The sequence below is a fragment of the Cyprinus carpio genome, chromosome B23 (genome assembly GCF_018340385.1).
Source record: "Cyprinus carpio isolate SPL01 chromosome B23, ASM1834038v1, whole genome shotgun sequence".
Taxonomy (NCBI): Eukaryota; Metazoa; Chordata; class Actinopteri; order Cypriniformes; family Cyprinidae; genus Cyprinus; species Cyprinus carpio.
In genome coordinates this window covers 17,971-162,149 of record NC_056619.1, presented here as the reverse complement: position 1 = coordinate 162,149, position 144,179 = coordinate 17,971, and the positions used below count along the sequence as shown (strand labels likewise).

Below are 144,179 nucleotides of genomic sequence, written 5' to 3'. Positions count from 1 at the left end.
AGGCTGCTCTCTTTAGGGTGCGAGTGTGCTCATTATACCACGATGTCAGACTGTTTTCCTTAATCTTCCTTAAGTGTAAAGGAGCAACTGTGTTTAAAATGCTAGAAAAGAGAGAGTCCATAGTTTCTGTTACATCATCAAGTTGTTCTGAGGTTTTGGATATGCTGAGGAATTGAGATAAATCAGGAAGATTACTTACAAAGCAGTCTTTTGTGGTAGAAGTGATGTTTCTACCATACTTGTAACAAGAAGTAGAATATACAGTTTTAGCTATATGAAGAAATATCATCGCTTGGCTGCATAATTTCAACACCATCAACATCAATGTGACAGTATTTAATATAGAGTATGATTTCGAAAATGAGTAGGTCCTGAGACATGTTGTCTAACCCCAATAGAGTTCAGAATGTCTGTGAATGCTGATCCCAATGCATCTTTTTCATTATTAACATGGATATAAAATCAGCACATTCTTTAATAAAGTCTGTATGGTGCCCTGGTGGCACCATCAGAGGGGATTTATCATTAACACTTGTTTCTCTGAATAATGATATATGAAGCACCATTACTTCAAACGAGTTATACCTGAAGCCTGCCCTCTGAGAAATACTGAAAACATTGTTATAAATTGAAGCAACACCTCCCCCTTTACCTTTTGTACGCGGCTCATGTTTATAACAGTAATCTTGGGGGGTAGAATCATTTAAAATAATGTAATCATCAGGTTTTAGCCAGGTTTCTGTCAAACAGAGCACATCTAGGTTATGATCAGTGATCATATCATTTACAAAAAGTGCTTTCGTAGAAAGGGATCTGATATTCAATAAACCAAGCTTTATCATTTGTTTATCCGTATTGCATCTGTTTTTTTATTTGTTGAACATCAATTAAATTGTTACTCTTATAACGTTTGGATGTTTTTTGTATTTTCTAGGTCGGGGAACAGACACAGTCTCTATAGTGTGATATCTAGGTGAAACAGTCTCTATGTGCTGAGAATTAACTGATTTCTGTGACATGAAGTGGCTAGCAGATGGTCGGTTTAGCCAGTCTGTCTGCTTCCTGACCTGGGCCCCATTTAGTCAAATACAAACTCTAAAGCCCCTTTCACACTGCATGTCGGACCCGGCAATTTGCCGGAACATTGCCGGGTCGACTTCTGTGTAAAAGCAAACACGTCCCGGGATTGATTCCGGGATTGAACTCGGGTCGGCGACCTAGTAACATTGCCGGGTTCAGTCCCGGAACGAGCGCTGTGTGAACAAAAGCCAGAACTAAAGCCGCGTCGTAATGATGACATGCGTTATCGCTCGACTCTTTTACCGGGTGTTTTGAAGGCAGATCAACGTTCGCAACGAAAAAATATGTGCAAACTGTAATGAAGCAGAGATCAGTTAGTTCTTTATTTTCCGCGCTGAAGCTGAGATCGTTCACCAGCTTAAGTGAAAGTCAACGTGCCTAGCATTTTCAACTCGTACATTACACGTCACACCCTGATATCACATGTCTTCATGGGACCTTTACGGGTTGTGTGTGAACGCACGCACATATTCCGGGTAATTACTGGCAGTGTGAAAGTGCAAAATCTAGCGACCCGGGTACAAATGCCGGGACACATTACCCGTGTATTTGCCGGAATCGCAGTGTGAAAGGGGCTTAAGACTATGTGCCATACTTCTAGACCGAAGAGTGGCACCACCCCAGGAGGGATGAAGACCATCTCTTTTCAACAGGTCAGGTCTGCCCCAAAAATTCGTCCAATTGTCTATGAAACCTATGTTATTCTGCGGGCACCACTTTGACATCCAGCCATTGAGTGATGACAGTCAGCTATGTATCTCATCACCACGGTAAGCAGGGAAGGGACCAAAGCAAATTACAGTGCCTGACATTGTGCTTGTCAGTTCAAACACCTCTTTAATGTTACTTTTAGTGATCTCCGACTGGCGAAGTCGAACATAATTAGCGCCAGTGTGAATAACAATCTTACTGTATTTACATTTAGCATTAGCCAGCACTTTTAACTTTGCCAAGATGTCAGGCGCTCTGGCTCCCGGTAAACATTGGACTATGGTGGCTGGTGTCTCTGTTTTCACGTTCCGTACAATAGAATCACCAATAACTAGTGACAAAAAAAGTGAAGTGACATGACATACAGCCAAGTATGGTGACCCATACTCAGAATTCGTGCTCTGCATTTAACCCATCCAAAGTTCATACACACACACACACACACAGCAGTGGGCAAGCCATTTATGCTGCGGCGCCCGGGGAGCAGTTGGGGTTCGGTGCCTTGCTCAAGGGCACCTCAGTCATGGAATAGCAGGCCCAAGACTCAAACCCACAACCTTAAGGTTAGGAGTCAAACTCCTACGATTTCCCCAAAGTGAAAACTCATTACCATGAGTGGGGTTCGAACCCACGCAGACATATGTCCATTAAGATCTTAAGTCCAACACCTTAACCATTCGGACATCCTGGTAAACTAGCACACTTTGATCAGGTTTTTCAGTGGGTGCGTCACTGAGTGGGGAGAACCTGTTTAATGTTTTGATCGGAATGGAAGAGCGGTGTTTTGACTAGTGTTGCTTTCAACGAAAGTCAACAAAAATTATGACTAAATATCATTGTCAACGAACCTTTATCATGTGACGAAAATGAGACGAGACGCAACGTAAATGCTTGTCATGTGATGATGACTATAATTAAATGTATAATGCAATATCGTTGACGAATAAAAACGAGACTAAATGTGGTTTACAAAATAAGAACTATGCTAAAATGTCTCTTCATTTTTGTTGACCAAAACAAGATGAAACTAAATGTTTTAATGTTATTTTGTCTCATTTAGTCATTATTATTATTATTTTGCAGTATTTCTGTTTCCTGTGTCTCACTGCACAGACATGACCGACGTAATTTCCTCAAGTCCCACTCGCGGCATTAAGCAGGATTTATACTTTCGCCTGGCTCCGCTGACTGTGAGTGCACCTTCCCAAACGTACGAGGCTTTTATACTTGTCGCATTCGCCGTTGTAATATTCTTTGAAACGACAGTAACGAGGAGTAATTGTCCTCTAAAACCGTCGTGAATCACCGGTGAGAAGTCATTTGCCAGTACAAGACGTTGTCATGAATAAGTTGATGAATTAATAATTTCTTTATGTACAAACTTAAAACAGTCTTAAAACTATTGGCTGTATTACGCATCAAACACAAGACAACTTTAAGCAAATAGTGTATAATTAATATCTAAATGAATTCTAATTCTATTTTATACAAATAAAAATAAAATGTACTTCAAATAAGAAGCCTTGGACACACTATGCAAACATTTTTTCCAAAAAAAAGCATTTCCATCATAAAAAACCCGATGGAGTTTGTACTTCCCATTAAAAACCTGCTTCTGTTTCACACAAACACCGACACAGACGTGCATGTTTCAGCTAGAATTGCCCTGAACTCGTGCATGTTCGGATGCAGAGCTATGAGGAAAGTTAAAAAAAATGGCATGCACTCCGCCAACGCAAAATAGTTCACGCGCACTCAAAGCGAACTTCCAGCAACACCGCGATGACATCATATTTTCCGCGCTCCCCCAAGCGAAATTGCGGACCGCGTTAAGTATAAATCAGCATTGACACAGAGAAAGGGACCGATGGCCGGCCAGCCAGGGTTCATCTTTGGGAGAAAAATTAGCAGATTATTATTATTATTATTATTATTATCATTTTTATTGTTTTTATTTATTTTCTTTAAATTTATGTGTGTGTACTTCTAACATGTTTAGTTGGTAAAATAAATGTACATTCAAATCAGAGAGTCTGGGGTGTCTGGAATGGATGTATTCCTGAGTCTATAAGGTAAGAATAATATAATAAGATAACCTTGTTTGAAATGGGTTTGGCTAAAAGAAAATTTTGGTTTCGTCTATATTTCTAGGTACTTGTACTATATTGACTGGGTTAAATAGAATTGCATTACTAAAAAGAGATTTAAATACCATTTTCATTGACTAAAAAACTAGACTAAATGTCATCAGTTTTCGTCGACTAAAAACTAGACTAAAATGTCATCAGTTTTCGTCTACTAAGACTAGACTTCACTAAAAAGAGTATGAACGTGACTAAAACTAATAAAAACTAAAATGACAGCTTCACACAAAGACTAGACTAAGACTAAAATTAAAACAGGCCACCAAAAACAACACTAGTTTTGACCCACGACTATGCCGCCACACAGTAACCCAGTTGCCCTGCTGTAAAGGTGCTGTTACTGGAACCAAACAATTTACAGGATTCCCTGAGCTAGTCACATCCAAAGCCGTATCTAGAGCCATCACATTCTTACTGTTTGGATTAAACTCAATTAAAGTTTGGATGCGTGTCTCTAATTCTGAAATCTTCTCTGTCAGTCTAACTATTTCCCTGCATTTATCACATGTGAATCCCTTGTCACCGACAGAGAGAGATAAACTATACATGTGGCAAGCAGTGCAAAGAACAATAGGAGGAGAAGCCATTACTCACCGTAATTGATGAATGATTGTTACCACAGTTGTTTTATGAATTTGTGAAAAACGGAGCAAGAGAGAAAAGAAACGGAGTGGTGATCAGAAAAGAAAAAAAAAAAGAAAAAAAAAAAAAACTAAACACAAACAACAATCAAAATCTAAAACGATAACGAAAACAAACATGCCGCAGGTGCGCTGCACTCACGGATTTAGAATAAAAGTGAAGAATCAAATTAATCAGATTAGACTGATAGATAATATCAGAAATATGGTGGGAATTAAGTTACATTTTATCACTTTAAAATAAACAGCGAGTGATAGTAAGATTCTACAGAAAAACAAAGCTACACACAGAGATACAATCACAAACCAGCAGCATGGCAAACAGGAAACAGGAATGACACTGTCCAACACTGTCCCACAGCGACACCCGCAGGACCTCCACCCAAGACAATAAAGTAGCCTACAATGGGTCTGTGATCAAAGGCTGTTCTATAAAGTTAGGGAGTTCCAAATTTGCAAGGTCAGTCTGGCGCTTCTGACTCACAGCCTGTAAGTACATGTATTATATTTAAAGAATTCTCCACTGATAATATAAACGCGGGTTTTGTCTGGTCGTGCAGGGAGACAGCATCACAGTATGTTTAGGGACGTAACATTTCCGTAACACACTTGAGGTATTCAGCCAATCACAACACACTGGATCACTGGCCAATCAGAGCACACCTTGCTTTTCAGAAATGATGAGCTTTGTAAAAATCGACACATTTCAGAAGAACTGGCCATAGAGGAGCAACAATAATGTACATTATATAGAAAATAATGTGTTTTTTGAACCTTAAACTGCATGAACACGTTTCATTACTACAAATACACAACATAATGTTCTTTTTAGCAACGTCATATGACCACTTTAAGTTGTGTGCTTCTGTCAGATGAGTCTGATGATTTGAAAGAACCACTGACAGTAAGAAGAACATTCAACAAAGTGTATATCATGAAAAGCGTCATGAGCAAGTAAGCCTATGGTTTTAATTCCACAGTTTCTTTTGACAAAGAGTGATTCTCCAGAGTCAATGAGGGATATCGTTTAGAACATTATGGGCAACAAAGATTCTTTACTGGCATCGATGATTCCATCAAGAACCTTTAACATCTATGCAACCTTTCCATCCCATAAAATGTCCTTCACACTTAGAAAAAATGGGTTATTTTAAGAAATGTTTACTGAAAGGTTCTTTGGGGAACCAAAAATGCTTCTTCTATGCCATCACTGCCAAAAACTCCTTTTAAAACCCTAATCTGTAAGTGTTGTTAAAAAAATGGAAGATCTATGGAAGATTTTTTATCTTTGAAAATGTCCCTGAATGGAGGTTTTGTCAGATCTAACTAACTTAAATATATCCCCACAGTATAGCTACGCAAATTCTCTCTCACACACGCAAACTATGAAATTTCTGTCTCTGGTTTGTCCAGTGCTGCTCTCGGACTGTGTAATTCTGACCCTTTATAATCTAATTTAATCTCACATTAGAGAGATGGACGGACATGAAGCCCCTGCAGGCGAGCCAGCGGCTAACTAATGCCTCACATTACACACACTCATTCAGCCTTCACACACACTGCCACTGCTTTCTGGAGAACTTTGAAAATGTTATTTCCAGCCCTGCTGCATTATGAAATTATACTGTTTGAGAGGATGGATGTTTTATTATTATTTTATTTGTTTGTTTGTTTTTGTGTGTTTTTATGCATTCTAATATTTGGCAGTATTGTACTGGGGGGTCGAATCAATAGCAAACAGGCATGGCACGGGGCAAAACGCAAGAATAGTCCTTGGGTGAGCGCGGGTCGACGATCGGCAAACAGTATCCGGAGGGCAAGACAAAAAGCTAAATCCAAAGTACACGAGCAAGAATCAAACACACGGAAAGACAGGCAAGGCTAGGAACACTGACAAAGGCTAGTAGAATAGCAACACCAAAAGTGTGATACACGCTATACAATACTTGGCCCTGAGTGGGTGAAAGTCCAAGGCTTAAGTAGGCTGAGTTGATTGGCTGCAGCTCTGTTATCAGGTGAGAGTGTGATTAGGAAAGTGGCTGATGGGAAATGTAGTTTGGGGTGAGGTGTAATAGTCTGTGTGTTGTGAGAGTTCGTAGTGGTGTAGTGTGAGAGTGTCCATGTGGTGGCTACATACATAATTTGAAACCTTAAAAAAACTAAATTCAATATATTACTAACAACTGTCATGCCAACAATGCCATTTTGAATTTGAAATTTTAAAAAATCTAATTTTTATATTGTAGTTGCTTGAAAAAAAAAAAAAAAAAAACAACACACACATTGAGTATGCATGAGTCTTTTAGAAAGCATGAGTGTGCTCTTAAAAAGTGCACTTATAAAGTCATATTGAACATTTCACTTTAAAGCACATTTAAATAATTGTTTTAATAAGATTTTGCTTTTTATGCTTATAAGAAGTTCATTTATTTTAATGTGTTGACTAAAATACTAAAGCACGTGTAAAGTATTTGATTATAATCTTAGCTGTTCTGTGTTATTTGATATTACATTTAAATGAATATATTTTAATTGTGTAAAGTTGCAACTTCATCATTACTAATGTATAATTACAAATATATTTAAATTAGTGCTGTCAAACGATTAATCACTATTAGTCCCATTCAAAATAAAGGTTTTTATTTAAGTAATATTTCTGTGTGTACTGTGCATATTTATGTATATATAAATACACACACATACAGTATATATTTTGAAAATATGTATTTACATGTATATATTTATATTCATATAATTTATATTATATATAAATATATTCATTATATAAAAGTAACATATTTTTCTTAAATATATAAATGCATGGGTGTGTATTTATATATACATAATAAATATACACAGTACAAACACATATACTGTGTAAACAAAAACTTATTTTGGATGCGATTAATCGCGATTAATCATTTCAAAACACTAATTTAAATACACAACATTCAAGTTTTTATAGAAATTACATTATATTTTAGTTTACAGTAAATGTTTGTCAGTACATTCACCAGTACCCTTTATATTTCAAAGACAATATATTTTAATTATGAGCAATGTATGAGTATACATGATTACATATAAACATGTAATTCCTAATTGAGTAGGTCAGAAACGTAGTAAGTTCAACAATGTATATGCATTAAATATAAATTAAATTTTCATTTAATTGTAAATGCCCGCAGTTAAATGTCCAAAAACATTCAGTCTGCACATAAGTATATTATTTTTGTGATAATAGTTTTTTTTTTATAGAGGATGATGATACTATAGTGGAATATATGTTCATATCAACATGAATACTCTGGAAAAACATATTTTTCTGCAAACATGCTCTATTCTAATCTCACTCGCACAAAAGACAAATTCTGCATTGTTCAAAAAGCATCAAACTCCATGGGAACTGACAACACAGAAATGCAAATCTGCAATAATTCAATAATGAAGCAAGGTACGTGAAGAGGGAGTCTCTGATGATTCACACTCCTCACTCATTCCCATGAGCCCCCTCTCTCTCTAGACAGAAGAAATGGTAGTGTTTGGGAGGGACTTTCACATACAGCTGCATACATTGAGCATCAGGGGGTCTCGTGTGTGTGTGTGTGTTTATTGACCCTCTGTCTCCCCCCTGCTGTTTGGCCCGGCCTGCAGCGCTAATTGAATTCACGGAGAACAAGTGCCCATTAATGAAGCTGATAACGATGTACACAGCGAGAGCATACACCAAAGAGCCTGACGGAGAGACTCCAGCAGCGGACAGCAAGAGAAAACACACGGTCCTGAGGAACCACAGAGGAGCTCTACAGAGATGCACTATTGTGCTGTCTGTCTGTGAAGGGAAGCAATAAAGCAATAAACAGTCTGGGTATGTCAAGCCTCATGGAGACAGCAGAAGCATCAAACAAAAAAATAGGAGCTTGTGTTATGTAGTTTTATCTTTTTTGATATTTTGGGCTATTTTGCTTCCATCACATGTATTCTTTCAGGCTAATGGAAAGAAAACATACACAAAGCACATTTAAGTGTTTATTAAATTTCATGTACATATGTAGATTCCAATTAAAATACATCTCTTTAAATCCTGAGTTCCCCCCTCATTCTCATACAGTTGTATCTATATTCAGTTTTTTTACAGAAGGGTTTGCTCGTATAACATTTGTCTAATTTTTCCCAAACAATGTTTGGTTATTTGTTTGTTTGTTTTTTGTCTCCGTCAAGGATTGTCAAGCTGGACGAAAAAAAAAAAAGAAAACAAAAGTAAAAGTTTCATTAAAGTCCATATTATATAGACACAAAAGTTTTCCCATTTATCTATAGCTGTCACTCCACTTTGTCAATAAAACAGCAAAAAAAAAAAAAATATGATTACAAACAGCACTTAGAATTGTTTTTATAAATTATACAAGTTTGTATAAAAATATTCTTACATTTTATGAAAATCATATGTAAATTTGTTTTTGTATATGATTACAAACAACATTCTGTGGTGGTGAGACCACACACACACACACACACACACACACACAAACACTCAGGCTCATCGTTTATATTTGTAGCCCAAAGTGTGTGAGAAATTTTGACCTCTGCCCATGGAGGTTTTAATATCTGTCTGATCCCTCTCAATGATGCAATATCTATGCCATGCATATTTTAAGACTTCATAAAAGTGCTTTTGTATTTATGTAGGCAGTTTACCGCAGTCAGACTATTCATGCGCAGCCTTATTAAAACAATAAACGTATGAGGACTGAGAGAGCAGATAGATGACTAAAGCATTCACATCTGTTTATTTATAGTGGACATTATGTTTCATGGACACATAAAAAGGGTAATTAATGCACAAATGAATGTTTTTTTAAGCTTAGGAGAGTTGAGATTAACAGGTGTGGAGTGTGATCAACTGTCAGCTGGTTTTGATGTTTTAAGGACTGTTTACAGTAAGAAGTCACACCAAATTCACATCAGAGCTATTTACTGTACATTTAGCACAACACTTTTGTTGTCAGGCTCTGAGAAAGATTCACATTGTGAGATTAACGTGAAAAGTTCCAGTCATATTTTCGAATTAAAATTGACCCTACCATCCGAATTTTGCAACAGAAATTGAGAATCAGACCTGGCAACCTTTTTCCAATCTTCTCTTGTCCAATTTTGGTGAGTCGTGTGAATTGTACACTCAGTGTCCTGTTCTCAGCTGATGGTGTGTCTTCTGCTGCTGTAGCTCATCTGCTTCAAGTTTCGAAGTGTTGTGCGTTCAGAGATGCTCTTCTGCAAACTTTGGTTGTGTTATTATCAGCTGAACAAGTTGTTACCTCTGAATCTCTGTAAACTCCAGAGATGGTTGAGTGTGCTTAAGTATTAAGTACATTACGTACTTAAGTACATCGTAGACCCATTGAAACCAATGGAGCTATGATCAGTAAGCTTTTCTTATGTTTTTAAAATAAGTCTCAGCAGGGCTGTATATATTTGATAAAAATATGGTACAAACAGGAATAGTATTTTGAAATGTTCACGCAATGTAAAATAAATTGTTTCTTTGTTAATATATTTTAAAATGTAATTTAAATATTTTTTAATTTTAAATTAAAAGCTACATTTTCAGCATCATTGCTCCAGTCTTCAGTGTCACATGATCCTCCAGAAATCATTTTAATATGCTGATTTGCTGCTCAATTATTAAAATAAAATAAAATAAAATAAAATCTGAATATTACCAATTTTGTGCTGCTTCATATTTTTGCAGAATCTGTGATGCCTTTTTTTTCTTTTTTTTTTCACTGTCATTTTACTGTCACCTTTTCAATTTCCTTGCTGCACAACAGTAAATAATTTCTTTCTTTTCAAAATTTGTATTGACCCCACACTTCTGAACGGTTGTGTATATAAATAGTACAATCTAAAAGAGTACAAATCTATATAGAGAAAAATACAGATTACAGACAGACAGCGACACAGCAGACGTATTTACGGCATCCTCATCCGTTCTCACAGTCTCAACGTATCTCTCTTCCTGTCATTACATGGTTTGACCTCTGACCTTAAAATCTATCTGGGAGTGGGAATGAACAATGCACAGATTGATAACAGGAAATACATGTATCCTAGTGTCCTCATCTATAAATGTCATTCATTTAGACGGCGTGTCTGAATATTTTAAAGACCCCATTAATTCAAAATATTTCTGTGACTCCTATTCTATCCTCATCTAATCAAAATTCAACAATATTCCAAAAAATTTCAAATTTAACTTCTTACATTTTTAAATTCAAAACTGGAATTTAGTTTTTACTTAATAGAAAAATCAACCAAAAAAAAAAGGAGTGTATGTTTTTTTTGTTCAATTGAATGCTTTCTAGAATAAGAACATCATGAAAGATCTTTTACTTCCCAAAGGTCTTTGCACACCAAAGTTTTCCAATCATGATGGAGAGAATAAATCTTGCTCTTTCAGATCCTGAACATTAGTTGAGGTGGTTCAAAGGAAGATGGATTTTGAAACCTATGTGTGAAGGGTCAGGTAAAGGTCTGTCCTTCATAGTTTGAAGTCTCTGCCAAGCACAGCTCCATCACCTCTCCCTGTGCCAGGCATTCATTCTGTTAGGAGAAGTCTGCGTTCTTCTGCTCGCTGTGTGACCCTGTGACCGCAGCGCGCTCACACGAACACTAAAAGCTGTCGGCATTGTACTGTCCTCTGCATCTGTCTTGTGTCTGTAACTCTGAGGTGAGTTTTAAAGGGGTTTTGGCTGCAGGGGGCCCTGTGCATCTATTTCCACCATTAAACTGGATTCAGGTGCTGCTTTGTTGTCTGTCAGAGCCAGCAAGAGTAATGAAGCCTTTCTGTATGTGTGTCTTTCCTTCTAATCAGGGGTCTGGAGAAACTCACACTCTACATGCGTTCACTGCCCACTATAATAACTAATAACAGTCACGTCCCTTCATACAGTGATTTACATCATGAGTAGGGCTCATTTTCAGGAAACGCTTCCCTTTGAGTTCCAATAACTTATTACTCATTTAATCAACAAAAACCACTCACCAATGCCAAACTTAAATCACTTTATTTGACAGATGTGTCCCCCTTAATACCAAAGAAATGTTTTAATACATTATTTTCATAAGTAATTTTTAAGTTTGTTTTTTTATTTATTTATTAGAATGTCAACTAATTACCATATCTCCATTTAGTTTGTTTTACAAGAAAACTATTATACATATATATATATAATATATATATATATATATATATATATATATATTTTTTTTTATATATATATATATATATATAATAGTTTAATTTACAAGCATTTTTGAGTTAAAATTGTATCTATACCAATTTTCAGTGAACATTTTACTAAAATTTAAATCTAACTAAAAGTTTTTTTTTTAGAAAAACAAAAGAGATGTTTTCATCTCTGATATGTTCTGGCATTTGCCTCTTTACAAAAACAACAATAAAAACAACAACAACAACAGTTTGATAAATAAAATAAATTCTTTGTACAAACATATTGACTAATGTGGTGTGGTGCCATAGATCTTTTTATTATAAAATCTGTTTTATTAAATTCAGAACTACTAAATTAAATGTAAAAGTAAAAATATATTAGTTTAGATTAAAAAAAAAAAAAAAAAAAAAGTTTCAGGTAGAAATGGCTCTGATACCTGAAATGAGCACTCTGTTCTTGTAACAAATCTTAAACCCTGAAAAGCATTATTTCATTGACATCCAAAAAAGCAAATAACTTTTCACTCATGGAAAATCTTTTAAAGTGTCCTTTCACGCCTATGGCAAAGAAGCAAATTTGTCACAGGTTTTTCAATAAAACTTTCATCGCTAAATATTAATCATATGTCGTCATTCCAGATTCTGGGAAAGGTCAAATTGTCAGCTTATTGCAGGGGTGAAATTATCCTTAAAATCAAAACCCGCTGGTTTGGTCAGAGATATCTTGGCTGGTGTGAGATGATATGTGTAACGTCTGGTCCGGTCTGTAGTCAGATGATTGCAGATCGTTCAGTGCAGCTGTAGTTGCTGGCTAACATTGACAGAGTAATTGACATTGAATGTTATGTCTCTGGGATATGAGATCTCTGACTCAGTAAGGACAGTTATGACTCTAATTAATGGTGACTTGAGAGAAGACACAGATGTCATATCTCATATTTCTACCATAACATTGGTTCTTAAAATTTGGCGAGACATGATGCAATAGCCAAATCATCATGTGTTGGCAAATCAACAATTAAAAAATAGTGACCGAATGCAAAAATGCATCCCGTATTAATGGCCACAAGTCTACCTCAGACTGATCTGATTGAACTTATTTGTTATTATATATATTATATATATATATATATATATATATATATATATATATATATATATATATATATATATATATATATATATATATATATATATGTGTGCTCAAAAAAAAATAAAGGAACAATTGAAAACACATCAGATCTCAATGGGGAAAAATATCATGCAGGATTTCTATACTGATATGGACTGGGTAATTTGTTAGGAATGAAAAGATGTCACATTGTTTAATGAAAATGAAAATGATCAACCTACAGAGGGCTGAATTCAAAGACACTCAAAATTAAAGTGAAAAAAAGGATGCAGCAGGCTAGTCCATTAAGCTGAAATTTCATTGCAGCAACTCAAAATGGTACTCAGTAGTTTGTATGGCCCCCACCTGCTTGTATGCATGCCTGACAACGTCAGGGCACACTCCTAATGAGACAAAGGATGGTGTCCTGGGGTATTCCCTCCAGATCTGGACCAGGGCATCACTGAGCTCCTGGACAGTCTGAGGTGCAACCTGGAGACGTCAGATGGACTGAAACATAATGTCCCAAAGGTTTTCTATTGGATTTAGGTCAGGTAAGCGTGGGGGACATTCAATGGTATCAATTCCTTAATCCTCCTGGAACTGACTGCATACTCGCGCCACATGAGGCCGGGCCATTGTCGTGCACCAGGAGGAACAAGGACCCAATGCACCAGAGTAGGGTCTGACAACGGGTCCAAGGATTCCATCCCGATACCCAATGGCAGTAAGTGTGGCATTGTCTAGTCTGTAGAGGTCTCTGTTTTCCTCCATGTATATGCCTTCCGAAACCGTCACTGACCCACCTCCAAACCGGTCATGCTGAACAATGTTACAGGCAGCATAACATTCTCCACCGCTTTTCCAGACCCTTTTACATCTGTCACACGTGCTCAGGGTGAACCTGCTCTCATCTGTGAAAAGCACAGTGCGTCAGAGGTGGACCTGTCAATTCTGGTTTTCAATGGCAAATGCCAATCAAGCTACACGGTGCCAGGCAGTGAGCACAGAGCACTAGAGGACGTCAGGCCATCAGGTCACCCTCATGAAGTCTGTTTCTGATTGTTTTCTCAGAGGCATTCACACCAGTGGCCTGCTGGAGGTCTTTTTGTAGGGCTCTGGCAGTGCTCGTCATGTTCCTCCTTGCACACAAAGAAAGCAGATACAGGTCCTGCTGATGGGTTAAGGACCTTCTACTGCCTTGTCCAGCTCTCCTAGAGTAACTGCCTGTCTCCTGGAATCTCCTACATGCTCTTGAGACTGTGCTGGGAGACACAGCTAACCTTCTGGCAATGGCACATATTGATGAGTTGGACTGCCTGTGCAACCTTTGTAGGGTCCAGGTATTGCCTCATGCTACCAGTAGTGACACTGACTCTAGCCAAATGCAAAAACTAGTGAAAAACAATCAGAAAAGATTAGTAGGGAAAAAAAATGTCAGTGGCCTCCACCTGTAAAACCATTCCTGTTTTGGGGTTTTTCTAATGGTTGCCCATCTAGTGCCCCTGTTGTTAATTTTATTAACACCAAAGCAGCTGAAATGAATTAACAACCCCCTCTGCTACGTAACTGACCAGATCAGTATCCCAGAAGTTTAATTTACTTGATGCTATACTCTGATTAAAAAATGTTCCTTTAATTTTTTTGAGCAGTATATATATATATATATATATATATCTATATATATATATATATATATATATATATATATATCTCGTTATTATCATTTAGTAAATTCCATGAAATAATATCTTAATTTGGGGCTTTTCCCAGCAAATATTCATCTATGCAATTAATTGCAATTAAAAGTGATAATAACATGGGAGAATGAACAGTGCTCTAAAGAAAAATGGATACAGTGCCGAATCAATGGAACCATAAAGAGTAAACCAGTAGGTAAAAGTGGTTTCTGTGCTTCGCTGTGAGAACTGAGATGGGTTTCACACATGCCAGGGTTGACAAAGGGCTGAGAGGAGGATTTACAGTCTAATAAACCAGCGACTTACCACTGCCCTCAACTAATGGATGACCCTGAGGAAAAAGAGTGAGAAGGTGATGCTGCTTTCACACTAGTGGTTTTGGGACAGAACCAGCTTCAATTGACCATGAAGGCTGGTTTGTTTTAATAGAGTGAAAGCCATCATCTGAAGTTGGGTGCAACTCAGGGTTAGGTTTTTGTGAACCATAGTACTGTTCATTATGAAGATAAATTCAATCTGGACATAAATTCAGTCTGCTACAGATACTTCAGCAATATTAGAAAAACAAAACAAAACAAAATACCCGTTAAAACAGACACCACTTATCAGTCTAGTTCAATTTTGTGCATTGCTCAACAAGAAATTAAAGCTTCAAGGACCAGTGATAGGACCCCCACACCCACTATAGGGGTCAAAATAGAAATATAAAAGTAAATAAATAAATACATTGTAATTAAATTGTATTATTTATAAATTACAATTGTAGCTCTAGACAGCTACCTATGGTTATGATTTTATTAATACAGTTGTCTGATAGATTTTATAGTCTCAAGCATTCAGAAATCATACAAAAGACAATTAAGCAGTTTTACTATGATATTTGTAAGGGTTGTGATGTCTAGCACATGTCTTGTTAGAATAGCATTTCTATCGCAAAAGGTGGCCAAAAAAATAAAGATTAAGTGGAAATTTGAATTAAATGTTTGGTCAATATTAAACAAGGATTTGATTGTCCTTTGTAATAATATGTAATGTACATAAATTGTTTATTTTGCATTATATTATGTATTTTAAAAGTGTTATTCAATAAAACCATATGATTATTATTAATTAACCAGTCATTATTGCCTCATTGTTTTTATATAATGCATTTCAAGTCATGGAAACTAGAATATTAAGGCAGATGTGTTGTTGGTGGTGAAATTTTTACTGACATTAAAACAAGTTATTAATGTAAAAAGCCAAAAAAAAAAAAAAAAAAGTTACACAGGATTATTAACGCAAGTTACCTTAAAGTTTTATTTTTTTCTCTGCGCCAGACTTCCAATGGTCAGCTGTCCATTAATTATGATCATTTGCATTCAACCGCAAGCATGTGGGGCAGCGCGGTTGTGGGTGTAGATGTGGGAATGGCACGTCATGTGAGCTTAGCCTACTAGGAGTAAACTGCCTACTCTGTGTATAAAGAGTGCCGGAACTGTTTCAGTTACAACAACTTCCTGTTTCATGGTGGTAATAGCATGCTTTAGCACTTGAGTGTTGCTTACATGTTTCTAGCATGTTTAGTACTTGCTGGCATATTTTAGCACATTGCTAGAAGTGCATCTCAGTGTAAAATATGTCTATTTCTGTTGCCAGAAGGTGATGCTATGACCTAGGCGCGAATTTAGATATGCATTGATAAGCTAATTATCATTCATTCCGTTGGCATGGCTGGTGTACCGGAACCCCAACACGCTGCTAAAAAGCAAAAACGCCTCTGGCTTGATGAAGAGAGCGCAAGTTGCTGCAGCCGTGAGGAGGACAGTGATGCACGCGTGGGAGTGATTGATTGTTCGCGGCACTGTGTACAAAAAAATACTTCACTACACAATTATTTCGTTATTTTCGTTTAAGCTTATTAGTGTTAGGCTATACAGAAAGGTCTGATTTACGCACTGTTACTTACAACAGTCATTGTTTTTTTTGGTTTTTTTGTTTTCACAATGATATTTGAGTTCATGATTTTAATGTTGTTGTTTTTTTGTGGCAGACTAAAGACTAATGACAGACTGTTAATCTTTGAATAAAAATATGTTTGGTTCAGGTTTGAAATCAATTATTATATGTTAAAGAGTACAAAATAAAACAAAAAACAAACCCCCCAACCCAATACCACAATGAACATTGTTCAGGACAGGACTCTTACCAAACATGTGAAGTTTTCAGCAGATTGGACATTGTATGCCTGAGTTACAATAACTTCATCTTTCATGGCAAAACATCGAAATTTGTCAGGCCGCCACAGACACACCCTCAAATGAAAACTCTAGATCTTCACAATTGTTCTAGGAGGGTTGGCAACATTGTACCAACCAAATATGATGTTTATCGGATTAAAATTCTAGGAGGGTTGGCATCGATAGCCTTGTAGGCAGTGTGTTGACATACAGTGCTATTGTACTATGGGTGTTCTGAGTTTGAATCCTGTCTCGAGGACCTTTCCCAATCTCTCTCCCCATTTGTTTCCTATCAGCTGTGATCTATCTTATAATAATAAAGGCAAAAAATCCAAAAATAAATCGTTAAAGGGGTGGTTGATTGCGATTTCACTTTTTTTAACGTTAGTTAGTGTGTAATGTTGCTGTTTCAGCATAAACCACGGGAACAGGCAACGGAGGGGGTGGGGCCATGTTGTGCTGCTTTAGAGAAGAGGAAGTGTTATTGCCATGAAAAAATCTATTCATATATGAATCGCGATTCTGTCTTTAAATGATTCTAAAGGATTAACAAGTTTCAAAATCAATGTTAGAAGCGGTTCTTATTCCTGTTCCTCGTGTCCCCTGCTCTGCACACACTCTGCTCTACATCGATCTCTCTCTCTCTCATTCAGATCATCAGCTCATCAGCTCAGCTCCAACAATGAACTGCATTTCAATTATACACTTTATGTGTATAGACAGATATTTTTCACATAGCTATGAGAAGCATTAAACATGGCCGCGCATGCGGGTGCGGTACTATATTAAAGCTTTAATCAGGATAAATCTGTATATTAAAAGCTAACATAAGCAGTAGCAATTACAAAAAGCAGCGTATATAAAAGTATGAGACAACGACAAAGAAAAATTAAGAGCTGTGTGCTTGCACAGATTCACTAATATGCGTCTCAACTGGGCTCAAATTGATAAGCAATATTGACGACGCCATTGTTTACAATACAATCGGAGCGTATGCTGCTGAGGTGAGGGGCGGGACGTTTAGACATGCACTAGAGGCTGTTTAGCCAAATCACAAAACAACCACCCCTTTAAAATGCTAGGAGGAATTTGTTAGTGCAACTACCAAAAACTGCAGGGAAACTTAAAAATGGCTGACTTCCTGTTGGGTTCAAGGCTTTTCTCCAGGATAACTTTTTGTAGGTATTTGGCACGATATGTGTATACCAAATTGTGTACAGTACATGCACATGAAATGTACCAAGTGGGGCGCTTTGTTGAACTTTTGTAGGTGCCGCTATCAAACCATTTTGCCACAGTAAATTCTGAAAATGTCAACTCAGATGTAAATTTTCACCACTTCTGACACATGCAAATTTTCATGAGTTTTCCAGCATGTTTAGGCTCTGAAAAATGTGATTAATTTCAGAGTTGATGAGGGTCCTCGCACCGTCGGTACTCAGGCCCTAAGTACATTAATGCTCAAATCTTTCTATACCTGATGGAAAGTGGGTATTAAATTGAATGGAGAGACAGAAAGAGCAACTTCGTCAGACATGATAACATATAACTATGACATTAAAACCCAGTTTCATCTGCGAAAACTTCACTACACATGATCACAAATCCAAAACATTTATACAGTTGATTAAAGCATCGAATCTATTTCTCTTTCAGTGTGTGTATGTGTGTTTGTGAAGTTAATTATCCCCTTGTGATTGCCTTTGGGAGAAGTTTAGCCTTTAATTACACTCATCAAATTATAATCCTGTCTCTGTGAGTATGTGTGTCCCTTAATCTATGAATAATCCTCTGAACCTCTCAACATGGTCCATAAGTACATGAGTACATTGAGTTTTACCATAAGCCCAGCTCTATCTCTCTCTGTCAAGTCTGTTGAGTTGTGTGATGTCTTATGCTTCTGATGTTTCAGAGATTCTTCACATAGTTCATGTAAAACCAAACCATGCTAAACCTTTAGGAAATGAAGAAGCAATTAAAAAATTTCTTCTGTAATGGGCAAATCACACTAAATAAAGGATCTCTTGCATGTGAGAGACAGTTGTAGTTGTTTGTTTGATTCCCAATCATTGTAGCACTATTTTTAATCAATATTGAACACTTTGTTACTGTTTTCTGGCATTAAGCAGCTGTGCAGCATTGTGTTTTTAACTGGATTCATAAAATGCCTTTGACTTCGAAGGCGAGAGATGTTGTCCAAGTTCCTTAGCTGTGTTTTGTTGCTAATGTACAGTCACGTCTGGTTTTGATTAAAACCAGCAGAATTTTACTTTGTTCACAGCCCAAAACTGTTTGAGGCTAAGGATGAGAATCGCCTTTGATTCAGCCGTAAAATGGGTTGATTACTGCCCTGGTTGGGTGGTGATATGAGAGCAGATAGCAGGGAGGGCCAAGGCTCATTCACTCCATTTATGATACAGATTGCAAAAATAACATTCTTCCAGCGCTCAGCCACTACATGGGCCATAAGTCATGGAGGAAACATGGATCTCAGGGCTCTTGATACGTGGTCAACTGATCAGCACAAATACAAAAATGGCAGTGTCTTAATATCCATTTTCTAAACTGTCATATGAAAGGTCACAGGGATGCTGAAGCCGATCCTAGCATCTCGAGCCATAGGCAGAAAAAAACACCCTGTGAACATCCAGTTTACTAATCCTATCTTCTGTTTTTCAAAAACACCAAGAGGGAAACACCAACACTGATCATAGGCCTTACTGATCTGAGCTCAGTTTCTAAATGTGAATTAAGCATTATTTGTGGAAATTTTGGCAATATTCACTCAAAAAAGAATATCATAAAATCAAATAAACCAAGCTTATGATCAATCATTTGCAAAAAGAAAAACAAAACAACTCAAACAAAAAAAAAATAAAAAAACAAAAAAAAAAAAAAAAAAAAAAAACTAAATCCAAGATTTGGTGATAAAATGGCATAATGGAGATTTTTTTTTTTTTTTTTCTTTTTTTTTCCCAATTCAATTTGTATAACTTAAGTTTATTTGGAGAGACCGAGACAGTAGGACTGGACTGTGAAAGAGGATCTTGAGCCACATCTAATGGTAATTCTGTCAGAGAGACCCATATGGCAGAAATTTACAGATGAAATAATCAAATAGACGATGAAACACTATTAACAGGAATGATTATTATGGCAAAATTCGTAGTAGTTCTGTGTGTTGTTTCAGGGTTGGCATCCTCAAAGGGCTTCTATGGGGTTGGCATCATCTCTTCTAGGGGTTCTGGATCCAGACTGAAGCTTGTGTAATTCCTAGTTGCCATGGGATGTCAATCCCATGGCAAAAAAAACAGAGAAACAAATAGAGACATACTGTAATTAGCATAGCTGCTGTTCCAACCAAAAAAAAACATTTTTGTTCAACCCATGCTAAAGAATAGTAATGTGCATTTGATCCAGATATAACTGCAGTACAAGATTATCACATTACATCTATGTGAATTTTCTTGGCAAAAAAGAGATATGTCTTTATTCTAGATTTAAACAGAAAGAATGTGTGTGAACCCCGAACATTATCAGGAAGACTATTCCAGAGTTTGGGGGCTAAATGAGAAAAAGCTTTTAATTTCCTTTAGTGGACTTTGGTATCCTAGGTACTATCAAAAGTCCAGCGTTTAGTGACCTTAGGGAGCGTGATGGGTTGTAGCGTGGTAGAAGACTAGTTACAGTAGGTACGCAGGAACTAAACCATTAAGGGCCTTATAAGTAAGTAATAATATTTTGTAACTGATACGGAAATTAAATAGGGTAGCCAGTGCAGAGACTGTAAAATTGGGGGGTAATATGATCATATTTTCTTGACCTGGTAAAGGACTCTAGCCCACTGCATTTTGGACAACCTGTAGCTTGTTTATTGAGGATGCAGGACAAACCACCTAGAAGTGCATTACAATAGTCCAGTCTAGAGGTCATGAATGAACTAGCTTTTCTGCATCAGAAAAAAGGTAACATGTTTCGTAGCTTGGCAAAAAAGACAAGTTGCTGTCTAATATAGCACCCCGATTTTTGACTGTAGAGGAAATAACAGAACATCCGTCTAGTTGCAAATTATAATCCAAGATATTCTGTGTACTGTTTTTTTGGTCCAATAAGTAATATCTCTGTCTTATCCAAATGTAATATTATTATATTAAAATAATATTATAAAATTATTGGTCATCCAATCTTTTACATTTTTAACACACTCTGTTTAGTTTGATAATTTAGAGGTTTCATCTGGTCTGTGTTGATATATAGTGGAGTATCATCAGCATAACAATGGAACCTAATCCCGTATTTTCTAATAATATTACCAAGGGGGACCAACATGTATATTGAAAATAGCAGAAGATCTAGTACAGATCCTTGTGGCACACCTTTCTTTACTGGTGATCACTGAGATGACTCCCCATTAAATAAACAAAGTGGTAGCGATCATACTGGTAGGATCTAAACCATCTTAAAAGCCTTCCCTTGAATACCCGCATATTTTTGAAATCCATCTATGAGTATGTCATGATCAATAGTGTCAAACGCAGCACTAAGATCAAGTAAAACTAGCAATGAGATGCAGCCTTGGTCTGATGCAAGAAGCAACTCATGTGTAATTTTAACTAGTGCAGTTTCTGTGCTATACAAGGACCACAAAACACCAAACAAAACTCTTTTTTTTTTTTTTGCAACAAGGAGCACAACTGAGCAGACACAACTTTTTTAAAATTTAGACATACTATAAACGAAAGATTTGAAATGGGTCTGTAATTTGCGACTTCACTAGTATCTAGTTGTGGTTTCTTAATAAGAGGCTTAAAAACTGCCAGCTTAAAGGGTTTTAGGATGTGACCTAAAGATAACAACAAGTTAATAATATTGAGAAGTGGTTCTTCTGCTACAGGAAACAATGCTTTCACTAATTTAGTGGGTACAGGATCTCCCTGAACCTTCTGATTTTCCACTGGTTATGTAAATGAAGCTTATGATTGAAAATCAGCTAGTACGCTGGTCTAAAACATGTCCCTGGAACAACATTTTCTGTTGGTCATGAAACAAAAACATTTGTTTTCAAGCAAATTCAGTACCTACAGTAGGCTACCATACATCAAACCAAACCATTAACAACCCATAAAAAAAGAAAGAAACCATAACAACAAAAAAAAATTCTTCAAGCGCCTAATCCTAGTTCTAAATTTAAAACCTAATAGGGATGTTGTTCCAGGACAAAAAAGGAACATGATCCAGGAACATGTCCAAATTGTCAAATCACAGTCACTGGACAACCACGTCGTGAACCCTGCTACTACACTACGAACGTTCCTCTTGAAGGCAAAAGAAGGATCAGTGGAGAACAGAGCATACAGAACAGAGTGTGTTTCTAATATATGGAGAGGCAGGCAGAAATGTGTGTGTGTGTGTGTGTGAGGGGGGGTCATTTCCTCTAATACAGAAGCTGTACAACATTTCATCATGGTTGAGATGGTCAGACTCATGGGAGTTTTTCTGGTTATCGCATCATCAGCACCTGCGGCACAGTGCTGAACATACAGAATTAACCAGGGTGAGATTGGAGAGAGATTCACAAGCAGACAGTTAAAGCTGTTCTAAGCATTTTTTTGGAATACCATACATAAAATGTTCCCACTGCCTGACATATATCACTAAAATAGGTGTCCTGAGAAATCACACCTGGTTCTGTGACAGCACCATGCTATGTAAACAGATAAAAAATAGAATCTGAGCACATCTCCCACAAGTTACTGCAGTGACTGCCACTTATCTTGCAGATTCAAGTTTGCATACATTGGATTTTCTCGAATAACTTTGGAGGGTTTTTGGGAGAAGACGTGTGGAGGGTGGTCTAGATCAGTGGCTACAGTAAGTCTGGTGGAAGTTAGCTAGATGGCTAACATTTCATACAGTAGCTTTGAAGGAATTACATGGAATTTTTATATATGTATGGCTTGTTCATACTTTGATTGTCGTTTCTCTTTTAACTACTGGTTAACAAGCTACCAAAGAGTAAAAAACAGGCCTTGAATTAAACAGATACTGAATTCCAGGAATCACTGAAATATTAAGCTGGATTCAGCCAAGTCACAGCTATGTTTTAAGAGTTGTGTAAGACAGTGTCTCAAATGGAAAAACAGACAGGAAAAAAGTGCACCAGGAAAACACACACCAGAAAACACAACATATTTTGTCACATGGACCGTGAAATAAAAACCTTTTCTCTCTAAGGACTCCCACTTTGGGCCATGTGTTGGACGTGAAACATTCCAGAAGCGTTAAATGATTCCTGAAGGAAATCCTATCCCCATGCTTCTAGCAGACCTGCAGTGTCTAGGCTAGTCATCCATTCACTGGTTTTCTATGGTTCAAAGGTGTTTACCATGAAAACCTCCTGTGCCTTTTCCCACATCCCTTCCTACGTTACAGGTAAATGTCCATAATCGTTTGCGTCTCGGCGTGTGGCAGCAGAAAATCTTTGATGAATGAAGAAACCCCCTGTGAAGGGGACCAGGAAGACTTTCTGAGGGGCCTTGATAATTCATCAAAGACACATCGATAGACCCTTCAATTTTTCACAGAAGGTCTCACACCTTAACACACACTGAGAGGTCTGAACTTTCGCCACACTCTTAGAGCAAAGGATGCTGGGACAGCCTCTATGGCAGTTTGATGTGGCTGTTTCCTGAGCCGCAGGCCATAAGGAGATTTGATTCAGACCATGAACATTTCAAAATTGTCTTGTGACACAGACTCTGAGTATTCTCTGAAGGTTTCTCGATTAAGTTCCATCTGTTAGTAGATGACAGTGACTAAACAGATGTGTATGTGCACCAAGAGTGAGTATAAAAGGTTATGTCGTCAGATTCTTGTTAGTAGTTTTAGACCGGAGGCCTTTTGAGATGACATGAACATGACTGGCAGATGCCTCCTGAAGGGACACTCTTCAACACACACTAATGTCAATCAACACACTTTATTAACTTATCCTTTCAGCCATAGTTTGTGTTCCAAACCTTATGTCCCTTTGAAGATGATCAAATTTATCTAGTGAATACATTTGATCTTGATGGGTGCTTCCGGTGATCCCTGTCCCAAACATCTACCAGTTACAGAAAGTACACATTATTCTAGCTGCTAGAGTGTGTCATACAACAAAATATTGTTGCAAACCAGTTCTCTTGTAAAGCATAATATGGCCATGATTCAAAAAAAAAAAAAAAAAAAAAACAGGCACAAGTATGCCATTTGCCAAATTAAAAGCACAACACAACAGAAACTAGCTGCAACACAATGGACACAAGACACAGCACAAAAAAAAAAAAAAGAAACAAAGCAAAAAAAAAAAAAAAAAAAAAAAAAAAAAAACCTGGACATAGTATGCTATGACACAACAAAATTAGCACAACACAAACCGAAAACATGCTGAAAAACCACAATGGAAACAAGTTGACAAACAAAATGGAAACAATTCGTGACAAAACAAAATAAGCACAACACAAATAAATGAGTCCTATGTGTTGTGGTGATTTCGTTGTGTTGTGCACTGCTTGGTCATCATACATATACAGTAGGTGCCTTTGACATAACACAGGACGTATGCATAGCGGAATTAGTGACAAACAAGGAAGTGTGGAGAGTAGAGAGAAGAGAGAGACCGAGAGTCGGTCACGAACTAGAAGTACAAAATGAGGATTTGTAAAGAAAAATGTTGGAGGATTTTGATATAAGCCAAGAGGAGACTGACTTTCCTTTGCTATACTATGGATACTTTGCTCCTGTAAACAAACTCGCGAGACTAGCATATCTCACTGGAGCTTACACTACGCTGATGTCCTACGTCATCCGACTGGAATGGCTTGCACATAGGACAGTCAGCAGAATTGAGAGAAAAGTGTTCATAACTTTTAAGATATGGATATTTTCCTTACAAAAACGCATGAATTCGCTACAGGAGGCCTTTATTCACCCCCTGGAACAATGTGAGGTATGTTTTCCTTTAGATGGATGCACTTTATTTGACTTCTTTTGACTGTCAACACCACACAAAAAATAAAACCAAAACATTACAAAAATATACTAATAATAATCAGATGATTAGTAGTTTGCAAAGTTACTTGCAGGTCAAAATAATGTCTAAAGTGGACCAGCAAAATTAAGTGTAACCAACAGCTTTACACTAAAACTAAAGCCACTTTTCCACCGGCAGGCCGAATGGTTTTAAGAATGGTAAGGAACGGTTCCAGTTATGTTTCCATTTGAGCTCGGTTCAGCACAGCATGGATAGGAACCGTTCTCAGCCTGGAAATCTCAGCACGGTTGGAAAAGCAACTTAAATGTCTGATTCATCCTTGAAAAAGTATATTACGTGTTCTAATTTACCTCGATGCATTCTAAAAACTGATGTCAAAAGATTGAAATACTTTCAAATATATTTTAACTTCAGGTGCTCTCCAGATTTGTTGGTCTTGTTCTGATTTGGTTGGAAAAGGTGTCAGGATTGAGTGTTTCTTTTACAAAATGTGTAGAGGGAGGTTTTACAGAGCTTGTCTGGCACCCTCTGGCCTTCTCTCCAGAGCCCCACACATCGCTAACACACACACACACACATACACCACTCACTAACATGCTCATAAGTGCAGGTGTTTGTTTTTAATTGGCTAGTTAGCTGAGAGACATGTCTTACCTGACTGCTTCCTGCTGGTGCGTATCTCATTGCGATGAAGAGCCGGTGGAGCCTGTCAGGACTCAGGGCCCGACACATGCAATTTGAAGTGGCACTTTGTCAGCAATTAGCCTAGATTTAATATCCTCATGTTGGTGCCCTGACGGGATTGTTAGGAAATGTCACTGACCTCTATTTTTTTTGGAGCAAGTCACTGGTTTTCATGGGGTTTTCAGTGGGTGGGGTTTACAAATCAGTTGACAATCCAAATACATTCCTTTCCTATTATGGAAAGATAAGAAGGTAAAATGACATCACTGGAACATGTCAACATGAGAGAGATCTCTGTTCTTCTTAAATAGATTGTGAATTGATGTTTACCTAACCACCAGGCTAACTTCATTGTGAGGTATATCCGTTATGCTAAAGCTGTATGATATTTAAGCTTATCTAATGCTTGTGGATATGGTGGTTAATGTTTGTGTCATGGTTTGTACAGCTGCTGTTTGATGTTTCTTTATGGCACATTCAATATTGTGTGAGATGTATAGTTGTTAGCGCATGAGGCAGAATCCAGTGTCTAGTATGGCAGTTTGACACTTTGGCCTGGCGCTACCATGACACATCATTTGCACAAAGAAGGACAGTGTGTTTTCCATGTTTATTTTTCCTCTGATATGAATCAGGTGACGTTTCAAAGCCATATTGCTTTCATCAGCTCCTGAAAACCTTCCGTGTCTAAATAGTGAATTCATAGCTACAGGATGTTTGTCTATTTTATTTTTATAGATGCTGTGTTGGTGTAACTGAGCTTTCTTGCCATCCACCAAATAGGAAACATTAGCCTTTATAAAGCACATATTCTGCATTACCATATTGAGGCAAAAGTCGTATAATGGTTTATTTATAGCAAAAATTGGACCTTTTACATTGGTCACACAGCAATTTATAATGAATAAACGTTCTCACGTTCAGCTCAAACCTATGAGTGATTGCGTCCTTCTCCTTTTATAGACAGGTTTGTTATATTTTACAGACCACTCAAATGCTCGAGCTAAGAAACCTTCAGCTGTTCCCTGTGAGTTTCTGCCATTCATAAAAAGACATGAAATCACCCATTTTATACATTTATTGACAGCACAAGCTCTTTTCCACAGTCCAGTGACACTCATAAACACAGACTGTCCCTCACTACACTTTTACAATGCAACCCAATCACTCGCACCAGGATGCCAAGAACCACCTCACTCATGTCCCAAAGACTCTGACAAACGGATGACATTTATGGATTGAGTCTGGATCCTGCCCTTTGGGTAATTTATAGAACTATATATGTTATTGTAAAATGGATAGCTTTGACCGTGAATTCTGATTGGATGAGTATGTTGCAAATTGCAGATAAATGCACACCTGTGAGCACATTCTGCATTAATTTGCCAAGTTAAGCATGTTGGCAACCATAAACAGCCTTCAGTTTGGCTAGCAAATTGTATTACTTGGCAAATTTTGGCCGAACTCCATTTGTTGGATTACTTTACAGAGCATTACATCAACCCGTTGCCTAAAAATTAAACTGTATTACAATTTAGTTAATGTTTTATGTTAAAAAACCACTTCTAGCTATGTTACAGAAGGTTGCTTTGTAAAAACCACCTTAACCAAGTTCAGTTAAGCATGCGTGCCAGTCTCAATTTCACTGCACCTTACATGAAAAAACCCTCTTTCTGTCTAAATCCATCAAACCTTACACTGCCCTTTTATTTTGCATGTTAAACATTACGCTTGGCTGCATTCCTGAAAAGAATGAGAATTATGACAGGTTCACACAACGGTCTACAGCTTTTGAAAGAAACGTGTGAATCATAAGAATCTGACAGGCTCCACATTATAGCCTCAAAACCATAGATCCACAAAACTTCACATTTTGCATGATATTTTATTTTATTTATTTATTTTTCAGGACTTGGCATTGAAAAGTTCACTTAGCATTCCTATTTTTCAGGACAGTTACTATTGCTATAGCATTGCAGCTCAGGATCTGGAACAATGAACATGAGCTAGGCACTATTTTCTTAGTTCTGGTCTGTATACGACTCACGTTAATTATGTTCATGTGCCATGCATTGAGCATTTAAGGAATAGTTCAGCAAAAAGTGTTGTCAATTTTTTAACTCTCATGTCATTTCAAACACATATGACTATATGATCACTGTATGCTTACATTGTATGGTAGTCTATGCTGCTAAATATTTCGCCTTGTCTAAAGAACAACACATGAAATATATGTGCTTTCTCTTTAATTTATTTATCAGTATAGTACAAAATGCGTTGGGTCAACTTCATCATAGGCCATCAAAAAGTAGTCTGATTGCATTACCTAAAATGTTTTATGTTATGAATTATGTTACTAACTACAATTTTTATCATGTACTTTGGAATCAGTTAAGGACAACAATTTGAAAGTAATCTACCCAGCATTGTGTATGGATATATTAACCTCAATTCTCTTCAGATTATCTTTTAAATGTATTTATTTAGCTAGCAATTTTTGTATTTAGCTAGCTATTTATTTAGCCATTTTACAAGTTGACCGGGATTAGTGAGAAGTAGATGATCACAAAAAGCTAATTTAAACTTCTTTCTCCTCCATATAAGTACAACATAGATGTTATATGTTTTGTAATTTTGAGTTAAGATGACATATGCAGCACATCACCACAGCAACATTACCATATTCCAGATCTGTAAATGTGTTTAATCTTCTTGGTTCATACATCTGATATGGAAGAAATTATTCACCCTGAACACTGATGACAGTAAGAAGACAAGAATATGAGGTTCAGTAGGGGTGCATGGCACGATGCTCATGTTTCTGTGGGTGGGAATCCCCTCATCTCAAATCAAGCTGAATTTGCTGATGGTGGACTTGATCAAAACAGTCTTTAACAAAGGACTACTGTTATCTCACTGCTTAAAATGACAGTCTGCACTCACCAAGATGCATTCAGAGTAAACTTCTATGATATATACCGAATTGTGATGTTTTACACAAAAGTAGTCTTTTTGTTTTTCTCTCTTTCTTGTTTTTTTTTTTTTTTTTTGTTAATTGGGTTACACTTAGCCACAATGCATGTTTGTAGTTGCATGCATGCAACTAGAAGATTTTATTAAATACAAGGTGTTTTTCTTTTTATTTATTTTTTTTATTTTTTTTTTGGTCTTTGTATTATTTAATTGTACCTGTTATCATCACATTCAGCTCATATGTCAGAAATTTACAGTATATTCCTGGCAACTATATATATATACAGTATATATATATATATACTGTATATACTGTATAAACTCAGTGCTAATGTACAGTATCTATTACAAAATAAATTCAGTGAATTCAAACTAAGTAAGGTGTATTTAAATATATTTATAAATTATGAATAAGTAAAAGAACAGTTTCTCTGAAGTTCTTGCAGATGCAATCAGTGCTTAAATATATATATAGACAACTTATATATATATATATATATATATATATATATATATATATATATATATATATATATATATATATATATATATATAATTCAAGTTCTAATGTGGTTCACTGCAAAACACTCAGCAAGAAAAAGTTCAGTAGTCCAGGTCACCTTAATACCTAACCATCATGACACACACTATTCACACTCGCACTCAAAGATTTCACAGGAAAACATCTGGAGAAATGCCTCTCGCACAGATTTCTGTTCGATTACTGTTTTTTGCACATCAAACAGCACACAAGAAAGAAAAGAAAGAAACAGACTTCTCCACATTCCGGCAGCGTGCCTCACTCCGAACAAACTTCACACACCTTCCTTTCTCTGTTTCCAACCTGTTCTCTCTTTCCACGGCCAGCGCTCAGGGAGTCGCACATGAAAGAGCCGCCTATAAAAGAGAGCTAATCTCCCGGTTCTTAAAACACGCTGCGTTTATTTTTACAATCTGCAGCTGCACCTCCCCAGCGCTGCCAGTTACGTGTGCTTGCATGCATGTGTGTGTGGAAAGTTTTCTGGAGTTGAAATTGAGTAGAAATGTAAGAACATATGATGGAGAAAAGAGAAAGAGACCTTTATTGTTCTCCTGAGAGGAATTATATTTTCACATTTACTCAGGCCTTCACAAAATCTGCAGTTTTGATGCTAAAAAGGACAACTCAACACACTAAGCAGCATTTGCAGTGCTAATATTTAAATAGAATTTTGTTTTAACACTAAACCCTGCTGGGGTGGGTTGGGGTTACAGCTTAATCCAGTCTTTGTTGGTCTTAATTTGTTTAAGATGGTTTCTTACCATGGCATTAAAATACAAAAAGAAATTGCTTAACTACTTTTTAAATGCAATGGCTAACGGGCAAATATGACATATTTCCCTCTTTTGAGCTACTATAAATATATAGTTTTCCATTTCCATAATTTACCCAACTATGAAAGCTTCTGAGAACCCCAGAAAAGTGGAAATGGTCCAGTGCTTAAATTCCCTCTAAAACTAGCTAAACAGACCAACTAACCAACTTTGGCCCAGCTGGGAGACCAACTAACCTTTTTCAGTAACAGGAAGTCACTGAGGAAAAGTGTTTTCTCGTGCGCTGGGATTGTGAATCAGGCTGATTGTTCTCCAAAGGTCAGGAATCTTGGACTCATATGAGAAGTGAGAGTCAGGGTTGAGCTCTATGGCCCATATTATGAGGCCCCACCCTGAAATGCGGCCTGACCTTTGAACTCCTCTGGGTTGACACCTGCTCAGCCGTCTACTTAACCCTCTGTGAGTTCAACAGGGTTTTCCTGGCCAGCGTTCAGGGACTCTAGAATAAGTCGGGCTCCTTGTAGAACATCTGCAAGAAGATTAAAGTTCATTAGTTCATTAGATTAAAGATCAATTGCTCTTGGTCTACCTCTTCTCCCAAAACGTCTCCAGTACAATGTACAAGTGAAAATAATTAACAAAAAAAATTTAATGTCAAAACACAAAAAAAACGTACATGAACACATAAGTCGCTGCAGTTTCCAGTTGAAATGATCACTAGAGACGGTAAATGTCAGACAACTTTTATTCCTTTTCACACAAAATATGGCTGTATCTGAAATCGCCCCCTTTACCCTCATTCACTATTCCCTACTAATAGAGTTCACTTGAAGGAGTGAATGAAACGAGTGAGTGAATTCGGACACTGAGTGCACCGGACGGACTGCCGCTTTTGCATAGTTTGTGCTTGTTGTTTCATAATCATTTGAAACCGGCAAACTGGCAGCTTCAGTAGAAGGATTAAAAGGATTTATCTGGAACTCTGTAATGGAAATTATGAATAGACTCTGGTTAAACAATTTAAATAATCAATTTACAGTGAATTTGTACCTGTATTGTATTACGTTATACTATGCTGTGGATGAGCGCTTTGTAACATGAATGAATGGATGATTCAGTGGGCACCATCTTCTGTCGAGATGCGGAAATTCATTAGGCGTGCGACTCCCACATTGCATTGTGGGAATTCTCTCTAGCTGTTGCTGTGGTTGTACACTCATTTATGTTGGTTGCATTGTGGGATTGAATGTGTGCACTTGAGAACGTCCACTATGGTTTGGACACCACTAAAAATGGCTGTCCCCCAGTGCTTAATTTGAGCCGGTTTCTTCGTTGTTTCTTCTTGCTTCTTATTTTGTGAGCAGCAGAACATTTGGATGAGAGTGTACTAATACCAGAAATACCATAAATAATACCAAATAACGTGAAATATTATAAACAGTATAAACATTATAAACACTATAAACATAGCTATACGTTAGTATACCTCACTCCAAAACAAATCATATAAAGGTATTCAGAAATAAAAATATATAAACCGTAAGAAACCAAAACAAACCAAAACTAAAATACTAGGCATTAATTGGACTCATGTACCTCTCATTCGGCACAAACACTAATGTTTCCATATTTGCAATGTATGAAGCTATTATTTATAATGTAGATGTTTTGTACTTCATGAGCATTTGTATATCAACAAAAATATCCTCTTCACATGAGCAAAAATGTGCTTGGCATACAATGTGGACCAGTTATAGCAAGGACTATTTAAATGTACCATTGTAACTTTTTATATTTTGGGTTGACTTTTTTTTTATTTTGATGATGAACAGACTGCGATGTCAAGTTTGAGTTGCGAATATGTGGTGTGTGTGTGTTTGTGTGTGTACAGGTTTTTCTGCACTGGTGGGGACTAAAAACTATGAAACTATTTAGAACACAACAACATGAAATCAAACTCTTATTGTTAGAAGCATTTGTGCTCACATACTTGAGTGTGTTTTAGGTCTTATCATCCAGAAGACAAGGGGCACATCTCCTTTTATATGTCCTGGATTTGTTCTCCTGTAATATTATCTCAATTTTTTTGCACCCACCATTTCCATATTCTTTCATTCTAGTCCTGTTCTTTATTGCTCTGGGTAATGACAGATGTAGTCTAATTATCTGTGCATTTGCATGTGTACTGCACTGAACTTCCAAGATTTCGTTTGTGAGAGATTGCAATATATCTGTGTGTACGTGTGAAGGAAAAGCATTACTTGAGTTGAGGATACGTGCACGTGCACGTACTATATGCTGGAATTGATGTGTGTGTGTGTGTTTGTGTGTGTGTGTGATTAATGTGTGTGTGTGTGTGTGTGTGTGTGTGTGTGTGATTAATGTGTGTTGTCCAGTATGAAGTGTCCGGATTCCTTTCATCAGGAGTTCACTGGGGCAGGTCGAGTCTCCAGCACATGTCTATGGTTCACCAGAACAGATAACACAACCATCACACTGTTGTCACGGTCACAGATAAAACACAAACACTCACACCTCATACATCACCATTATCCACCATGCCCTGGAATGGAAAGCGTATGATTATTAGAGTCACCTGTGTATTGCACAGTTTGATATGTTTGTAGCTTTGTGGTTGCCTCATTTGTGTTTACATTCTTGTCAAACCTAGCTGTACTCTGCAGACAAATAAGCTGAAAATTGTCATCAGGAAATGTCTACATACCAATGCTACAAATTGCAAAATTTTCTCATAGTTTTTAGGGTTTGGGGTAAGGGTTTACAGGTGGCAATACTTTAAAAAGCAAAGCATGTCGTAGATGATACTATCTGCCAAAACCAGCAATAATCTTTAATTAAATTTAATCAAACTAAAAATAATCTCTTTCTTCTTTCAGTCAGCTCACCTCTTCACTTTTTTGTTCAATGTACCGTGTTGGGTAAATCGTCCACTGAGAGATTCTGAGATTACCAGTAGGACCACACACACATGCACACATGCAGTTTAAATTAGGCTAATTAGAAGCTAAAAGCTACAGGTCTTCATTGGTCACCAAAAAGTATACTTCAAGTTCATTTTAGTAGGAAAAAAAAGCTGTATAATGTCCAAGTATACTTTATGTACAGTATTAAGTAATTAAATAAATATACTAGTAGACTTAAGTACTGTTTACTAATTTAGAACTTCTTGGGATTAATATGGCCAACTTTTAGTTCACAAAAGTGTTCTTTTAAGTATACTTTAAGAATAATCGCAAACAACTATGAGTACAAAACTAGTTTTTCTTTTCAACAGCAACTATACTATGAGTGATATTAGAGATATACTGGTAGTTTACTACCCACGTACCTCTAGCTCACTTTTTAGTTTATGAAAGAACACTTTGTAGTGTAATAAGAGTTAACTACTATTTTAATAGCTTTTAAACTGCATGTGTACTCATAAGTTTGTAGTATATCTTCATTAAAAGTTTAGGCCCATAAATATACTTTTCTGTATACTTGTAAATGTAAGCCAAGTATATTTAAGTATATATTTGTTTACTACATCTCTGATAACTAGGTACAAGTATATGAGGGACTGGGGGTATACTGTATTATCTTTAGTCTAAACTAAATATATTAAAAAGCATAGCTGAATAAACTTTTTTTGTAAGGGTTAGCACTCTTCATCAGAATACCACATTGGTTGGCCAGGTGTTTTTTTTTTTTTTTTTTTTTTTTTTTGTAAACAGCATGGCTATGCTAGTCTATGCTGCTTTTTCAACAGTGCACACACAGGACCACATGTTGGCAAGTGTTTTCAAAGAATTTTTTAAAGACTCTCATTGGACAAAGTCTCCAGTTCTCCCTACTTTTCAAACACAATTAAGCCTGATCCATATAAACACACCACACGGATGGCCCAATCCATCCCAAGCACATGGTCCAATGTGCTTCTCATCTAGAACAAGCATGGATCTCATTTCTATCCTTAAGACCAACCACCCCACCGGTTTTGCACATACATATTATGGACCATAAACTGCAGTAGATGTCCATGGGTGTTTGTTTTGCAGAGTTTGGTGTCCATTCATAATGCACACAAGGTGTTTGGTTTAATAGTTGCATTTGGAAATGAGCCACCATTAAATCCAATGACGACCATTTAAGCAGTGTTTGCTAATTAGCATGTGTGTACAGTGAGTGGTAGCACTTGTCCACACAAACAAGTGCTTGAACAAACAGCTTGTCAGGTTTTCTCGTTCCCTGTATTCTCCACTTCATTGCTTCTTGAACACCTTTGAGACATTGGCAGAGATTGCAACAACCTGTTCTTTTGGCCCTTATAACCTCCCTACCCTTGATTCCCTGCATCTCCCCATGCCACACTTTTTGTAATTTTGGACTAAATTCATTTATATGTTGCAATAATTGTCCCTAATTGTTTCTTTGAAGAGACCAAGGCGTTTCAGGACATCTGGCCGCCACAATGTCCTGCGTCCGTGAGGCGAGCCGTGCTTCCAAATGCTTATGAGAGGGAAACTTTGTACCCCAGCGGGAAATTTGTTCTCCCCCCCGGCCTTTAGGGCAAATCAACAGCGAGCACGGTTCGATCTCTTTCAGTTGGGATGGTGACACTTTGAACCTGTTTAGATGATAAACATTGCATGAAACCATGCCACCCCCCCCAGGTCTAAACGAATGCTGCCGTTTCAGGAATGAGGGTTGTGGGATAAAGCTCAACCTGCTGACCCTGATAGTGAAAGTAAGGCGCTAATACCCTCATTGGGAATCGTTAGAGTTTCTCCACAGGGGAATAGGTTCGTCCTCGCAGTCCATTCTTTTGGAACTCAGTTAGGCCTCATCCATCTGTCCCAATCCATTCTGTCCACATAGTCCAGGTCTGTAGTTCTGGGAAAACTCAACCTGTTGACCCATGATGGAGAAAATAAGGAACTAATGTTGAAGTCTCACTGCATGGAATGGATGTCTGGACCTGCAGAGCAACCTTCAGGAATGTACGGAAGATCTCTGGACTTTCCCCTGTGATTATACATTCATTTTAAGAACTAACACTGACACTGAAACAAGCATTTTATAAGATCTGGCTCAGGCATACACCAATAAATAGTGAGAATTGCATCGCAATAAAGCAGAACAAGTATGGACATGCAAACCATTGTCAAGGTGAGTCAGGATTTTTCTGTTAACGTATAATTATGTGTGTACACCACAAACCCACCTACACGCACATTTACGACACACACATGATCCGGGGGGGCGCTGCACAATCATTCACTGAGTCTGAATGCAAAGAAAATAAATATGTGGAGCTAAAAAAAACACCATGCACACTGCGCCTCCTTTTCTGCTCTCTGACACAACTCACATGCTAATAAACACTCACAGGTTTGTTTTCTCTGCTGCTGTGTGTAAGTGATGTCTTACTCCTCTCTGAGTGGCTGTCAGTCACTGGGTTATTTATCCTTCACTGATTCCCGCTCACCATCTGGGAATTCCGCTCTTATTATTATTTTTTTTTCCTGCAACACCTGCAGAGTTTTATCCTCTCCACTTATCTCTTCCTCACACTCTTTTTCTAGTTTCTCCCTTTCAATGATTTCAGACCTCAGTAATTGATGGAAATTATGAATGAATAGGTTGATGGATGGATGGATGGATGGATGGATGGATAGATGGATGAATAGATCTTTAGATGGATGGGTAGATGGGTGGATCTTTAATTAGATGGATGGACAGACGGATGGTTGGTGAATAGAAGGGAAGGATGGATGGATTGATCTTTGATTAGATGGACAGACAGATGGATGGGTCGATAGATCTCTTTGGGTTGATGAATGAATTAAGGGATGAATGGATGGATAGATGCATGTTGGATGGAATAATGGACACTGGATGGATGCATGGAAGGAAGGAAGGAAGAATGAATGCTGTTTGAATGGATGTTGGATGGGTGGATTAATGGATAGATGGAAGAATGTATGGATGAATGAATGTTGGATTAATGGATGGATGAATGAATGAAATGAATGAATGAATTGAGGGACGGATGGATGGATCTTGGATGGATGGTTTGATTGATTGATTGATTGAATGATCGATTGATTAATGGACAGAGATGGATAGATTAATGCACAATCAAATAGATGGATGGATGGATGGATGGATGGTGTGATGATGAATCATGAAAAGATGGATCTTTTGATGCAAGGATGGAAGGATCTGCATATGTATGGATGGGTGGATAAGATCTAAGGATGATTAAAAACCTGGATGGAGATGTCTATGGTAAATGAATGATGATTGATAATGAATTATTGATGAATCTTTGGATAAATGGGTGAATAGACCTACAGATGGATGATGATGGTGTGAAATATATAGATCATTAGATCCGCTGAGTCTCTCTGATTTGCAAATGTGGCCCATTTGAGGTCACAAACCAGGATCAAAGTCATGATGTAGAGCACAATCACACACACATCTCTCCTCTAATGCTCAGATCAGTTCATGAAGTCAGGTCCCTCTCACTCCTCAACCTGTTTCTAATGAAACACAATCCACCACACTAAAGAGAATTAAGATTACGCCTCAAACCGAACAGCATATGTGTGTGTGTGTGTGTGTGTGTGTGTGTGTGTGTGTGTGTGTGTGTGTGTGTGTGTGTGTGTGTGTGTGCGTGTGATCTCATGTAAGTAAAAACACTTTTTATCTAAAGTACAACCCCAAACAACCCTGGTCTCTGTACATCTCTGACTCCAAAAAGGTGGGTGAATGAAAGCCAAGGGCTTTCCACAAGAACTCTCAAGTTACCAATTGTTTTTTAAAAATGCCATGACATCAACATAAATTACAGTTAGCGAGACACAGGCCTCCCCGGGTGAGGCATCATGGGTACATGGGGCTACCGAAGCAATGGGCGGCCCTTTGAAGATGAGAAAGTATTTAAAAAAATCTGTTTAAACGAACACTAATCCTGAACAAATGTTCTCCCCAGTGCCTCAGCGATGATGACTTACTGAGGTCTCGGTTGCACATTAAAAAGAAGTAAAAGAAAAAAAGCGTGAAGCAATACATTCATTGTCTGCATATAAGTTATGACTTTTCAGCAGGACTGGAGAGGAAGCCTTATACCTTCATTTGAAACATGCTTTTGTTACTGTTGAAAATAAACATTTGCAGTGAGAATGAAAATAAGGGTTTCTTGGAAATTTAAACATCTTCTCTCACTATTATAAATCACAGAAATGCTTTCCTACTTCCTCGAGAACGGAAATGTATGGTACCACTCCTGCCCATGCCAACGCAAATATAATGTAAATGTAACATTAACACAAAGCAAAACCTACATGATGACTGTAGCATTACCCAGATCACTGAGGCAAAACTGCAACTGAAGCATGTCAGATTCTGCTTCCTGTGGTTCTACATTTGAATAACTTACATTTTGATTGATATTGATATTAAAATCACCCTTCTGTGATGGACAGTCATAGGAAACAAAACTCACAAATGACATCACTTCAGTATCTCACTTGTTACAGCAACGAGGAAAGAGTATGAGCATGGAATGAAAAGTAAAGAATGGAAATGCAGGCAGAAAAAGATAAAAGTGACAGAAAACGAGAATTTAAAAGGACCCAGGAGTGAACTCTGATGAACATCTCGCCTCAAACACAAAAAATTGAGTTAATATTACCTCTTTAGATTTTATAATATATGTTTGTGCAAATGTGTCTCAATTTTCTGAGATAAGTCAATTCAACTGAAAAAAATAGACAATTTAGACAAACATTTGCTTTAGATTTTTCTCCTGAAAAAAAAAAAATTAATCATATACAGTATGAGTTCCAGAGAGACCTCAACAATATCTTAAATTTTGAGATACCAAAGTCTATATTAAACATTGTAAACAAAGTTGCAGTACAGTATATGTCAATTTTTATAGCAATTTATAACAATTGATGAATTCATGACTTTTTTAATCTTTTCTAATGGATTTTAGAGGAAACATCTGAGACAATGTTAATACATAAAAGAAACATAAGTGAGATTTCAATGAAGTCCCCTGAGCTAAGAAAGAGCAATTCTGAGCACTAATATTTCCTTTGGGTAAATGAGAAAACAGTTTCATTGTGTGTGTGTGTGTGTGTGTGTGTGTGTGTGTGTGTGTGTGTGTTGTGTGTGTGTGTGTGTGAGTAAGTCAATGTTTGTGTAAGTGTGTAGTGAGATCCTATCACACTAAACGGCTGCATGGCTCAGTGGATCCGTTCAGAGAGCAGATCAGCGGGTGATGAAGGAAAGTTTGAAAGAAGTTCCTGTGTTTGAAAAAGAGATATATACAGGTGACCCGCATACATATACATCACTCAGATGTTGCACACAAGTCATTATCTCTCTCTTGTTTGGAATGGAATGCTATGTCATACTATTTTTAAAAGCATGTATGTAGTATGTAGTAAAATACAGTGGACAATATGCATTTTTTTTGTATGCAGTTCCCTAAATGTATGCTGAAACACACAGTATTCAACAGGGAACAATGTATGAGATACTGTATCCCACAATGAAATGTGCTGACTTGAACTTTAATTTGCAATATGATAGTGCCTTTATTATTTATATACTATTATTGTATTTATTAAGATTTTGAACTAGCCTTTTTGTTTTTTAGTTTAAATTAATTTAATTTAAAAGGCGCAGAACAATATATGCTTTTGTCATCTGTTTAAAATCTTTTTCCATTTAGCAGTATTTCAGATGTAATGGTTTTAGTACTTTAACACTTCATACATGTTTTTTTTCTTTTTGGTTCTTTTTTAAGTTTTTTTTTTTTTAAAGTAACAACACTGGTGACCAATGAACTATTATGAAATATATATTATTTGATTATACCGTACTCTGCTGTATGCAAGCAGCATTTAGTTCCTGACAAAGCCTCTGTTCTCCATATGGATGCAGACTTATGTCAGGTTCCAATCTGAGCAGTGACTATGCAAAAGAGTGATAAAACGGAAGATAAAAAAAAGAGAGGATGAAAGTGAACAATAAAATGTTCTAAGCGTCTCTATACAGAAACAAAGATTTTCATTCAGTCTTAGTGATTCACATGATGGTCCATCCTGTGATTTCCCAGCATTCACAGCAGTTACAAACCACAGAATGAACCTGAGATTTACACATTGTCATGTCTGTCCCAGTGGACACGATCTCTTTCAGCCCGACGTCCTGATGCAGCCCAGATCCAGCCTGGATTCACACTGATGTGGTCGCGTCAGATGGTGAAAGGGGTTTTTTATCAGGTTGGGCTGTAATTGTGTGAGATATGTGCTCTTCTCTGAGTCATGCTGGAGGCACTATAATCAGTTAAACTAACCAGGGCTGGTATGGGATGAAGTGTTTCTGATTGCATACTACATACTGGAAACATTAAGTATACAAAGCTTCAGAAGCCCAAACATTTACACTGTGGATTATAGTATATACACTCTTAAAAATAAGAGTTAAAGATGCCATTTTGAACAGTTCTTCAAAGAACTTTTTTTTTTCTTAGAGAAAAGAAGAATTTAATTAAGAACCTTTTCCCTCTATAAAGAACCTTTTGTTACATGTATACCATTCAAAAGTCTGAAGATTTTTTTCAATGTTTATTTTTTTTTTTTTCTCAGATAAGTCTTTTATGATCAAAAAGTATTTATTCAATCAAAATAGAGTAAAATCAGTACTGTTTGAGAAATATTATTACAATTTAAAATAGCTATTTTCTGTGGAAGCCTGTTTCTGCCACTGAAGAAAAAAAGAAAAAGAAAAAAGAAAGAAAGAAAAGAAAGAAAGAAAGAAAGAAAGAAAGAAAGAAGGTTATTGCAACTTTTTATCTCACAATTCTGACTGTTTCTACAGTTGACAACTTTTTCAGAATTATGAGAATATAAACTTGCAATTGCGAGTTATGGTCAGAATGGTGAGATATAAAACTCAAACTGTAAAGAAAATCGTATTTTTTTCCCCTCAGAATTGGGACTTTATAAACCACAACTGCAGTTTATATCTAAAAATGTTGAGAAAAGAAGGAAGTCACAATTGCGAGAATAGTAAGAATACAAAATAACAAAAATAAACAGTCTCTTTATTATTGTTATTATTCAGCGGCAGAAAAAAAACAGGCTTCCATAATTTTTCTATTGTAAATACATTTTATAGTGTAATTTATTCCTGTGATTGCAACTGAATTTTCAGCAACACAAATCATTAGTGTCACACAATCCTTCAGAAATCATTTTAATATGCTGATTTGCTGTTCAAGAAACATTTCTTTTAATCAATTTAATGCGTCTTTGATTAATAAAAGTATATATAATATAATATGTACATATAACATTGTTTTTCCATATCCTAACAACTTGGAACCTGAAATATTTTGTCATCACATGATCAACAGGAGAAAGAGAAGCATTGAGAGATGTTTCCGCTGGTTCCATAATCACATGTCCTTCCATGGTGTTTGAGGGCAGATGCAGGTTATAAAGCAAGCTGTTTACCACGGGTAAAGAGAGAGCATCCTTGTGTGCATTTGTCTGAGTGTGTTTTGGCTCAGTTTGAGAGGTGTAGCCTTGAGACAGACACAGAGCTCTAGCCACACACCAGAGAAAATGAGAAATGTGTGTATGTTTGTGTGTGCGCGCACACAAACTCTGATGGCCGCATATGAGTTGTGGTTTCCTGTCTGACAGATATGTGTTGTGGTATATTAGTGCAGCACCAAGTATGCATGACACCAGGCCATAGATTATGTTGAATGTGTATGTGTGTGTCCACATGCATGTGTGTGGTCCAGCAGGTTCAGTGTGACTAATGGAGGGGGTCTCGGGACAAGTACTCTGTTTCCCCCTTTCAGAAACACACATGTACACATACACTAAGAGGGTATTATCTTGAATCCATCCGTCAAGGGGAAAGATGGTTACACAGAGTTATAGCAACAAGGACTGACACAAAAGTGGCTGTCTGTGCGAGAAAGAGAAAAAAAGTTAAATAAATGGGAAAAAAAAAAAAAGTGACAGAGAAAAGGGAAGAGGACCCAGGAGTGAACCCTGTTGAACATCTTACCTCAAACCAAAACAAATTAAATGAGAATTATCAACATCTCTTCAGATTCTGTATGGTTTGTACAAATGTCTGTTTTATGAGCTAAGTTAATTCAATTTATTAAATATAATGATTACTTAAATGTATTTGTAATGAAAATTTTTTGGTTGTACTTTATTTTCTAGTGTCCTTTATCTATCTTTGGTTATGTAATTTTTTTTCTCCAGAACCAAGGGAGCTATGACTTTGAGAAAAAAAGACTATGTTTGTACTCCATCTGCTTCATTTACTCACTATGATGTATGGTGGCCAGACATGACTCCTTTCAGGGTGACATCCCCCTTTATTCAGTTCTCACACAATAAACCCTTTTGTTTTTGACAAAACATTCGCTGTTTAATGCTCTAAATGGCTTTAATTAGACAAATCCATTTAGTTTTTTTTTTTTTTTTAAGTTGGACATTGCCTCTTGAAAGGTTTTATTCTTTGTTTGTTTATAAGTCTGGGGAATAAGATGATGCCACTAAGACATCATTCTGTATTAGAGAATGTCACAAGGGCCTTCTTTCTGTTGCCCTTTTTCCATACATGATGGATTCTTCAATTAGGGAATGTTTCTGTAACATATTTTTTTATGAATGTTATTAAAAAAGAACAACAATCATTTAAGCTTTAAAATATAGCTTTCTGTATTAGTTTTAAAACTTTTTGCTGCTCCAGGCATTTAAGCAATTTTTACACCTCAAAATACACATTAAAATACACTTATAATAATACCAATTTATAATAATACACTTGTCCCCAATTCTGCTGTAATGACTGTTGCACTACAGCGAATAATAACCGTTTACAAACCAAGAGTTTACACAAGGAAATGAAGGAAATAAAAAAATATATTATGTAAGTTTTGTAGTAAGTCCATTTTTCACAAAATAAATAAATAAATAATAATAATAAAAATCAATCAATCTTTCTGAGTAACTTTATTGTCTGTTCTGTTAGAATATAATATCATGTATATTTTTTAACCCTACTTAAAGACATGCCTTCCAGTCCTTCTCCAATCGGAGAAATGGGATTTAGCTTTCTCCTGTTTATACCCACGGCTCCTTTTCTTTCAGTGAAATGCAATCCCCATCATTCCCTGTGTGTTTTTCTGTCAGCATTCGCCTGTAGAGTGAGGACAGGCCAGTTTGTGTGTGAATATGCAGGAGAGTGCGTGAAAGGCTATACGTTTATGCGCGTGTGTCAAGTGCGGACAGGTTTGTGGTGGAGTGCTAATATACTTTGTGATGTTTGTGATGTGTGTGCTGACAGACTTAAAGGTTTTGCACCACACCGCTGTGCTTGATGTGTCTGTTTTCTCTGCTTGCCTTTACTGGAGACATATTATAAATTTCAGTCAACGAGTATCATTTTCCCCCTTTTGGCTATTTTTTTAAATTTCCTTTTGACACTCTCACTCTCTCTCTCTCTCTCTGTCTTTTCCTTATTGTGGAACTTTGTTGAAATGTGTTGTAGGTTTAGGAATAAAACACCCTGCATTTTGCTGGAGACACACCAAGAGAGTGGAATTAAATGGCCTGCTCGTTGGCGTTGGATTCCCCTCAGAACGGGAATGTCGGCTCTCCAGCAACCACTAATAATTCTTCAGAGCGGCGGGCTGGCCGTGTGTTCCGCGGCCTCTCACTGCCTCCCTCATTCAGCTTTCTGATGACACTATGAGGGAGAAAACTCCAATATGCTGTTTTCTTTTGCAGAAGGATGAAAGCATGGAATTCCAGCTCTAGGATTATGTGCTTGGCCTGGGAACCCATGTCATGAGAGATAAAACATGAAAAATTCAAATAACTTACTTAAATCTGCCTAGTTCATAAAAGACAGTAATCAAAGCCTTCCACCTCTTTATGAGATGAAAATGGATCTGAGTGAGAAAAAATTCACAAATTTCCCCGATGGTTGGCTAGACATGGAGGGACTATAAAATCACCCACAGCCATAGGAAAAAAGTCAGGATAAATGTTTGCTTTGGCTTGACATTAGAGCCGTGGAGAAAAAGCCTTAAGAATGGTTTGGATGAAGGACACTAGCAGTGTGTGTTCTCAACATCTCTGCAGATGTAATTGTCTTAGCAGACATGTTTGAAGCGGTGTTTATGTTTTAGAAAGATCTGAAGAGTGAGTGTGAGGTTAATGTGGAGAACGAGAACTGGCTTTCATTCAGCTGTTATGTCTCTGATTCACAATGCGAACACACACATACACCACACACACACACACACAAACACACACAGTACAAAAAACACCCAATAATTTGACTGGAGGGAGGACATTTTGCAGTGTCTGGAGAGGTTCTACAGAACCCAAACCCCTGCCTACACAGTGCAAACAAAAAACGTCCCGAGCAGATGGAGTGTCAGCGCCTACCGCGATGGAGTTGACTTCACCAATAGAAGCAGAAGAGCCTACCATCGCACAGTGAGCCTGAGGCATTTAACATCTGACCTGGGTGTGAGCCGGCTACAACATCTTGAGCCAGTGGGAACATCGCGTTGGAGTGGATACTGAGGTAATTGCTGATCGACTGGGAAGGATGGAGTTTAGTGCTTCCACCACCAACCTTCCTCCTTTCTAAGTATATGGTTGTCTTTTTTTCCAGATAAAGTAAGGTTCATTGATGATTCAGTGATGTCATCATCCAGTTCAGCTCTCTTCCAATTGTGTCTCAGCAACAAGTAAAAAATCCCAACTAAGCAAACCAAAGGCGACAGTGGCAAGGAACAAAACTCCTTGGGAGGAAACCAGGATCCGTCGGCGGGGCCAGTTTTCTCCTGGCCAGACAAAAACAGCAAGGCGTGGTTTTAATCAGGGGGGGACTGCAACACAGGTCAGACTGTGTGCAGGGATTGTCTGATTCCCATGGCCTTGTCCCGATGGCAAATGTCTAGTTTGATGCAGTCTTAGCAAAGGATCTGTACTCTGGGGCGCATCTAGTTGGACATGGTCTCCGCTGACATTCAGGGCTGTATAGAGATCATATCTAGGTGCTGATCCACCATCTGATCGATATGAACGGATCTGGATGGGCTACGGTTGACCTTGGTGTAATAATTTTACTCGACTCGGTCCTAGAATCCAACGCAGGCTTCCAGTCTGCCCCAACTCTGACTCGAATGTGTTTAATTTTTAAAGCGCGCAGCTTTTTCTACGTGACTTGGCCATTCTCCCACACGCAAAACCCAGGACCAGGTCACTGAAACCAAACATTTTTGAAAATGCCTGCCAGGAAGAAGATTTTCAAAACTCTGTTGCAGTGTTATCGTGTAGACCAGAGTTGTTTGGACTTGTGATGTCAGAGCCTGCGCTGTTATCTCCGCCCCTACTGGAAAAAAAAAACCTTTTCGGGTTTCTTTGACCAACATGGGCTTTACGGTTACGGATTATATCGCCACCTGTAGGGTTGGATGCTCTTGACAGTGCTTCATAGCATGCATTTGCATTTTAATGTGGAACAGAGATTTTTTTTTAAAACAGAACACGGCCTTAGAAACGTCCAATCACATTTTAGAGCCAAAACTATCGGTTTGTATAGTAGACTAAGCACTGTCAGATATGGGCTAAACAATACACATCTGTCTGTTCTGTTTAAAATGGTCATTTTCTTTATCCCGTCACTAGGGGCTTCAGCTCTCAGGTAAAAGCAGCCACAAAATCTCACAGCTATCCTCTTTTATTTCAACTACTGTCCTCTTTGTGATTTCATCGCCTCCTTTTCTCTTCCTCACTGTGGTTATGGGTCTGGGTTTCCCTTCTTTGGTTACCCCCTTCCCCCGCACCGGTCCCTGTTTTTCCATGCAAACAACACATTAAACAAAAACTCTTTTCTTAGATTCCAGAGCCACATAAATTTAATCTGGGACAGCCATACTTACATTCCGAGGGTCAGGAAGGCATCCCACACTACCTGTTACTGTGGTGATGGCGGTCCAATCTGATTTGGACGTTTATGTGTTGTGGTGAGAGGTTAATGATACGCTGAAGTCAGGGTGGAGACCAGTGTCACCATCCACACACAGACACACATACACATCTTCCGAGGGGCACAGGAAACCAGCAGACTCATAAAGAGAATAATTAGAAACACACATATATACACACTGTGATACTGTGTGTGTGACGTGGTGTTCCCATCACCGCTGATAAAATAAAAATCGCAGGACTTTCTTGCAGTCTGCGGTCAGTGTGTTGCCGTGGATTCGGCTGCCAGAGTGATCCGGTTGACAACGGATCCGGGATGTTCCGTCAACCCCCCATGGGGGTTGCTGCAGGAACTCCTTTTTTCCCCAAGGGACGCAGCCAGGCTTGGGCGTCACATGTATGCATTTGGGAAGGTTGAGAAGACAAGGAGAGATAAACAGAGTATGCGAAGATCCCCACAGGTTGGAACGGAATGCGGCAGATAACTGATCAGACAGCCTCACACACACCACTTCAAAACCCTTCTCACCACACACACGCCCTCACAGCTATGCAGATGTACCAAGTAAATCACTTTTGTGTGTGGACGAAAAACTCTGTGATCGAGGACAAATTGAAATGTAGAAAGGGTGGTGAGAGAGAAACAGTCCCCATTCTGAAGTGGTTTGGGACACGGTAAATTGGCTACTGAAGAAAACTAGAGGTGATCATTTTCCATGTTTGAGGGCAACCGGTTCAGTGCGTTCTCAAGCACATCCACATTATAAACTAACGTGGTAATTAAAAAAAAAAAGAAAAAAAAAGGGGAAGTCCCAAAAAAAAAAAAGAGGAGAGAAGAAGAGAGAAGAGGAAGTGGTGGGGGGGGGGGGGGGGGGGGGCAGAACCAGACAGAACTTTTGTGTCTTTTTGACTGAAAGTCTGGTCAACTTTGGTGCAGTTTATTTGGGCCATGAAAAGCTACTTGAACAGGAAACAATCATCTGGAACCATGTTTGAAAGGCCCAAAGTTTTTTGGCCAAAACATAAGATTGTTGAAATTTAGCAGTAACTTGTCGTCCGGTAATCATGTGCTTAACACTACAGTACTCATGTCCCGACCTGGACTTGGAACTAACCAGAATTTGAGCTGGTGTCTCAATTACAACACTGAAAGATGTTACCAGAAATGTTAACATGGTCAAGAGATTTTCTGGGAAGTCTTTAGAAAATCATAAAAAAAAAAAATTTTAAATAAAATAAAAAACAGAGGAGGACAGAGAGCAGAAAGAAGAAGAAATAAACCAAAAAAAAAAGAAAAAAAAATATTACACTGAAAGGAAGAGAAATTGCACACCAATAAGGGATGTAGGATTGTGTGAAAAGTTGATCTAGTTTTTCAGCATAAATCATGATCACCTTTACACTTCAGACCCACTTACATACTGAAAAACTTGTTTCATACGACAAGACATGAGCAAGAGGGAGAAGATATGGTAACTGGTCAACTTACAGCTTATTTTTTTCAACTATACAGTGACATTTAAAAGTCCAATTCAATGTATTTATTCTATTTTTTTTTGGCAAGCAATTTGTGCAATTTAAAGGAACTTGTCAAAAATGTTAATCCACTAATCATTGATATTCAGCCTATATGTGGTCTCGATCTCTCTTGCTTGGACCACAAATTAAGCACACCGGTCTGGTTGTTACCAGAGATGCTACTATGGTTAAGAGATTTTGAAAAAGTCTTTTAGCTGGTGTTTTATGATTCTTCATAACTCCAAAACTATTATACCCAAAAAAGCTAAGAGAAAAAAATGAATAGGACAGAGGGACAAAAAACAGTAGAACTAAAACAAAAAGTGTAAAGGGTGCGAGAACATTTTGGCATATTTCAGCCAACCAAATTTATTTTAGCCAATAAGACAAGAGAAAGAGACACCGGAGAGAAGACACGGTCAGCTGGTCAACTTGAACAGAAAAAAAAAATGCACCTAAACACATTTGAAAGGCAAAACCACAGTCTATTTTTTTTTTTTTTTGTGAAAAAAATGTGAAATGAACTAGTACATTTTGCAAAAAATTTCTCTGATAATCATGTTACTAACCCTACATATTGTCCTCAACTTGGACTTGGGCTCGGAATTGACGCTGGTCTCGACTACAAGACTGGTAGATGTTACCAGAAATGTTATTGTACTATGGTGAAGATATTTTCTTAAAGAAAGACTGTTATGAAATGTTTTAGCAGAAGCCTAATGATGCGCATAATAGTAAGTAAATGCTAGAAAGATAGTAAAAAAAAAACCGAAAAAAAAAAAACAGGAAAGGACATGAGAGGATAAAAAGTAGAAATAAAACAAAAAAGCAACACCAGAACAGAAATTGAGAGACAATAGGGATATGCGTGTGGTCCCCCTATAGTATGTAGGTGCACAGAATATCTCATATTTTAGCCTAGCATGATCCGGACCAGGTACATACTGAAAACTTCTTTCAGTCAACAAGAACACAAGCAAGAGAGAAGATATGGTCAACTGGTCAACTTTGCAGCTTATTTTTGGCCAGTGAAATGCCCTATGTGAACAGGAAACAATCATCCTGACCGATGTTTGGAATTGACCAACATTACTTTCGTAATGATACCCTTTTTTGGCCAGCAAATTCTGGAAATGACGTTGTATCTTGTTTAAAATAAAATTGCTCAGCAGTCTCCGCTAATCATTGTACAGACAAACACCAAAGAAAAACAACAAAGCTTCTGCAATTGCAGATCAATCCTGCTCAATGGTCAGGAGGAAATTTTGCGCCACTCCTCTGTCTCAGCGCCGTGCTGCAATATTCTTGGGATGTCTGCGTGTGACATTGTTCTCTTGAGGTTCACGCCAAACCATCTCAATCAGGTTGAAGGTCAGGACTATGGGCTGCTCCAGAAGGCGAAGTTTCCTTCTGTTTAAAGCTATTCTGTTGTTGAATTACTCCTGTGCTTGGGTGGTTGTCTGGTTTGCATCACTCTAATTTCTGTCAACCTGTGATTGGCAGACAAAATTGTGTACCATTTTCCATCAAAATGTCTTGATTGAATCACATGAATTCATTTTTCTTGTCAATGTTGGCAAGCAATGAGCCAGAGCCTACAGGCAGTAAAAGCCAAAACCCAAACCATGATTGTGTTTTCCTCAACCATACTCTCACACTGGGTATGAGGTTTGTTGTCTGGTTTTGCTTAGTTTTTCTCCCCAAACCTCTCAAGCTGTTACGTAATTACAGTTCTGTGCCACACGGATACGGTTTCTAGTGAGCTGTCTCACGTGGGGCGGGCGTTGGCATTGTGGCGACATGCCAGTGTTCTCTTTAGTTAGAATACCTGTTATTGAGAGTTCAGTTGTTGGATTGTTTTTTTTTTCTTTCTGTTTTTTTTCTGGACAGCATAGGCCTCCTGCAGGATTTCCTCCAATGAACACTGATTTTGTTTCTAGGGTTTTTACATAATTGTAGCATTTCTTACTGTTGTAAGCCTGCGCTACAGAGTTTGGTCAGACTATAGTCTCAGGGTCCTTGTTATGGGACTCTGCAAACATTTGGACTTCTGCAACATCTGGACTCAATGACGTTGGGACTTGACCCTCTTTCAGGTTTTCTGCCTTGACTCAGACTCAGCCCTTTCTCTGGTCTCATTCTTGCTTAAACTTAACTACGCACTCGGTCCTTAACCTGGACATGGACTGCAAAACTGAGCTGGTCTGATACTACCCCCCCCCCAACAAAAACTGGGGTTTAGGGGGGTTTGTTACTATGGTCAAGAGAATTATCAAGTTCTTTAGCAGCCATGATTCTTCAAGGTAGAAAAATGGTACGAAAGAATGCTTAAAAACATGAAGAGAAGAAAGTAGCAAAATAAAAACGGAACACGAGGAGAAAACAAGAGACAAGAGGGATGTAGGATTGTGTGCAAAGAATATCTAAAACGTATTTTCAACCAACAAGACATGAGCCAGAGAGAAGGAGGTACAATTGAAAAGTGGGGTAAGAGAAAATGCTCAGCTGCGATTCATCTCTCATTTTCTTTTTTTCTCTCTTTCGGAGAGTAAAGAACACCATTTGAACTCGACACTTCTTAATCCAACAAGGAATTCGCTCCCGCATGGCTTATAGAGGTCACAATTACACACAAAGGAACACACAAAAGCGAGGAGAAGACATGAAGGGAAACGTAAGGTGCAAATAGGAAATTGCAGTCTCCACCTCAAAAAGTAAAGAGTAGAATGGTGTTAAAAGTCCTGGCATAATCGAGAAATCAACGAAGACGGTTCTTGAGCTCAGCCGGAAATTAAATAGCTTCAGACCGTCTAATATTCAGATTTAAAAGACTAATTCGTGACTCTAGAAGAACTCAACGTGGAAATATCTGAGATAATAGGTATGTTGAAGTTAATAAAATTGGCATATTGCTTAATGTACATCTACATGGACGGAGCTGGCTCTTGAATAAACAATCCTTTGTAGAGGAAAGGTCTGATTTTAAATGTCTCCATCTACTTTCTTTGCTCAACAGATGAAATGATTTTGAAAACTTGCTTTTAAAAAGTTAAGAAAATCTCACTGTAACACTTCATATTAGGGAACACTATTCACGATTAACTGGCTGTTTATTAAAATTCTTATAAAGCATACATAAATCCTTTATTTCTGAATGACCATATTTTAGATTCCCGTATTCCTAAACCCAAACCCTAAACTAAACAACTACCTGACTAACGTATTAATAAGCAGCCAATTAGAATTTTCACTGAGGGAAAACTCTTAATAATAGTGAATAGTGACTAGGTCACCATCTCATCCATATGTATTTTTTTCATACTATTAACCCTAACATAAGGGGTAAAACTTTTGAGTTCAAAAGCAGAATTTGTGCATTTGGCTCTGGATATCTCAGGACTTAATGAGTAATTATTTTTCTAGGGCTATCACAAACCCACACTAAGGTTTTAATAATGCTATAACCAATGGTAACCGGCTTTAGAGCACAATCATCAGAACTGAGCATGTCCTAATTCAGCAAAGCATCAAAGCACATCCGATTCCTCCGACACCAACCATTTACCAAGAATCAAATGTTTATAATTAAGTAAAGGGCAGAGAAGCACTGTCTTCTGAATCCCACAAGCAACGAGGCCGAATCGTCGCAACGTCTCTCCCCGCAGAGGGGATGGGGCAGGGTCGGGAAAAAAAATGTTTATTTAAAAACCAAAAAAACCAACAACAGGCTGACCAGGTTAGTGATATCAGTGGGGGGGGATTCAATCTCTCATTCATCCAAATAAAATGCAAACTTAGAACCCGCAAGATGTTAATTCTGGCAATCAAAACACAAACCTCATGTGAACCTGAATGCTGAAAATATAAACAACGATAAATATTGGATAATACATGCTCAACAGCGTTGTAGAAAACTGGCTCGCCGTGATCTTTGTCACGCAACATTTCTTAACAGCGGTGTAAAGCATCTGAAAAACAACTGAGACTCACATACAAAAAGACAAAAATCAACAGAAAAAAAAGAAATGGATCAACATGATGGATATACTTTGCTCTGTACAATTGCACATTTTCATGCTTTGCTCCTGTTTAAATCTGAAAACGCAACCATGATTAAATAGCATTTCATCAGACTGATGAGTCTTGTGATAGAGTGTTTTAAATGTCTGAAGGAAATAAAACTAGGTCTGGGGGGGGGGGGGGGAGGCCTACATGTAGATAACAGATCTTTGGCCACTTAAAGTAAATCAATCAATGCCTTTTCTACTCTGTGTATTTAATGCATTCTTTATATATGGCTTGTGATGAATATGAATATGTTTTTTTTTTTTATATGACTGTCTATCCCTCTGTCTCTCCGTGGACGTTCTTCCATGTGGACTTTGAGGTAGTCGTTGCGGGGGAAACTTCTTGTGGCACAGGGAGCATTCAGCCATGGTTGTTGGGGATTATGGGCCTAGCTTGTGTCTGATCAACATCTTCTTCAAACTAAAGGACAGGTCACACACACCTAGAAATACACAAACACACAAAGAATTAACATTCTCAACACATTCAGAAAAACATGATGTCGTTTTTTTAATGTAAAATATATCTTTATCCCAGTTTAAAGTCAACATGAAATGGACCCTCGTGCTGTAAAAACAATGATTTCTTTAATATATGATGTTGGTCTTACTTTCCAGGCTCACATTGGTGCACATTATTTCTATAATGAAAATGAGTGCTTTTTTAGTCTTTTAATTTTGTAATGTTTCATTAAAATTAAGAAACTCATTCTTCCTCTGAAATGGTGTCCTCAGCTGGTTAGTCATTGTTTTTAGCTCACATGCAAGGTCTTCTTTCATTCTCGTATGTAAAAGTCACTCTTCACCATACAAAAAATAAATAAATAATACAATAAAAATCACATTGGATAACATCAAGTCCCTAAATCCCCGCCCTACATTTTCCTCATTGAATACCCTGCTTCAGATATATCACATTACTTTCAATTTCTAAGTCATCCATCCATTTTCCAAACCATCTACCCCATGTATGCTCAGTTATTTTTCTAACTGACATACCATTTTTGTCTGGCAGACAAATGAGTGAAAAAATTCCATAATACTCTTTAGAAAGATGAAGCAGGTCTTGCATTATTGGCTTGGGCTATAATATAATATTTTGCATAAAAAATCATTAATGATGAGAAGAGTCAGTTGCTTGTACATAATCAGTTTTACAATTTTACTTGATATATTCTTTTAAAATGGAACCAGATAATAATTTGGAACATTAAATTTTTTTAGAGGTATTGAAGTTTAAATTAATTATAAAAATCCTATTGTTATTATTGATAATTAACATAAATATATGCCAGAAAATATATGGAAAAATGTCAAGTAACTGTTGAAGCACTAAATTACTGAAAATAAACTGGAAAAATGAAAATAAATAAAAACTACAACTGAACTAAACTGAATACATATATAAATTAAGCCTAATAAATAAATGAAGCCTTAATAGTAATATATTGAAAATATATTTATATAATATTATTAAAAATGACAAAAGCACACAGCAAATTATTCAAATTCAGAGTAAAATCTAAATATATAAATAAAAGATAATTCAAAATATTAATGCAAACTAATAATGATACTAAAATAACTCATCTTCTGACTAAGCTTTTAAGTTAGCTTAAAATATTTATTAATAATATATTTTTAATAATAAAATTTAAAAACATTTTTAACCATTTCATTATTATTATTATTATTCATTATTTTTCCCACAAAAATTAGAAGTATCCGAGATCAAACAATTAGTGCCAGTGCCTCTGCAAAAGATGTCAAGTAAGTGCTGAAGTACTAAGATTACTTACAATAAACTGAAAAAGGGATATAAATAAAAACTAAACCTAAAACAGATTAATGCTGAAGACCCTTAACATAGGCTTACATTAAAAAGGTCATATTTCAGAGACTCGAATATCAATTGAGACACAATGTTTTTTTGACTTAAACAGTAATAATCATTCACCAAGCAGCCATCCAGAAACCATTAAGCAACATGCTAAAAAGCATTTTAGAGCCACTTCATAAGCAATGGCTTGGCAACCTACATTGTGGCTGTGACTTTTTTGTAGACTTTTTTTTGCCAGGACAGGGCCACATAAATAAATTAGTCTAGTAGCCCATAAGTGGATTTACGTTACATAACCCATGAAAAAAGATCCATGAGAGATGTTTTTTATTTTGGCATTTCACATTTCGTGAAACAGCTCTTGTTTACAGACTTCATTTTGTAATGATGTGTGTTAGCATGACTTCATGCCCTGCGACCGCAGAGAGGATGTGAAGGCAACGCTCAGTACATCAGAGCAGCAGAGTCCACACAAACAACCAATAACTGAAGGAACAAAAACACAACCAAAGAACTGCAAGCCAGGGCCAACCTTCTAAAGTTTGCCATATGCTATTGGTTGAGACCTTAACACACACACACACACACACAAAAAACACACCACAGCTGGTGATAACCCGCCCCCATTGGACGCAACATTGCCAGCAAACACAGACACTCAGAAACAGCCAGTTAGCAAAGTGAAGCCAAACCGAGCAGTAAATAAAAATCCTGACATGCGCATTGAGGTAAATCCTGCAGCCGGCCTGGTGCCACGACACGACACCCACCACACGTTCTGTCTTGACACACACACACACACAAACCACACACACACACAACCAACAAATATACAGACACACTATCAAATATGCATCACCAATTGGCACACAAATCCATTTGTCACATGATAAATTACTCAAGTTGATCTCTCCAAGAACACTCAAATATTCTTTATCTCCATGAAGAGACAGTGAAAATATTGCAGCTGTTCACTTTCTTACATAACAATGAATGTAAGTTTTTTATTTAAACGCAGCATGAAAAAAAATTTTAATGCCTGATGATGGACCGGACTTATTATCTCCAGTCTCTCGTCACTGTGACATGAAGTGCAGATATTAATGTTGTTTGGGCCCATGTGAGCAAGAGAGGACTAGAGATTGTAAACCATTTATACTGTTTCCCATTTATGATGTTATCCATGGCACGGTAAAGAAAAAAAAAAGAAAAACACTAAGTAGAGAAACTAGAGAACACTCATTGTTTGCAAGAATATATATACAAAGTTTACATATGTATATATATATATATATATATTATATATATATAATATATATATATAGATATATATATGGGTTTGGTGTTCAAATAAACCTAATTGCCATGTTAAAAAAAAGGACCGAAACAAGAATATAAGTTTTTTTTTTTTTTGTACTATATTTGTTAAAGTATGACCCAACCATTTGGTAACATTTTTTAATGCATGCATTTATTTTTTTTTAAAATACATTATTTGCAATTTAAACATAACAATTTTTCTAGTTGAATATCTTGTAAAAATGTCACGTGAATCCTTCAGAAATCATTCTAAATGCTGATTTCCTGCTTAAGAAACATCTTTATGAATGGTAGTGTTTGTACTTTAGGGGGTGAATTTCCAGCTGAAACCTCACTATATATTGTAACTGCGACATAAAACTGAATCCAAAACTCTCATAGAAGAATTTGGTCGTACTGCACATCTCAACAGTGCAAGTGGATGTTGTATTTTGGGCTATAAAGTGCGCTAAAAACAATCCCAGAGCCTCTCAGACATCCAAAGCACCACAACAGAGCGGTTCACTTGCTTTCGGTTTCACTTTAGCTGTCACTTTGGGAAGTTAACCTGTACAGCCACTACAGGACACCATACAAAAAACACTAATACAAAGGAAGGTAGGTTGTGGAACAAGGAGTTTTTTTATCCTGTAACTCAGGTATAGAACAAGCAAATGCGGCCAAAGTGCTAGTGTGCTTATACTTTTAATGAGATCAAGCTTGTTTAAATACATTGACAATATGTGATTTATTTATAACAGGTTTGCATTGTCCTTTGTTGCTATATTGTGAATTTTAGTGCATTTTAGTAAATCTAAAACATGATCACTCAACAATCTAAAACAGATTAACAAATCATGAGCCAATTAAGTTTCTTTAGACCCAAAAATGTGGCAAAAAAAGTGGTCAGAACGTTAAATCCTCATTTTGACACCACAAAGTTCCTGTTCTTTAACTTAACAGGGAGCCGTGAAAGACAGGCACGACCACCCCACAAAACGACTTCAAATGCAGTCAAATACTCAGGGAACGCGAGTCAAAAATAAATTGAACTTGGAGTATGGGAGGGTTTTCTGGCAAGCTTGCACTTCAAAAATGCTGCGCATGAAAGAAGTCCGCGGGATAATTTGCCATCATCAAATGGAAGCCATTCTAACACAACCGTCCTCAGAGCGCCAGGATTTCAGACCAAAATCACTTCCAGGCTTTAAAAGACTGTCACTGTCAAACTGAAGAGAGAAAAAAAAAACTGAGGAAACAAGCCAATTTCATTTCTCTTATGCTCTTTAAAGCAGTCAAAAACTTAGAAAGACATGCTTGCAGCTTGCCATAGAAATCAAATAAATACAGGAGGGAATGTTTTCCTTTTCGCATTTTCCTTAGTGAAGTAAGTGTGTGTGTGTTTAGATTCCTTCAAGAGGTCTCCTGCAAGACGTGTTTTTCACTGTTGGCAAAGTGTTTCATTACGGGAAGGAAACAGCCTGTGTGAGTGTGTATCTTATATTGCAGCTCTGCTTCACCACACTGCCTAGCGAGAAAACATATAATAAAGTATTAAAGTGTAGGTTCTGATTGGTGAAGAATAGTCAGCACTCCTGTCCTCAACATGTTCCGTGATTTGAGGAATCATTCACATCTTAGCACAATCAACATCATGTGTCTTTTTGAGGTGTGCTAATTGACATACGTAAAGTGATCACCAATTTTTTCATCTGACAGATGTATAAAAAACATTGTAACTACTTAAGATTTGAGTAAAATACAATTAGAACAATTTAGCAACTGTCTTTCCCCCCATTCTAATATTTCTGTATTCCATTTTGAATTTGTTTAAATTAAAATGTAAAAATAGGCTAATCAATTAATTTATAAAAACTTTAAAAATTAAATAATTATGTTCTTTGTTGCTGCTATCTGTTCCAGAAAAATGCTTTTTTTTTTTTTTTTATACAAAATTTATATTTAAAACTGCGTGGGAATTTAAAGGCATAAAAACATTAACTTTTTAATTCATCTTTCAAATGTAATGTCAAAAACGAAAAGAACTTGACACACTTCCTTTTATTTTATGGCAAACAGAAGTTAGTTTACTGTTTAAAATTAAAAACATGGAAAGGACAATTTGGGTGTGAAAGCCCATACTAACTGGCACTAATTGAATAATACGTCAGTAAGACCAGGGGAGTCAGATCTTTGAACTGTACTGGTTAATCCAGTTTTTAAATGATTCCACTCATGAAATCAATGCGACCAGGTTCTTGTGTCAAACTCACTGACTCAGTGATCCTTCACAGCGGTTAACAGCTCACTGCAGGGGAAAGATTATCCAGTAAAGAGCAACTTCACATTGGGTCTGTCCCTTCACACAGCGCTGTCTCATGACCTTCAGAAAACTTGGAATCTGATTCCTATGAACCACTTTTACGATGCGTTTTTATGGTGCCTCTTTGAATCTTGAAAGCTCCAGTCATCTTTCAATGTAATTGCAAGGAAAAAAAGGTGAAGGGTGCATTTTCCTGACAAGGACATTGAAAGTGATAGTATGAGGGATACATTATTGGTAAAACTGTCCCTTTACAGACAGAAAATACACCATATAATTGGATTCCCATCATGTCTTTTCACAATTCACTAACTGTAAGAGCTGACTGGCTGAACTGTGTGTTTGTGTGTGGTCCAAAGAAAACACCCGATGGACACAAATGTCTTTTCAGGGACAGTGAGAAGATAGAGAGGAGTTCACAACTGCTGTGGTTTGGAGCTGATTGTGTGTGTCTTTCAGGTCAGAGATTGGTCAGTTTGCACAGGGCAAGTTTCATTCCTTGTGTGCCGCCTGGCAGGACGTCCTTCCACTGTGGCTGTTGACACACACGTAACACCTCTCACAACACACACCCACACACACACCACCACACACACACCACACACATATCCAGAGAGACAGCGCTGGAGGTGTGTGCTGGTTAATGTTACTGCGAGGGCGTTCTGGTTCGTGGTTGTGAGTTTGTGCGCGTCACGGTGCTGATTATGTGTGACCTGACCTTGGCACCGCAGGGTTTTAAAACCTCAGGGACCAGCTTTAGCTCTTCCACAAGCGGTCTAAGACTAACCCCTGTTGAACGTCACAGCACTAACCCACAATCCACCTCTCTCTCTGCTATTCCACGTGGGATGGCTGGGCTGGCGGTGGCACGAGAGCGGGTTGTTTTTGTCTGATAGTCAGCCAGAATCAGACATAAAAAGAGCCTGTGTTTGTGTGTGTTAGAAATGCAGCCTTATTGCAATGGCGGTCTGCGATGTGTTAACTCACCGTCACACTGGAAGGGCTTCGTCTCTCCTCCGGTGGGTGTGTTGTGGCATGTAGTTCATCCAGGAGGCCGCGCTTCTGACTGTAAGGCCCTTGTTGCACATCACTGCATTTATACAGGCTTTTCTGTAAAAAGTGAGTGATGATGTTCACACGACAAGTCCTAGAAAACGTAGTATCCTCTCAGCTATGTTCCGCTTACTTTGAGAGAAATTGTATCTGTGGAGGATTGGTCCAGTTCAATGGATTTAGACCGTATCATAGTAATGAGGGAGCTGCTCTCGATCAGAGTTACAATGACCTACACACTTATCATATCGTGGTTGTATCTCTCTATTAGTGCTGGACGTTTGACACTATTGACAACGACATTCTGAAATCAGATGGCTACAAAAATGAATGTTTGTGAAAGTGCATTGGGCATGGCCTCAAATCAACTATTATCTGACTGTCCATTAATTTGTAAACAGTGAATACAAAGGTATCGCATATTGAGCACAAGTACAAGTATGGAGTCACCTCATGGCTCAGTACTAGGGACCGGTTACTTTTTCACGGTGCATTGACCTCGCTGGTGGCCGTACATGCTTACCCGTTGGGAGATATCATAAGGAAACATGGTGTTAGGCTTTCACTGCTCGATATATTTTTTTTTTGCGGTCCAGATGACACACATACGCATTTGGCAAAACTAATGGAATGCATTGTTGATATAAAAATGGACTGGATGACTAGTAATTCGCCTACTGCTAAAAATTCTGGAAAAACAGACCGGTTTTATTTATCAGTACCAAACAACCAACACAAGTAAATCACCTGAAATTGACATTTGACTAAAACACAATGACGTCTTTATTGTCCTCTCTTGCATTGGTTGACCCAAACTATTTTCCTGTTTGGACACTCGTGAGTAAGCTGCTTTGGACACAAACTGTATTGTATAAAGCTCTATATAAATAAGATGAAACTTGACACAAATATAGGGTAATAGATTTGGTGGGGAGATGCCCACCTTAAAGGAATAGTGCACCCAAAAATTAAAATTCTGTCATAATTTTATTTACCCTCACACAGACTGATCCGTTCCTGTATGTGAGTCCTTCAGCTGTTTTTATAACACAAAAGATAGATATCGCAGCTGAAGAATGCTAACCCAAACAGGTGCTGGTACCCATGGATTCCATAGTATGGAGAAAAAATAAATACATGTATATACAAGTCACGGTTAACCCGTTCAACTGTTTGGTTGGAGTCCAACATTCTTCAAAATGTCTTATTTTGCTTGTGGGGTGTGTGTGTTCAACAGAAGAAACAATCTCATACCCGGTTCGCAACAACATTAACATTTTTTGGGTGAACTGTCCCTTTGAAGAGCATGTACATCTTACTTTTAAATTGATTCCCTTCTTCTTATGCCGGTGTATTTTGAAGGGAAGAAAAAAACATCTTTATTTACCATGTGCACTGGTACCTCTAATATTCAAAACTTCTTCAAAAATCTTTTTTTTTTTTTTTTTTTTTTTTTTAACTGGTATCACTATCAGTGTGAAGCAAACTGTGAAAGTTCATTGATGAACAACATCACTACAAACTTGCTTTCCACCAGTACTGGACACACCTGATAATAGGACTTTCCTTTATGATCTCTGAAGGCGTGGTGAGTGTGTAATAGTGGGCTCTGTTGGAGGGATTGACTACAGTTATTGTTTTTTTTGAAGAGACCTAATGAAGGGCTTGATACATTCAGAGAGAGACAGAATAATCCCTCAGACGCATGAACATGCATCTGTATGTTTACAGAAACTAGAGATCCCCATTACACACACACACACACACACACACACACCCAAGATGGCCTGGGATAGAACAAATAAGTGCCTTTCATGTGTTTACACACCTGGAACTCATTTCAACATAGGCACACACACGCCATACATTTACATATATAACAGACTGAAAACACACAGCGGTGCTTGTCACATCCCACAAACACAAACAATATTTACTTAATAAAACGCACCTGGACATACAGAACACACACACAACACACACACACACACACACACACACACCACACACACACACACACAACCGCACACACACACACACATGTTAGTGCTGTCCAAGGAATTTAATCACAATTAATCGCAACACATTCAATGATAAAGTTTTTTTGTTTGGTGAATGTATATATTTGTTGTACTTTCATTATACACACATACAATTATATATTTTTAAGTATTTACATGTATTTACATGTATATTATTTACATAATTTACCTTATGATATAACTATATTTACTATAGAAATACTTATTTTTTTTTATGAAATAATGCATATGCTGGGTATTTATATACATAACAAATATACACAGTACACACACACATATTATGTAAACAAAAAACTTTTATTGTGGATCGCGATTAATCATGAGTAATAGTTTGACGACACTATAACACACACACACATATAATATATATATATATATATAATATATAGATACACACAACACCACCACACCCAAGCACACACACACTAAAAATGCTGTTACAAAAATTTAGCTAATGTGTGCATTTATTTGTTCGAAAAATACTACCATTTTTGATTATAGGTATAGATTTTACATCATAAAATGCAACATTTCTAATCTATTTTTTCGTTATTTTTTTAATGAACAAAGTTCAAAAGAACAGTTTCTGAAACAGATTTTTGTAACATTATACATGTCTTCACTTCAAAACAGTGAATCGTCCTTGCACAATAAAGAGAATCTTGATGTCTTTTTTAAAAAATCTCTTAATGACTTTAAACTTTTTAAAGCAAAGTGCATATATTATGTAAGTAATATAGATATTTGTTTTTATGCATGAACCGTTTTATTGGACAATTTTAATTGTAGCTAAGTAAATACCACAAGAAGTGTCTGACAGCAGATGTGTCTATTACAGATAATGTGGTTTGGGTTGTGTGGGGGGAGTGGGGGTGGAAAGCCAGGTGGTGAAAGTGGTCACACGAGATGTCTGAGTGTTGTTGTGGATCCGTGTGTGTGTGTTTGTCAGGAACAGACGTAATCAATATGGGCCTGGGCCAGCATAGACACGATGTGTGTTTGACTAAGAGAGAGACAAAAAAAGATTTAATTAATAAGATGAGAGTTCTGGCATTTGTAGAGGCATAATACATCCAGCGTGTAGCTGAGAGGCTCTATCAGCTGGATCAGATCAGCAGTAAAACTGTCAGCTGGGAGCGTCAGCAATACGACCCCCTGGCAACAAAAAATATGCTGAAGGTCAAGAGTCACACTCTACGACATATATTAGCATAGATGGACAATAGTGGATGGCCTATAATGGCTTTTGCAGTTTTGTCCAGTTTACCAATGTACCTTCATCAGGTCGTTTTTTTTTTTTTTTTTTGAAAGCATGTACCTCTTTGCTGCCTGTGAACAATCCCACAACAATGCTGTTTTTTGTATGCATCCAGATAAGACAATGCTATAGATTTTTTTGGTAACACTATATTTTTATGTGTCACTTATTTATTTATGTTAGATGTATTTACTATAAAAGTAAATAGAATTGGGCAAAATTAAAAGTAATTAACACTAAAACCAAATCCTAACCCTAAACCTGTAGTAAGCTTTGAACATTCTTGTTTTGTCTTACTACTTATTTTACTGTTAAGACACATTAATACATCTCTGCAGTAAACATTTTGCTCATCGACATGAAATCCCGGCAAATTTTTGCTGGCATGGTCTGGAGATGATCTGATTTAAATTGAGTTTGAAAAAGTAGGTATAAATAAAATGTAAAAAATGGCGGAAAAGAAGTTTGGCTGGATTATGGCAAAAATTGTTAGCAGCGTTCTCGCATGATCCAAAGGATCTATCACACCAGTAACATTACAATAGCCAAAATTAATTAATAGCTATTTGCATTTTTTTTAATTTTATTATGATTTTTTGACCACAAGGTTGCACTTCCCTGAAGGGTTTTGAGTGCCTTCAGGCATGGTGGGCCGATGTCACATACCGAAGTTTTGTAAACGATATGCCAATTTGTTCAGAAAATATAGCATTTTACATCAAAATTCCAAATGACTGACATGGGACAAAAGTGTATCGTTTGACTCAGTACTTTTGTGCGTGATTTTTGGCCCAACCGCTCAGAAAACATAACCAAAAAAATAGCAATTGATGACCTGACCACTATTTCATCAAATTTGTTCACATCGCTATTCGAGAATGGTTTGACTAATCAACCTGAATTCCATAACTCTGCCAGCATGGTCTGAGGATGATCTGGTTTTGATTTTTTGTGAAGGAAGAAGTAGAATAATAAGAAAACTAACATTTACTAGTGGTGTCTACTCACCTTGGTGCTTGGCCCCCAATTTAATATGTGGCTCTGTCGATTCAGTATTAGTGCCACACTCACATTGCTGGAAAAGCAGAGCAGGAAATAGTGGGGTGCATCAGGCCAAAAGAGGGCAACAGTAAGTGAATGGGAAGTGATTTCTTTAGTGATAATCTCTAAACATTTAAAGACAGATCTACTCTTGAGCTCTGAGGTTGTTAATGCTATATATGCTATTGTCTGCCAGTCGTCGGTTCATATTATTCCAGGTGAAAAACTACAATACCCCTGGATTCTGCAATCAGAGAACCCTAAAACAAGCAAACCGCAAAAAAAACATCACTTTAGCACCCCATATAATAGTCAGTCTCCCCCATGTTCTCAAACTACTTAAATATTTGGATATTTATGCATATTTTGTCAATGAGATCTTTACTTATCCTCAATCAAATAAACTTTTCTTGTTCCTCGCTCTAAGATGAAATCTAGAGGGAATCACCACGACTTTTATGGTCGCGAGTCCCTAAATTTTGAAACAGCCTGTTGCTAAACATTAGGACATACCGATGCTCTGTGAGTTTAAAAGCCATCTGAAAATATATTTTTTGTTATGATAGAGTTTGATCAAAGATAGTGCAAAGGTTGCTATGCCATATGTGCTTTTGTCTTTATTTAAGACACTGTTATTTTTTTTTTTTTTTTGCTTCTCTTATATTTCTTAAATTAGATATATGGTTAAGTGATTTTTCAAATGTTTTCCTCTCCTCATGGCTCTAATGAACCAAAAATTCTGGAAAAAAAAAAATAAAATTTTGAAACTCATAATTAAAAAAAAATTAATGTAAAAACAATTAAAAAAAAACTGATTGAAAAAAAAAAAAAAAAAAAAAAATGTAATCTGATGCATTATACACATTTGTATTGGCATGTATGGTTCCATAAAGAACCTTTAACATCAATGGAACCTTGCCAAGTTTCTTTACAGTGAAAAAAGGTTCTACATTTTATTAAAATGTTCTTCAAACTATGAAAAAAAAGGTTCACTCAAAGGTTCTTTGAGGAACCAAAAATTATTCTATTAATCACATTGCTGTGAAAACCCCTTTTTGAAACATTTATTTTTAAGAGTATATAATGAACCTTGTTTGCACAGAAATTGAGTACACATGTGCATCACTGTCCCGCACATATAGCAGCTGAATAACCTGAAGTGCAAGCAGTATTTGAACTAAGCTGGGAGGATGTTGTGCTGAAAATACATTGCTATGAAATTGTGGCAGATTCTTTAGTGAGGCACCACACAGAAGGAATATCGGTGTCACGTAGCAAAGGAATAGCACAGTTCGGTCACTGCTTGTTTCTCGATCTGACTTTATCAACCGTGACTAACTGTTTTCACTGATGTCTTTTCGTGTGTTTGTGTGTTTCAGTCTAGCAGCGTACATGTTTACACTGCAGACTGCAGGATCACGCTCCAATTTTGCGGACAGACTTGTACATGATGTGCTGTCATGCTGTTTCTTGTGCGTTCTTAAGTTTGCTTGAGTTTTTGCTGAGTTGCCCGACTGAGCGGACGGGAGGACGGTGTTGTCCTGTGTTATAAAATAGAGGGACATACTACTAGATGAAAAAACTAAACGAACTCGGGGAATAATACCAGGAGAAGTGGATATATTTAATTGTTTCACGAACATGAGGATGGTCGCAATGAGCACCATTGGTCCCAATGCTCAGTGCACGAAACGTAGTAACGATTTCAAGGGCTGAACGGCTTTCCACGTTAATTGGGGAAACCAGTTTTGTCATTTCTTGGCGATTAGCATAATGCACCAGGTTAAAAGCATCTCAAGCTACTGGATGATTTTCCACCCCAATCATTTCGCCGATCATTTACAGTACGTCAAGTGTTATAATATGTGAGGGGAGAACTTTCTCTATCACCCCCGTCATCCATATACTGGACTATATTACAGTAATATCAGAGGACCCAAGATCCTCTCCAGTGACCCGTGGGGGGGGGGGGGGTGAGGGGGGGACGGTAAACAGTACAAAACATAAGTGTTTAAAACTCTCGACAATGCTAGATTGAACACCTAGTTGTGTATGGAATGGGTGGGCTAATCATGTTCTTCTGTAGCTGCTTTACTGTCACACCACATGATAACGTCTGGACCCCAACTCACACTTAACAGGGTGTTTAAAGTGCATTTCCTTTATTAGGCATATGGTTAAGACTAATGTATTTTCTTGTGTTTTGTTTTCTGTGCTGGACGATGTTGTCCTAATGACCTGCTCGCTGTGGAGGTTAAAACAAACCAACTCCGCTGTGTAGGACACTCAAAACACACACCAGGTCTACACACGCTCCTCCACAGGGGTAAAGAAAGTGACAGATGTTATTTACAGTCATTTTAACATGAGGATATTATGAAAGCCTGTTTCTGCCACTGTAAAAAAAAAAAGAAAAAAATAAAAAAATGAAAGGAAATTGTAACTTTCACAATAATGACTTCTTTCCCCACAATTGCGTTATGTAAACTGACAATTCTGACTTTTTTCCTCAGAATTGCGAGTTATAAAGTCAGAATTGTGAGGTATAAACTCACAATTGTAAAATAAATAAACAATTGTATTTTTCCCCTCAGAATTAGACTTTATGACTTGCAATTGAGTTTTTATTTCACAAATCTGAGAAAAGAAGTCAGAATTGTGAGAAAACAGAACTGTGAGACAAACTCACATTCGCGAGTACAAAAAGTCAGAATTGCAAGATAAAAGCCACAATTACCTTGTTTTATTTTTCATTCAGTGGCAGAAACGGGCTTCCATAATAGACCCTAGTATATAGTTTTTTTAGTTTGAAAAAAATATCTCTCCACTTCAGTTGCTACATTCACATTGTTATTTTTAAGGAACCTTGTAAATTAATGTGTGCTTGTATGTAAGCAGTCTTACCCGAGTTTGTTTTAAGGCCGTCGTTCCTGCTGAAGGCCTTGTCACAGTATGGACACTGATACGGCCACTCACCTGAAGACAAGCACAACAAACATCAGACTGTCAGACAACATCCACACATCCATCTGCTTAACATGAACAAACAAATGAACCAGGTACAGTAAACCCTTTTACCTCATGACACATACAGCACTCTGGACCACAGCAATATGCTGTGAGAGCATCAAACAGAGGCCAGTTTTCCAAAAAGCAGTGACCATGACTTTGAATTTCAGGTAATCTTAAAGCCCTTTGGTGCAGACATGGTGCTGATGACAAATGAGGTGGCACTGATATGAAGAGAGATGGTTGTTCCATCATAATATCCATAAGTACATAAAATCTAACCATGACAGCAAAGCCAATGATGGCACTTAATACAGTTATTTGGCTCCATACTCAAAACTAGGAGTAAGACTGGTAAACATAGACTGTGATGTGGCATGTTTATTTGCTGGCTGTTTTTTTTAGTAACGGTTACGTCATTGTTCAAGTCAGTTTGTTTTGAAAGAACGCCACTGATCCCCATCCGATCAGCAGTGCCAGGACGGTTTCATTGGAAAATGAACGCTCTAATTGGTGATCAAGGCACATTATGGCTTCATCATCACTCCTAAGGTTCTGCACCACTGGAATCAAAGCTTGGAAAAACTGGAATCTTCTGACTCTTTGGATCAAGAATGTTTTGATGCCAGACATAATTTGGCTTTGGAACGGAGAACCTGGCACAGAACACAGGAATCTGCATAATGTTAAAGTCTCCAATATGTTGTGGGATTGAATGCAGAAAGTAACTGTGTCATGCACAGAACCAGCAAAATAAGACGGATTTGATGACTTACTTTGAGAGTTTAAACTCTGCACCTTCAGGCTGGATATCTTTTGTAAAAATTTGTTCCGCGTTTTTGATCATAAATGCCTTTTTAAGCCCAAGATCAAGTACAGCTTGACTGGAATCATGGATACAGCTGCATAATGATATTTCATTCAGATATGTATTTATGCCAACAGAGAAACCTTTAATCTTTATGAATGGAAATATATATTAACGATTTGGCCCATAGAGGGTCTAGATCTATGCTTTCTGATCTTTGACTACATGAAGTCTGGAATAACGTGTCCACAAGGAATCTAAAATATAAAACAGGATTTCCAAATCAATACTTCGTGTGTCTTTAGATTGCCAGTCTTCCTCTCCAGAAACGTAAAACCAAACACACAGGGTTTTTGTGTCTCTATCTCCAGCATCTTGAACCGCAGAGACCTGCAGTGGGTGGAGCCGGTTAAGCCCCGCCCCTCCGTGGATCAAAGCGTCGCTGAGCTGAATGGGAGAGATGCTATCTGAGCGCGCTCAGTATCAGCACACAGAAGGAGTGACAAGCTGTCAATCAAAGAGTGGACAAACACGTGGGTCTGTTTTAGATAAAGCTGATCCTGGCTGCAGATAGCAGAACGGTTATGATTGCAGCGCTACAATCCAGCAGTGCGAGTAACAAACACCGCTGCACTGGAGGCCCAATTCAGTACTTCTGATTTTGTTTAGTTGGAAAAACGCTACTAATTAACATAATATGAAAACTGCATTACAAGGTCAATATATTATACATAAAGATAATTTATCAAAATAACAATGTTTTAGTCAGTGTTGTCACAGTTAACTAAAATTAAAGCTATTAAAAATCATCAACTGATAAAAAAAACGATGAAATAAAACAAATATTTGATTTAAATCTCTGAAATATATTAAATGGCAACTAACTTAACTTATTTTAGGTACTAAAATTACTAAAACGAAAACATAAATAAATAAATATAGCTAAATAGAAATATTAAAACAAAACAAAAAAGCCAAAAGACAAAATTACTCAAATAAAATGAACATGAAAACATGAACATGAAACATGAACATGAAAAGATCAAAATAAAAGCTAATTCAAAATATTAATAAATGCCATATAATAGCAAATCAATAATACTAAAATATGCAAAAATGTAATGGTCCTCAAATCTTTTTTTTCTTCAGGATATAGAATGCAAACTGGATATCACTATAGCAATATCCCAACTGTTTATTATACAAAATAAATGTGTATATATATATATATATATATATATATATATATATATATATATCTATATATATATATATATATATATATAAAATATATTATTTTGATCATGAATCATCCAAATTTCTTAATATTACCATGAACTTCAAACACCTAGCAATATGCCAAGATAATAACATTATTGACAGGTTTCAGTAGAGAATGTAGCTGTATATTGTCTTTACCCTTAAAAAATAGACTGGATTTTATTTTCTGGTTTTGTTAAAATAAGGCAAGGCATACCGTATTTATATAAATGCCTTATTCCAATAACACTGTTGCACTCTCTGCATAGTTTAGCACATTTAAAGCCATTCCACGGAATTACACTGATTTCTTTTTTCCGCAAAATCAACAAAGAACATGCAAAAGATTTTCTGTCATTTCTTGAGTGTAATTACAACATGGACACTACAATATAAAGTGTGATCAGACAAAGTCATACTTTAAATAATCTTGTTGAATTTGCAATAAATGAAAATGGGACATCTCTCTATAGATTATGGCCTGTTTCACACGGGTGTCTGCAGCACATGTAAATGACACTTTATTAATTTCTGTGACCATACTAACAGAATACACTATTCAAAGAACAGTATACAGTCATAAAGTTATATTTTGAGAGAAAAAAATATATGCAAATATAGCTGTATATAATATATGTAACTATATATAGATCTGTGTGATCATACAGTTTTTACAGATACTTTACTTTATGTCTCCTATAGTGCCCCTTTCAACCAAGTACACTGTGCATTATATATTACGAATTGTGTTCTGACTGATTTATTTCTAAAATCAAGACTATGCAGCGTACAAATCTAGTTCTGCATGATGCCAGCAAAATAATTTCCCGCATAAAAAACAGAGCTCCGTATAACTGGAACAGCGAGAGATAAAAGTCAACTCACTGGCACAGCTTCTGTTGCTCTGGCATGTCGTATAGGAATTATTCAGAGAGTTTCGGAAAAAGATGTAAAATCTCAGGCTCACAGAACCGTGAGATCCAGCCGTCACCAGCAGGAAGCAGAGAGAAACCCAGGCACGTGAAATAAGCTCTCATTACGGGCCTTTCTGGGCTAATGAAATAAGGGTTTTCTGGATGGAGAATGGCTCCCTTCGGAATAAGTAATGCGCCTGGCAATTGGGGCAGCCCCACAGAGAAACGTGAAATGGCAAAACATAACTTAATAAGACACTGTCTTCAGAGAGATGCCAACTGCTGTGTTCCTGTGTGTGTCCTGATTGTGCAACAATCCCGTTTCTAATTCGCCTTCTTGTTAATGCAATCTCTTGAGGGAATAACTGTTGGATTCAAAAAGACGTATGTAGATTAATTAGATAAACGAAGAGATTGGTGAGGAAAACTTTTTTGCTGCCCTTTGAATAATAAGGTTAATTAGCTCAGCTTCAGGGGGAATGCACATGTAAGATGTTCATTAAACATGAGAGCGCTCTCCAAACGAGTCTGCCGAGCTGGGTGACAAAACCCATGTAGTCCACCAAGCTAGGTGACAAAACCCATGTAGTCCACCAAGCTCTCCACAACTGAAAAAAAAAACCAAAACCCATGTAGTCCACCAAGCTCTCCGTAACGGAAAAATGGCGCCTTCCACATCCTCCAAAGCATTTCTAGAAATGGTTTTATGACAAATCTTGAAACTGGTCTTCACAGCTGCATCTCAAAACCATGTATCACATCTCCATCTCTCAAGATCAAGTGGTTTTCTCCTTTGGTTTGTATTTGGGTGTGTATTTCTGCCATCAGGAAACGTCCTCGCCCTGTAAAGCTATTTATCACCACTGCGTCCGTTGCAGTCAAGTTGATGTGTCTTGCATGGCTTGATGGCCATTTGAAACTTTCATGAAGAGCGTTGGTGTCGGTTTACAGGTCAGCGTGTTGACAAACAAGTCAATGTACTTCACAGATGTTCTCGGGTGCATCAGGAGGAGATCCGTCATTTATGTAACAAGTAGGGTATTGGGTTAGAGCTTGTCTTAGTCTCTGTAGAAGACATTAGAAGAGGGATCCAGCAATATAGTGTTGAGTCTGGGCCCTGGGTGGAGGGATTTGAGCATCTGTCAGGTCTGTAAAACAGGGATTAGCTCAGGACAAAAAGAGCAGATGGTATTGAGGAGGACCGTTCCTGGCTGAAGTTCTGCCTCCTCTTCCACGGTCTGATGCAATAATAGGAGTCTCCGATACATGGCGACTCCTTCCCTTAGGATGTTGGTCTACACTGAGCGCTGGGTTTTAGCACAATCAAATATACATAAGAGATAATGTACATCCAGCTGGTTATTCTTGCATAATAAACCCCTTCAGGCTGATCAAGACCTGATCACCCTGTCAGGGTTTATTCTGCGAGAACAACCAGCTGGATGTACATTATCCCTTACGTATATTTGATTGTGCAAAAATGGAGCTATTGCAAGAATACATCAGGTACACTTTAAATATCTTGCATATTATACAGAGATCATACAATCCTCATCAATAGTGACATTAAAGCACATTTTAGGCTTAATATTAAGAAATGTCCTATGTGTTTATATGCAATGAAGAAATGGTTGATAACCAACTTAGTACCAGTGTATTCAATAAATATAAATGCATATTATACTGTATATACACCTTTAATTTAAAAATGAAAAAAAAAAAGAAAAGTAAAAAAGGGTTGATGTTTTCTTTTTCACTAAGGGCCTTACTAGAGTCCTGTGATGCAAATTAGCATATGCTATATTCTTTATGTACAATGCATATTTTTCATCTTTTTTGGGGGGCTGTTATCATGCTTTTTATACTGTCCTTTTCCAAAAAAACAAAACAAAACAAGCAAAAAAAAATAAATAAAAACACAGCACCTGAGCCATATGGAGAGAACATAATATCACGATTTATATGAGGGTGGTCTCTTATGACGTGGGCTGGTAAACATCCACATAATATAAATACCTTAAAAGACTTTAGTGTTGTGGCAGTGCGTTTATGCATTTTCTTCCAAAACTGTGAAAATCTACTTGCTTTTTTGATTTAGCGAAAGGATCACTATCCGAGTCTCTGGTGGGTGTGCAGTGCGGAAAGGCCACTAACTGATTTAGCATGTGTTGTAATGCGACACCATCTTTGTGTGACCCGAGTGTCTCTGCTCTCTTTCCAGATCCCCGGCGGTCCCCTGTGGCCCCAGACACCCCCGTCTGCTAATCGATCCGTTTGGCACCCCCCTCGTGTGAGAGTGAGTGTGTATGTGTGTCTGGTGAACAGATGGTTGTCCCAGTCACATGCCGAGCATTGTGCTGGTGTTATGGGGAGATCTTTGTGGCTCAGGGCCTTCAGTATGAAAGACATTAGGCCTGTCCATCACACACTCCATCCTGGCTTCCTCTTTCTCATTCCAACATTCAAAGCAGGTTAATACATTCATACACACACAGACTGGAAATGTAGGCCTGAATGCCGCGGGGTACGGACCAGCAGACTGGAGCGGTGCTGTAATACAATATTGATCGGTTTTAACCGATAAGTGATTGACTTTGATCAGTCACAGACACACCCAATCACTTCACACTTGACCTGGTGATTACTGACAGACCTCCACAACTAATGCTGCGGCCGCCACACAGGCTTAAACGTTACCATGTATGCGCTGTGTTCAGTACATGTACATGCATGCAGTCGAACACACTGAGATGTGTCAGGATGGTCGACAAGTGGGATTATTTTTGGTTGGAGGTGATTTAAATGATATGAAGTGTCTGGCTTAATTGGCAAAGACTTTTGCACGATAACAGTCTGACGAAAGCATTCGGTTTCACATGTGATTTGTTTGTTTTGACCAATGTGAAAAAAAAAGAAAAAAAAAAAAAAAAAAAAAACAGCAGACAGGCTAAATGAAAATTCAGATTCACTCTCTGAAAGTAGGTGGCGCTTACTGAAAATTAAGATATGATGTATATCAAACAACACCAAGAAACACTAAGTACAGTGACAACAGAGCAGTGTCTGGATTCTTTTCTTCAACAAGCTGTGGCTCTGATTATGTGACCAAAAGTGCAAATCTTATTGGTTTGCCAGCTTTTTTTCTTTTTTTTTTTTTGCAGTGCAAAGAAAAAAAAAAAATACTAATAACTCTGTCGCATTGACAGCAATCAAATGTTTGTGCCATCTGAACAGATGCTTTAACAGCTGTTCATTCAAATGAAAAAGTTCACTGCACCGCATTTTTGCGCCAAAACATTCATTTTGTGAACAAGCCTAAATAGATACAATTGTAATTGTTACATGCACACCTTGAAACGCAAATTAATAACTTTAAAGCTCCATTACTATGGTAATTAAACCATTTAATAAAAAAAAAAATCAATTAATTCATTGGTCGTAGCATTGAATTTCACCACTTTTCAGCGTCTCTTTAGTTTTTACAGGAGTCTCGTTCTATTCTGTTATGTCCAGCTGTGTGAATCGCTCCCAAAACACTTTTGATGTGTCTATTTTGGACATTATCCTAAACCAGCATAATTATATGTTAAACAGCTTGATGAATCCTGACCTACTTCTACTGATTCAACATATGATTCATGTACTGAACTGCAATTTCTACATCAGTGCATCATTACAGTACTTCAATAAAGTCATTAGGCTTCTTTTACTTGCTGTGCCACTAACAAGGCAAAACAAAATGGTAACACTTTACTTAAAGCTTTTATGTATAACACATTATAAAGGGTTATTAAAGGGTATAATGCGTTATAATTATTTATAATATATATTGTCGTAAACTTTAGAAGAAACCCCCCCGCACTCCCCCCACTCACCATCATGAACAGCACTGTGGCTGCAGTGGAGTCATTCAGATTCCTGGGAACCACCATCTCTCAGGACCTGAAGTGGGACAATCACATTGACTCCATTGTTAAAAAGGCCCAACAAAACGGCTGTACTTCCTTCGCCAGCTGAGGAAGTTTAACCTGCCACAGGAGCTGCTGAAACAGTTCTACTCAGCCGTCATTGAGTCTGTCCTGTGCACTTCAATAACTGTGTGGTTTGGTTCAGCTACAAAATCAGACATCAGAAGACTACAGAGAACGGTTCGGACTGCTGAAAGGATTATTGGTACTCCCCTGCCCACCCTTCAAGAACTGTATACATCCAGAGTGAGGAAAAGGGCTCAGAAAATCACTCTGGATCCCTCACACCCAAGTTACCCCATCTTTGAACTCTTGCCATCTGGCCGGCGCTTCAGAGCCGCAAATACCAGGACAGTCAGGCACAAGAACAGTTTCTTCCCCCCAGGCAATCTACCTCATGAACAGTTAAATGTTCCCCACTTATACAATAAAAAAAATGTGCAATATCCTTATATTTATTTGTTACCCCTTCATCCTAGTACATCCCTGCATCTTACTCAATCCAATTCCATTATCATTTATAGCACAATTGTTTATACACTTATTTATCTGCAAAGGGTTTTTATTTTATTATTTTTTTGACGGTGTGTTGTTGTCTTTTGTGTACTGGAAGCTTATGTCACTAAAACAAAATTCCTTGTATGCACAAGCATACTTGGCAATAAAAGCTCTTTCTGTTTCTGATGGACTACAACACTATATAATGTCGTAAATAGTTATAACCAAATTTAAAATGCATAGTGTAACTATGTAATTGATAAGTGTTATAATGTATTAACTGTGGTTACAATTATTCATGAGACTGTACAATGCATTATAAGGTGCATTAAAAAGCATAATTAATGCATTAAAACTACTTTTATAATCCTAAAGGCTATATATAGATATATATCACAATAAGTCTTATAGTAATGCAATGGACTTGAAAAGGAGGCCTACCCGGTGAAAAGGAAATATTTACATTTTTAAATAAATAAAGGAAATTATACCTATTATTAAATTAAAGGAAAATGAAAAACGAGAAAGAGAACAAATGTGTGTGTGTTCTCTTTGTTCTCATAATTAACTTTATGTTTTTTTTGTGGGTTGAGATTGACCATTATTTTTCCTAGCATGAAAAACGCTGGAAGTCCCTAATTCAAACAACTCTCCAAATAATCACTGTTGAAAAAGCATAGTTTTGCATAGCCCTACTCCCAGCGCTGTCGTCAAATCAATCAACAGTGGCAGATACAGTAACTGAGGAAAAATATTTCCCAAACACATCTTGAATCTGAATTCATTCAAGTGGAAAAAGCTGCTCTTCTTCTGTTTTCTGGATCCAGCAGTAGGCAGCTGAGTAGAGATGTTTATATCACACACATACATAGTCTTACTGGACTGGATGGGTTTCACTTTCCAGATGTGGACGGACAGTGTGTGTGTGTGTGTGTGATTGTCTAAGTGTGCACTGTTAGACTACTGTGAGGACACGGGCTCCTGCAGCGAGAACATCCCAAAGAATTACCCATCACTACACACACAAAAGCGTGTGCTCCAGCTTCCTTTAGCATTATAAGATACATGGGCAGAACTTCCTACAGCTGTGCTGTAACATTTCATACTGCTATCCTCCACATCTGAGCACCATAAACATGTCACTCCAGCCCTGAGATAGTACCACTTTGTCTCCTCAAGGTTTAATTGTTGCGTGAAACCATTTATCAGATGGAAATCAAGTGAAACCCTGTGCTAAATCAAGTGAAAACCTTTTAGCGTTTCATCGACAAGTCTTGGGCTTGCTCTGGCCCATTTTGACAGGAAGAGATCGTCTGACTGACCAGGTGTGCAGTTTCCATAACTATCATTATCCAACAATGGTTGCCAATTCTGTTGTAAGCAACATAGCTAAATGATTTCCTGTATTTCCCAAAACTATAGCACCAATGATTCAAATGGAAAACGTTTATTGCAGTGAATTTTTGCACCTGTTAGCATTTTGAAACCATTTCAAAGAAGTTGCATCACTAAATTAATCACTTTAAAGCTGCATGACAACGGCAATTAACCCATTTAATATTAAAAATTCAATCAATTCATTGGCAATAACGTTACATTCATTGTCAGTGCCTCTTGAGTTTTGAAACACTGAATGAACACAGTTGTGACTAGCCAGTTTTCAACAATGGATACTATGGTAGTTAAACAGCAAGTTGTACAGGAAACACATCACAACTTTTGTTTTGTTTTTAAGTGTTATTCAGGGCGTAGTTTATTTATAAATCAGTCATTTATAGCAATCCATGCGTATGGCTTTCCACACAACACTTAATAATGATCGGAAATTGTGTTTAAACTTTGTGTTCAGAAGTTCCATCTGTCCAGGAGTAGTAAGCTCTGAGTAGTTTACGGACATTTGTCTGACAGTATGGAATATGTTGCATGAATAAACTAAGAAATACCGTTCAGAGATTTCACGCCATGAACCTCGCAATCTGTGACAAATCCTGGAATCAGTTTTTTCCTGAGAAACGCTTATTCTAAGACCAGTATCCTGTAAACACGACTTTATTTTCCAGTGGACTGATTAAAACCTGTGCACGGTGCATCCTGACCAGCGGAAATTATGTAAAGCCAGCCTATTAGACTGGAATCAGACTGGATTTTAATAAAGCTATTGTGATTATTGTATGCGGCATGCATCAAGCGGTCAGTGAGCGGCCCATGGGCAGAGTGCGGAAACCCACAATCCTGCTGTTTTAAATGGATTGTATTCAACTATATTGGTGTAGTACCTCCCTGACCCTGTTCTCTAAGAGAAGTGCAAGATTCAGAGTTCTGGCAGAAAAAAAAGTGGATAAGGAAAACCATGATGCCTTTCATCTGGCAAGGCTTTCATCAGATTATTATTTATAGACTAGACAAGTGGAGACCACAGTGATATATTGGTCAAATTATTATTATTATTATTATTATTATTATTATTATTATTATTATTATTATTAAGTTAAAAGCCCTATTCGGATGGGACTAGTTTTCTAAACTACGTTCTAGTTTCAATTCTTATCACTTACTGTTATTTGGCCCTCTAATGGTTGAGGCGTAAAACTGCAAGTTACAATGTTCTTGTTCTTGTAATTACTTGAATTGGGCTTCAGCTAAGTGAGGAAGAATATGAAGGTTTGAGGCATAGTGGTGCACCCATGGTTTAACTTGATCATTTTATTAGAGCAAATGTCAATAATGACATAAACACTAGTTCCTTCCTAAACATCTGTAAGTAACAGAGACAAAGAGATATATAGAGAAAGAGATATGTGTTAATGTAATTTGGCATGGTAACTTCCACTGTTGTTCTAAAATAAATAACATAAAAGTTATGTAGCACTGACATACAACAAAATGTTCGGAGAAGAAAAAGCCATGTCTGGGCTGGTTTAAATATAAGGCTCTAAGTTTCTCTTAACATCAAGTCCAGTGTTGATACTTTGTTTTAACACGATTCTGTATTGCATCTTCTCTACTGCAGGTTTAAATCAGTTTAACAACAATTTTATATCTATCAAATTTGAATGTTAATTCAATAGTGAATCTGAATTAAATAATTCTTTACAAAGACAGTTTTAGAAAATCTACATCAAATCCTGTCCCGAAGTGGCATGCTACATTCGGTGCAACAACATAAGCAACAGAGGTAGCAAGAAACTAGGTGGAAACAAAACCAGACAGGATGCAGGAGAGACAGGACAAAGTTTTGTAAAAACGTTTCTAGTTAATGTTAGAGAGGATGTTCAGATCTTGGCTAATGTTTTGTGTCACTTTCACCTTCAATCATCAATAGCATGTGCACTGACCTCACTGAACTACTTTCACTGATGAGGGCACTAGACTAATGCGGCTTGATCTGTCCTGAGGGCAAATGCATAGGCTTTTCCACACACACACACACACACACACACACACACACACACACACACACACACACACACACACGCACACACACACACACCTTACACATCATGGCCGTACAATGGCTCTTTTCAGTTTTGCGTAAATGAGATGTAAAACTAGGGCAACTTTAGCTTCTTCCAGGCCTTGACACCTCACATGATGTCATTCAGCCCTTCACATTCCATAAGTGTTTCCTTTAGGTCCTCCTGCATTCCTCCTGCCAATGGCACCGTGCAAACCAAGACTAATGCATACAAGCAAACAGAACATCCATTCACGCCGGAGTCCTTGGATCTGTTTGGACAGTGTTTTAAAGAGAAACACCCATTCCGTCTTAAAACAGCCCAGTCTCCATGCTCTTTGATGTTCTGTACTGTATTTGGCAATCTTACGGCCGTGACACATCAAGCTGAAGGTCGCCTAATGTTGGGTCAGCATTGAGCATCTGTCGGCTTAGTTTTTGGTGTGTGTTTTGCACCAATGGCATAAGTCAGACCCTGTCAGCAGCTCTCTGTTGCAGACTGATTGGCTGTTCAGCTTACCAAACCAAAGCAAAAGAACAAAAACAAAACACAAAAACAAAAACAACAAGTCAAGTCAAGATGGCACACATGAAGGATCTTCTTATTTTTCATATCGACAGTCCTAGTTCTGGTTTCTATTTTTCTATGTTGAATACAGACTACTTCCATTTGCTGGTATGGAGAGTTATTTCCTGTTTGTGTTAAGTCCTTAAGTCCTGTTTGTGGACTTTAGTTCGGCTTTCAACACCATCATCCCAACAGTCCTCCAGACCAAACTGACCCAGCTATCTGTTCCTAGCTCTATCTGTCAGTGGATCACCAGCTTTCTGACAGATAGGCAAACAGCTAGTGAGACTGTGGGAAATTCATGTCCAACAGCTGCTCCACCAACACTGGTGCCCCTCAGGGATGTGTTCTCTCCCCACTGCTCTTCTCCCTCTACACCAACGACTGCACCTCTAACGACCCCTCTGTCAAGCTCCTGAAGTTTGCAGACGACACTACAGTCATCGGCCTCATTCAGGACGGTGACGAGTCTGCTTACAGACAAGAGGTTGAGCAGCTGGCTGTCAGGTGCAGTCTTAAAAACCTGGAGCTGAACACTCTCAAAACAGTGGAGATGATCGTGGACTTCAGGAGAAACCCCCCTGCACTCCCCCCACTCACCAACATAGACAGCACTGTGGCTGCAGTGGAGTCATTCAGATTCCTGGGAAACACCATCTCTCAGGACCTGAAGTGGGACAAGCTACAAAATCAGACATCAGAAGACTACAGAGAACAGTTCGGACTGCTGAAAGGATTATTGGTGCCCCCCTGCCCACCATTCAAGAACTGTATACATCCAGAGTGAGGAAAAGGGCTCAGAAAATCACTCTGGATCCCTCACATTCAAGTTACCCCCATTTTGGAATTTTTGCCATCTCGCCAGTGCTTCAGAGCCACAAATACCAGGACAGTCAGGCACAAGAACAGTTTCTTCCCCCAGAAAAACAACCTCATGAACAGTTAAATGTTCCCCACTTATGCAATAAAAATGTGCAATATTCTTATATTTATTTGTTACCCCTCCATCCAAGTACATCTCTGCATCTTACTCTATTCTGTTCAATTATCATCTATAGCACAACTGTTCATACAATTTATTAATTTGCAATTTGTTTTTTGTTTTTGTTTTTTCTGTGTGTTGTTGTTGACTCTGTGTACTGGAAGCTTATGTCACTAAAACAAATTCCTTGTATGCGTAAGCATACTTGGCAATACAGCTCTTTCTGATTCTGATTTAGTCTTTGCAGTGTTCAAAATGTTGACCCTGATGCAAGTGAACACCACAGTTAGCTCAGGAATTATAAAATTTTGAATATAGGTTATGAGTCACATAGACGTCTTTTATTGAACTTATAGCTGAAAAGAATAAAAATCATCCACTGAGCTGTTAAGAGGTACACTTGTGGCATTATAAAATGGAAATGATGTGAGGCTATATGTTTTTAAAGGTAGTTTTTGTATACCACAGGGCTAACAAGCAGAATCCCATGTGGCGCCTGAGGATGACATCATCAACACGCTGAGTTCAGTAAAGGTGGATTTGCATTATTCTCCAGCAGCCAGACGTGGCGTCAGCTGTTCTGTGGCCTGTCACGTCCCAACCCGGTATTACCAAATAAACCAGCCTTAATCACACGTATAGCACATTCAGCAGTGCCTGAAAAGGCTACTCTGTCACCACAGAAATTAAAGAGTTAAAAACACAGCTTTTTGGATGTTAATGAGCAGGTGGAATGAACATTTTGTGTTTTAGTTGAGTTTAAGTGCGGATCTGAGAAAGAGATGGTTGGGTTTTATGATTAGGTTTAAATGTTTTAATTAGGCATGATTTCATTTATAGGAAGTACTGGGTTGAGTTTTTCCTTTTTTGCTAGAAGACTCTGAATCAAGCTTCTAATCAAGCAGGTAAACCAAACAAACAATCTTGAGATTAACCCCTTGAACCAGCGGAGAGGCTGTCAGTGCAGGGTTTAAACCCCGTCGAGCAGAGGTGAGCTGGGGGAAGGACAGAGGAAGACACAACTGAAACAGAAATCTGTTTTGCTGCTAGATCTATCGCTGATTTCTTCAGTGGTTTTGGTTTTTCAAACACACGTCTTAAACTACCCAAAAATGTACCTTGCTTACCAACAGAGGCGGACAAAGTACAAAATTCCATTACTTGAGTGAAATTGTAGATACTGCTGGTCAAAAATTACTCCATTACAAGTGAAAGTTGTAAAGACAGGTTTTTACTCAAGTACTTTTTTAAAGCCCTTAATTATGCAGAACTTTAAGGCTTAATATAATTTAAATGGATGAGTTATAAAAAATGCACCCCCTCACAGTTGTCATGAATGGCAAAATCAGCTATATAGACCAAAATCATTTTTTGAACCAGGCTGTTTTTTTTTTTTTTTTTTTTTTTTTTTTTTTTTTGCTGTAAAGTTAGGCATTTTATCATGGGGAGTCTATGGGACTGACTCCCTTTTGAAGCTAGCCTCTAGCGGCCAGATGATAGATTACAGTTTAATTCAATTCCTTGTTGGCTTTACGAGAGCGAGTGGGAGGTTGCCGCTTGGTGCACACATCTACGTGTAGCTGTCCATCCACATTTGAACCGAGTGGACAGTGAAATTGCTGTAAATACAGACTGATAAAAAAGTAAATAAAAAAATGTATACTTCATTACTGTCCACCTCTGCTTACCAAACTGAAGTTCTGTTTTTGACATATATTGCTAATTACTAATGTGCTGGGCGAAATATTGAATGACCATGAAATACTCATGATGAAGCTGCCAGTGACATAAAAACTAAGCAACTCAATCAAGTTGACATTTTCATATGCAGGTATTGAGAGTGTTAATAAAGAGGTGTTATAGTAGCATTTCTAATACATCAGTAGCAAAAGCGCCTTAAGTGTTGAAAAAGTTAAATTAAAATCTCGACAAAATGTTTCATACATTAAAATTCTGTAGAAAATACATTAAAGTCTGTACTGTGACGTTCATCCAAATATAAAGGATTTAAAAAAAAAAAAGGATTTACAAAAAACGGAAGAAACATAGAAAGAAAAAACAAATCATTTCATGCTAACTTAATGTAAAAAAAAATACATATATATATAAAATATAAATATAAATGTTTATATAAATTAAATCAAATTATCCTTAATTTAACAAAAATCCTGCTCTTCATAGCTGTATATTGAATTATTTAAGTTTCTTATTGGCGATCGTCTTATCAAGACCAGGTAGACAAAGTTATTCAAATCAACACTGATGTTTTTCAGCATGTGTCTCTTAAAAAAAAGAAAAGGAAATAATACTAGTGCAGTTAAAAGAACGGGCAGTCAGATTTACAGGCGGTAGAGAGGTCAGGGGTCACAATGCTGGATGCCTACAAAGAGTGTTTCTTTTCTTTCAGGCGCATCACTCACTCTCACCATGTCTACTGCATTCCAGCACACACACATACAGTGTTTTTTACTCCACTGGGCATGTGTTGGCCTTGTTGAAACTGTGTGTATGGATGTGTGGGCTAGGGGTTAGAAAACGGTCCTTATGCCGCGTGTGTGTGTGTGTGTGGAGCTCTGTGTGTGTGTGTGAAAGAGAGTGTGGTAGTCTGTTGTTATGGCAGCACACTGGAATGTTGAGCTCTCCACTATAAAGGCTCTTTAATGAACATGCTCTCTGTCACCATGTCCACGCTGAGATGTTCAACAACAGAAAGACAGAGACAGAGAGACATGCCAAATGCACTGTGGTGGGTGGCATACTATATATTTTCCAATCACATTTTTTTCTTTTCTTTCTTGAACTCACCATCCGTTGTCATGCCATGAAAATAAGCATCTAAAGTATTGTTTAGTTCCCTGAGTTTTAGCCAACCTCTGAAGTTAGGTAAACTCAGATTAAAAGATTGAGCAAACAGTGTACGTTTGGATGAGGAGGTACTGACCCATGTTGCTGCGGATGTGCACTCTCAATGTGCCATTACTGGCAAACTTCTGGCCGCAGTATCACACTTGTAGTTTCTTCTCTCCTGTATGGGTCTAAAATATAGAAACACACTCTAACATATTTATAACACATTACAAATAACAAATAATTTATGTATGATTCATTGCTGATGAGAAATGAGCATCTGGGCTGCTCACACTTGTAGTTTTATTTGTCGTCCCAGATAAACAACCAGTATGAATACCCTAGATGTCTTTACTCCTGCTGCTTTTACTCCTGACTTTCTGTTATATAGAGTAAAAGCTGTGCAAAGTGAAGTGAACTGAACTTAACTGATCTAGGCTTGACTAAGCTGATGTGAACAGATCTGAAGCTGAAGTGATCTGAACTTATTTGAACTAAACTGATTTGAAATAAACTTATGAACTGATCCAAATTTAAGTGATCTAAACTGAGCTAATCAGACTTGAAGTGATCTGAATTGATCTAAACGAGGTTGATCTGAATGAATTTGAACTGAACTGATCCAAACTGATGTGTTTTGAACTGAGCTTATGTGATCGGAACAGTTCTGAACTGCAGTGATCAGAAATGAAATGAACCGAACGGAGTTCATCTGAACTAACCTGAAATGATCAGTTCAGAACTGATGTTATCTGAACTGAAGTGAACCGAGCTGACATGATCTGAACAATATCTAACTAATGTGATTTATAAGGTGATCTGAACTGATTTGATTTATACTGAGGTGATCTGACTTAAAGTGACCTGCAGTGATCCAAACTGAGGTGATTTGAAATGGGCTGATCTGAACTCATCTGAACAACTTAAAAGTTGACTTAACTGATATAAGTTAACTACAGAGATTTGAACTGAATCGATGTGAAGTCTGTTTTATAAACTTAAATAACTTTCTTAATTAAAAAAAATTGATTTGATTGGTCGCAACAATTATTTACCTGTTTACTTACAGGGGATATAATCCATCTATAATATACTTACAGGGGATATAATCCATCTATAAAATACACACACATTTTGGATTTTTTTCCCCTCAAGAAAAGCTGCCATACGGCTTCAGGGGACCAAAATAAATGAGTTCATGAGTCAAATTTATGGTGTTTTTCATTTTGGGGTCTTAACATCCATGGCCACAATAAATGTGTGTAGATCATGCGAAAACCTGTGAGCATGAAAGAAAGTCAAACTAGTTTAAAAATGACGTCATTCTAAACTGGTATGATTTACGTAAAAAGGGTGAGATCATTTTCACATGTGCGTTCACTATTCCTTCCATCACTTATGTAAACCTCTGGGAATGCATATTCTCATGCAGATCTTGATTCATAGCAATGACGTGAATCATATCATTCTTGGGTCATATTCCCATGAAGCTGCTGTAAACAGGGCTTATCTCAGAGCGCTGGAGGGAATAGCTACACCAGCTCCTCCTGCCATTTTCTGCATCTCTTTATCTTTTTCCTCTTTTCCTCCCTTTTCCCTCTCACTTCCTTCCCCGCCTCTTATCCCTCCCCTCCCCTCCCATCTCCACTTCCTCACCTCCATCACTTCCTCTCCTCTCCCTCTCTCTTGACCCCCCTTATACAATACATCACTCACCCATAAAGCGCAACAAGACAGTTTAAAACACCATTACACACTTAAAATGTTCCTGTGATGTAGTGTAAAAACCTGTAAATACAAGTGTGTCACATCATATCAAACCAATTCCCTAAAAATTTTGTAATTAAATTACATAACTCTGTTACATGTAACTAGTTGCTCTCCAACATAGGTGATAAATACAAGTGTGTGGTAGCATATGATATCACTTCGTTTCTAACGAAGGGCCGAAAGAAAAACAACAAACAAACAGATAATTAAAGGAATAGTTCACCCAAAGATTAAAAGTTTGGTAACTGAGCATGATATTGTCCACTATAGTGCAGTAAAATTGATATATTATTATTTTTTATGTTCTTCTTAATAATAAATGGTGGAATTAAAATTTTTGGTTCACTATTCTTTTTTAAAAATATTGTACTGTAATATAAATGAAATGTGTTTAGCTATGCTGTTCTTGTTTAAAACATTTTCCCCACCCATGTGGTTTTAGTTATGCTAGCACGAAAGACCTTACAGATGGCAAGAACGTTGTCAGTTTTGTTGAAAGGTTATGAAAACGGACATTGTCTTTGTCTTTTTGATGAATTGTGCACAATAAGGGACATTTACTACACAATAGGGGATTTTGATTTCATGATCACAATATCAGTAATAGTGTATCTGACATGCAGCTGGGCCTCTATTCCTCCTCATGCTGTCAGAAAGTCATGGAATATGATAAAGCTTCTTTATTCTTGTGCCAGCAGCAGGTCACTTTTCAGTCCTGTCTGAAATTAGATAACACAATGTCAAAACTCCAGCCAATGCTATCTCAACTGTAATCACATACCCCGGCTTTAAAACTATATAGAATTTGGTGTCACTGTGCTGCTGTTCATATTAAGTGCTTTAACTGAAGTTTAAATATGAGATGAAATTGAATATGAAGCTGAAGGTATGCAAGTACAATCATTCTCTGTGTGGATGGGGCAATAAATCATGATCGAGCCATGCTCCGTTATGATTGGAGGAACTGCTGGTTATACGATGTGCAGGATATAAGATGATTATGGAATTCAGTTTCACCGTGTGAGGAAACAGATTGGAAACATTAAAGTGCTGGATTATATGTGAGCAAACTTCAGCTGAAAAATAAATAAAAGCTTTTCAACCGAGATATAAAAGTGCTTATATTAGAAAAGAGCTTAACTGCTTTTTATATCGAAACTGTAATTGTTCCATACAACAGTCAGTGGGTAAATCTAAGATAATGTCAAATTTCACCACAAAATTTAAGCGGAGGCGTCTTGATTGCTCTGCTCTTTGTGACACTGACTGACTGATTGTACATTATGCTGCTTATTACATAGCTAAAATAAATAAATAAATGAACATGCATTTTTGAGTATTATGTGAAAAATCAGCGAAGAGTGATTAAAAGATATAAAACTAGTATAGCTATGTTATAAATAGATGGTTTTTGAATACAAGATGTCATGATTAACCGATTAGAATTTTTTAAGATTAAATAAAAATAAAAAGGAAATGTACAATACAATACAATAATACAATACAATACAATACAAAACAAAACAAAACAAAACAAAACAATACAATACAATTAAAATTTAAATTAAATTAATTAAATTAAAACATCTGACAAATCAGATTTTTTCCCCCTTACATTTAATTCCTGGACGACCACCCATACAGTGGCTGATCAAGTCAAAAGTGTGAGCACGTAAACTCATGACCAGACCAGCATGGAATGTGCAGACTGATTTGAGGGGAATATCTAGAATTCTGTAGAATCGATTTAAATGTTTTAAAATTACACAGAGCTGATAATATTTGGGGGCAATTGTGTTTCAATTTTGTAGCCAAATAGAATCATCTATTGTCAATAATGTAGTGATGTATGAATCACAGCTCACACACAGCTCATCTCGAATCCATTGCAAAAAACTGTGTGGAAATCTTCCGCCCTCACGTAAGGATTCCTATTGAAATGACTGTGAAAATTTGTGTGAACATTTTATACTCTTATTGGTAGCTGACATCATTGTTGGAATTAAGTGGAGAAAAAAAAATTGGAATAAACAAACACAACGATGTGGGAATAAATAGAGTTTTTAAATTGTCAAAGCGGTTCTGCAGAGATCTGTGTCTTCAGATTTTGTGTGGGTCAGCTTATGACATAAACGTGAAGTGTTTTGGCACTAATGAAATCTTGGATTATTCTTTATTTTAGTGGCAAACTTCTGAGCTCAGAGATTCTGAACTCACCTTCTCTCTGCTCATCACAAAAGACGTCACGAAGAACTTCTCACACAGGTCACACTTGTACTTCTTGTGGCCATCGTGTACGACCTGGATGTGCACGTGGAATGTGTCCTTGTGCTTGAAGGTGGCGTCACACTGGTCGCACTTAAATGTTCTCTCACCTGGATGGAGAAGAGCAGAAAAGGCACATGATTGCAGTCACAGCAATTCAAGCATCCCATTCTAACGTCACACACCCAGACTCCCTCAAACTTCAGAAAAATGTTCACGGCCCTTCTAAAAGCGCAGCTTAACAGGGACTCTCTTGTGTCCAAAACCACTTGCTGCCCTCGTAGTCAAAACTGTCCCATTATTCTTTTATGTGCCACCTTTTGCTTTAGAAGAAAAGGATGTCAACCCTGTGTTTCCTGTTGTTTTGAAAGATGGAGAGATTTAAAGCAGGTAGGAAAAGAGGTGAAATGTTTATCTTTTCAGAAGAAGGCAGTCTTGTTGCTCTTCCAAAGCTTTCTTCAAATCAAAAATATAGTTTGTGCTGTGAAAACCTCTTCTGCTCAAACAATGCAAATGCGCAGAGGCTGTGCCAAAACTCTAGTTCTAGTCTATAAATAGTTGAATCAAGTCCAACACGTCACCGCATCTAATCACCAGCAGAACGGACTGAATGCTGGGTTATAAAAACCTGGACTATGAACAATGTCTTTAAATTAATGGCCATAAAGAGCGGCTATGCCAGTCTTGTCATCACTTCTTTTCCGTGCCAGTGAATCGGATTATTCTTGAGGGGTGGGTTTTGCTGGTATCTGGACACATATCAGAGCTCATAAGGTTGTGTGATACCTTCTTATGAGAACGTTCTGTTGCTCGTCATGTAAGCAGGTCAGAAACTGATTGTAGTCCACAATCCACAAAGGTTTGTGTGGTTCGTGTTTGTAATTTCAGTCAGTATTGAAACTCCACATTGTAAGATTTGATTATAGATCTTTGAATTCTGGGAAAGGTGATGGAGGTATTTGCTCTCCTGATATTGAGAGCTAGCTTGTATTCTTGCCTCAGCATTAACAGTATTTCTGCATTAAAACATTTTTTTGGTAGCTGGTCAAAAATCCTATACAAATATGTTGCCCACTGACCTGTGTCATTTTATACAGCATTTTGCTTCAGTGAAAGAATCATTGAAATAATCAATCATCATGAAGTGGCATTTATATACATTTTGACTTCTATGTGAAAAAAAAAAAAACAGAATGTAGGATGAGTTTTAAATTTTTGTGCTCTTTCCATTGACTGGATTGTTAAAAGTGGGCAGAATGGAGTCAGATATAAATGTGTGTGTGCAGTGCATTGTGTTTTTTGTATTCACCAACCATTACTTTTGCTCTGCTGATAATCATATGTGAACAGAAAAGTCACGTGACTGAAACAGATGCATATCATGCAGTTTATTTACACAGTTTAGGTTGCAGCAAGATTTTTTTTGGGAACACTTTACGATAAGGTCATGCTAGTTTCATGTTAGCTCAGGTCAGTTAAATAACATTAACAGATCAACTTTTGATTTTAATATGTTGTAAAAGTGTTGAAAAAATATTTGTAAATGTTGAAAGATAAATGATAAATTAATAATAAATGCTTTAGAAGTATTTTTTTTTTTTAATTATTTTGATTTATGTTAACTAATGTAGTTAACTAAAATGTTAATACAGTAAATATTAGTTTTAAATAACTAATATTTTTAAGTAGTTTAATAGTTTTATATTATTTTAATAAAATGCAATGCAGTTTTGAATTTTTCAGCATCATTCCTCCACTCTCAGTGTCACATGATCCTTCAGAAATCATTCTAGTATGCCTGATTTGCTGCTCAAGAAGCATTTATTATCAATGTTGAAACAGTTGCTGCTTAAGCACGTTTGTGGAAACAGTGGCCTTTTCTTTTTCAAGATTCTTTGATGAGATAGAAATTTAAAAGAGAACAGCATGAAATTGAAATCTTATATGTAACACAAATTTCTTTACTGTAACTTTTGATCAATTTAATGCACTCTTGCTAAATAAAAGTATTATATATATTGTTAGGGTAATATATTGTAGAGCATAAGCTAAACAAATTTTATTTATAGCAGTTTTGCAATGCACATTTATAAGCTATTAAATTTTTAACATATTTACTTGAAATCTGCAAATCATATATATTTTGGAATTTTATTTTGGAGGTGGGAGAGATAACACTTCTGTTAATCGGTCAAGTGATCAAGCACAATGCCAATAATAACAAAAGACTAGTGAATTTGTCAATAGCTTCTGCAATGTAAATATTGATCTTTGATTTATTGTAAATGATACTATGCCAAAAGGCACTGAAGATGATCTAGACTACAAACATACACACACACACACACACACACATGCACAGGGGGAGGTGTTTGTGAAATATTTGTGAAGGACTTACCCTACTGAGCCACTCGGGCCTTTTAAAAACGATAATGTGTGTTTAATAGATAGTCACAAAAACAGCTTTATTTGAAAACCAAATATTGACACAGATGGATCAGATTATGTCACAGTTGGCCATAAGTGATCTCACCCACACACACGCACGCACACACACACACACACACATACTGTAAATACAGCACACATCACTCAAACCCACTGTGCAACCCCTGCCCTCCAGATACATAAAAGAGTGTTAGCCCCAGTATTTAAATATATATGTGTGTGTGTGTGTGTGTGTGTGTGTGAGTCTCTGGGGAGGACAGCAGGAAATTCCTCCAGCTCAATAATCTCAGTGTGATCAGTCTAGACTGGGCAGAGCAGCGCTGAGGTCCATCCTGCCTGGACCAGTCGGCTCCAGAAGCCCCCACAGACAGGGGTTCAGGGGCGCTGGGGGCCGATAGAGGCTCGTATATGCACAGATACAGACACTTACTGGTATGAATAAAGGGGGGGGGGGCGCTGTAAGAAGAACGGGGTGCGGAAGAGGGCCTTACACTCCTCACACTGGAAAGGCCTGTCCTCTGAATGATCTGCAGACAGAAAACAGGTCAGAGAAGGGATTTAAGAAGCTGAAGGTTTCAATAATGAATCAACAACAAAATGAAACACCATATTTTGGTGCCTCGTTCAGTAAAGGTTGGTGTTACTTTTTCAGACTTTCTTACTGTCACTGGTGGACGATATTGACTTTGGTCGTATGAGCCACCTATTAACCACCCACAACACCCTAGAAACCACAGAAGTAGATATATAATTAGTTATATATAATATAAATAGTATTATAATGAGTTTTATACATGTAATGTAATGCTGTCCTTTTATTTTGGAAGGGGTCCCATTTTAATTATCATCACATCTGAGGGACATTGGATCAAAAAACTTTGGAAACTCCTGACCTTGCACACAATAGCATCAGCCAAACTGTACAAGCAAAGTACCCACTCATTTTAGTTCAAAATGTAAAAATGAGTGAATGTTACCGTTTCCTTGGTCAAATCAATAAGACGCAAAAATAAAAAAAATAAAAAAGCAAAAGCAGAGAATGTTATCATATTTAGAAAAAAGTTTCAATTTATTGTTGATTAGAGTCATTTCATTAGGAAAGCAAATGTTGTCTTATTATCCCCTAGTTTCTGAATGTTGCTTTGTTTTCTTTTCTCTCTGTGGTTCAGAGCTGTGTGGGGTTTTGGGGTTAATGTTATCTGCAGGGTGTAAAGGTCAGGGGTCGTGTGGGGGTCACCACGGGTCAGGTTTAGGCTGAAGGTTTTGATTAGGCTCCACAGTGGCTGATTGGGCTCCAGATCTCCATTAAGATAAGATGCCAGCAGTTTATTTGGCCAAAAATCTGTCGGATCGATCTGTCTGTCCAACCATATGTATTCCCTGTTTAAATTCTTCCACTTTGCCTGACTTTGAACTGGAACAAACGAATGCCTCTCAAGACATCAAGAACAAACACACACACTGACTGGTACCTTCTTGTGGTTCTTGTAGTCGTTGCTGCGGGTGGCGAACTCCTTCCAGCACCACTTACACTTGTAGGGTTTATCCTCACTGTGGATGATCTTGTGAGCCGCGGTCTGATCCAGACGCTTGAAGCTTCGGCTTCGGCTGCAGATGTCACAGGTGTATGTACGCTTTTCTGCACACACATCACAAATACAACATCTTAGTAAACTAGCTTTTGCTGGTGTAATTACACTAATTGTATGTGTGTATGTTGTTTCCCAGAGTGTGTGATCAATGTGTCGCTTCAACCCAGATTCGTGGAGATTAACTTTTTTATCACACAGTCAGTACAGTCAAATATCTCATGAACCTGAAAACACACACACACACACAAAAAAAAGGTATTTTATAAGTACAAAAAAATACAAAACATACTGTGAAAGTGAAATATATCTATATATATATATATATATAGATATATATATATTAATATATATATTATATAGATATAGATATATATATATATATAATATATAAATAAATAAAAGATTTTTTTATGTCATCATTACTCACTCTCCATCATGCCGCTTCGCTCAACATTTAGTGTGAAACTTTTGCAAAGATATTTTGAACCAAACATTTTGGTTACCGTTCAATTCCATTGTGAGATAACTTTCAAACTGTGAACTTTCAGTGTCAACAATTGTGTTTAGTAACCACAAAGTACAACACACTGACAGACCCAGACCAGAATCGAGCGCTCTGTGTATGAACGTAATGACCAGAACACATCTGAGGTCTTTTAATGGGCCGTTGAGGGTGATTGTTGAACTCTTGGGTGGGATTAGTTGCCTGTTTCTTGGTGTGTGACCTTGAAAATATCCTTAACCCCAACTCACAGAGGACGACACACACACACGGACAGATGGAAATGTAATTAAACTTCTGAGCGGTTTTGAATAACTCCGCTGCTAAACACAATTCTGCACTTCGGCTGAAAAAAATGAAAAAGGCCCAACCACAATGTTCCACATTTCAGTCTGTCTGAAGATTTCAGTTCAATTTCTCACAGGGAATCAGACCCCCCCCCCAGTCTGGTACAAATGCTTCTGTTGTACTCGCAGCCAGTCACGTTTCCGTTGAAAATTATAAACGGTCAATAATAAACCTGTCAAATTTTTCTCTGCTGCTTCATCCAGTATGGTGCAAACAAGGCGCCACATGTGTCACAGTACGTGATGTAAAACCAGTGTTGAAGTCCTTTGAAAACACTATCGTTCCAAGCTACAAGCTTCTAATAATTTAGTTTTTAACTACTTTAAATGATTTAGAAATTTGTAGCTACTAACTCTTTTGAAGTTTAGTTGGCTGCACATCAAACTACTAACATAAAGCCCCCCAACACTGAAGCCATTTAAAGAGACAGCAGCAAATTTAAACATCAAGCGTGAACATTAGTATACTTCATTAAATATCGATAAAAATTTGTTACATGCTGGAGTGAACACTATTGAGTGATACTCAAATGAACAATCATTTTAGAACTTTAAGAATGAGCCGATTCAATGAACTTCAATAAACGTGAGCATTCTGGGAGCGTGTGCAATTGTTTTCTTGTTTCAAGCTTTGTGCACAATACAGTGTAATATAAAACCAGTCTTGTTCTCACAGACTTTCCCACTAAACAGGTTGTTGCTGGGATATATGCAATTGTATGAGCTACTGTCGTTCTAGTGCAATTAGTAGCACTGTATAAATTAAAATTGACAGTCCTGCTCAGATTGCACTGTTGTGAAAACTATGTAGTGTTTTTACACAAAGTAATTGTCCAATTAAACACCCCACTGAAGTTTTTATACAACTGTGAATAATCTGTTGCTGTCACAAAATGTGCTCCAGCTATAAATCTGAGGGCTTTTTCCAGTGGTATTTTATTGCCCTTTTTCGCAGTGATGGATCCTTAAAATTGTGTTTTGGTTAAAAGTTAAGGATATCAAAGTAAATATTATGTTTTCTAAACATCATCTGTGTGAGAACCTATATAGACTTATACAGGTAAGGGGGGGTAAGATGTGCCCAGTGGGTAAGCTGTCTCACAAAATCCACCAAAACTTTGACGCGATCAAGAAGTTCATAAAGACATTGTAAAAGCAATCCATATTCATATAAACATTGATGACATTTACAGTAAACGTTAATCAGCATGCATGTATTGAGGACATCACATATGTAAATGGAAGATCAACTGTACTTGTTTGCTCCTTATGTCACCACTGATAAGCTACTATTAAATATTGTTAGAATCTTAATTTTCTGTAGAGTGCTTTTGCATCGATTTGTATCATAAAAAGCGCGACTAAATTCATATGAACTTGAATTGATTGAATTATAACTTTTTGAAGCATCCAAATTTTGATGGAATTGACTTTCAATTGAGGGACAGAATTTTTTCAGGTTTCAATAAAAAATATTTTAATTTGTGTTTTGAACAAACAGAAATGTTGTGGGTTGGGAACAACACGAGGATAAAATAAAAAAATCACATAATTTCCATTTTTGAATAAACTATTATTTTATGAAAAACTGGTCCATCTTACCCAACACTACTACTGTGAACATATCTGATTTTGGTATATGTCATTTAATTTGAAATGTCACTCTATTAAAGCACTTGAAACTCATTACTAAGATCTTCTCTTTGTGTCTATAAATACTGAGTGCAGAGCTACAAGCATGGCATGCCTTATGGTTTAGTTTTCTGTGAAATGCTTGGCACTTGTAATCTTCTCATGCCAGTTTATGAATGGGTATAGGAGAAGCTGTCTGCATGTGGAAGAGACTCTACAGAGTCTTTCAAGTTTCTACTTCGCACAGAGTAAATCATATTCGCAGGCTTTCTACATGAACGCCCTGCAGTCGGAGGACATGGTCTGGTGCAAAAGGAAGACTTGACATCTTCCTGTTGGATGGGAGGTTTGTTTTTTTTTTTAAGGACCACAAGACATTTAAACTTCATTCTACTTAAAAAACCTTAAATTAGTCATCCTGTGTTAGACCTATAATGCCAGAATTATTCCATCAATGAGTTAAAAAAGGTAAATGTGTTAACTATGCATACATTATCTAAACTTTTAATAGATCAGATTCTCAACTAACTTTCTTTTGATAAAGAATAAAGTTTTATACTAAATTGATAGATATAATTCATCCTACTGCAACATCGACATCACGTACATGCGCATACTACACTTTTCACAGCAGTTTCGAAGTGAATGTCCAATTAATGGCACCTAAAACATTTATTTACTTGACTGTAGCCACTTTTTTATTATTTCTCTGCTTCAGACATGTATTTCAGCGGTTCAAAATTTCAAATGTCCGAAGCTGAAGTGTTACTAAAAGGCTAATGCTAATGGCTAAAAGCTAAGTGATTATTCGCATCACGTTATCGCTCTAGATTACAAATTTTTCGTGTCACATGCCAAAATAAAATCATTGTGTAATGCTTTCCTTCATTTTTTGATACAACTGGACGTGTCACACTGGACGTTTCATTAGGCTCTTCGCTGATTGGCTTGCGTGACATTATGCAACTATTCTACTCAAGTTTTAGAAAATTTTGAACTTGTGTGGAAGATGCGATTGAGGCGTTTAATCGTGTGGTTTGTGGCAATCACATCCCAAATTCATGTCATTAACTTCTCCTGGTGCAAATGTCCATCTATGCCGCATCTTTGGATTGACTTTGTATGTAACATACTCACGCAAATAAATACCATTTATTTATGGGGAAGTCGTGGCCTAATGGTTAGAGAGTTTGACTCCTAACCCTAAGGTTGTGGGTTCGAGACTCATGCTGGCAATACTACGACTGAGGTGCCCTTGAGCAAGGGTACCGAACCCCCAGCTGCTCCCTGGGCACCGCAGCATAAAATGGACTGCCACACTGCTCCGGGTGTGTGTTCACTGCTGTGTGTGTGCACTTTGGATGGGTTAAATGCAGAGCAGAATTCTGAGTATGGGTCACCATACTTGGCTGTATGTCAGGTCACTTTTTTTTTTTTTTTTTTGCTTTTGGGTGTGCACACACCATAATGCTCTAAAGTCGTGTTGGAAAAATAACATACCCGCCTACACCAAACCAAACCCTGAACCTAACCAATAGTGTTGACGAATGCTATAAAAACACATTTGCTGATGCAACTGTGGTATTTTAACTTCCTTACATGTGGGTTTGAGCTGTTTTGTCGACCCGTAGTTACATGGGATTCATATCGGAGTGCTTCAGCTCACAAATGAGCAATGCTGTATGGCATGAGCTACCGAGCAAAATTGCGTTAGAAAATCCATACACATGGAAGCTGTATATGTGACGCTAATGTTCAAAAGTGTCAACTCTCACAGCATGTTAATATTGTTTGGAAGTCATAACATATTGTGCAAAATTAGGCTTTCTTACATCAGAACTCTCGCCCTGTAAATCATAATTTATTAAAAAAAACATAAAAATAAACACACTAGTGTTCATTTCAACTAGAAACTGCAGTGATTTGTGTTTTTTGAGTGTATGTGTTTTGAGTTGTACAGAAATTTAGGAAGAGCCCACGTATTTCCAATGAGCCTGGGGCAGAAATATTATAAAAAACATTCTAAAATAAACATAATATTAATCATTTGGATGCATCTTTGAGCAAGAAAGTGTCCAATAAACAAAATGACATAGAAGGAGCCAAACAGGTTTGGATTTAACATCACCCGCGGGAAGAATTTTACAGAAACATTAGCATTTCCCTCTCGAGAGAGACTGACCGCTGCCGACAATCAAAACGCACACCAGAGCAGCATGACGCTCTTGCAGGTTGAAGCCAAATCCGGACAGCTGCGACTGGAAAGGCTCGCTCTCAGAACGGCTGCGCTAATAACTGCTGATGAGTTGAACGCTGACAGGAGGAAGTGCCTGTTTTACGTCAAGTTTAGGCCAAAGAGAGTGACGATAGCATTCTCCAGGCCAAAACAGAGCGGTGATGTTGGTTTGGGTGGAGCAGTGGAAGCTTGGGATGCATTCCAATCGTAAGAACATTAACCTGAATTGTGGTTTCTTCACCTACCTCCTTCAGTCAGAAAATCAAATTACCTTCATTTGTCGCTCTCAACTCGCTCTGCCAAAGTTTAGCGCTGCGGTTTCATTGAAAAGCATCTTAAAAGTGGTATATATTTTGAATAGGACGCCCACACAGCCTATCCATAAATCTTCCCAAGAGAAAATGGACCAGGAACCATTTCAGAGCTCTGACATTTGTGGTGATTTGGAGATGGTGATGAAGCATTTGTCTGATATTCCTCTGGTCTTTTTGCAGAGGAACCCTGACGCCAGCAGGAAGGTTGGGCAGTCTGGACTCCCCAACTCTTAAATTTCACGAGGGCCACATGGATGAGCTTGTGAAACAAAAGACGAACTTTCTGTACACACTCACACCAGTGGAAAACCTTACAACATCAACATGAAGCCCACTCCAGCTGAGAGACAGACCGAGAGATGGATGGCATACAAGAGCAAACCAGAGTCTAAGACGGCTATGTTTCTTATTTTTGCCATCTTTTCAAAAACAATGAAACAGATGAGGACAGAAAGTACATAAATGGATCAGACAGCAGCCAAAAAAAAGTCGAGAAAGTCAAGAGAGATCCAAGAGATGAGGCATCAGCCTAAATGGTGTACTTGACGTATCTCACAATTCTGAGAAGAAAAAAGTCTGAATTGCGAGTTTGACTGTAATATCCTGCAATTCTGACTTTATAACTTGCAATTGTGAGGTTGTATCTTGAAATTCTGAGAAACAAAGTGAGAATTGTGAGTTTACATAACTTGCAATTGAAACTTTATATATCATAATTCTGACTTTATAACACAATTGCGACTTTATATATTGCAACTCTTACTTTTCGTACACACAATTGTAACTTCGTAACACCCAATTGCCACTTTATATCATGCAATTCTGACTCTATAGCATGCAATTACGACTATATCTCGCAACTGTGACTATAGCCCTATTTGCAGGGATTAGTATTGTAAAAATTGTGGAGGTTGTCTGTGAACTTAATCCCGTGCGAATCGGCCATGTCTGTAATTTGTTAAAGTTAAAAATGCCCCCGCAAAAGACCTGCCATATTTCGGCGAACACCGAGGTCCTGTGATAATATTAGTCCCGTGCGAATCAACATCTCTGACTCATATATCATTTTTCGAGGTTTTTTTACCTATGCGCCTTTTTATCGATCTTTCGCGAAGAATGGAGCTGCGTTGGAGTGTTTTGATAGTATTTTGGGTGCCTGCCCAAATCGCTACACCATACAATTTGCAGAAAGAAAAAAAGCTAAAAAGGTTTTGAGGTTAATGTGTTACAAATAAATCAAGCATAAAGCTTGAGATGTTATTTTAACCTGGTGAAATGTAAATGACACAGCGCAAGAAAACTATATTAATTATTTTTTTTTTTTAAATCCATCTGAACCATAGAACGGCACGCTCAAACCCTTGACATCTGGGTATCCGGGAGATATTCCGTGCGAATAGGGCTTATGTCAAGCAATTCTGACTTTATAACACGCAACTGCGACTTCTTTATATTATGTAATTCTGACTTTATAACAAGTAATTGTGACTTTATGTCTAGCAATTCTCACTCATTACATGCAATTGTGACTGGGCCCATGCAATTCTGACTTTTATATCTCACAACTGTGACCTTTTTACATGCAACTGTGACTTTATACATGCAATTATGACTTTATAACATGCAATTGTGATTTTAAATCTCACAAATCTGACTTTATTACACACATTTGTGCGTTTATCTCGCAGTAGCTTGCAATTCTGAGAAAACAAAGTTGGAAATGCAAGTTTATCAGGCCATTCCAATTTAAAAAAGTCTGAATTGTGAGATAAACATACAAACATTTAATTAACATTTTAATTAACAAACATCAGAGACTCATATATTACTCATATTTCTGTTTTTTAATTCAAATTTTTCTCTTGGAAAATCTCATAAAAGTAAGTTTAATTTAATGATATTTGAGCTAGTACAGTGCTGCACCAAACACATTTAAATTAAGTCACTGTCATACTTTAGTTGCAAATATGGCTCCTTTTATTTTACGTAAAAAAATTAAAACTAAAATAATAATAATAATAATAATAATAATAATTTTACACAGAATCATAGACTCATTAATTGTGTTTTATTCACAAATGTGATCAATGGCGCTCTATGGTCCCTGCAAAGTATGTCAGATCTTAATCATCTGCTACATCCTTCACAGCAAAGCACTCAAATCAAGCCTGCAAGATGGCGAATTACTGTACGTGGTGCAAATTGTGTTCAGTATTAGAGTTTTGAACATGTTCGTTACATTACCTGATTTGCATAATTCCTTTAGTGCTAAAGTCTGGACTGCAACTGCTGAGGGTGCAATTTGAGACCAGGCCAGAGAAAGAACAGACGGATAGATGTCGTGACAGAGGAGAAAGATTAAAGCCAAAATAGACGAGCAAACGGTAAGAAATATGAGAGGAGATGGACTGGATGAACGATAAGAGGAGATTATGAAGGAATGATCTGACCTTGCGGTGCTCCTGCAGGTTGAGTGAGGATGAGCACTTCTTATTACAGATGGTGCATACCAACTTCCTGCGAGCACTCACAAAACACACACACACACACACACACAAACCACAACACACACACACACAAAGATCATACATCACATGAGCAGCAGGACACATCCTGATGGCATGAGGAGCTGCTAATGGAGACACTGCATCAGTTCCAAATAAACATCAGGAAGCCCTTACATAAATCAGTTCCTGGTTCACAATGAAGTACAACACCAAAACGAAAATAACTATATTTAACAGGGGTGAAAGGTCAGCTAATACGTATTCCCATGGAAAAGGAAGTGGACACCTCAAAAACAGTTCTTAAAGCACTGGTATTTTAAAATGCTTTAAAAGGGTATATTCTACACTTTGTAGCATTTTATTCAGTAATAAAGACACTTTAATCTTAGGCAATGTTTCTTGTGGCAAAAACGTCAGAATTAGTGTACATTTCCCATCTTCTCACAGACAATTATTATTTTTATTATTATTCATTAATATTGTTTTTTTGTATCTCTATTGTATTGCTTCTTAAAATTCTTGTGATTGATTAATTTCAGCATACTGGCTTACTGATCAATTTTAAAGGGATAGTTCACCAAGAAATAAAAACTCTTCATTTGTTCACCTTTAATATGTGTTTCTTCCTTCAGTTTCTGGTCACCGTTGACTTCAATAGTACAGAAGAAAAATACAATGGAAGTCAACGGGGACCAGCAACTGTTTGTTAACAGCATTCTCCAAAATATTCTTCTTCTGTGTTCTACGGAAGAAAGAAAACTCATGCAGGTTTGGAACAACTGAGGGTGAGTAAATGAAAACAGAGAAAACTGATTTCATCGTACATTGACAAATGTGACATTAGTTGTGATTGTGAGAGTATTTAACATCCAGAGTGCTTCTTGGGTTGGCTTTAATGACATGGTTAGAAGTTATTGAAATGAACAACATAAAATTCATTGCAAACAATTCACACTAATGATAACTCTAAATACAATAACTTTATTGGCCAATAAACAGGTAAGCTAAATTAGAAGTTGTCAAAGTTGTTGGCATGCAAAGTGCATAAAGACTTGTTAATCATAACATATCTACTTGTAAACCATTTAGCTTAATTTTCTGTCTGAAAACTTGACTGAGATTATATTTACAGCCCAGAATGAACAGAACAACAGAAAAGAGGTTTGGTTGGATCAGGGAAATTTACATCAAGCCTTTATTTCAAAACAGCATCCTGTTTTCCATGTCCACTTTAAAGACTCTTATTATAGCAAAACACACACAATCATTAATGTAGCTGTAAGCACTTTCACAAGCGCCGAGGCTTAATCGTTCCATAAACTTAATCGTTTAGCTTACTGTTTGGATTCATTTGCAAATGACTGATTCACTTGCATGTGGCTAAACGGTCCAATTATAATTACTGACAATAACACAGCCGATTAGGGGTCTTTGACTCATTTTCTCAGATGTGTGCGCTTCTGGCAGAGAGACAGACGCGCTGAGAGTCTGGTGAAAAGATGAGTGCAGAGAGGGAGGGCGCGCTTAGCGTTTATCTGACAGACAGAGGGGATGAAGAGCGGCTCAGAAATGAAGAGATTAATGAAGATGTTAAACAGCCACTGATTAGACTCTCATTACAGACGGGTAATTTCTCTCTCGCATGTTTGTGTGTGTGTGTGACCAACCTGTGTGGACGTTGCCTTTGTGTTTCTTCAGGGCGTCTTTACCTGAATCTTTTCCCACAGCCCTCAACCTTACAGATGAACCATCTGTCTCCTTTACACACTCTTTAACTGCTCAAAACTGCACATAAAAACACTCAATTTTAGTTGCTCTCTTCTGAAATGTGGCATATTTCCGAGTCAAACGGGATATTCAGGGGATCATGAAAACGGGATCGGATATTAGATTGGTAACGACTAAATATTGATGTACCTGGACTCTGAACAGAAGGTGCTGTGACACAGGACACACTGATGAGCTTTCGAAGGGTCTCCTGATGAAGCAGAGCTCTCTGTACAGTGAAGAACACTCCAAATCAACAGGGCATCAGCATTAATACATGAGACATTGTGAAAGTGTCTCTGTGTGTGTGTGTGGGGTACTGACATGGCCTTGAAGGGCCTGTTTGACGGGAAACTCTTTTCCGCAGGAGTGACATTTGAACTCTTGTCCTCTGTACTTCCTCTATGATCAAGACTATGAAGATGTTCAGCTAACACTTCTTCACTGGGGAAGCTGCTCTCACACAGCAGACATGGGTTATCTTCCTTCTTAATTACCAGCTCTACACACACACACACACACAGACACAATTAAATGTACTTTATGAACCAGTGCTCGGCTGATACGAGTTTTGCATGGCTGATATAATGCTGCCATACTTATCATAAAAACCTAATACAATGGCATAATAAGGTGTGTGAATCAATAGAGCGATATGCACAGATCAAGCACAGATTCCAAACGGAAAAACAGTCTAAAACAAAACAAATCTGAACAAATATGTTGGTGGATTTTGATAAGAGAGGACAACGTGAGAACTGGACTTTTTTTTTTTTTTTTTTGTTATGTTATTATGCACTCATATTTTGGCCAGAAGTGATGATTTCAAGTTAAAAACATCTTAATGATGGGTTTGCCTTTCTTACATAGATGCAGCTTTTCACTTCACAAGACATAATTGATGGACTGGAGTCGTGTGGATTACTTGTGTATGTTTTGTGATGTTGTTATCAGCGGTTTGGACTCTCATTTGACGGCACCCATTCACTGCAGCGAGATCCATTGATGAGCAAGTGATGCAATCTTACATATTTCTCCAAATTTGATGAAAAAAACAAAACTTATCTACATCTTGGATTGGCTGAGGGTGAGGGTTATTTTTAGGAAACTTTCATTTTTGGTGAACTACACCTAAGTTCCTGATAATGGATATGCGAACTGATTTTGAATTATTGTTTTCTGCTGCTGCTTTTTTTTGACACAAATAATGACTACATGGCCATTAGGACTTACAATGAACCATGAACTATGTATTTCTTCATACCGAGTATTATTGTTATGTCATTTATATTTATGCCAAACTGTGTGATCGGGATGGCTATCTGTAGACCCAATCTCACATTTCTGGGTAAATTGCTCATAAAACCAGTCATTCCATTATCCATTTTAGAAAGACACTAAACACATATCTGTTTCTGCACTGAGGTGTTTGCTCTCTGTACTGTTCCCATCTTCATCCTTGGAGTCTGATCTTCATCAAGGTCCTCCTCGTCTTCCTTCATATCGCTTTCCAGGTAGCCAATCAGAACGCTCTGTATCCATCTCAATGTCATCAACAGCCAGATAGAAGATATTTCTCTACATCCTGTTTATAGAAACAGTCTCGGCTACTTCATTCATATTCAATGATCAAAAGTGAGACAGTACAATAAAATGTCTGTTTTACCAAAGAAAATAAATGCAAAAAGTAAACATTAGTGTTCGACATGTTATAAAATTGAGTCAAAGCGTCAGCCTTTTTTTTTTTTTTTGTTTTTTATAAACATATTATCAGTTCCCATGCTGATACTGGTAAAATACTGCATAGCTGGAAAGACTCTCAGCCAATAAGAGAACCCCCTGAAGTAACTGTTGTGTTTGTGTGTGTGTGTGTCTATTACAAAAGACATAAAACTAAATTAGACGTAGAAAAAGCAAAGATCCAGGTGTCGTCTGACACTAAACAGACAACACAACAGAGATCTGCTGGGAGAGCGCAATCAAACATTTACACGAGGGGAAGCGTAAGATCAGCAGGCGCTTCCTGATTAAGGTCAAAGGCCAAAACACTTGAACCTCTGTTTAATGGCTTTATCAGACCTTCATTTCCTAAAAGGTCATGCAGAAATAAAGATGTTTGCTGTACATTATGGCTCCCAGATTTATCCACAGGGAGACGGTGAGAGAAGTGTCATGTGTGAGGAAACACAGACTCTGTTCTCTTGATTCTGCTGTACATGGCCATCAGATCGCCAACATCTCAAACTCACTAGAGACCCGTTCACAGACACACTGCAACGATTGAGCAATCCATGTGAAAGCATTCATAATAAAACATATAAACGTACCATTCAATTTTAATAATTAATCATTTATAGTATAGTATTATAGTAGTATAGTATTAATTTATTTTAAAGAAAAAAAGAAAAAATGTTACTGATATATATATTTTTTAATCTTAATATTATGGGGAAAGCACATAGGACTTCACTAAATCGAATTTTAACCACAAAAATCACAATTTCTGAGTCTAATCTAGATGAATTAGGCATAATCAAACAGTATGTTGTTGGAGTTTAGCCATCTTTACTGAGATATTCTTTGCAAATGAAAGTGACTGTAAAAAAATCTTAACAGTAAACGACTGTAAAAATCTACTGCCAAAACTTGTTAATTGGTTAACATTAAGTTTCCCTTACTATATACAGGGGAAAAGATGTAACAGATATCACTGACATTAATTTTTTTGATTTATAAAGAAAAAGACTGTAAAATTATATTAAAATTATTTATTTTTTTAAGTGAAAACTCTTATTGTTAGTGTCGGGCGTTTGTCACAACAATGTAATTTGTATGACACCAGCTATAATGTTAATTTTATTTTCAATCTTATATCAAAAAAAAAAGGTTGCTACTTTTTTTTGTTTTGTTTTTTTACAGTTAAGGTATGGCAAAATCTGGACTGCTGAACTTCTACCAAAAAAAAAAAAAAAAAAACACAGAATTACTGTAATTGGAAATATTAAATATTAATTGCAATTATTTGAAATAAAATTAATGTCTTCACTTTCTTAGCTTTTGATTTAGCTTAGAAGATTTGTTATACCAGTTTTCATAAGGTAGAGAGCATGTCAGTGTATATGATAAATATAATAAATCAGTAAACGAGATGAGCTAAAATAAACAATGCATTTAAGTTGATATTCTCTTGATTGGTGCTTATATGAAATTATGAAGAAATGTCGTTAAATGACAACAATTTTGATTAATATTAACGTTTATAATTTTTAAAGTAAAATAATCATCAAAATAGGTATCTGTGTAACCATTACCATTATCGTGCAGCCCTAGGGAAAGGTCTAACATACAGAATCATATGATGCATTTACATTCTCTTTTTGTTGTGATTGATTCTATAGTGAACCCTGCAGTGAGTTATTGCATGTTAAGCACTGAAATATGTTATGTTTTACACATTGAGATGAGTTGTGAAATCATTCTGTAATCACAGATCATTTCCAAAATTGCATCTGAATCATGAGGTGCTAACAGGTGCATTAACACTGACTGTGATTAGGGCACTGGAGGTTGCCAGATCACTGCACCATTGGTTGCTACTCAACTGCCATATCCAGCACATGTGACCTCAAATGTGTACGCCCACGTGCATGTGTGTGTGTGTGGTGTGTGTGTGTGTGTGTGTGTGGTGTGTGTGTGTGTGTGTGTGTGTGTGTGTTTTATGATCTAAGGCTCATTACACTCCTCTTATCTCCACACTCTTTGGTGTTTTCAGATCTCTGGCATGCGGAACAGCACATCAACACTGCCAGACATAAACAATTCATTCCATCTAATTCTCTCCGCTGTCTGCTTCTGTTTTCTTAGCCTTATGCAAAGCTTGCTGTCATACTCTGTGGCTCTGTACCCAAATCTAATGAGTGGGCCTTACATAGGCAGCACTTTTTAGCTAATTTTAACAAAAACTAAGGCTGCATCACACATGTTCTGAAGGCAAACCCAAAAAGTGCTGCAACAATCTTAGTGGAAAAATCCATCAAAAATATCAGAAGTGAGACAGAATAAAATCAAAGTAATTAAAGGAATAATTTTCCCAAATATGAAATTTTGCTGTAAATTTAGTCAACCTCAAGAAAAAATCCAATCCATTCAAGATGTAGACGAGTTTGTGTCTTTATCAGATTTGGAGAAATGTAGCATAGCATCACTTGTGTAGTCAATGGATCCTCTGCAGTGAATAGGTGCTGTCAGAATGAGATTCTGATAAATACATCACAATAATCCAAAAGTAATCCACACCACTCCAGTCCATGAATTAACATATTGTAGAGCTGGTGTGTTGTAAGAAACGTACTCGTCGTTACTAATGTAACCTCAGTTCCCTGAGATACAGGAACGAGTACTGCATCTGCTTAAGACGCTTTGGGAAAAATCTTTTTCTCTGAATACTGTTAAGCCCTTTTAAATCACGCAGTGTAACTGCACGGCCACTGGTTCGTGCAGTGTATTAAAAAAACCGACCAATGGCTCAGCAGCAGAGTTGCACAAGCCTATGGCGGCACAGCTCGCCAGAGCCCACCAATATGGGCGGGGCATCTGGCTATACAAGCGTGCACTTCACCATAGGACTTAAGTGACGACTGAGGTGAGCAGCTATGTGCTATGTTAGAGGAACGACTAATGCTAGAATTGGCCTTGAGCACCAAGGGCCCAGAGGGACCAAGTTAATTGCAGGGAAGCCCTAAAACACGGGAAGCCGGTCAGCCCGACGACCTCGCTAAGTTAATCGTTCCAAGAAAATATCGTACAGCATTGGAACCCAGTGGGGGCCAAGCAGATCACCCTATACGCTTTACCGATGCTAACGCCAGTAGCAGAACAGTTTTTAGCATCAGGGTACAAAGGTCAATGGACTGTAGCGGCTCGAAAGGAGGGCTCTGCAGGCCCTGCTCACATTGACCACACATGTGTCCATGGCACCAGACGTGGGTACAGAACTGTGGTTTCAGCCAGTACTGAAGGGGCCACATGCAAAGCAGGGGCCCAGCTAAAGTACTGGAGACGCAGAGGCCATTAGGCCCCGACATCTGCTGCTGAAAACGACTTGAGAGGGCGAATGGCTCCAATTTTGAACAAGGCCGCGAGCTGCCGAATAGCCAGTGAACGATCTGGTGTGGACTACCCACCCCTCATTCGGGCTGTCAAGAACAACTGTTCCCGGAGGAACAATATCTGTTGGCTGGGGGACAGCACTCTTGGCAAAGTTGACCCCTGAGTCCCAGGCACTCCAAGTGGCTGAAGAGTAAGGATCTGTGGGATTATAGCTCGTTCTCTGACTGGACCAGGATGAGCAGGTCATCGAGATTAATTAAGGATGCGGATTCCCATCTGTCTGTGCAGGGAAAAGAGCCGCATCCATGCACTTTAAAAAAGTGAAGGACCATGTACTGATATGCCACTCCCTCAAAGGAAATCTCAAGGATTGCCTGTGGTTGGGGGCTATCTGGAAGTGAAAGTAGGCATCTTTCAGATCCAGCAAAAAGAACCCAGTCCCCTCTGGCACACTTGTGAGATGATCTGCTTCAATGTAATCACCCTGAATGGCCGTCTCATGAGATTGCAGTTCAGGTGTCTGAAATTGAGGATGGGCCTTAGGCCGCCATCCTTTTGGCAAGAAATGTCGCATTGCCTGGGAAGACTTCTGTGCAGCAGTGAATCGCTCTGCAAACCCTTCAACCACAGGTTTAAACAGGCCAGAGGGGGAGACCAGAGACTCGAGCACCACAAGGCTGGCCATGGATCGACTGATCGCCTGAGCTGTCATCTTTGTGGCGCGTAAAGCCGGGTCGGTGGCACTTCATAGCTCTTTGAAAGCTGTGGGGTCCGGTTCAGACTCGTCCATTTTCTGGAAGGACCTGGAGAGGACCGCCACGGAGTTAAGCCACAGAGGCCGCTTGTCCAGCAGAGAAGTAGGCCCTCTTCTCCAGCGAGCACTGAAGTCGCCCTGCACGCCTTGGACAGGTGGGTGGGCTTTGCCTTCCAGTCGATGGCCACGGACAGGGGGAGATGCGCGGCCACGCTGACTCATCCAGGGGATGAAATTTTATCATATCTGTAGTATTTGGACCAATCAGGACAAACCATTTTTCATTAGATTTAACAAATCAATTATTCATTAGATTAACAAATTGTGCACAGACCCCTCACCCACTATACATACTGGGTGCCAGGATGTCTGCGAATGACACACACAGGCCCCTGGTTACCATTGCAACCAGGAACCCCCCTGCCAGATAAGATAAAATTTTACGACCCCAAAAGTATGTAGACAGAATCTTCCTCCTACTCCGTTCTCTCTAAAACAGACACATAATGCCTCATAAAAATGGACTCTTCTCTAATTAATTCATAGGAAAAACCTTTCTTTGAATGAACACACACTTATAATTCAGGTCATTGTTTATGTTGTTACTGTTACTGTTGTATATTGTCTTTTGTATTGTATACTGTTTTATGCATGTTTATAATAGAACCACTCGTTCATGTAATCTTACTATATGTAATCTTACCAATGTTAAGCATCCAATTAGTCCAATCAGTATCCAATTATTTAGTATCTATGAATTTGTCTTCTGATGATCTAAATGGGAGTGTATATTATATGTTGGTACATAGGCGATAAATTAGTGTTCTAAGAATCTTTAGTAATTTTGCATCAACACCCAATCAAGTACCATATGCAAATTACCATGCTCTCAGACAAAGGGCCGTAAAACTCTCTAGTATGTCCAACCCCCCGCTTGGAATTTCAGCCTTTCTCATTGGACGATCCCATCCTGAGAGGCATGAATCTTCTCAGACCTTAAAGGCCCTCACATCATTGACCCACCTTCAATCAGTGGTTCTGTTAGATTCTGAGAAGATGGGGATGTTGAGCTAGTCTTCTAAGGACACCCTAAGTTCCTGCCAGGCCTCGGCCTTGACTTTCCATTCACTAAAGATCCTAGGATCTTAGCTGATGTCTCTCTTAGCTCTTTTTCACTTTCCACTGGGAAGAAAACTCCCAATCACCATAGAGTCAGAACATCTTTGGAATTCATCACTCTTCAAAATCTGGAAGAATGTGATCGCAAGTCCGAAACCTTGGAAACCATTAAGACTTTCATACGAGACTGCATCCGGACTCTAGTCAATGACCAAGGCAATGCAAGTATTGTACATTTAACTATATGAAACAGAGGTTTAATATATGCTATCGACCCCCCTTATAAATGGCGCTGATGGCTTTACTCAGGTGGTTAACTGACTCTTTCCCATGACAGTATTCTTAGTTTTCTCTAATGGCTTCATTTATCAATTTTAGCTCCCCTTTTTTTATGCACGCGTGAGTGTATGTATGTTTGTTTGTTTGTTAGACTTGTTAGTTTTGTTAGTGTTTAGTTAATTAAAACTCTTGTGCAAAAATGACATGAGGTTTCTGATTCTGCCTTACAAATTAATTGTCCCTTTACGATTTTGATCCTTGCTACATGCTCTAATGCATTATTAGGCTACTGTAAGAAGATATCCTTTCTTAGAGTTTATATGAAATTACGCTAAATGTTCGCTGGACGAACAGATTAGTTGATGGCAAATTAATCCTTCTACAGTTACTACTGGCAGCTCATATAAATAATTGTAATTAATCATAATTAATCGTAATTATTTTATATACATTTCCCTTTTGAGCTAATTTTAACTACATACCCCTTTTCTTCGGCACCGGTGACTGTAGTGAGGGAAGACGAAGAGGAAGAGGCACGCAGGCGGGCCGAGTAGTAGGGGGTGGACCAAGATCTGGTGATAGCTCTTCATGGACCTTCTGGAAAGAATGGAGAAGCTTGTTGTCAAGGGGTCTGTCAGCACCCCAAACAAGAACCATTCATCCGGGCGGCCCAGTGCGGGTGGGCTTCTCCGGTGGAGACCAATCCAAACCCAGCTCTTGGACAGCCTTAGACAGGACTCGGAAAAGTGATGGGCTCTGCAGACTGCAGGGGGGTGGGGTCGAAAGACGAGCCCGACAGCTCCTCTGCATCTGAGGGCCAGAGTAGGACACACTGTCGTCCATGGCGTCACACTCGCTCACAGCTGCAGAGGGATGCTGGTCCAGGTGAGAGAGAGGAGGGACAGGGGGAAAAACTCTCCTATGTGGAATGAGTGAGGTATGCGGGGGCTCAGCCAGTATGGGCTTGTTCATCACTGGGCACTGAGATCCTCTGCCCCACTGCTTCCTCCTGGGAGGAAGAAAGCGGGAGGACGCAAGGGGCGGAGTTGCTTTCTGAAAAGAAAGCTATCCGCGAACGCAGAGAGGAGAGACTCATATCCTCACAATGAGGACATTCCGTCTCGGTAAATGCAGCTTCAGCGTGGGCAGTGCCCAAGCATGAAACGCGCTCGCCGTGACAGTCAGTGACGTGCAGGGGAGCAGGGAAACCGCGAGGCTTTGTTCATGGCGAAAGGCTTTGAGTCTCGTAGTGCGAAGATCAGAGTTGTCGCTGATGGAGCAGAAATCTGAGGATTCCTATGGCGAAGTGGCAAGCTTATTGAGTCAGATGTCCCACCCATATTGGCGGACTGTGGCCCGGCTGTGCCACATAGGGCTTGTGCAGCTCCGCTGCCGAGCCATTGGTTCATTTTTTTTGATACACTACACAACACCAATGGCCATGCAGTTACACTGTGTGAGTTAAAAAGGCTTCAGTATTCAGAGAAAAAAGTGTTTTCCCCATCACTTCTGGCCAAAATACAAATCCATAGTCCATCCCCTGTTGTCCTCTCACAATCAAAATCCACCTCCATCCCCTGTTGTCCTCTCAAAATAAAAATCCACAATCCAGAAACACTTGAAAAAGTCCATCTCCTGTTGTCCCTCACATACTTGTTTAGAGCTGTTTAAAGTTAAACCATCTTACCAATAACTCCTTCTTACACACAAGTTTACACTTAACAAGACGTTAACTGATGGACTGGAGTGGTTTGGATTAATTGTGGATTATTGTGATGTTTTTATCAGCTGTTTGGACTCTCATTCTTATGACAACAGTTTGCATGTGTGAGAGTGTAAAGAGATCTCTGTGGTTATCAGGCTGTGGCATCTTCTCATACCTGAATGGCACCCAGGTTCTTCTGCTCCTGTGAAGGGGCCTGATGAATGAAGGGAAGCCAGTTAGCATGGCGAGGGTTACTAGCGTCCAGGATATAAAGCACGTCCCTTTTATTCTCTCGAACCTGCAGAAGCACATGAATTGCATAGCGGTCCAAGTGGGGCCCAAAATACTTAAAATACTTATTATTAGAGATGCACAATCAGTGCTGGGGGAAATGCATTACAAGTAACGTGAGCTGCGTAAATCAGATTGATTTTTTTCAAGTAACTAGTAAAGTAATGCATTACATTTATAAGTTACAAGAAAATATCAGTTATTTTTTCAAATGATTAACACCAGTTACTTTGTTTTCTCCTGTACTGACTGACAGCTCTCCTGTCCTCATCTTGAAAGAAATCAGGAGTAAGTGCAGAGAAGCTGAGTGTGCTGTATCATCTCGTTATTATTAGAATTTATTAGGATAAACCCCTTGAGATGTATCATCTCATTTTCGAGGGGGTCCTTACAATGAAACACAATTACAACTTAAAGAGCATAACAAGATTACAATAAACAAAAACATCAACAAACAGGCAAACAATAAAACACCACCCAAAAAAAAAAAAAAAAAAACAGTACACATAACAACAACGACAGTTTCAATGATAGCATGTGCAATCTACTTTAAATAAAGATAATAGAGATTGTTTAAACAACCGAAAAGAAGTAATGGATCTAATATCTACAGGCAAATTATTCCAGTCTAGTACAGATTTAAACATAAATGCTCTCTTACCAATTGTTTTTTTAACACGAGGAACGAGACAAGTAAATCTGGACAGAGTGCCTAACTTGATGATTTGAAGAAAAGAGTACAAAGTATTGTTGTAGATAACTAGGATAATCAAAGTAAATACATTTAAATATAAATTGGAGCCAGTGAATCTGCCTTCTCACATTCAAAGATGGCCACTGAAGTGCATCATACATTGTACAATGGTGAGTGAAAAAAGAACATCCTAAAACGAATCTGCAAATTCTATTATATGCCGAATTAAGTGGGACAAGATCAGATTTTAATGCCGTCTGATAAACCACATCACAGTAATCAAAAAACGGAAATATTAATTGAACAACTAGTTTCTTACGAACACTATAAGAGAAGCAGCGTGATGTTAATGTAGGTCTAGACTAAATGTCAACATGCATTTATTCAGCTTACTTGCACAAAAACAGATTCAGTATTTCATCAAAATGAATAAAACAGTGAAATGCAAACTCAGAATGTGATGAAAACATGCAATAATTAAATGTCAAAAGAACTTCTACTACACTAATGTTACCCCATGCCTTCTGCAACTCAAGCAAAACATTTTCCTTTGAACGTATTTTCCAACACACTTCAAATTTGCTTGATGGAGTTAAGGTCCAGTGTTCTGTCGATTTGTGCTATCCTGTCAGATTTTGCTACCCTCCCATTAAAACAGTGGGTAGTACAACTGACAACGAAAAAATTGCTACCGGTAAAGTTATGGTTTATTAACGTCTACACCTACCACAACCCAAACCCCACCCTTACAGTAATGCAAATACAGTAATTATGCATTATATTTGTGGTTGTAGCTAGAAAGGATACAGCTACAGGAAACCAACAATGTTCATATTAGATTGTTTTATTAAATTCTACACCAAACCCAACACCTACCCCAACCCTAAACCTACCCTTACAGTAATTCATAAAAATTAAATGTTGTTCAGCATGAGAAAAATAACACTTCAATATTGGTGTGTGCATGCACAGTAAACCCTGGTAGGAAAATCAGATGGGTAGGATAAAATGTCAGGACACTGGACTTTGAGGGGCCAGTCCATCATTTTCAATGTTCCAATAGATTCCTTCCTCCTATATATATATATATATATATATATATATATATATATAATATATATATATATATATAAATATATATATATACACACTATGCTAAAATTGTAACAACTATTTTTGTATTTAATGCACTTTAATTGTGCTGAAGTAGTCCATCTATTTGATTGTGCTAAAAAAAGAACTATTGCAAGTATAAGTCAGGTACACTTTAAATATCTTGCATGTAAAGCCTGATATTATTCAAAAATCATACAATCCTTGTCAATAGTGATATTTAGGCTTAATGTTAAGAAATGTGCATTGTGCACAAGTAAAGTACTCCAAATAATGTTGCATTACAATTTTTATATCAGTAACCCTGGAGCAATTTTAAATCTATTTCAAATATATTACTTTTTTACTAGGGGTGTAATCAGACATATTCTCAAACAGTACATCTTTTTCGTCATTGTAAGCACACAGATGGTTTTTGAAATTCCAGTCTTGAATCAGGAAAATTGCTCACTTCCCACAGGAATGCTCTTTTCCCAAATCTGACGAGTACCTTGGTCCCACTGTTTTTGGATACAAATTATTATTTTTGAGATATTTCTTGTTCTTAACTTACTGAAACGTTGACTAATAGTGACTTATTCTGACTAATCTTGAAAGGTAAATTCCCTGAAATTGCCTGCATCACAACACACAAGCAGAATGAAAGAGCGGCACAGTCAAAGATTGCATACTAAGATGATCTATCATAATAATTATATGCACAAGTATGTAATTTGGGAGAACTTAAGCTCACTATACTTTGTGCAGAATAGTGTCATCAGGGCAGGCAGATCAATAAATCACAACTCTAATGTGGCTGAACCCGACCCGGTCTGCGTTATAATTAAAACTTTAATGCAGCCGAAAATAAACCCAAATCTTTAGTTTCGAGAGCAGATATTTGATGGGATATTAGATACGGCATGCACTGGGAGACGTGTCTGGCATGGGAGAGTCAGCGTGAGTTGAGTTCATGCTGGCACGTCTCATCCAATTAATGGTTGCCTGGAGATGAGCAGTGATGCATCTGTCTCAACAAGGGGGCAACAACTTCTCCAAGACGGTTAAAATTCAGTCAGACCTCAAAGATCGCAGTCAGAGAGATTTAAATGCAAAAAAAAAAAAAATCTGAAACCGGTATTAGTGGTCTTTGCAAAGACAAACATGACTATTAGTGTTAGTATTATCTGAACAAACCTCTAACCCAAAGTACTAAACCACACTGTTTGTGCTACAGACATGAATGAAACCACAAGTCATGTGACTTGTTGAGAGGTGTTTTTGTCTGGAGAACAATAAAACAGGCGAAAAAAGTCCAACAGACTTACAATGAATGAGAGAATTAAGCCATGCCACTATTTTACCAGAATTTAATTAAGTGCAAAATGAATTAAATATTTTAGACACTCAGCTGAATATTTAAAAGCAAAATACGGAAAAATGTAATATGGCTTAAATTTATATTAAATGCAATTAATTGAGTTTTAAAGTGTTTTTGACCCACTTAAGTAGGACTTCATATGGTTAAACTGTACAGTACTGACTGAAATTTACTGACAAGTATTTATGGTAAACTGAATTATAATTGTAATGTTGTTTCTATTAAAACTTGTATGCCATGTCCATTTCAAATGTATTAACTGAATCTGACATAATTACAAAGTGCATTTTAAAGCCTACTTCTGTGTTAATAAGCGTATTCATGAACTCTCTCTTTAAGTCACTTAAGGGGCCTTTTATTTCTTTAATATTATATTAACTGAAAGTATTTATATATATATATATACATATACATATATATACCTTATATATATATATATATATACATATATATATATCCTATAGTATATATCTATATAATATATAATTATATATATATATTCCATATACTAGTACATATATTATATATATATATATATATATAGTATCTTAGGATATATATAAGGGATAGTTCACCCAAAAATGAAACTTCTGTCATCATTTGCTCACCCTCATGTCGTTCCAAACTTGCAAATTGTCCTGAATTTCTGGGAACTTTCCAGAATTTTTGGAACAAAACAATTCCATACAATTCTGGATTTTTCTTTTAATAATTTTTTTTTAAATATGCATAACTTTACTGGATGTTTACTGGCTTGTTTGCAACTCTAAACCTGTAAGACTTTTCCCTCTAAACAAATCCTGTGTTATTTATTTAACCCATTTTTGGGGGATTGTTATTTATAACAATCCAATGTTTGGGTAGTTTTTTGTGTAACTCATAGTGTGAATCAACTTAAACAAGTGTTGCGGTCTTTTCGCGTGATGGAAAAAAGCCTGATGCTTTGCATAAAATAACCAATTTTATTCATAAAGATACAGAATATAATACTTTGGATGTTAAAACATGTCCTCAGAGCTAGAGTGAAATGCAGGGCGGCATTCCGTTAGCAGTTCCCCGCCGAACACGACCCCAGCTCGGGCACGAGAACCAACGCCATTACGGTGGAAACAAAATAACAAGAGACTGTCAATTACACGTGAATTACTTCTATTTAATGTTTAATTTTTCTTCTAATGTTTGTTAAAAGAGTTTAAATATAGGCAATATGTATAGCCTATTAAAAATGATATAGGCTAAACAATATTTTAAATGTTAAATAAAGGAAAATAAAGGAAATTATCATGCAAACCAGTGGCTGTATGGAGTATTTTAGAAAAGTTTAGAGGATTTAAGTTAATCTGTAAACATTATTTAATGTATGAAGTAACAAATAAGCTAGTAATATAGTACAAATGAATAAACCCATTAGCTGGGTTAAATCAACCCATTATGCTGGGATAAATAATTATCAGAACACATATGAAGATTTCAATACATTGACAGTCTATGCAACTACCACTTTGATGCTTCAAAAAGTTGACAAAGAGATCATAAAATGAAAGCATATGAATGTAGCGGTTTAGTCATTTCTAAAACAGTGGACCGATCAGAAGACCCCGGAGGCAGGGCAAGCGTTGCAATCTTTTGGTTACAGTAGTAGGTTGGCCTGTCAACTTTTGTATTTGATTGCACCAAAGAGTATAGAAGCCCAAAAGGTGAAACTCTAATGCTTTTTCGGTAGCGCGGCCGCCATTTTGGGGTGAAAATTCAAACTGAATAACAGCACAGATACACAGAAATAGACAGAATAACAACAAAAGAGAGGTCAAAGTGCAATAAAAGAATGCAATGTTGGGCAATCCACTGCAAAAACTATCAGTGTGATAGTGAAAAAATTGCCTTTCATCATTTTCCCAAAGAACCTGACAGATAATTTTTCACAAAAGAATAAAAATATTGTGCGTTTTGAAGTGGGATGTAGCGCTGTCTAATGCACCTGCTAACTTTAACTGTTTTTAGTCTAGTAGTAAACTTAAATCCTTTTAGGAACTGCAGGTCCTACCCATAGAAACCATAATAATGATTTATATGCATATGACACTAAGTAATGAGCTTATGCAACTTTACACATTTACAATTACTTACTATATTATTATTTACAATTACTCCACTAGGTCTGAAATATATAATTGTACGTTTTAATCCCCTGGAACACACAACAAACATGATGATCTAGATTAGAACAGGATGCATTGCTGTGTCTCTGTCATAATTAAATAATTAAAGGGGTCATATGACATTGCTAAAAAGAACATTATTTTGTGCATTTAGTGTAATGTAAAGGTTCAAAAAACACATTATTTTCCTCATAATGTGCATTATTGTTGCTCCTGAAACACGTGTGACTTTTACAAAGCTCACTGTTCTGAAAACGAGGTGTACACTGATTGGCCAGCTATGCAGTGCGTTGTGATTACCCGAATTCCTCAAGCGTGTGACCGAAATGTTACTCCCCTTACCATACTGTGATTCCGTGCCTTATTTTATTTGTAACATTGTTGGATTTATCTAATTTGTGTAATTTGTGTATTTGTTCATTCTTTTTAGTATTTCTACTGGCTTTTCACTTGTCTCCTTAATAATGTTTGAACTTTCTTAGCTAGGAGTTTCTGCTGTGGTATAGAAGAAGTACTTAGCTTTGAGTAATGGATAGCAAAGTTACATTGAATTTTTTTTTTTTCTTCCTGATCCGAAAAATGATCCAATCCGAGGCTCAAAAACCTTAATATGATCCAACACAGATTTGTGATCCGTTGAACCACTAGTCCTCTTCAGAAAATTTGGACTATTTACCACTATATCATAGGGGCAAGCGCATTAGTTTTACAAACTCTTTTTGATCTTTTTGAAGCGTCAAGTGGTAGTTGCATAGACTGTCAATGGAGGGACAGAAATCTCTTCTTCTGTTTGACAAAGGTAAAAAAAAATATATCAGAGACAGAAATCTATAGCAAACTATATATCAACACATTATAAAACACTCAGGACACCTTGGCAATTTAATATGATGGTCACAGTGAGTTTGTATGTGCAACTACTCTCATTCTCTCTCAGACAAACATAAATGTTGGTACAGTCATAAAATAGGCCAGATATAAACTACCATCTAGCATTTCGAAAGGGTTGATAAGATATGAGCTGCCTTTGAAGTGACACAAAAACAAAAATACGTATAGCAATGCATTGTGGGTAAAGCGATGGAAAGATTGTTGAGTCTAGTCACCCACCTCCCACATCAGTCGTGGATTTATGCTTTCATCCAAGTCACTCAGCATCTGCTTTTCACCTACAAATGGACCAAACTTCTCACCCTGTGAAGAAAGAGCGAATGTGTGTGTATATGTGTGTGTGTGTGTGTGTGTGTGACTAGGCTTTGATGTCACATTCAGCAGTTTCTGTGTGCTATCTGAACATGATCAAGGAAAGGCTCTGTGGGATCTCTAAGCATCTATGGGTTGATTCTCCACTCATAGAGCTTATTCTGAGATGCACACATTTAGAGAGATGTCAAGTTGACTCAGACAGGTTCAGAATACAGTTTCAAAACATGCTATATATGTTAAAAATGGTCCGAAATCTGTCCGAAGGTTTGTGTATGCTTCAGGTGACTTGACCTAATTAAGATGCGACCGATTGAAAACTCAAGACAAGCAAAGAAAGTGAAACATAAGATACCAGGTTGAATCTTATTAAAAAATTATATTTTATTCACAATAGAATATAGATAACATAAAAAAAAGTTGGGACACTGTACAAATTGTGAGTAAAAAAGGAATGGAATAATTTACAAATCTCATAAACTTATATTTTATTCACAATAGAATATAGATAACATATCAAATGTTGAAAGTGAGACATTTTTAAATGTCATGCCAAATATTGGTTCATTTTGGATTTCATGAGAACTACACATTCCAAAAAAGTTGGGACAGTCAGCAATAAGAGGCCAGAAAAGTTAAATGTACATATAAGGAACAGCTGGAGGACCAATTTGCAACTATTAGGTCAACTGGCAACATGATTGGGTATAAAAAGAACCTCTCAGAGTGGCAGTCTCTCTCAGAAGTCAAAGATGGGCAGAGATCACCAATTCCCCTAATGCTGCGGCGAAAAATAATAGTGGAGCATATCAGAAAGGAGTTTCTCAAAGAAAAATTGCAAAGAATTTGAAGTTATCATCATCTACAGTGCATAATATCATCCAAAGATTCAGAGAATCTGGAACAATCTCTGTGCATAAGGGTCAAGGCCAGAAAACCATACTGGATGCCCGTGATCTTCGGGCCCTTAGACGGCACTGCATCACATACAGGAATGCTACTGTAATGGAAATCACAACATGGGCTCAGGAATACTTCCAGAAAACATTGTCGGTGAACACAATCCACCGTGCCATTCGCCGTTGCCGGCTAAATCTCTATAGGTCAAAAAAGAAGCCATATCTAAACATGATCCAGAAGCATAAGTGTTTTCTCTGGGCCAAGGCTCATTTAAAATGGACTGTGGCAAAGTGGAAAACTGTTCTGTGGTCAGACGAATCAAAATTTGAAGTTCTTTTTGGAAAACTGGGACGCCATGTCATCCAGACTAAAGAGGACAAGGACAACCCAATATGTTATCAGCAGCGCTCAGTTCAGAAGCCTGCATCTCTGATGGTATGGGGTTGCATGAGTGCATGTGGCATGGGCAGCTTACACATCTGGAAAGGCACCATCAATGCTGAAAGGTATATCCAAGTTCTAGAACAACATATGCTCCCATCCAGACGTTGTCTCTTTCAGGGAAGACCTTGCATTTTCCAACATGACAATGCCAGACCACATACTGCATCAATTACAACATCATGGCTGCGTAGAAGAAGGATCCGGGTACTGAAATGGCCAGACTGCAGTACAGATCTTTCACCCAGAGAAAACATTTGGCGCATCATAAAGAGGAAGATGCGACAAAGAAGACCTAAGACAGTTGAGCAACTAGAAGCCTGTATTAGACAAGAATGGGACAACATTCCTATTCCTAAACTTGAGCAACTTGTCTCCTCAGTCCCCAGACGTTTGCAAACTGTTATAAAAAGAAGAGGGGATGCCACACAGTGGTAAACATGGCCTTTTCCCAACTTTTTTGAGATGTGTTGATGCCATGAAATTTAAAATCAACTTATTTTTCCCTTAAAATGATACATTTTCTCAGTTTAAACATTTGATATTTCATCTATGTTGTTTTCTGAATAAAATATTGAAATTTGAAACTTCTACATCATTGCATTCTGTTTTTATTCACAATTTGTACAGTGTCCCAACTTTTTTGGAATCGGGTTTGTACTGTTATTCTAACACACCCCACACATATCTACGTCACCATGTGGGAAGATTTGCATAACGCTGCCCAAATGTTTGTGCAAAGAAAGAAGGCCTAACTTTTGTTCTCGCTGTTGCCACCGGCACCATGTTGTGGAGACGCTGTGTGTTTCATTGTGAAAGCGAAACTACTTTGTTTGTTCTTCCAAAAGAGGACACAACTAGAAATCAGTGGTTAAGTTGCATTTACAACACTGTTCCAGAACAGTTCAACCCAAATATACAGATGTGTGCATATGGTATGAAATTAGACTCAAAATGATTAACAGATGCATGCACAATTATCCATGTACTTCATAACTTTTATACATTTATCTTACTAACCACAAACAAATGCCTTTCAATTTGAGTCTATGGAATTCAGGATTAAATGACTGTGGAGCAATTTGTACAAATACAGACATGTTTGCGAATAAAAATGTTCTGTTCTGCATTAATATTAGCAAGGCGAAAAGTGTGGAACGCAATGCAACGCGTAAAAAGAAAGTATAAGTCATTATAATCAGTAATTATGTCTCCACTGGATGCAACAAATGCCTTGTTTGTAATGGGTTTTTATTGTTTTTGTCTCATCGAGCCAGGACACACAGCATCACAGAATGTTAAGGGCCGTAACATTTCCGTCACACGCTTGAAGCATTTAGCCAATCACAACACACTGGATAGCTGGCCAATCAGAGCACACCTTGCTTTTCAGAACGATGAAATTTGTAATAATTGACACGTTTCAGAAAGGCCGTGCATAGAGGAGAAAACAATAATGTACAGTAAGTGAAAAAAAATGTTTTTTTTTTACCTTAAACCACATAAACACATTGCAATACTACACCAAATACACAAAATAATGTTCTTTTTAGCAACGTCATATGACCCCCTTTAAAATCATAATTTTTTTTTAAAACAATGCACTTGTACTAATTGTACATAATATTAATTAAATTAAATGCCACTTAAGTGTAATTAAAGGAAGTACACTTTCATGACTACATTTCTTAACAAAATTGAAGAGATAGTTCACCCAAAAATGAAAATTTTATGTCTATCTGCTTACCCCCAGGGCATCCAAGATGTAGACGACTTTGTTTCTTCAGTAGAACATAAACAAAGATTTTTAACACAAACCGTTGCAGTCTGTCAGTCTCATAATGGAAGTGGATGGGAATCAAAGCTAAAACATACAATAAAACAAAACAAAAAACATACACAAACAAAACCAAATTAAACCCTGCAGTTCGTGTTGCATAAAAACAACAATATAAATACTGTTCAGTTTCTTGCACAGACCGATCATTTTGTGTCTTTACACGTCAATGTATCGTCACGAGTAGGAATACCATTTTTTGAGCTTCGAAGCAAAAAATCAGCCCTACTTTTAAATGGATCCCGTATTCGCAAGTATTTTCCAAGCAAATTAAGTGCACATTTTTATCATGTGTAAAATTACTGATTAACATGGCGGATAAATGCAGCTCGTTTTTTTTACACCAACAATATACTTTAGGCATACTACTCACATAAAAAACGCAAATCTTCAACACTGCCTTTGTCTTCTGTTGTGGTAGGCCAGTTTCAAATCGCATATCTGGCACACTGCCTTTGTCTTGTCCTCACTCTATTTAAAGTTCTCCCACACAGCTGAGGTCTTCTGCATTTTTGTCTTCTCTTCCAGATGAACTGAATTATGACGTTCACTCACAGGGGATTCATAAGCAGCTTTTCTACTATCGGACGGAACGGTTCTCTTTGCTTAACCGTTCCATTCCATGCCGATCCCGGCCAGTCAGCACAGATATGGTTTCATTTTCCACTGTGGTGCTGATAATGGAGCTCTTTGGAATGCAATACAAACACGCCGGTCCTTGCCTTGGTAAGGCAAGTGTAATATAAACAGCGATATGGACGATGTTCAGATATTTCTGTTTTTGGGACTCCTTTTTTATCTGATATTTACTTTGTTCAATAACAAAAAAAGACAACTCTCTATGTGAAAAATAAAATAAACAGAAGGCGACGACGGGTATAATATCAATAAGTGCAGATGTTTCCTCCACAGACCAAACTGTCTCAAGACATTTTTTTTCTTTTTTATATTGAACGTAGCGTAGCTGTTTACTTGAGTGTTTGGAGAAACTGGTAGCCAGGCAACAGAGTGGCGTAGTCAAGCACACGCACTCTAACAGCACGGCTAAGCACGGCAGTCCCGAACCGTGCCTAGAATTCCAGGCCGAGAACGGTTTTGTAACCATGCCGGCGCCATACCAGGCTCTCGTGGAAATACAACTGTAACAGTACCTGACAGTCCTTAGAACCGTTCGGCCCGATAGAAAAAAAAATGGCTATATTCAAGCGCGAATGAAAACCGTTTTGCGGGGGATGTCAGGTGCTCAAAAAAGAAAAAGATTATTTGAATCTCAAAATTTTTAATCGAATGCCAACCCACCAATCGAATATTCGAATAATCAAATATTCTGGTCCAGCCCTAGTCACAAGCCGCAGGGTTTAATTTGGTTTTGTTTTAGCCGTGATTCCCATCCATTTTCATTATAAGACTGACAGACTGCAATGGTTTTTGTTAAAAATCTCAGTTTGTGTTCTACTGAAGAAACAAAGTCGTTTACATCTTGGATGTCCTGGGGATAAAGCAGATAAACATCAACTTTTCATTTTTTGGGAGAACTATCCCTTTAAGTACACTTTTAAAAAGTTCATTATCCCCCCAGTTTCACAGACAAGCCTTAATCCTAGACCCAGACTAAAATGCAAGTTTGAGCTGTTTCAACTGAAAATTGAATCTTAACACATTCAGAGCCTTTGTTTTTGTCTCAAACTGTCTCAGAAAAAAATGCAGAAGCTGGTTTCAATTCAAAACATTCAATCAAAGAACGTCATTGCCCACCTTTTTTTTTCACTGTCTCAAAATGTCTCTCGAACGTCACGGTAGGATCATTCAGAAGCAGCATGGCTCTTGTTCTGCTAGCATGCTTCTACGCTGATGACACCTTGCGTCAAACTCTACTTGAATTCCAACACAGATGACCCAATGGTCTGTGGGTGCCTAACGCTCGCCTTCATCAAACATTTTGCAAGGGACCATACAGATGACATTTTTTCAGCCTGTGAGTGACAGCCTTTCTAGTTACATTTACTCGCCTCGATTATGAATGCATCACCTTCAGCTCAACCTAACTAAGACTGAGCACCTGGTGGTTCCATCCCATCGTTTCATCACAACTTCTCTATACAGCTGGGTTCGTCAACCATAACTCCTTCCAGGACAGCCAGAAACTTAGGAGTTGTGATGGATCATCAGTTAAGCTTCACAGACCATATTGCTACAACGACCCGGTCCTGTAGGTTTGCCTTATACAACGTTAGGAAGATTAGACCCTTCCTTTCAGAGCAAGCCACCCAACTTCTTGTCCAAGCTCTTGTTCTCTCCAGACTGGACTATTGTAATGCTCTCCTGGCGGACCTTCCTGCATGTACTATCAAGCCTCTGCAAATGATCCAGAATGCAGCAGCGAGGGTTGTCTTCAATGAGTCAAAAACAGCTCATGTTACTCCTCTCCTCATCAGGTTACACTGGCTACCAATAGCCGCTCGCATCAAATTCAAGGTACTGATGCTTGCCTACAAGACAACCACTGGCACGGCACCAACATACCTAAGCTCATTAATTCAATCTTATGCGCCCTCCAGAAGTTTGCGCTCTGCAATGTGAACGACGCCTTGTGTTGCCATCCCAAAGAGGTTCAAAATCACTCTCACGGACCTTTTCCTGCACTGCGCCCAGCTGGTGGAATGACCTCCCGATCTCAATTCGAACAGCTGAGTCTTTACTCATTTTCAAAAAACATCTAAAGACTCATCTTTTTCGCCAGCACTTGACCAACTAATACTAGTACTTACCTTTTCTTTTCTTGTCTATCATATTCTTTAAAAAAAAAACCTGGCTACATGTTCTGTACTAGACTAACTGAGACTTGTCATAGCACTTGTATACCGTTGCTGTTGTCTTGTTGATCTGATTGCTTCTATTTTTCTCATTTGTAAGTCCACTTTGGATAAAAGTGTCTGCTAAATGATTAAATGTAAATGTAAAATGTAACATTTAACGTTAAAGGGTTAGTTCACCCAAAAATGAAAATTAGTCCATAAATTACTCACCCTCAAGTATAAGACTTTCTTCTTTCAGACGAATCCAGTCGGAGTTATATTAAAAATTGTCTTTGATCTTTGCATGCATCAGTCCAAAAGAAGTTTAATAAAAAGGGCCCATCCGTAAAAAAAAAAAAAGTGTCTCACACAGCTCCAGTGGGTGAACAAAGGCTTCCTGTAGTGAATCGATGCATTTTTGTAAGAAAAATATCCATATTTAAAATGTAATAATCACTTTAATCTAGCTTGCGCCAACAGTTGTACACAGGAAGCAGTTCCGGAAGCATGACGTATGAGGTCAGAGTTGCACATGTGCCGGTTAGTCTCGTGAACACCAACGTTTGTTAACAGGAGCAAAAGAAGCAAAGTTTCCTTACTTTAGGAAAACCAGTCTCCTTTTGGCTTATATCGAAATCATCCAACATTCTTCTTTACAAATCCTCGTTTTGTACTTCTGCATGCGCAAAGCTGACCTCATACGCCATCATCCCGGAACTGCTTCCGTGTACAACAGTGAGCATAAGCTAGATTAAATTGCTTATTACATTTTGAATATGATATAATACAAAATTGCATCAATTCACTACAGTAGGCCTTTGTTCAGCCCCGGAATCGTGTGAGACACTTTTTTTTATTGTCACTTTTTATTTAACTTCTTTTGGACTGATGCATGCAACACCCGCTGAGTGCCATGAAACAGCTTGAAAGATCAAAGACAATTTTTAATATAACTCTGGCTGGATTCGTCTGAGGGTGAGTAATTTATGGGCTAATTTTCATTTTTTGGGTGAACTAACCCTTTAGTATATTTCATGCAACTTCATTTTCAAACTTTTAAAATGCAACTTCATCAATACAAAGATATTTAACTGCATGACATACAAGTTTCGACATAAATGATTGTCAGTACATTTGACAGCACAGTTAAACCATATTTCAAAGACGATTAACGTGATTATGAAATGACACACCAATGTAAACATAATTAAGTCCAATTAAGTGGGTCAAAAAGTGCCACTAATTTCAACTAGTTGCATTTAATATAAATGTTACACTTTTACACATTTTCATTAAATTGTAAATAACTAATAGCATATTAAGTGTCTGAAATCATTACATTTAGTTTGCTCTTAAGTACATTCTTTTAAAGTAGCCTATATTATTTAAATAAGTACTTTTTTTAAATATATGCTAAATATTTTAGCAAATAAGTGCAATTATGTGCAAAAATTTTAAACCATTAAGTGCAAATATTTACAATTATAATATTTTACGTATTTAGGATGATGACAATTGCTTAATTTTTTACACACGTTTTACTGTTACTTTTAAAATTGTGTATTTTCTTATGCTGGGGTGAAATATAAGTCAATACTGGATCTCTTTCAAACAGAGCAAACTCTTCTTGGTGTTTTGTTTCATTTTTTAAGACAGTAGAGTACAACAGAAACACAGTTTTTACTGTCCAGTAGCTGTATATTGTGGCGGAAACGGTGGCTGTCATGATGATTTTTTGGCGGAAACGATGGTTACCATGGTGATTGTTTATAAGGGACGTGGCAGCACATGTAAGCACATGCACAGAGGAATGCATCTACAACCAGGCGAATATACTCAATGCTCCATGTGCGAAGTAAAATCAGTAGGCTAAAACAGAAGCGTCCTGCACTACGCATAATTCATATTTCATATTTCATGCTGAGGGGTTGTTTTATATGCACGAACCTTTTTTGACTGCTCTGTCAGTGTAACCCCATCCCGTCCTGAACTTTAGAGGACTTCAGCAAAAATCTACCCAGCACATACATGCCCAACATCCTCATTACTTCAGGAAAACGCCTTTCTTCAAAACAGACGAAACGCGCTCGGAAACACAGGTTAGGAGCTGCTTTGACTTTCTCTGCTCGCTGTGTTTGTTAATCTCAGTCCAGTCTGGTCTTCCATGTTACTGTTTGTACAGGAGACTAGCTCTGCGCTCCGATTGGTTGTTGGCCGTACAGAGAACGCGTATCTGCGCTCTGATTGGTGGAAAGTTTATTTTATTTTTTTTATAATGTTTATTACAAACTCTCGTGGAGACAACAGCATAAGAAAAACAGGCAAGGCATCAACAAAATGCAGATTTGACAATGAAAAAAATAAAAATAAATAAATAAATATAAATAAAATAAGGCATTGTTCTCAAAATAAAATATGTGTTACAGGATCAAAAAACATTTCAGCAGCATAACAAATAGCTTCTACAGTTTGTTTAGAATTTTTTTTACAAGGTTTAAGGAGGATAATAACATACGAAATTCATTTTTAAAACAGTTTACATTTGGCAATTGTTTTTTCCGTGGTATTTACCCATAATGATGATAAGGTTAATCAAAAGTGAAAGGTGGAAAGTTTCTGATGCTCCACGTTAGTGGCGGTAACGGAGTTAGTTTCTGAAATCTGATTGGTGGAACGTTTATTGCCGTGAGCTACTTTATTTTACTTTCCCGGGAAAATGCACCATATAATTCTACAAACACGAAATAAAACTAAAATCACGCATGAATAAATCGTGTGGCTAATAATAATAATAATGATGTATATTATATCTTATTATTATATTTTACAAAGTTTTACATAGTGTTTTATTATTATTATTATTATTATTATTATTATTATTATTATTATTATTAATATTTGTTTATTATTATTTTAGGTTTGTGGGGGACCACCACAGGCCTCTGTTATATTGCCAACTCTTGGGGGGAGTCGGGGGGGCATCTCATAACAAAACTGCCTCAGGCCTATTAAAGTAAAGATGGTCCATATTTAAACATATAACAGCATTGAATTAAATTAACATTACCATTTTACTGACATGTTTTATTTACATCTGACTTCCAAACAGAACTAATGCACCTCAGCATGAACGTTAGCCTCTAGTCTGTCTGTGTGGTCTCTGTTTTATGTGCACATTGTGTTTTCTTTTAAAATTAATTGAATTTTAAAGCTATTTGATTTAATGTTTTATAAACAACCTGGCTGTACAATCTGCAGTGAATGGAGGATGGATGGGAATATAATTTGCTGTTAACAATCACAGCATTGTTTGTGCGCCACACGTGTTTAGATGCGTATAATGGCCCTTCTACTAACCTGGATGTATTAAAAACAGGTTTCTGCTAAGAACGACTGAGAAAAATGGGCCTAGCCTACAGATGCACCAGGCTTTTAAGGCCAAGGGCCATTAGACTAAAACCAGTGTCTGTGGATATCGTGCAATCTCTTAGTACAATTTTATACGGTTTGTACAATTGTGAATTGTGCAGGTATACAGGACAGTTATATCCAGATCAACCCTCAGTACATTAGTACAGTACGTTAAAGTATTTCAACCTTCTGCATCTGTTATGAGGAACAATTGTGTTTTGGTTGAGCCTGCTTAAACATTCTCAAAACATCTCTTTGTGGTTGATGGAAGAAAGTAAAGGTTGGCATATACTGCACAACTATTAAAATTTGAACAAATGTTTGAAACACTAGACATAAAACACTTGCTGACTTTGTAAATGGTTACAAAGTAAAACTAAATGCCTGAAGACCTTCACTCATTCAGGTGTTCTGAGCACAACAAGCTCATACAGAAACATGTGTCCTCATTGCAAGGAGTAACAAACCATTAACTATGACTTTTGCCTCAATAAACCCCTATGTTGCTGCTTATTGATAGTTAGTGCGGTAGTTAAGTTTAGATATTGGGTAGAGTTAGGGATGTAAAATATGGTCATGCAGAATATGTGCCAATAAACAGACAATATGTAAATAATAGGCATTCTAATTAGCAACAGTGAGAATTGGTCCCTATACTAAAGTGTTACCAACAACAAATGTTCTAAACATGAACATTTGAATCTCCGCCAGCTGAAAAAATGCAGCCTCTGCAGGCAGCACATAGATGTATAAGATAACAAGGCACGTCTGAATCTAATGATCATGTCACATCCTGTCTACTGAAGGATTAATGATTTCCCTCAGTTATCTGAGGGAACTCCCTCATTCGATTCCATAATTGAGCTAAAAACTAAAGATGCCATCTGAAAGTTGCTGTTGGTGGTCAGTTTTCATGTAAAATGTATGTTTTTACTTTCCATTTTTAATGTAATTTCAGTTGGAAAATTAATACTGTAGAAACGAAATATTTGCTTAGTTGCTCTGTTTAGTTGTAGATTATTAAACTATTATGCTGCCTCAGAAACCCAATCAGTTTTGGGAGGTACCATCCTGTGCATGTTATAGACCTTCAGATTCTAACAGCCTATAGCCTGAAGCTAATATGTTTGTGCCTATCATACACAACATGATTTTCTATGAAATCTGTCAACTCTGACTGCCCAAAATCTGAAGAGTGGCTCTGACTAGCACCGACTCCTCCAGACCGCAAAACATGGGGGAAAAGTCAACGTAGTGAATAGTTTATTCCATTAAAAGCCTAAACACTCAAGTCGACGATATTGCTGAAAAATATATGGCCCCAACGAAGCAAGCCAGAGGTGACAGTGGCAAGGAACCAAAACTCCATCGGTGACAGAATGGAAACCAGGCTTACTCGGGTAAATAGGTGTCCTCATCATACAGTCTACACCAGGGGTGCCCAAACCTGTTCCTGGCGATCGACTGTCCTGCAAAGTTTAGCTCCAATCCTAATCAAACCCACCCGAAGCAACTAATTAAGGTTTTCAGGATCACTTAAAAATTAAAGACAAGTGTGTTTGATTAGGTTTGGAGCTAAACTTTGCAGGACAGCCGATACCCAGGAGCAGGGTTGGGGCACCCCTGGTCTACACACACATCGTAGCCATATTTATTTGCTCCATGTTGCACAGTGTGACATGCAGTGATCTTATAGGATTGCTAAAACTGAGCAGTGTTTTGGGCTTAAGTTATTGCTGTTTTGAAAGTTTCCATTGTAAAGAGAACAAAACTATCTGAATAATCTTGTTTTTGAAGAACCCAACCAAAAAAAAAAAAATACAAATAAAAATGTTTCCCCCACATTTGCATGCATATGAATGGTAGTGAATGGAAAGTCTAATATAAAGGCCCATCAAGCTCATCAATATGTCCCACCTCAACTTCCTATTTTAATAGGAAATTTCAACAAAGGGGAAAAACTACTTGTCAGACCATTTCATTGAGTCTTTGAGAGGATTCTGAATGCATTGAAGAGATGAAGAGTATTAGGAGTGACAGAAGTTGTGAGAGTGATCTCTGTGTGGCCCGTCTTCTTCCATCCCCTGACCTCCGGTGACCCCCAGGCCCCCGCTGACCCCTGTTGTCGTTACACCTGCAGTGAGGAGTCTGTGGATGGAGAGCTGCGTCGATTAGGACTCGATGACCCTTGACTTGACCCTACACACACCCACACACACACTTGAGCATCAACTTTTACTCTCTCAGCTAGAGTCGCTGATCACAGACTAATGCTGACCACACACACAAAACACACCCAAACACACATGCATCTGAACTAAACAACTGAACTAAATGCATACATTTTCTTTCTTGTGTTGATGTATTTTTTATTGAAACAGGAAGTGGAGGCAGAATATCATAAATAACTTTTTTTGTTGTTGTTGTTGATGTTGATGCTGTTTGTGTGTGTGTGTGTGTGTGTGTGTGTGTGTGTGTGTGTGTGTGTGTGTGTGTGTGTGTGTGTGTGTGTGTGTGTGTGTGTGTGAAACTAGCCAGCTGACATCAGTTGACAAAGCCATGATTTGCTACTAGCTATTGTTAGTCAGTGGGCAGGTGGTATCAGGGGAAGGATTATTGGAGTGTTGAAGGAGTACTGATTGGTCCAAAAAAAAAAAAAAAAGATAATTAATATTTAAATAAAGATTAACATAGAGAGATTCATATTTTTGTTTGTTTTTCCCAAAGTAACTAAAGATGATGTGTTTAAATCATAATTTATTGAATATACCATAATTAATTAATTACTTTTTGTTTGTTTGTTTTGATTTTTTTTTAAATTTCCGCTTTATTATGAAAGTTAATGAAAAGTTTCTGTCTAGTAAAATAGTCAAAATTAGAAAATTGGCAATTTTTCATAATTTTGGGAATCCTCTGATCTCTTTCACTTGATCATTGTGACCTCGTTTAAAACAACCAAATTAGTGAAAGTGAATTTTTGTTTCTATATTAATGCCACAGAAACAAATTATTTCTGAATCTGAGCTGAGAATGTAAACAATCAGAATAGCGCATCCCAATATTTCAACAATTCAATTCGACAATGCGCCAACATGACTATAGCTAAATCTGATTGTGATGCGCCAAATCTGAATATGCAAAAGTGCAGATTTGACAGCTATGATGAGAGGCGAGTATTTCTGTAAAAAAAATATGACTTTCAAAAAAATGAATTTCAGACTTTCCCTACAAAAAGCTATAATATGACTTTAGAAGACATGTACTATTGCATACAAGCTTTTATATCTCTTGCATGAAATTTAACATATCCCGATCCAGGACTAGCATTGACATTTGCAGAGCTCCAAAAGCACATCTATACAATGAACTGCTGTTTCCTAGTGGAAGTGAACACTAGTGGCAGCAAACTTTTATTCCTTTTCCCACAAATTATGATTACAGGGGCAGATGATCAATTAATAAATACTTATTTTCACACAGTTCCTTGCACAATACTGACTTCATGAATTTTACCATAGTGCATGATTTGAAAACTAATACATTTTGTTTGTTTTGAATCATACAGGCAGCTTCATTTTTTACATAGTAAACTTGCTTAGAACCCCACCTGATACAGCACTGCACTTGCAATGAGGAGCACTTGGATACGAGTCAGGATAAAAGAACAGGAAGTCTTGTAAAAGCAGGATAAAAATGGCATGGTTGCGTCAGCAGATACATTTTTTATCTTGTTTGATTTTTGTTGACATTATTGGTTAGGTTTAGCATAGGGTTAAGTGTAAGTTTAAAACAAGTACAACAACCAAAGTAATAAAGCATTGCTAGATTCATATTCATCTGTTTCGGACAGAACTGAATGCACTTTAAGTGTCACTTTGAAAGTGTTGCAAAAAAAACATTAAATTATTTTGCAGAAATTACATCACAAGCATGTACTGTATTTCCAATGAGCTTGTGTTTTAGGAAGTATTTTAGTCGTCATAATGTATCAATAGTAAATCATCCTAACTTTAACTTGATGATACTGTTGGCAGAATCATCCGAATTGAAGTATTTCTGAATCTCTTTCTGACTCCACAAGCAGTCAGACCGAGGCTGGTACCAGATCCTAACAGAAGTACAGATTGTTGAATACCGCCAAAAAAAAAGCTCTCTTTCTTTCTCACTCCTCAGGGTCTCTATTTCTTTACGCAAATATTTTTTCTGCAGACAAACTTAATTTTGGCAGTTCACACAATTGCCTTCACGCAGGATTTTCCCCAGCGTTTTACCATATTTCAGAGACACTTCTGAAAACTTGATACTGAGAGATCTCTTCAAACTTGAGGTGTCTCCATCATCCAAACCTCACTCCAAACTAACGTCCCAATGAATGCTGTTTCTGGCCTGTCCTGCGCTGCTGACGTTACTATATACACTGTGTTTGACTTTGTCAAGCCCCTGCTGCTACTTGAGGGCCACCAGGATGGAAAGCGTTGATAGAGAGAGTATGAAAGGGTGGGTAGAGAAATAGTCCTGAGAGACAAAGAGATTACAGTGAAGATAAAGCGTGAGAAAATGACTGCCACTAACAACAGACATCTGATGAAGGACAACACAGACACCAGACCACCCTTTATGAGGGCGTAACAAAACGCTGTCTCCATTTATTCATTTGTACTCCCTTTATTCAGACAGAGACAATAATAGCTAGTATAAACTCTTAAAAAAATAAAGGGTTCTTCAGTGCATTAGGGCAATACAGTTCTTGAGCTTCTTGATGTTTCATTATAGATTCTTCAAATGTAAGTGTAAAGTGCAAAAACTCTTTACTTTTAAAGTAGCATGAAGGCCTACAATCAGTGGGTTTCTTCAATACCTTCAGCTCTTAAAAGAACATTTTGTTGTTGTTGTTAGTTTAAAGAACATTTTATTAAGAACCTTTTTTTTTAGAGAACTCTTTTTTTAAAGAACATTTTGTGCAATGTAAAGGTTCCAAAAGGGGCTTTTGCACCATATAGAACTAGCCAGCATGATGGTTCCTAGAGAACTAATTTCCCCCCTCGCGCTGTTTTCCTGATTGCATTGGCATCGGGAATTCTGAAGCGGCCGACAGCAGCATCTTTATTCATGGAATTTACAAATGTCAACAACCAGTGAAGGGAAGACATTGTGATCCGAGCGTTTTTATAAACAGAGATGGAATGTAAACGCACAATTTACATGATTGAAGCAGCATTAAAATCTGACTTAATCTCCTATGACAACTTGCAGTGTCACATATCATCAAGGGCAAGGCTGAGAAAAGAACGCAATGCTGCGGGCAACAGGTAAATGCCGTTATCACTGTTTTCCATGTTCATGGAGTAAATATTTTTATACAGCTTAAAAATGCCGGGTAACCGATGTTTCGTATCAGCGAACACTTACGTCACTGGTAGTTCCTATAGAACTGTTTTAGACCCTACTCTGAAGTATGAGATAATTAGTGAGCTAGTTAGCTAATTAGTTCCCCCAAATGGAGTTCCTAGAACTAAATACATTCATAGTTTCTGCAGTGCAAACTCACCCAAAAGCGGGAACTTCTGCCAGTAGTTCTAGGAAAAGATTCCTCCAGGTGCGAAAGCCCTTATAGATGTTAAAGGTTCTTCATAGAATCACTAATGCTAATAAGGATGCTTGATTTTATCCATTCCTATTTCGAACTATTAAAAATACAAAAGGAAAAAACACATAATAAATATACAAATGAGTACCAATAAAAAACAAAACAAAAACAAATCAACAAATACAATTTTTCCTCTTTTTCTTTTCCCCTTTCTTTTACATATATTCAACCTGTTCGAAATAAAAAAGGTGGAAGCCCTAAGCTTATTAAATCCTACACTCAGTAATTACCAATACCAAAACACAATCAACAACAATACATAAAATCTTAAAATACTACTCCAAATTATGTCCTACTTTATCTATTAAGATAAAGAAGACAAACTGAAACAAAATCAAGTAGTATTAACACCAATGTTGAAATTCTCACTCTCACCCCCCACTTCTGTATTTTACGCATCAAAAATGAATCTTTTATACATTCTTTACCTTTTTAAGACTGTGTATATAACCTTGACTTTTCTTGAGGTTTATGTTTCCATGTGCTACTTACCATGTCAAATTTAGTCACATGACACATAGGAATCAATGGTGATTGACTACCGATCTGACACTAAATGTGGCAGTACAGCCATAAACTCCTGTGGCATCAGACTTTCTGGATCTGGATCTAATTGGAAACTCTCTTTTTAAGAGTCACAGCTATGTAACATTGACTTAACTTGACAGATTATTTATGATACCCAGAAATCTAATCAGCTTAAAGTCATCAAGAACCACCCTACCTCCAGTTCTCTCGTTCTCTCATTTTTGTCATGATGATAAACCACTTTAGAGGGAGTTTTTGATGGAGGTTTTTAATCCACGTGAGGGTACAGATGGTCTGTACCTCAGAGGAACTGCCAGGACTGTGTTTCTGAGACCTTTTGATGGTATTAGTATTTCTGTCTTACGAGCACCATCACACACAAGTGTCATAAACAGAGTTTGTATATGGATTGTCAAGCGAATATGTGTGTGTGGAAAGTTACTTCAGAATCCTTCTTCACAAACTTTCTTCAAAAGTGTCACTGAGTTCTAAGGACCTGGGATGCAAGCCATGCGCATACTTGCATTCATTCATACAGACACACACACGCCGAAAATCAGTTAAGAGCAGAACAAAGTTCAGTGCTAAAAGCTGAAACCCATCACTCTGAGATGTGGCTTCCATCCCTCTATATTTATTTCATTCACTGTTTTCTCTGGCTGTATATCTCTCACACTTCCCCCCAACAACCACATCGCTCTCCTTTTATAGTCCCTGGAGAGCCGTCGGCCAGCATGAAACCGTTTATTCTGTGTATTTGAGTATCTTCCTATTTTACAACACCAATGTGAACTGCTTTTACAGAGAGAAGACCTGTTTTGATTGTGCTGTTATCATCTTATTTCGAGTGAGTGTTAGCAGCCAAATGCAGCAACTGTGCCTTATAAGAATTCCAGAATAATGGATACAACCATTAAAAGGTAAATGGATTGTGTGAGTGTGTGTGTGTGTGTGTGTGTGTGTGTGTGTGTGTGTGTGTGTGTGTGTGTGTGTGTGTGTGTGTGTGTAAATACTGTGTATATATGAGTGGGAGGGAAAGATACAAAAGTTTGAAAGACAAACATAAGCTCTGTTCTAAAGTCTAATGAGCTTCCCAACTTGATAGCATTTTAAAGTATCATGGGTGTGCAACCAATCCAATTACTGTTCAAGAACATAGGCAGTACAATTTTGCTGCCTTTTAAAACCACTTCTTTTGGCCAAATACTAAAGCAGCATAGCACATACCCAAGTAACAAATTTAGGTTTTTTAATTTTCTAATGTTAAAATGTTTTCTTGTTGTGATTAGAATGTTAAATGTTACTAAAACATTTCTCACAACACTCTCTTTTCATTTTTTACTCAAAATATAATGTTCTAAGAATGTTTTCTCTAAACTTTGCGAGAATATTTACTAAGTACAAATAACATCATAAGAACGTTCCAAGAATGTTGTTCTAAGAACTTTTTTCACAACATTATAAAAATGTATATCAAATATTAATGTTACTTAAAAAAAATGTTCTAACATTTACATTACTATTAAAATGAATTAAAAAAAAAAAAAAAACTTTAATGAAAGTTGTGAAAACATTCCTTATAAGCCGGGTATCCTTTAGGAAATAAATCAATCCCAGAATGCATCGTGACAACCTTCACAACTTCAACTATAAATAGCTAAAATGAAAAAAAAAAAAAAGTTTAAAATACGTATATAAATGCTTACTTACCGTTCATAATAAAACAAATTGGACATAATGTAATTTCTTTCACTTGATAAACTGCTAATAAATAAAGACTGATGTGAATAGAGTAAATACATAGAATATAAGCAAAGCTATTAGGCTAATCCTGTATATGCATGATATGCTAGTATGTGAGCTTACAAAAACAGATATTAACCTTCATCATAATGTTGTTATAACTACAGTACATATACTGTGATTATGTAAGAATTGCAATCAGGTGCTAAAGAGAGCACCCATTAAAATGTATTTGAGCCAGTCTTTTGTGTAGTTTATGTGAGGATGTCTCCCATGTGCTTCACTTTTTGGGTGTTGCTGCCAATCTAGTGTACTAAATCAGTCAATTATAAGGGTTTATTTCAGTATAGGAAAAATATTATTTCAGTATAGGCAAGATTTTCAGGAAAGGAAAGGAAAGGAAAGGAAAGGAAAGGAAAGGAAAGGAAAGGAAAGGAGAAGGAAAGGAAAGGAAAGGAAAGGAAAGGAAAGGAAAGGAAAGGAAAGGAAAGGAAAAGTGAATGCATTGGCTGCCTCTTCTTTTGATTGTCTTGGGATCCAGAGAATTTTGGTTTTATTAAAAACACATTCACTCTCTTACTGACCCCTCTTTCTGTGAGCTTTGCACACACAGTCCCTGCTGACCGTTCTCATTAGCTTCTCTGTAAAGGGCCATCCATGGCATTCCCAAACCATTGCCTCAAGCATTCCTAATCCATTCCCGCACCATTCCCAGTACTCTTCCTCATTATTGCAGGGCAGCAATGAGGCTAATTTAAGACAGACGAGGTTCTGCTATGTCTGTAGTGATTGACAGGCTGCGAAGGGAACTCTTCAGGAAAGACACTACAGTTTGGTTTGAGCATTGTGCACAAATTCCACCCTATATGTGACTGTGAAAAATAGAATGATCAGTGATAAAGATTATATGTACTTAATGTGTAAACATGCTATATACAAATGTGATATTTGACACAGTAGTTTTAAAGTTCGCTTTACAGACCTAGAAATTATGGCTATGTGTAGAATGGAATTACTAGATTGAATCAGAATGTGTTGTGCAACAATAAGTAATGGAAGTAGTATGCTACACTGTTGTCACAAAACTTCATTTTGTGCATGCTTAATACAGCAAGTAGCATTGATTTTTCATTTTAGTAATACAAAAGTCATTTTGCATTTTTTTGTTTATCAAGTAAAAATGACTTTAATCTTGGCCAATAATAAGGAAAGACATTGTGGCTTACATTGTGCATTGCATTGTGGGTTCAAGTATTCCGTGCAGTGTGCTCTGTTGTATACTGCGAATTTTGGCAAACGCAATAGGTCATTTGGGTATTCTTGACATGCATTACTATGAGTCATATGAAAGATACTTTGCATCATAGCAGCAAACATACATTTTCAGTCATTCATTTATGTGGATATTTTCCAGTATGTATATATCATCCTGGCAGAGAAACACAGAACCACTGGGATTACAGATGTCTATATTAGTGTTTTTTATGTACATGAATATTGGCAGAGAAAATCTGTACATGTGACACAGAGATGAGACACATTTATACACACCAAATTCACAAACTGAGATTATACACACATAAATTGACAGTGGGGAAACTCTTCAACAACGCTGACTTTCATATAGATTTAAAACACATTTTTATCACTAATAACTGTTGTCAATAACAAAAAAAAAATAGCAGTTAAAAAAATAAAACATTAAGAAGTCCGAAATAATTTAAAAAGTCTTCTAAACCATGTTTTTAATACAGGGCAAGACAGAGAAGGAGTCATGGAGCTACCTCTGCGATGGATGGCGTACAAACCAAAACGAACAAAACAAATTGAACGTAGACATAAGGCAGACAAATGGTGCATGCAGTGGCTAAAAGAGAACTGCAAAACTCCTCCAAACTTCCATTTCCATGGCACTGAGGATGCAGTACAGGGACTCTTTGCGTAGCAACAGCGATGGCACCCCCTGAGAACAAACCTTCAGGTGCCTAAGGTCGCCTGAGAGCGCCAGACTCGACTCAACTCGGTAATGTAAACATAAATACAGAGGTTGATATCTCACTCTACAGGCAGTTCGGTAACTGCGACACATGCAGCGTTAGCATTAGCAATGTGCGCAAGTAGTCAGTCTGCAAAACTCTCCTTAGTAGAATATCACTTCGAGTTAAATAAACTTCTTTTTTTTTCATTATATATATAATATATTTACTTCTGTGCAGAGTCTGTGCTTTGGAGTCTCTGTTTTGTTTTAACAGTACTTCCTTGTTTTCACCAGTTTGCTCTGGTACTTGACTGAGTGGCCGCTGTGTCCCACCACATAAACATCCAGGAGATAGCTCTTTCCCTCCTCGAGGCCAGTTATGGTCTCGGTAGTGACTGCCTTCTGCAGGTTGGCGCTGTGAAAGTACTTGCAAAGCACTTTCTCAGACTTGCGACGGCTCTCTGGTCCAGCGCACTGGTTCTGCTCTCGGCGCCGATGCTCTTCGCCGTAGCTTTCGGAAACTTCACGTCTGTAAACACAGTATTTGTTGCGCTCCTGTGTCCCAAGCCAAGCCACGGTAACAGAGGAACAGGTACGCAACTTATCAAAAGCCTTGATGCGGGTATCCTCAGGTAGGGCAGGGAAAGGTTGCTTGCCTCCGGCACGTGTGCTGGCAAGTACTTTCAAGGTGGAGGCACCCTTGCGGGATCCCCGCAGACGGATCAGGTACTTGGCTTTGGGCTTTCCTCTGAGCTGGAACTGATGGACACCCTCCACATTCTGAGAGAGAACAAGCTTTCCATCACGCCGCACCTGAACTTGCACTGCATCCAGACAGGCATGGACAAAGAGCGTGACACGCTGGTGAGAGGAGACTGGGGCAAAGCGAAGGAATTTGCTGCCTTTCCTCTTAATAAAGACATCGGTTACTTTCCCATCTTTGAGCTCCACAGTCTTCTGCTTGGCTTCTTCCTTAGTACGGGCAAAAGTGCCCACGTACGCAGTACTCATGTTAGTGCCTGTGTTGACGGCGAACACATCAAAGTAATATTGCGTGTCTGGCTTTAGATCTGTCACGGTAAAAATATTCTTGTTGCCTATGCAGATCTTCTGTATGTCTGCCACTTTGGGCTTGGGGATATATGTGCGACTCATCTTGTTGCTCAGAGCTCTGTTGGTGGTGAGGGAACGATCCTTGAAATCATTCTCAGATGGGACAAAAACCAAAATGAACAAAGTCAAAGGGGCTGAAATCCCGACCGGGGTTTGGAGCAATCATGAAGGCATCATCCAAGCTCATCTTGGCCTCCGCTGCGCATAAGCTCTTGAAGTTGTGCTCCTTGTTAATAACCACACAGTACTGGATCGGCTGGCCCATGATGGAGCCAGTAGGAGTGGGCTTCCAGGCCAGCGTGACAGTTGTACGACCCAATGCTGTAACATCAACCCTGGGGTCGTAAGGCAGCTCTGGGTATGGCTGATCAGACTCGGGAGTTGTGGTAGAGTAAATCTTGAAGTTGCTGTCCTTTTCGGTCGAGATGATTTCCAGCTGGTACAAGCCCGAAGGGGAGCTAGTGGAGATGAACGACTCAACATCATTTCCTTTGTAGGTAAAGAGTTCAGTCCCCTCATTGGCCGTGATCTGCTGTTTTCTGCTGCTCTAGAGGTTCTGTCTCACCTGGGACACAAAAGACACAGAGAGATTCACAAAATTAGACCACGGGAAACAAGCACAGAGAATCAAAAGATGATGAGAAAAATGAGTGTCCCCACAGAACAAACCACAGACATCAAAAATAAGTCCTGTTCTGTGGGGGTAAAACTGTTTGAAGATGCACATTTTGTAAGATGACTTGTTTAAACCACACACAAAACACAAGCCACATACACTGTCAAACAGATGGACATGTACACACTTAGGCTTTTTCTGAACATCAATGACTGAGATATTTAACATTAACTGCCACATAATGATGCATTTCCCTCACCACTCCAAATCCGCTCATCTAGTTGTTTACTTACCGCTTCCTCCCCACACACCGATTAACACCACTGGAAAAAAGAAGCAGCAATTTCCATCTTAACGGAAAGAGCATCGTTTAATGTGTTAATCCTTGTGAGGGTAACATGGAGCTACCTGCTCTGGTGGACGTTAGCCACTCGTCTGCTGGCGGCTGTGTTTTTATCCAAACAACCCTCGCACATCAGAGGGTGACTTTCCCTTTTCCTTCCTAGGGAACTCTAAGCTACACAGAGACGCCTTGTGGCTTCACTGTTCCATGAGTTCCTTTCCGAAACCCTCTCCGTTTAGCTGGGCGAGAAAGCATAATATTATGTTTGTCAACCAGAGAACTAAATGAACACGCGTTGCACTCAAAGACCGGCTCCCAGTGGATATATTCCGTAAACATGGGAAAAGACTTGTGTATGAGTATTTATTTACTGTGAATGTTGTCCCTCAAGAAAAAAGATAACAAAAATTAAAAGCACTTCCATGTCCTTGTTTGGTTTTCATTTCTAACGTAGTCCTGCAGTTAACCAGAAAAAAAAGTACATGAAGTACTGCACAGAAGTAGCTCAAAATGGAGTTCTCACTAATGTTTAAAAATGTCAAATTCATCTCGGATGTGTCTCCTGAAATTATTTAATGGAAATAAAATGAGACAATTGTTGATAAACTAAGTATTTTATGTAGCTTAAACAGCTAGAGCAAGGCATGGCACAAGACCAAGGTCATGGGTTCGATTCCCATTGAATGCAAGAACTGATAGAAACAGGGGTTGTATGAAGTTGCTTTGTATAAAAGCATCAAGAGTTTGCATAAATATAAATGCATAGGGCTGTAAAAACAGTTGGATAACAAAGTTTAAGACATCGTCAAACTCTTTTCTGAAAATCTAAGGTACTGGGGTCTTTCTCAGGGGAAAAAAAATAAATCTGAAAAGCAGGAGACCTAAAGATCCTATAAAATGGTATATCGGTGGTCTCAAAAAAGACAGACAAAAGACACACGACTAAAAAAGCCACAAAACTCCAGTTTTCATTCATTCACTTTAAGTTTTAATTTGCTTTCTGTTTGATCCCACTGCTGTCTTGAAACAAATAAAATATTGAAGAGATCTCAATTTTAAATGTTCTTTCCTGAGGTCCAGTCCCACCAGAGTAAGTGTTTTTTGAGTTATTGCAACTGTGAATGACTGAATGCGTATGTGAGCAAGGAAATGAGGTGGATATCATCAACTGTGACTGATTTGTCTTTCAGGATCTCCCAGTCACAGCCAAGTCACGCTGTAGCAGGACAATCATTACACAGTGTGTAAAAAAATCTAAATCCTTTGCGTAAAACCCAACTTTACAGCAGTGAATGATGGAGGTCTCTGCATTTCTTCAGCCAGGACAGCCATATTGGGCCACAGACTAAGAGGAAGGAGGAAACCCTGGGAAGAGCCTGGGAGTCATTATGTCACAAAAAGTCAGAGATGATCAGAGAAGCTTGACATCTCGCAGGGAGACACTCATGTCTTCATGTAAGCTCACACATGGACATGTTCTGCACATACAGTATGCTTCTGACAGAGCAGCTTCTCCCCCGTTTTGGTCCTATACACTGGGTTTCACAAACATGTGGAACTGAAACCCGCTGTGCTGCTCCATGTGTGTGGAGTGAAATACAAGGGTGTTTTGTGAAACTTTATTGATTTCTTTTTTAGGATACTGTCCAGATGGAAAAAGAGAGATGCAGAGAGAGGGTGATGGAAAAGGGAAGAAATGAGGTATGAGAAAAATACCAGGAGGGAGGGCAAAAGAGGAGGGAGTACTGCTAAAAAAGAGAACAAGAGTACAAGCGAGAATTTTGCTTTGAAGAGGAATGCCGGTCACAACCTTTTTTTGCTTACAGTTGATGGGAACAGTGGGAGGAAATTCTATGGCGTGTGATTGAAAGCATATCTAGGTTACATGTCACTACATTTTTTTTTCCATTTTGGGGGTCATGTTCTTGACAGGTTTTGTGAGATTCCCTTATATATCTCTATACAAGATTCACTGAATTTTTACTCTTTTTCATTCTTGCTTTCAGGCTTTTACGTCTGCAGATGCAGTCCATCAGCACACCAAGTGTGCTTACACTGGGCCCAAATTCACACTTCACAAATACACATGACGGACTTGAACCAGGCTAATGATTGACCACAGTGGAAAATACTGACCCACACTGGACACACTCCACAGTACTTCACAGAAAACACATATTTACCTTTTCATAGTTATTTTGCATGAAACTTTCTAAGCGGGGCATCTGTAGGACATTCATTTTGACTTTTGGTTAAATCAATTTGTTGTCTATTCCTTACATAGGCAACATTCCTAACTGAAACGGAACCTTATAATTTAAACAGTGCTGCTCCCCCCTGTTGAAAAACCAGCATAAACTTTATAGGTACTGTATGTTTTGAAGCATGGCCACTGGTTTGAGCTGGTCCTTAGCTGGTCATGAGCCAGTCCTAAGCCCATCCTAAGCAACTAGCTCCTGCTCAGGACTAGCTTAGGACCAAACACATGACCATCTTAAACCAACTCAAACCAGCAGCCATGCTTCAAAAACATACCTAACCAGCATATGCTGGATTTTCCAACAGGGCTGGCAGGCCCATGGGAGAATAACACAAATTTACTTGTTGTCATAGATTAAAAAAAATCTATCTATAAAATAATATTGTAAAAAGCCTATAATTTTGTCCCCCCTCACGTGCTTTTAACAGGACTACATTGTAGGACATAGATATTTTCTTGTATAACTAAATGGAAGGAGATACCTTGTCTCAGTGCTTTTGTCTCAGGAAAAACTTCCTTCCTAATCAAGTTTATTCCTTTGGAGATAAATGGAAGGAGATACCATGTCTACTTTAATCATTAAGCTGTATTGAATGGCTATGGGAGATGTTCTCTTGTTCCACAGATCTAAGATCAGGTTTTCTAATAATAGTTTAGAACGTTTACATGGAAAACAAGTCTTAAATTACTGCAGAGTTGCAACATTGATCAGGAGATTTAATTCGGATACCTGATCCTTCCCCACTGCCGTCCTCTGGGAGCTCCTGCAACATCAATCTCCACTCAAGGGGAGCATCGCAAGGTGTCACCGTCACCAACAGAGGAGTGTTGTCTTCCTCCACCACAACAAATAGTACCTGCAAGAGCGAGGAAAGTTAACATGTGCTGCAAAAATGACAACAACATAGAAATTACGCAGGAAATTAAACCTAACTCATTGTATGCTGTATAGCAGATGTGCTCATTGCTAGGACTGAATCGCATTTGATGACTGTGTGAAAACTAGCCATCTGCAGGCAATTATATTTTTAGGTGTTTTTTTAGATAAACACATGCACTTTGTTAGCATAAAATTATATAGAAAGTTAAATAACAAGGTGTATAACAATACTTTCCACATGCGGGCCTGAAAAAAAGTGCAGGTCCCTAAGTATAAGACGTATGCATCATGGTGTTGCCAATTTAGCCCGCCTGATTGCAGTCATGTTTCATCTTTAAAAGTACTTGAGATATATTAAAGCACGTCCCAAGACACAATAAAGTGAAATTAGAACTAGCTGGCCTTTCTGAGACCGCTACCGAATTAGGACCATATTCCCCAAACACAGCGCTGCTACATTAGCCTTGCTGTCTCAACACATTTCCGCTAGCTTTGTTAGCGTTTTTAGCACTGTGTTGCCATTGAATTAGACTACTTCTGACAATGCGTTGCACATGGGAGATGTCTTATACAAGGCACACCAAACACAGCTGGTGTATTTTAGCTGTAACCTCTTTCTAATACTATACTGAAATATTAGCTTACTACTTAGTGCAAGTATAGACTGAATACTGCCTATTTATTTAAAAAAAAGTGTGTGAAACAGAAAGAATCATGTGTTTATATACAATTAATTAAAAATTAGTTACATCACCACATTACGGATGCATTGTATCTATACAGAGGAATGCAATGTGAATTTTTATTTGGAAAGACTGAAATAGAATTATTTTTTAAATGTACTCTAATAAATTGTGTTTTATTTACAACTTTGAAAAATATTTTTTTAACACTGCATTTCAACTCATTTTATGGCAGGTTGTAACTATTTTATGCTCTGACCAATTGGTGGCTTTATATTTAAAGAGTGCTAAAGATTAGGTTTAGTGGTGAATCGTCACACTCTTTCTAAAAAAAAGAGAAAAAGTAAAACCAATACAAATAACATACAAATTTCTACAAAATCATCCTGTAAAACAGTAAAGTTTTTCTCATTAGATTGGGTCGGTCAATTGTAATGTAATATATATAAAGAATATATTACATATAAAAACAATCTTAAAATGTAAAATATCTTAGCTCTTGATGTTTAAAAAAGTTACAAATCACGGTTGAAATTACTTCCAGATCATTCATCACACTGGAAAATGAAGGTCAAATTAAGCACATTGCATTGTGGGATACACAAGCACAGGGTGCTCTGTTGTATATACTGCACATTTTGACAAATGTGTTTTAGATATTTCATGAAATATTTGCTGTATATATACTTCTAAATTAGTATAAGTAGCTTGATACTGTGTTATTCCAAACAGTCTGAGCTTTTAATCAGACATTCTGTGAGCAGAAACACCTTTCAACTCCACATTCTGTAAAATAATTATGACAGATGTATGCTAGACTTCAGTGTAATCAGCTATATTTGAGAACACTGCAGTTCATCAGCAGGACACGACATTGACAGAATCACTGGCGTGCACATCAAACGGGAAACAGGGAGATTCGTTGTTACTATAAAGTGTTTTAAATTGCGAATAGCTCAGCCTAAGACCATCTGTGGTATGTATATGATTAATTCATGCAGGATCCTCAGCTAAAATAACCCTGTAGCCTTTTGCTAAGACCTCGCATGTGGTGCAGTTTGACGGACAGTTTGGTGAACACGGATGATATTCTTCCATATGAGTGCACCTGCTACTCAAAACAATGCTTCATCATAACACACACAGTCGTTTCCAGCATCTCATTCATAATGCATGTCTCGCACTCATCTGATGCATTATAGCTATAATAGATCCCATATTTCTTCTACCCTCAAGCAAAGACACTTCCATAAATGCACGTGATTATAACCCTCCCATCCCAAGATGTTCAAACTTAAAATTTAGGAAAATTGAAAAACATGAAAACGTATTCTGCAATTTAACACACAGAAGATCGTAAATATAGTTGAAGCAAGCAATTTCTATAATATAAAAAATTAAACATTTAACTTTCTGAATATAAACTTTTTATTTATTCATTCATTCAGGTTTGTGTTAATATATACTATTTTAGTTACCTTTATATAAATACTAATATGTAAAGGAAGTGTGTATGTTTTTTGTGTTTTGTATGATCCCACCTTTTCGGTGAATCTCTGAACAGGTATCCGCTGATCTCGGCTCCATCTGGCAAGACAGAAGAGTCATGAAACAGAGCTTTATCCCTGATCTGCATCTGAAAGAGGCCTTCATCACGCGTGGGCAAATTTCTGTCCCATCACCCCCAAGACCAGCAACACCAGGCCATAACATCCACACATCCACGTCATCCTAAAGAGAGAGAGAGAGAGACATTGACAGTGACTGAACAGGGAGAATGGAAATGCATTCTTAAAAACCTGATGAAATGCTTTCATGAGCCCAGTCTTCTTTCCATTTTTCTTTCACACCAACTATATTAGTGTCCACATCAAAGAATAGTAATGTCCCTGTTTCTAAAAAAGCACGCACACTGTGGTTATTGGGTGGATTCTTATTGACTGCCAATATTTTTATCGTTTATCGGCTGGGGAAAAAAATATCTTCTGGATGTATTTCTAATGATCTTGTTCCACTGTTATAGTTCTGGTTTGGACTTGACTATTCTCATGAATGATTATTAACACTGTATTAGTTATAGTTCTCTTTATAGTCTTTAGATTTGTTGGGGGAGGGGCATATAGAAGAAAGCTTTTGATTGGACAAAAATCTGTTTAGTGCAGGATTAGTAATCAATATTTGTGCCAAAGGAGAAAACAAAATGCACTTATCTGCTGAAAGTGAATTTTGGTGTGCACTAATCATGTAGATGACCTTAGTTGAAGTAATTAAACTCAAATTTTGATTTCATGCAGTCTCTGTTAAAGCTGGAGAATCAATACATCAAGTCAAGGACAGTTAACCATCAGTAGAAGCTAATGACTTTTTAAAAGCTCTAATGGAGAACAGTTAAATCATTCCATGATGTCCTTATTCTAATCTAAAAGAACAGCAAATTCATCTCAACATTTAGCTAAATGACTGGATTGCACCATCACGCCTCAACAAACAAACCAAACTACAGGAGATTTGGGATTAGGAATTCCAGATGAATGTCCTCATTGACCACCTTGAAGTTCTGCTGCTTTTTTAACTCAAAGGGCGGCACAGCTGGGGTAAAAGACAAGTATGCGGCGGTTGATACTGCACGCAAAACAACATTCAGCAACTCATGAGAACATCCAGGCACTCACAGATGCACACATCTGCTCACTGAAGACACACACACACACACACACACACTCCCTCACTAATCACCGTTTGAATGCCCGTGTAGAGTGTCCGAGCTCACAGTACAAAAAATATCCATGTATGGTTGGTGTTAAACACCTGCTTGTAACTATTCACAGATTTTCTTTTTCACTGATCTGCTGCATCTGTCCTGTGCACTTTTTTATTTCACTTTGAAGTGAATGACGAACAGTATATTTTATTTTTATTATTATTATTACTTTGGTTATTATTACTTTGGTATTAATAATTGCTTGTTTTATTTTTGTTATTACTTTTCTTCGTGATTATTTTACTTTCTTTTATGTAAAGCACTTTGAATTACCATTGTGTACGAAATGTGCTATATAAATAAACTTGCCTTGCCTTTGGTTAACATTTTGAAAATGAGTCTTTAGAGCAGATATTAAACAATATACTAATTACTGTTAAAAATAAGGTCGATAAGACTTTGTAATATGTTTGGAAGAAGTTTTTTCTTCACTCACCAAAGCTCTTTTATTTGATCCAAAATACAGTAAAAAATAGTAAAAATGTGAAATATTATTACAATTTAAAAATATCTGCTTTCTGTTTGAGTATATTTAAAGATGCAATTTATTCTTGTGATCGAAGCTGAATTTTCAGCATCATTACTCCAGTCTCAGTGTCACATGATCCTTCAGAAATCATTCCGATATGCTGATTTGAAAAAAAAAAAAAAAAAAAAAAAAAAACTTGCTTCATGTTTTTCTGGATTTTTTTTTTTTTTTTTTACTGAAAGTTTTAAAGAACATTGTTTATTTGAAATAGAGATATTTTGTAACATACATATCTTTATTGTAATTTAAAAAAACAAGAAGAAGCTCAGACTCAGTCTGGTCATATGTAGAGCTTAACGACGTTAGGCTGTGCCTAACTGGCTTTCATTGTTCTGGAGTGGGTAAGACTGCACAAAATGTGTTAGATTGAGCTGGACTAGGTTTATGTATGCTGTTCTGAATCAGACTGTGATGAGACCGCTTAGAAAAAGCTGAACTTGGTTCATCTGTGCTGGTCTGAGTCTGGCTGTGTTGGGCTACACTCTAGGCTGGATTTTGGCTTTGCAGGGATCACATGATATCCTCTTTCTATGATTTGGTGCCATTGATTGGAGCTGAAGGCAAAGCCCAAAGCCCCTGATATAATCAGGCTAATGATGGCAGATTAGAGCGATACTCCACTGTCATTAACAGCAAGTGAGTGCTTGTCCTCTTATTGACCTATCCAGGAATCCTCGTCTCCTGCTGCCTTTATTCCCACTTTTCTTGACCTCTTTCACTCAGTCTTTATTTGCCAAGCTCAGATGGCACTCTCTCTTTCTCCTCTTCCGCTTTCACTCCATTGTTTCTCTTTCTTTTACGTGCCTTCCTCTTGCCTTTCTTTTAAAAGTTGCACATTATCACTTCCCCCTCCTTTACACTTGGGGCTTTTCACTTCGGCCAATCACAAAATGTACTTAACTGCATTTGCACACAAAGCACTGCTTTTATCATGCATTACATTTCCTCTCCTCTGTCTCCCACAACAATAGAGCACTTCTTCCTCTTGTGCTCTGATGGTCTAATAGGGTTTTCTCACACAGAAAAGCGATGCTCTCACTTAAGGTCTCATCTTGTATTGTTAAATAGGTATATATGGGGATGTAGATATACTTACGCTGGATACTTTTAGGACATGTTTCGAACACTTTTGGTGCAGACCCAGTCTGTTTGGTTGTGTGGTGGAACTGATTTTCCAAGCTCGGGATTGAGTTTGCTTGAAAAAAGTGTTCTGGGATAACTTAGGAGTATGTGAAATTTGGTATGATTCGCAACTGGTATGAAAACAGCCCATCTTAATTCACAGTCATGTAACAAACAAGGATATCTTCCAGTCCAGATTAGTGATTAAACATAATATTTACTTGTAGAAAAGTCAGCCTAGGCTTGCAGAAATTAAGTTGGTGTTCACTGGAGAGCTCTGAAGTGAATTGGGAAAACAAAAGTGTAGACTGTGACTGGGAAAACTTTGTATGCAAACTTGTATGTATGATCCTTGGGTAAGAATTATAATACTGTATCTCTTGGATGTGGTTGCAGAACATTTGCCACAAATTCCAATTTACAACCAAGAGGAGAAAGCAATGAAGCACAGGAACATGGATTTCCTCTGCAACTTCGTCAGGTTTGGATGCAGTTGTGTTTCCCAGAGCAGAAAGCAAGTCTCTTTCTGAAATAAAACTTCAAAACAAAGCCCCATCTGGAACAAATAAAAGCTAATGTTTAATTAGAGCTTGGGAGAATGTCTGATCGTAATTTGGGGAAGGATAATTTGAAGGCAGAGTCAGCCGCAATTGTGTCAACTTTGTTTTGCTCCTTTTTATTTTTTATGCATTCATTCGTTTTTACCAAACTTTTTTTCCTGTGACGGAAACGGGTTCATTCGGGTCCTGGATCACTTATGCACCATGTACAAATCTGAGATGTGTGATGAATTGGACCTTGAAGCGGTTTTGGGGGAGGGGGTGAGAGAGTGTTTTGCGGGAAGTCTTAGAGTCAAGTTCATAATGTTAAACAGCTTAAACCCTTTGAATGCAACAAGCTGTATGAATTATCGTCCTTAAAATGCTCCTAATCACGTGCGAGTAAAAACGACAATGCAATGGTGCTATTTAAACAGCTTACTCTGTAACTTTAAGTAAAATTACCTCGTTTTAACCTCCTAGATTATCATTCTACGATCTAAAGAGCCATTAGAGATAATTCTGTGTCAGGTGTTTCAGAAAAAACATCTGGCTGCATTCCACTCTGGATAACAAAATTTCCTTTGGTTTACAATTCTTCTAATTATCTCTCTAGAGACAGAAATGTCATTCTCTTCAAATATGTTTATCCAAATCAGATAAAATAACCATTCGTCTCCACTGGGAGTCTAGAGGTTTTAGGCAACAGCAAAGTCTGACTGATTGATCAACAATTAGAAACAGATAATTCTATCAGCCTGTCGTTAAATGATCCAATCAGTCAAATAATAGACTGATTAATTGCCACAGGAAGTGTTATCTTGCAATTCACCAAGGTGAGACAGGGACTAACAGGCTCAGCCAAGGAAACACACACACACACACACACACACACACACACACACACACTCAGATGAGTAGCACATGTATGGTGCATGAAAAGCAGCACTACTGACAGGGTGAAAACACACATCGCACCAGAGCAGCTACCACCTGTCAATCAAACTGCTGCGGCCCGGGCCCCACAAACAGCGGAGAGCCATCATTACCGCACTAACCTGTGTGCGGGTGTCACTTCTGTCTCACTCGCTTTTTAAAACATTTATGACTGCACATTTACACATACACACACACATACTGCATCTATACTGGCCCTCCTCCCTATGGATCTCAGTGTCACTTATGTGAACTCTCCTAATATCACGCCAGAGCTGCAAAAGCCTTCATTTG

The 144,179-nt window shown here is 37.6% G+C and overlaps 2 pseudogenes; both read right to left on the bottom strand.

Annotated features, from left to right (window-relative positions):
* Window positions 1-50,767: 50,767 nt before the first annotated feature.
* Window positions 50,768-121,263, bottom strand: LOC122141927 (annotated as a pseudogene).
* Window positions 121,264-132,370: 11,107 nt separating this feature from the next.
* LOC122141933 lies at window positions 132,371-137,555 on the bottom strand (annotated as a pseudogene).
* Window positions 137,556-144,179: the final 6,624 nt, after the last annotated feature.